At 61.7% G+C, this 139,442-nt stretch overlaps 1 protein-coding gene across 1 annotated transcript; it reads right to left on the reverse strand.

Moving 5' to 3' along the window:
* Positions 1-6,405: 6,405 nt before the first annotated feature.
* Positions 6,406-121,317, reverse strand: UNC13A (unc-13 homolog A). The gene is made up of 45 exons (XM_075903263.1): positions 121,126-121,317; positions 97,536-97,565; positions 96,997-97,096; positions 95,534-95,651; positions 94,504-94,627; positions 91,907-91,980; positions 91,612-91,666; positions 89,832-89,867; positions 88,225-88,435; positions 87,025-87,150; positions 83,955-84,479; positions 77,438-77,531; positions 75,410-75,459; positions 72,253-72,331; positions 68,758-68,763; positions 68,115-68,186; positions 67,374-67,593; positions 66,929-67,156; positions 66,143-66,284; positions 64,738-64,907; positions 63,542-63,657; positions 62,233-62,396; positions 58,953-59,103; positions 55,498-55,566; positions 55,038-55,127; positions 54,597-54,731; positions 53,286-53,419; positions 52,039-52,124; positions 51,699-51,825; positions 47,279-47,375; positions 43,853-43,996; positions 42,957-43,040; positions 41,801-41,878; positions 41,363-41,451; positions 40,939-41,091; positions 32,564-32,687; positions 26,736-26,741; positions 24,036-24,074; positions 21,728-21,757; positions 19,781-19,837; positions 19,449-19,529; positions 19,061-19,208; positions 13,208-13,300; positions 12,824-12,983; positions 6,406-10,417 (listed from the first exon to the last, which is right to left on the reverse strand). Exons 1-45 carry the CDS (start codon positions 121,145-121,147, stop codon positions 10,129-10,131), a joined length of 5,226 nt encoding a protein of 1,741 aa, XP_075759378.1. The 5' UTR covers positions 121,148-121,317; the 3' UTR covers positions 6,406-10,128.
* Between the last annotated feature and the right edge of the window lie 18,125 nt (positions 121,318-139,442).

Consider the following 139,442-nt stretch of genomic DNA (forward strand, 5'->3'; position numbering starts at 1 on the left):
TAACTAAAATAGATCTTGAAAATAACTCGGTGACTATAAGTAATGAAGTAAACAAGGGTGTGATTATTGAAGCTGGACCTAAAAGTTTTCCTGGACTGTTTAAAGAGACAATTAAACCTTTCCCACTAAGACAACTTCCTAATCCAGCAGGGGGCGCCCCAGCACTTGTCCACATCCCCTGGACACCTAATGACATCATGAATTTTAGACTTACTCTCCCAAAACTAAGAGAGGATCCTGTGGGCTTGCAAAGGGAGTTGCGCCAGATTTTTGAAGTTTATCAGCCTACCCACAGAGACATTGACATGCTACTCTCGGGAATAATGGAGCCTCATGAGAAGCAAGCTCTTTACACCCAAGCAAGGCGAGGTCCTGGGGATATTCCTGGCCACCTGGGTGAGCAATGGCCACAAGATTTGCCAGGAATTCCTGCTACTGCTGCAGAACATACCGAGCTAGCAAATGACCGTACAGGTCTCCTGAATGCAATTACCAAAATGGTTCCAGTGCAAACCGATTGGTCTAAAGTACATAACTGCAAACAGAAGCCAGATGAAAGCCCTATTGATTTTCAGGCAAGGCTCTTTGCAGCCATGAGGAAGTATAGCACCATTAACCCAAATGATGCCAATATGCGCACTATAGTAGTGACCACCTTGGTGCAGAATTTAAGACCAGAAATTGGGGACAAGATTATTAATAATATGATTGGATGGAAAATGGAAACTACGGAGAGAATTTTGGAAGCTGCAACTCAGTTTTTTGAAAACTTGCAAGTAGAAAAACAAAAGAAAAAGGAACTTAAATATACCCTAATGGCACTACAAATACAAGATTTACAAGGCCACGGGCAACTAAAAACCCAGAGGGAAGGTCTAAACAGACCCCGGCGGGGCCCTCAACCTAGTGATGTGTGTAATTACTGTGGTGGGTTTGGCCATTGGAAAAATGAATGCCATAAAAGACAACGACAAAATAGATTTAACCAGGGCCCCAACAGACAGTCGCCACAAGGACAGAGGTGGCCCAATGCTAACCCCTTTCCAGCAGGTGCACCCAACAGAGGCTACCCTCCGGAGGACCGACAAAGGAGTAATCCATTCTGACTATGCCAAAAGGTTATTGATAAAACATTGCAATGCTCTCTGTTACCTTCTGTCTCTTTCTGCTACACCTGATGCCTTAGTTTCATTTTCCGTTAATGGAGACAAACATGAATTTCTAATTGATACTGGTGCCTCTTTCCACAATACGAGAGGCTGAAGCTCCCAGTCTGGCCAGAACCGGAGAAATAGTAAATGCTGTGGAGGTGGGGGGAGTAACTATCCCCCATGCAATGAGTGAACCATGTTCCTTAACCATTGGGCCTTTGACAGAGGAACATGCCTTTCTGTTATCTCCCAGTACGCCTGTAAACATGATGGGTAGAGACCTGCTGTGTAAATTGAATGCTACAATTTATTGTTCCCCTGAAGGGGTCTTTGTTGATATACCCCATAATCAGGCGCCAAATTTCCTCATGATGTTAACAACAGACGACACGGTATAGACCCAGACTCCAAACTGGAGAGTGTGGAGCTGGATCAGGTACCAACGTCTTTGTGGGCTTCTCACTCCAATGAAGTTGGGAAACTGTTAACAGCAGAGCCTGTAAAGATCAGGCGGACCTTCCCCTCGGAGTGACTCAGTACCCCTTGTCCCAGGAAGCGGAGGAAGGCATAGCGCCTGTAATCTCCTCCCTGTTGGAACAAAGAGTGCTTATAAGAATGCAGTCTGTGTGTAATACCCCAATACTTCCGGTCAAAAAGGAGGGGGAAATTTGATGATCAAGGGAGACAGATATATAGACTTGTGCAGGACCTAAGAGCTGTAAATCAATTTGTTATCCCCAGATTTCCTGTGGTTCTTAATCCAGCAACAATATTGTCCTCTATCCCTGCAGGTGCTAAATGTTTCTCTGCCATAGATTTATGTTCAGCTTTCTTCTCCATTCTCATAGATAAGGATTCACAGTTTGTTTGCTTTTTCCTATAAAGGGGAGCAGCTGACCTGGACCAGACTTCCTCAAGGATATACTGAAAGTCTCACCCTTTTCTCACAATTGTCAAAAAGAGACCTTGATTCAATTTCTTTGCCAAAAGAGCCTACCCTTGTTCAGCATGTTGATGATTTATTGATAGCCTCACTTGATCGCGAAACTTGTAAAACACTTATTGCTCTTACTCATGCCTGTATTTTAGCTACTGATCAATCTGCTAACATTTATACTGACTCAATGTATGCCTTTAATAGCTGTCATTCTGTAGGTCAGATTTGGATGGTGCCATTTGGGGAAGTGCCATTTCTAATGGATCCCTTGTTAATGACCTCTTGCTTGCTATTCAATTACCTCTTGCTCTTTCTGTTATGCATTGCAGTGCCCATACTGATAAAACTGATACTGTATCAGTAGGAAACAGACGCGGACTCTGCAGCCAGGAATGCAGCTGCCCGTGGACTTCCAGCTCCATTTCAAGCCTGGTCTCTGTTTCTGTTCCCCGGACCCAAAATGGTTTATCCCTGTTGCAATCTAGGGCACCTGAGAAGGAACAACACAATTGGTACAAAGCTGGGTGTCCTATTCAAGATAACATTTGGCTTTCACCAGATGGACGACCTTCTACTTCTACGTTGATGTCCCAATTGGCTCCCATTACCCATGGATTAGGACATATGAACAAAAGGGGGGGGGGGGAGTGGACCAGATTCTGAAGCATTGGTATGCGCCCGGGATTCACCAAGCTGCTGCTGCTAAAATCACCAGCCATTGTGCTACTTGCCAAAGGTTCTCTATCCAGGGTGGAGAAAAGACGACTCTGAGTGCTCATACTTGGGCCTATGGACCCTTCCAATATTTGCAGATTGATTCTATAGAGTTAACCCTTTCCTGTGGGTTTTAAGTATTGTATGTGTGTTCAGTGGTTGGGCGGAAGCTTTCCCTTGCGGCCGAGCGGATGCCACTACTGTGTTAAAGAAATTAGCTACTGAGGTGATTCTCAGATTTGGAATTTTAAAAATTGACTCTGATAAGGGAACCCATTTCACGGCCAAAATCCTGCAAGATCTGTGTAGAGCCCTCCACATAGAACGGTTCCATCCCCCATATCATCCACAAAGTTCAGGGCATGTTGAAAGGAAAAACCTCGCTATCAAACGGAAGTTAAGCAAGATTATCTCTGATACTGGACTCAAGTGGCCGCGGCATTGCCCCTTGCCTCATGCATATCCAAAATACCCTGAACCGCAAACATGGTCCCATCCCTCATGAAATTCTATTTGGGAGACCAATTTTACTTGGATTTGAGCCTCCTGGAAAAATTAATCCTTCCCACTTGTCTGAATGTTATGATGAACTACTTCAATACTGTATACATCTGTCTAAAAATTGCTTTCAGTCTCTCCTCTCAGGTTGCAGAAGCCTTACCTGTCCCAACTGATGTGCCTTACCATGAGGTGCAGCCAGGAAATTGGTCCTGATAAAAGAATTCCAGAGGATAGACTGCCTATCTCCAAGGTGGAATGGTCCCTTCCAGGTCCTGCAAACTACCAACACGGCTGTGAAGGTAGCCGAGCGAGATTCTTGGATACACGCAAGCCACGTGCGCTGCACCGTTGACCCTCATAAGTTGTGTGAATTTGCCTCTCCCGACATATCGCCTTCTACTGAACCTGTCAGCCCAGAGCCAGAAGAGAACGACTTTCTACCTCTTTCTGAGAGAGAAATTGAATCACTTCTCCTGAACAAGGGATATACATAATCGGAAATCAAAGACCTGGACCTCATTCACTACAGGCCAGATCCCTTCTGGTCCTACTAGTCACGTTGACATTCCACATGAATCTACACCCAACCTTGCCATTGACCCTACCGGCACTTTGACAGAGGACGGTGGGTTTTCTGAAAGCTGTTTTCCTTTGTCCAGTCTTACTTATAACCTCCGTCCGCGCAAGCGCTGAAAGGATTACAATCCCTGCACAATGGCTAAACTCTTGTTCCTCCTTTGTATAGGCCTTATTTGGCTCCAAGGGGGGGTGGTATTGGGACTAACACCTTTCTGCAGCTGGCAGAAGGTATGGCACGAGCCGCAAACAAAACTGTTGGGTGTGTGCTGGGCACCACAAAGCGCGCATAGTGGATACCCAATAGGTGCCCTTCCGTTAAACAGAACTGGACTAGTAAGTGACGCATTCCTGGAACAAAATGACCAAACTGTGTGGTTCAATCAGACTGGGTGCCTCCAATTCTCATTCAGTGGTACAAGCCCCCTATGTAGGAATCTTACAGGTACCACCTTTGTCGGGAAATCAAGCTGCACACACATTATAACACAGGTGGATGAGACACATGTATGGCGTAATGGTTCCACTATGTGTACCACAAACCTTTGGTGCACTCTATTCAAACCAGAAATAACAACCATATGGGGAGGGCCCACTAGTACAGACCTTAGCAAGGAAGGTAACACCACCTTTGCAAACCGAGCCATGAGGATATATCAGTCTGACTCGTGGAACATGTATAATTATTGGTGGATATGCAGTACATTTGCCTATAAAAGGCTTCCGCAGAATGCCTCAGGGTTTTGTTATCTCGGTCTCGTAGCACCAGTTATGAGGCTCGTTGACACTTTGCCACCAGGGCATATCAGGAACAAGTGGGATGGGTCTTGGGAGAAAGCATGGACTGGATAGAACAAACTGCCCTTGCAGTAGCTGAAACTACCATTCCAGGGGAAGGGCAGGCAAAACCAAATCCTGATTTGAAAACGATGTCCCTGCTTATGGAGAAATTCATGAATACCAGAGAGGGGGCACTAGGTGTGGTACAAGAAAATTTAAATGAATTGCGAATCTTTACCCAGCAAAACAGACTGGCTCTTGACTATCTACTAGCAGCTCAGGGAGGGATATGTGGATTAATAGGCCCAGAGTGTTGTGTTAAAGTTTCTGATGTGCGTTCAAACCTAACCACAAGGATAAAAGGAATCCAAAGTTGTCCGTCCAGACAAAAACATTTAGAGCAGTTGCAAGACTGGAATCCTTTGAATTGGTTGGGAATAGGGTTAAGCAAACTCGTGAAGAAGGTGGTGGGAGGAATATTGATGTTCCTTGTCTTAATATGCTCTATATACATAATGATCCAGCTAGCCTTATGCTGGATTAAAAGGTGCTTACAAAAGCTAGAGAACGTAGCAGAAAACAAGGTACAACAGATGCTTCTGCTAAATGTACAGAACCCTCCCGAGAAACTACAAAGACACTTGCACGTTTGCGGATGAATGGGAAAGGATGCTTCAGATGAATTGTGATCCACAAGTGGATCAAAGGGGGGAATGAAGGATAAACTTAATTGTTGTCAGTATGACCCCTGTGTGACCTGGATGTTAAGTCTGGTCTTTGTAAAGAGGGCCGTGCTTGGACACAGATATACAATCAGGAGGGGATCGGTGAAACTGGTTTGAACCTGTTGTAAGGCCTGAAAAGGGCCTGTGAGGGGCTGGAGGGAGTTTGGTGCAAAGGGGCATGACCTGTGTGTGCATGCAGCTGGAAGTGGTCAGTGGGGAAAGGGTGATTACCATGTAAGATAGTACAAAAGACATTGCCTCTTGTTTGGGAAGCTGCAAAACGTTTCCTGAGAGTCTCCTGGAGAACTCTGCCCTGGAATGCATTCCTGACTCAAGCTGGTTGCTCAAGAAGGTGTCTGGAATTGATTTGGTTGGGGTTTTGGGCCCCCATCCGAACTCTCGGCTTAAAATTCTCCGTCACCTTACTGCAACTAGAGCCCATTGCTCCTCATTCTGCCCCCACTGAGAACAGCCTCTCTCCATCCTCTTTGGAACCCCCTTCAGGGAGTTGCAGGCTGCTCTCAAATCCCCCCTCACTCTTTGCTCCTGCAGACTCTAGGTAGTTAGTTTTGGGCCTTTCCAACAAAGGAGTGAAACTGGAAGGGGGGGGGGCAGCTACCACTCTGGCCAGGATGCCAAAAGCAAGGGCTGTTCATGGTAGTGGCTGAGGTTGAGGGATGTTAAGGACTAGTTGACAGGCACTTGCTTATCGGACAGTCAGTCGACCAGTCGATTCCCCCTCCCTGCCCCTATCAGAGGCTTTATGTACTGCCACTGTGCACCGAGGGCTGTTCAGAGAACTAGCCAGGGCCTCCGAGATCGTGTGGTACCTGCTAATGTAGGGACCCCCCCCCCGTGCCTCAATGATCAAAGCCTGGGTTGGCAGCTGGAGCTGGGCTGCACTGCTCGGGGGCTGGGGCGCAGAGCCTGGCACAGGCCATTGCTCCGGGGGTTAGTTTCTTCGCCCATAGCGGAAGGGCGGAGCGAGGGCCGCAGCACGCAGGAGCCGGAGCTGGCGGTCAGGTGTGCTTTTCTTTTTACTGTCAGGTATAATAAAATTATTTTACAGAGCCCAGAAAAGTCAAAATAGTGCAAAACATCTCACTGTCATGCATCCATGTTTACCATTGTTTGCGCCGGCCAGGGATGGACAGACACAGGCCGCCGCTGACAGATGTGCTACACGAGCAGGAGAGTTTCAATCACATGCCAACTGGAAGTTCTCGAAGGGGCGTGTTGGACGGGGCCGGGGGCCCGGGGCTCACCTTGCAGTAGCCCCAGGGCTCGGCGAGGGGCTAGGTGGGGCTGAGGTCAGTCTGTGCAGGGGCGGGTGGCAGGGCCCGTTGCCACTGGAACCAGTGTGTAAACATTGAACTGAAAGGGGGGAGCAGCCAACCCTCTGGTCCCAGGCGCGTGCTCCGGAAAGGGGCTGGGAGCGGATGAGGTCTGGTGCCCCTGCCTGGGGAAGGGGGGGGAGGGTGAAAGACAGGAGCTGCATAGGGGCTCTGACCCGTGTCTCACAGGCCCAGACCCCGCACTGAGTACAGCTCCAGGGAGACTTGCACCAGCCCCCCAGCTCCCGCCTGCTGGGTTTGTGCGCTCAGCTCCCTGGAGCATCTAGCAGGGCCCTGGCACTGGCACAGCCGTGGTGCCACCCGCTGTTTACAGGCAGGCCCAGGCTCTCCTTGGTGCACGCTGGCCCCAGGCTGCCAGGGCCGGCTGCTGTACGGGGCCAGGTCCCCGCAGTGGGGCGGGGAAAGGGGCCTGATGTTCGTGGCCTTCAATGCCCTCTGGGGCCAGGGGCCTTCTCCTCTGTGCTGGCTGCAGGGCTGCTAGGGCCCTGGGCAGAGCACTGGGTGGCACGGTCTGACGGGCACAGGGGGCTTGCTGCTAAAACAGGAGGCTCTGGGAATGGGGGGCTGCCAGCTCTCAGCCACCGGTCCTTGTGGGAGACTGGGGGCTGGTTACCCTGGAGGGGCAGCTGCCTGGGTGCTCTGAGAGGAGGGGGAGGGCTGTGGACCCACGGACCAGGTAGGCTGGCTGGGGAGATGGGCAGGGCTCTGAGCCGCTGGCTCAGCTGTTCCAAGTGAGTGGGCAGCGCAGGGCCTGGGGCAGGGCCCGGGGCCGATGGAGACCCTGTGGCCAGGCAACGGGCCTGCATGCACAGCTATTCACACGCAGACCGAGCGGCCGGCAGGGCTGGGCTGGCCCGCCCCTCCCCCTGGCATACGCCCAGCCTGGGGGGCTGGGGGAGCCTGTGCTGGCGGGTGGAGGCTTGTGCCCTCGTAGCTGCGGGAGGTAGGAGGTTGTGTGCCCCGAACGGGGAGCAGCAGGCTGGGCCCTGCGGAGCCGGCTCCATGGAAGCCTTTCGGAGGGGGAGGGGAGTGGCCCCACGGCGGGGCCCCTTGCGCTGCTGGGTGTGACAGTCCGATGCAACTGGCAGAGCCCCTCGTCCACGGGGGCCTGGGTGGGGCTGAGTCACTGGGGCTGCTGCCAGCGCGGGGGGACCCGAGGCTGGACCCAGGCAGGCCAGTTCTGCCCCCGGCCAAGGGGGAGGTGAGGCTGTTCTGCATGCAGGCTCCTTCCTGGGCAGTGGCCGCCCATGGAGCAGCGCGAGGCTCTTGACTTTCCACCGCAGGGGCCTGGACTCATTGGAGCCCTTTTCCCTCGGGCCCAGCCATCGCTCATCCAGCTGTGGCTAAGAACCAGCGGAGCCCAGCCTGGCCTAGGGGCCCCGTGCACCGGGGTCTGGCAAAGCGGGGAATGCTGCCCCGGGCATGGCCCCACTGCTGTGCCCCCTTGCGCTGTGGGGCGTGACCCCACTCCCCTCCCCAGCAGGGCGCCCGAGGGGGGGCGGAAAGGGGAGGGAGGGCTGGCAGCTCTCTGCGGCTGGCCCCCAGCCTGGGCATGTGCCAGAGCTCACGGCTGAACTGAAGGGCTCCCTGGGCTGTGGCTTGGCTCACGGGGGGGGGGGCGCTCAGGAGAGCTGGGCTCAGACCCTACCGGGGGGAGGGGATAAAGCCCTTGTGCCTCCCCCTGCTCTCAGGGCTTTGCAGGGGACCAGGCAAGAGCCCCCCGCCCTGCTGCTGAGCTCCCCACCCCCTCAGGGCCAGGCTGGGGCGGCAGCGGCTCTCCCAGCAGGGGCAGCGAGGGGTGTATGGCCCTCCCCTGGCAGCGAGCGGTGGCCCCGGCTAGGAGGAGAGTCCGGCCCCAGCAGTGTGGGGGGGGGGGCTGAGGGCTGGATCAGGCAGGTCTATTTCACCTCTTCTCCGGTAGGTGCCCCAACCTCCTGGGGAGCCTCCCCCTCCCCCTCCTGCAGTGACCTCACTTGCACCCGGGCTGCGGCAGGGAGGGTTCGCCGCCCCCAGCTGACTTCTCCTGCAGGAGGCAAGGCCGGGCCCTTGGCACCAGCCCCCTTGCTGCTCCCAGGGAAGCTGCGTCAGCCCCGAGGCAGGGCTGCGGGCGGGCGGGGTGGGGGGCGGATGCTCGGAAGGCGCTGTCCGTGGCACAGCCTGGCCCCGAGGCAGGGCTGCGGGCGGGCGGGGCGGGGGGCGGATGCTCGGAAGGCGCTGTCCATGGCACAGCCTGGCCCCGAGGCAGGGCTGCGGGCGGGCGGGGCGGGGGGCGGATGCTCGGAAGGCGCTGTCCGTGGCACAGCCTGGCCCCGAGGCAGGGCTGCAGGCGGGCGGGGCGGGGGGCGGATGCTCGGAAGGCGCTGTCCGTGGCACAGCCTGGCCCCGAGGCAGGCGCTGGCTCTGCCGCTGCACATCAGGATCCTTTAACTGGGCTCACAAGGCATCCGCCTGGTACCAGCTCTGCTGCTCCCTGCCCCCTGCAAGCCCTGCCGAGCCCGTCTGGGACCCTGGGTCCTTGGCACGTCTCTGCCTCCTGTGTCTGCAGCCTTGGGGGGGAGGGGGAGCTGGTCCTGCTTCGCACCTGCCCCCCTTTCCTGACACAGACTGAGCTGCTCTGGCCGTGCCTGCACAGGCCCAGGGGACGGGAGACGGGGGCCTCCCCGAGCTGCCAGCCAGAGCAGGCTGACGCTAGCCCATGTGTGTCCTTAGCAGCCACACTCCTTGCAGGAAGCCCTGGGAGACCCTGGCTCAGCCTCTCTGTGCCCATCCCTATTGCTGAATGAGGTTGCCCTGACCACAGCGCGGTTTGGAGGTGATGCTGCCGCCTGCTGGAGAGAACCAACCTACTCAATGATGTGGCATATCCCCCATACTGCTACCAACTAGGGCGATTCTCCTGGAGCTCAGGGACGAGTGGGGGAAGGCTGGGATCAAGCCTTGTTTCCCCGGGGAAGCTGAGGGCAGCACTGGGCCAAACTTGCAGCCATAGTGGGTGGCTCGTGTTTGTTCAAACGTTCTTGTTTCGTGGTTAGCTCCAGGCCCCGCTCCCCCTCTCCCACCCTCTGCCGCCAGAGGAACAGGCTCAGCAAGCGGCACTAAATCCGCCCTGCCAACAGCAAGGGCAGCCGGCACTCCCTGGGGGCTGTGTCCTCCCTGCCCCACAGCAGCTGGGGCTGGCCCCTTGAGCTGTACCCAGGGGTGCAGGGAGGGGCCCAGGGTGTCAGCTTTGATCCTTGGCACTGGGAGGCGGGTGCCTGCTTGGGAGAATGGCTGCCCGGAGCGGGCTCCCTTCCCTACCTGCTGGGGGCTGTGGACGACCGGTATGGCTTTTACGTGGCTGGCGGGTGCTGTAGAAAAGGGGCGGGGGGGTTCTACGCCCGCTCAGGCCCCTAACTGCTGCCTTCCTCGGCCGAGCGCGTGTCTGACTTGAGCTTGACGAACTCCTTGGCCACCTCGTCATTGTTGCGCTGCGAGAGGATGCGGAGGACGGTGAGGCCCGTGTCGTCCATGTGGATGCGCCGGCCCAGGGGGAGCCAGCAGGCGCAGCTGCCCCGGTGCACGATGTCCTTGAGCTGCAGCACGGCGATGCCCACGGTGCGGTCCTCGCGGGCGAAGCAGTAGTCCTTGACGCACACCTGCACCTCGTAGCACTCGGGGCCCGTCTCGCTGCTCAGGGTGCTGCGCGGGGACAGACACGGTTACTGCCCAGGAATCGCCCTCAGGCTGGGAGAGCTGCAGGGCTGAGCTGGGCGCCAGCCAGGCCCCCTGAGGGGGCCACTGTCACGTTACTGGATTGTGAGGGGAGCAGCTGGGTCACTGCTGCACCCATAGGGGGGGGTGTTTGCCCCAAAAGTGGTACAAAGGGGGCCATGTGAGGGGTCAAACAAAAGCTACTTTCTTCTGATTCTGTATCTGCTCTTCATATCTCTGTACAATGTCTGTGTGTGGAGTCAGGGCTCTGTACTCTGCATGGCGACTGGACATCTCTCTGAATGTGCTTGAGCCATGGGCTTGCCCTCTGGACATGCTAATTAGCAAGGTTCCAGGGACAATAGGGCCCTTAAGTACCCAAGACCCACCTGGGCAGGAATCTAGGTGCCTGGTCAGAGACCATGTGACTCTAGCCAGCTTGGAAGAGACCAGGAAGGAGGGATAAATAGGCCATGTGGTCTCCATGTTGGACTCAGATCTGCTCCTGACCCCAGATGCAGCCTCGTAGGGGATCACGAGCCGGGAAGACCTGTGGACCCATCCTGACCTAGGATGTCCAACAAGGCCTTTTAAGCCAGCAGCTGTAACATCTCTGATACAGCCTGCATTGAGAACTGGGAGATTCGATGCATGTAATGTCTGATACTTTAGCAACCTCACTCTCGTGCTTTGCTTTCTTGTAGTGATAAACCTTTAGATGGTAGATGCTAAAGGATTGGCCCAGCGTGATTTGTGGGTAAGGTCCAGAGGGTAAATTGACCAGGGATCTGTGGCTGGTTTCTTGGAACCGGACAGAACTTGTTCGGGGTAGGTGGGATTGGGTGCTAGGACCCCCCACCTGTGTATAGGCCCGGGGCCATCTGGGGCACGGATATTGCTGGGGTGTGGAGGGGTTTTGCTTGTGATGCTTCAGGCAGGCAGCTGAAGCGCTCTGGGGACTGGTGTGTGGCCTGTTTGGGAAAGTCTCCAATCTGGGGGCTGTAAGGAGCCCCGGATTTGAGCAATTTGCCCTGAGCGGACGCCCTCAGCTGTGCCCAGACCCGACCCGGTCCGGTCCGTCACAGCCGGTGTGTACGTGCCCGGCGGGGCTTTCCGCAAGCTACGGCCACCCGGATACCACAGGGTGAGGCTGCTGAGCCGGGCCGCCCGTCCGCAGTGCCCGCAGCTGCCAGAGCAGGACAGCGGCACAGGCACCGCACGGCCGGTCACGCCTGCCATTCAGTCTCGCCAGAAACCAAAGCAGGTGCTGTGACAGCTGCCGTTGGCCGAATAATTGTGACTAATTAAAACCAATCCTGGTGAGGCTCCCCTCCCGCCTGACGCCAGCGCTGGCCCAGCTGTAAATGGTGCTGCAATGCCTCATGGGAACTGTAGTTCAGATGCTTACGGCATCCATTCTACTCCACAGGCCGGGCTCTCGCGCTGGGGTAAAGCCCTTCTCAGAGGGGAGAGCATCGTGGGGCCCCAGCCGCAGAGACTCATGGGAGAAACAGTTCAGGAGCGTCATGTGCCCATTCTCTGCTGGGGGGGGGGCTACATCTCCCATGGGGTCCCTCCCCAGCCAGGTGATGCATCATGGGAATCCCTGGCCACAGTGCATCATGGGAGATGTAATGCCGGCACTCAGACCATTTTTGTGACAAACGGACTTTAGCAGAAAACCTGATTCCCCGCCAAAAGTCATCGTGGGGGGGGAGGGGATGTTTGAGCAGCCTCAGGCGGCACGTTGAACAGCACAGTGCCCCCCCCCAGCGCATCGGCCAGAAGCCCAGCGCCCCCCCCAGCGCATCGGCCTGAAGCCCAGCGCCCCCCCCCAGCGCATCGGCCTGAAGCCCAGCGCCCCCCCCCCAGCGCATCGGCCAGAAGCCCAGCGCCCCCCCAGCGCATCGGCCTGAAGCCCAGCGCCCCCCCCCCAGCGCATCGGCCAGAAGCCCAGCGCCCCCCCCAAGCACATCGGCCTGAAGCCCAGCGCCCCCCCCCAAGCACATCGGCCTGAAGCCCAGCGCCCCCCCCGCAGCGCATCGGCCTGAAGCCCAGCGCCCCCCCCTCCCAGCGCATCGGCCTGAAGCCCAGCGCCCCCCTCTCCCAGCGCATCGGCCTGAAGCCCAGCGCCCCCCCAGCGCCCCCCCCAGCGCATCGGCCAGAAGCCCAGCACCCCCCCCAGCGCATCGGCCTGAAGCCCAGCGCCCCCCCCAGCACATCGGCCAGAAGCCCAGCGCCCCTCTGCCCCAGTCCCCCAACCAGAAGCCCAGCCCCTCCCCTCCAGCCCATGGGTCAGAAGCCCGGTGCCGCTGCATCCCCCCTCTCCTGGCCAAGTGCAAATCCCAGGTCCGCTGGGGGCGGAGGGGAATGAGCAGTGCCGAAGCCACTCACAACTGGAAGCTTTCGTTGTATTTGGGGGCCCAGCTGTTATTCTTGGACTTGGTGGCAAATTTCCTTTTCTTGTCGCTGAGCTGGGGCCCGATGATGTTGACCTCGATGAAGGGCCGGAAGATGCCGGACGTCTGCCACTTGAGGTCGTTAGCCGCCACGACTGGGGGAAAGGAAAGAGTCAGCTGGCGGGCGCTGCCTATGGGAGAGGGCAGGGGTGTCCGTGCCCGGCCTTCGGCCACAGCCGTCAGTGCGGCGCCCCAACCCTGGGGGCAAGTCAGTGTCCTGGCCCGGCCAGGCTAGTGACGAGGGCCCCAACGTGCTGGGAGACGTCCCTGCGTCCTGCCCCCCTCCCTGAGCTGGGCCTGCCCCACGGCCGGTACCAACCTTTGACGGTGACTTTGTGTTCCCCGGTGCCAGGGTGAGTGAAGAGCTCCACGTGGATCGACACCTCCCCAACCGGGTCGTCCACGCCAGCTCCTGCAGCAAGGCACGGTGTGACCCCCGGCCCAGCACGCCCGGCAGGCCAAGCCCTGCCCCCGCCCCCGCCCCCGCCCCCGCCCCCGCCGGTGGAGTCAGGTCACCAGCTTGTGCTGAGCATCTCAAAGGCAGAGGCCACAACTGCTCACGGGTCATTCCGCCCCCCCCCCCCCGCGGCCGGGCGAGCTGGCCCAGGGGTTGTGGAGAGAGTCACAGCCTTGCCCTCCCTGCAGGCCGGGGCTCGCATCCCCAGCAGGGCCCCGGTGCAAGGAGCTCGGGGCTGTCCCGCTGCGCCCCTGGTACAGTATTTCCTTCTCCGTCCCTCGGGCTGGGCCCCGGGCATCTCCACGTGCGCTCGGGCTCCCCCCCCCCGGGCACGCTGGAGCGATTGCACAGCCGCCCCGGGCCACGCTGGTTAAAGGAGATTGCATCCGGCCCCAATGCCGTCGGCCCAAGCACCCCCGCTCCGCTGCACAGAAGCAGGGTGGGCTGGCGGGGTCCTGCCCAGCGTCCTGCCCAGCGCTGTGTCTCTTGGGCCAGACGCCCAGTCCGCATGGCTCTGGGCTCTCCCCTCCCAGGGCCGGCTCCAGCCCGGGGCCCAGTGCAAGGGGAAGCTGCTCTGGGGTTGCATGTCCAGGTGCCGCTCTAATGCCAGGTCTCGTGGCCAGGCTCTGCCCGGCTGTGGCTGACCCAGGAGGCCTGGCTGATCCTGCCCCCATAGGACCCAGGCCGGCTCTGCGCCAATGCCTGGGGATGAAAGGAGGAGGCAGCGGCTGCAGTGTGCCCTTCCCATTGGCCGAGAGGGGGAGGAGGCGGGTTCACACAGGCCACGGCAGTGCCCAGGCTACTTGCACTGCAAAACGGCCGTTAGGAGCGGGGTGGCAGCGCCTGGCCCGGGGCCGTCCCGTGTATCTCAGCCGGGCCGGGGCCACGTCTGAGCAGAGCAAGGGCCACGTGCGCCGGGTTTGCTCCTTTCCAGCCACGCCCGGGCGCAGCTGCAAGGCCCCCACAGCCCCACCTGCCACGCTGTGGCCAGCCAGGGAGCCCCGGAGCGGAGGAGCCTGCCCCTGGCAGGGGTGATTTCCCAGACTGCGGCTAAGGCCACACGGGCAAGGCAGCCTGGAGTCGGCGTGCCCTGCCTGGCGCTGCTGATGAGCTGCGGGGGGGGGGGGTGTCTACGTGGCTCTGTGCCCACCCGCCACCTTTCACCAGGGCTGTTTGGGTCCATCGGCATAGAGCCCACCAGATTTCTGGCCGCAGCTTGTCCGTGACGATCCCAGCCCCCGCCAGGATCCCAGAATGCCACAGTCCCAGTCTAGCAGCGCACAAGCTCATGTGACCTGAGCCCACCAGCACCTCCCCAGCTCGCCCACCCCATTCTGCCCCCCCCCACCCTGCAGGCAAATCCTGGCCAGCAAGACGGCTCTCTGGCCAGGCAGGGCTCCCTGGGGTGCTGCATGCAGCTGGGGGCATAGGAAGGGGCGCGCGGACGGGGCAGGCGCATGGTGCGGCATGTTGGACGGGATTATGACCAATGCAGGCCAACAGGAATGGGGGTAGGACATTTAAATGGGGGGGGGGGCGGAATCTTCCAAACAAACACCATGGGAAACAACCCCAGCCAGAGCCGGAAAGGCTAACGCGGGACCAGAGGGAACCGTCCTGTTCTGCAGGGTTTGGGGCTGATGCGCAAAGGCCATGGATCCCAGGGCAGGAATACTGCTCCAGCCACAGCAGCTGGCTTTTAGCTGATCGCATCTGGGGTCGGGGTGGGGGGGGTCTCCCAAGGGGTTTGCTTGCAGCTCATTGGCCCAGTGGGAATCCAACTATGGGGATAAGATTGGGGCCACTGTTCCCTGGCAGCTGGGCGAGCGTCCAATGGCACCCAGCTGAGTAGCCGAGCGCCCACAGCTACGTTTGTGTTTCAGTTGGTGGTGCACATTTGCACATGCCTTGGTGCACATACAATTTATTCCACACACGGATGTGAAAAAGCCACACATGGATGGAACAGTTTAGAGGAAACTTTGGCCAGCCCCTCATGCCCAGGGATTAAGGTGAGCTACAGCCAGATTGGGGGGGGGGGGGCGATTAAGCATAGACCTTTACTGACCTCCCAAGGTTGGTGACGGGGGGGAGGGAGGGTGGTACACCAGAAAGCGGGGAGACAGCCTTCGTGTGTGCGGGGGTGCACACTGGAGGATCCCCTCATTGGGGGAGGGGCAACGGCTCAGCCTCTAGCCCACGCAGCCATGTGGCTCATACAGTCTGTCCTGGGACTTTTAACCTAATGGCCAAGTGGGTGCATGGTAGAGGATAATGACCTACTACTGCGAGCAGCTACCGGCGCGCGCGCCTGGCAGAGGGTTGTGCTGCAGCACGGGAGTCACGTGCGGGAGGTGGCAGGTGCATCCAGCCCCATCCAGGCAGGGGCGTGAGGGGCCCTGTGCTGGCTCCAGAGCCTTTCGCGCTCATGGTGCTTTTTTTTTTCCCGCTAGAGCTACGCCTCCCCCCCCCCCCGCGCCCCCGAGTCACATGCTGAAACTCGCTCAGCCCATTAGCCGAGGGGGGGGAGGGAGGGAGGAGCGATCATCCCAGTGCTCAGTGCAAGCATGGACACCACGAAAGGCAGCGCCCCCCCCGCCCCAGGCCGCACGGCACCGACAGACGAGGGCGGGAATAATGCAAGGGGCGGGGCCAAGCTGCGCGGGGGAGGGGCAGCCCCCCACCCCCACCTTTTGCTGCAATCATTCCACTTGCTTCAGGCGGGCAGGGCAAGTTGCACCCGGAGCAAGGCTAGTAAGAGTCTCCCTGAGGCTCGGGGGCTGGTGGCTGCCTCCGGGCCCCCTCTGGGTCAGGTTCCCGCGTCCCACACCCCGCCCTGCGCTCCGTGTCCTCCCCCAAGCGCTGGGTCCATGGCGGCAGGCGGCTGAGGCTCTGGGAGGACGCTGTGCTGGAGCCACCGCACGCAGGGGTGGGGGGAGCTCCCTTTCCCGTCCCACACACGTGTGGGTGCTGTGAATGCCTGCCCAGCAGGGGCCTGGCAGACAGAATAATCCCGAGCCCTAGGGTCCCTGGTCAGAAGAGGCCGCCGTGATCAGAGCACAGGCCGTATAACGGTACCCAGCGATTCCTGCCTCCAGCCCATCGCTTCGAGTCGAGCTAGAGCGCCCCTGAGCTAAAGGCTGCCCATCGAGGTGGGCAGACACCCAGCGAGCCCCTGGCTGGCCAGGCCCTTGGCTAATGACCTTCCCTCAGCAGTGAGCCGACGAGAAACAGCCAGGCTTGGTGGAGCTCTCCGTGGGAAAGGCCCATCCACCTCAGCAGGGCAGCTGTGGTTGAGTGAGGCGCTTGGCGCGTCTGGGCCTAGGAGTGTACCCGGAGGCTAAGCAGGGACGACCTGGGGGGAGGGGACTGGGGAGAAGTCCCTGTATGGGGCACAGGGAGGGTAGGGGTCTGGCAGGCAGGAAAGACAGACACAGTCACCTCCTCCCTCCCACCCCCAGCAGCTTTTAGAGCAGGCACTGCCCAGCCCTGAACGAACAGCCCCTGTAAGCCACACGACACCCCTTCCCCGCTGCCCCGTGGCTTTGCTCCCCGAGCGGGGGCGGAGGGACTGTTACTAGCTCCGGCCGGTTCGGAGGGAGTGCTCAGTGCATTGGGGTTCGGCAGTGTTAGACGTACCCTTCTCAGGATAAATTTCTTCACTAAGGGTAAACCTAATCCCTTTTCCACCATGGACTAGTAAAAAGGAGAGACAGGGAAGAGCGAGAGAGAGAGAGAGACAGAGACACAGCACGTGGAAGGGAAGGGGAAAAACATTGAAAAATAAGGAAGAAAAAGAACAGAACGATCAGATCTCGCAGACAGGCGCCGGCGTCAGCTAGAGAATCCAAAACAAGACGTTACAGCGACATTGTGCGAGACAGAGTGCAGCGTGGGAGTGGGGGGGTGCTGGGAGCAGGACGCCTGGGGGGGGCGCTGAGCACTTTGGGGGCGGCATCCACGTGGGTTTGCCGACAGCACCTTAGGATCTGGGGAGCAGCGAGGCCGTGGCTCGGGCTGCGAGGGGGCTTTTAGCTCAGCATTGCTCATCCCTTCCCTGGTGCTGCCATACAGGTTGTTACGGCCGCCGGGGGCTACCTGGCTAGCAGATAACGATCCACTGGTAATGAGTCACTAGTGCACAGGGACCTGCCGGGGGGGGGGGCAGCATTTCCATCCCCCAGCACAGCCCCTTCTGCACGCCGTGGTCAGCGGGCACCAGACAGACAGGACAAGCCCCCCACACAGACACAGCGAGGAATGGAAGCTGCCCGCCCCACAGTGCCTGGCCGGCCCCCTGCCGATGGAGCAATGGCTGACAGCCAGTCGTGGGCCGTTCGGCTTAGGGATGTTCAATTTCAATTAATCAGCTAATCGAGTAGTCGATGGAATTCCTACTCGATTAGTCGATACGGGGGGCCCTCGCTATCCCGCTGCGTCTCTCCCCCGACACGTACAAGAGCCGTGGCAGCTCCTGTACGTTTCAAAGGGAGGGAGGCAGCGGAACCCGCGCAGGGAGCAAAGGTCCCGCTGGCGGGTTCCCCGCTGCGCCTCGCCCACTGAAACGTACCAGAGCCGCCCGCAGCCCCTGCACGTTCCGAAGGGAGAGGAGCGGCAGCCGGGGCTGTTTCGATCCCCACTCGCACCGTTTCCCCCCTGCTCCCCGCGGAAACAGTGCTGGGGGGACCTGGCTTTTAAGCTGGCTCCTGCCCCTCCCCCCCCCGGCTGCCTCTCTCTGATAGAGCCAGTGCGGGGGGGGGGGGGGGGGAGCAACTAGTTGAGTTCCTACTCGACTATCCAAGAAGCACTTGCTTATCAGGTAGTTGACTGGTCAACTGGGCACTTACCCTGTAAGTCCTTCTGCTGTCTGAACAGCCCCTGCCTCGGTTTCCCCTCCTCCACTGGCCTGGGCCGTGGGGAGCTCCGCTGCTAGCCAGAATAGGAGGTGGCCTGGCTGCCCAGCAGGACCTAGCGCTGGCAGCCGGGGCCAGTAATGGGGGGGGGCACAGTGCAGCCCCCAGTGACGCTGCGGGGTTAACCCCGTCATTGCTGGGCCCCGTGCACTGGACCCACCCCCCTGGAGCACACGGAGAATTTTCGTTTGTAAGCGGTTTTGGAAGTGGCCAGGAGTTGGGGTGCCCAGCTGGAGACCCTGGGCCTGGCTTTCGGGATACTGATGCCCTGAACCGCCAAGGGGGGGCTGGGGCCCTCAGTACCTCTGACAACCAGGCACCCAAAAGCTGCCGCACCAAACCCAGTGGGTGCCTTGGGAAGGCCCCCTCCGGCCCTAGCCTCAGCTGTTGGCTCCCCTGGGCCCGGAGGCCAGGCATGCAGGAAGCAGCCAGCATAGCTGCTATTCCTGGCAGTCTGGCTGGATCCCTTTGCACAGATCCCCCTGCTGCGTGTGCTCATAGCACTGATCCCTGGGGAATCACGGCCCCTGTCCTCGCCAGGGCACGACACCCCCGGGGGGCAGAGGAAGGGCGGCCCCTAGCCCTCTGCACGCCATGCCCCACCACAGCGCATCCTATTTCGCTGCTACCCGAGGAAGAGCAGGCCGCACCCACTGCGGGTGCCCTGCCCACACAGGCCGGCACGCCAGGTGGCACCCGGGCCATTGGCTGGACGTCCCCGGACACGGGTCAAGCAGGTGGGCACAGCGGCCGTGGGAGCCGCTGGCGGGAGCTGCGGGAAGGGGGCCGTGGTGTCTCTTACCCTGAGACGACTGAGTCTGCACAAAGGTTTTGATGAGCAGGTCCGTGGCCTGCGTGTACAGAGACAGGGCGTAGCGCAGCGACTGCAGGTCGGGGCTCTTCTCCAGGAAGGTTTTCTTCAGCCCCACCCCCCCGGCGTGGAAATATTGCTGTGGGGGAGACGGGGTGAGAGGGGTGCCAGGCTCGATGGCTAGCTGAGGAGCACAGTCCCAGGCAGACCCCGGCAGGGAGGTCTCCACTCCTCGCTCGGGCCACAGCGCTGCCAAGGGCAGACAGGGACGCCTGCGGCAGGTCCCTGGCTGGCTGGTGCAGCCGCCTCGCGTGCTGGGCTGCCGCGGCCCCTCGCCCTCGGCCTGCATTCAGCGGTGCCCGGCGGCCGGCAGATTTACCTTGATGGTGTCCAGGGCCAGCTCCACCACGGCGCACTGCTTGGGGGTCAGGCTCTTGGCCTCCTCGCGCACCATGTGGTCCTGAAAGGAGCAAGTGGCCGTGTGAGGGCCAGGGCTGGGCCACGTCACTCCGCAGGGGTGACAAGTGGCTGACGTCTCCCAGATCCCATCCCAGGTCCTTTCACCGGGGCCTTAGGAGCCTGGTTTCTCTGAGAAGCTGAAGTGACGCTTAGCCCCTGCAGGCCGGACCCTGGTTATGGCTTCTGGGGAGGCGCAGTGTCCCCCCGAGATCAATGTCCCTGCACTGCCCCCAGCCGCCTCGTGCCTTTTACCTTCAGTTTGGACAGCTGCCCCAGCTCCTTGGCTGCATTGAAGATCATCTGGGTGCCCTGCAGCACACAAGAGAGAGCGAAAGGCAGGGGCTTGAGAGCATCCTTCCTGTGCTGGCTGCTCGCAGCTCTGCCCTGGCTGTGCCCAGCCGCGGCTGGGGGAAGGGACTGGCTGGCCGGGCAGTGCGGTGGTGAGATAATACAGGGTGGGGCGGGGTACGAACAGCTCCCTGTTGGTTTCCCGGCCTTCACTGCCCCGGATCTCCCTGCTTTGAAACAGGAGCAGCCCAGGGGCCTGGGGCTCCACATGGGCCAGCCGGTGTGTTTCACGGATTCACCGATGTTTGTGCCAAGGAAGCAGCGAGTTCCCCAGCCCTGCCGGACAGGCCGATGCGCCCCGGAGCGCCAGTGGGGTGACGTGGGGTGTTCGTGCGCCACGCCCCTCCTCTGCTGGGCACGTGCCTGCCGTCTCTCCACTGCTAGGAGCAAGAGCCCTGCCCAGGGCAGGTGTGTGACCCTGGGGAGGTTCACAGGCCTAACTCCGCCCAGGGCGAAGCACCCCGGGGTGCAAAGCAGCACCTGCCCCCGGCACTCCGCGCAGCCCCTTGTGAGCTCCGCGAGGCCCTTCCTCCCTGGCCTGCAGTTTGCTGCTGGAATTTTCAAAGGGGGCAGAAGAGACAAGCCCTGCCCTCCCCCTCCCCCTGCCCCACCTGGCTGGCTCCCAGGGCTTGGCGGGAGCTTACCTTCCGCCCCAGCTGGCGGACAAAGTGCTGTTCCGCCTCCCCCCATGCTCTGCTCCCTCCTGCCACCGAGTCCCCACCCCGGCCCTGACCCTGACGGGCACAAGTGCAGCGTGTGGCCAGGGCCGGTCCGACACCCGCCTCCCCGCAGAGCCCCCAGGCAGCGAGGGCAGAGGCTGAGAAGGGGAAAGGAGCGAGGGCGGGCGCAGACACACGGGGGCTGAGGGCGACACACAGGAGACGGGTTCCGGACTGGAGGAGGAAGGTCCAGCTCGCTGGGTTTCAGGGACTCCGGCCCAGGCCCCTCGGGCGCCCTGCAGGCACTAGGGGCCCATGTGCCGCTCGCTGGGTAAATGATGCGCTGAGCAGCTGCCCTGCCCCCTGCCCCAGGCCTGCTGTCCCAGCGCCAGGCTGCCCTTGGCAACGGGGCAGTCGACAGGTTCACCAGACGCGGGGCCTGTGAACCAGGTGCTCATGCTTAGCCCCTGCGGGCAAAGTGCTGTTCAGCCTCCCCCCACGCTGGGGTCAAGCTCTGCTCCCGCCTGCCACCGAGTCCCCATCCCGGGACCCTGGGGGAGTCACATGAGGGAAAGGTCCCCCCAAGCCTTGGCTGAGTCAGGCTGTAGCCTGCACGTGGCGGGTGGGAAGAAGGGAGTGGACCCCCCCACTCATGTCGCTGCTCTGGGACCCAGTGCCCTGGCTGTAGCACCCTCCACAGAGCAGCTAAAGAAACGGCCACACTGCACCTCCCAGGCGCTGGGCCCGTCCCTCCCCCAGTGACCGACATACCCAGCTGCCTAGCTCCGCGCCCTAGGCTAGGGCACGGCTGGAAAGTGGTTGCACAAGTGAGACAGAGCCAGGAAGGATGCCTGATCCTTGCTCTAACCACTAGGCCTCCTGGAGCCAGGAAAGAAGCCAGGTATCCGGACTCCCGGCCTCCTGCTCTAACCAGCAGGCCCCACTCCCTGGTGGCAGGGTTGAGTGCTGGGCGAGCAGGGACTAGCCCTACCAGCAATGGGCACGTAGGCCCCATTAACCCTTCCCGGCTTCAAAGCCCACGCCGTCCCCAGCGAGCGGGCAGGTCAGCGAGCTGAGCCCGTCAGGCGGGCAGGGTGAGAGTCAGCCAGGAGCTCCACAAGACACTGGGGGGGGAGGCACAGAGGAGAGGGCGCGAAACCCAAGCAGGCTTAGAATAAAAGAGGCTCCTTACATCAGTGTGACTGGGCAGCTTCACCCTGCTCTGGAGAGAGAACAGCATGGCACAGAGTTACCATCTTCAGCAGCCCCCCGCCTCGCCCTGCCTGCCGCGGAGGGACCCCCGAGCACCGCGCCAGGGCTTCCCAGCCCCAGGGGCTCTGGCCAGCGAGACGCAGCACAAGGCAGAGCCTGGCAAACCAATGGCTGCACCCAGAGGAGGATTCCTGGCTCCCACCCCCGCTCAGCACAGGCAGCGCCGCGCCACGCCCACGGGCAGGGGTCCTGTCGCTCGCTCTAGTGAGACACTCACGGTGAGACAGGCAGAGCAAGAGCTGGGGGAGCAGGTGTCCCCCAGGGCTCACGCCTGCCTTGCCTTGCCACCACCGGCAGCTTCGCAGGGCAGCCACCGGCTAGCCCACCTCAGGAGCAGAGCTGCCCCCTGCCTCAGTATAGGCGACGAGGAGTCCTATGGCACCTTACACACCCACAGATGTGTTGGAGCATCAGCTTTCGTGGGCAAAGACCCACTTCGTCAGATGCACGTAGTGGAAGTTGTGACATAGTGGGGGGGAACCTGCTAACTCTCTGGCTGCTGTCTGTAGCACCACCGAGCAGACAAGCGACGAGTCACTATGCAAAGAGGGGATCCCAACTGGTTTGGCCAGCTGACCCCCATGGAGAGGAACAAAGGAAGGTGGATGCTGCCCTGGCTGGGGGGCAGGGCTTGAGGAGAGGGAGTTAGTTCCTGGCTGGAAAGCAGGGAAGAAGGAACTGGGGCGGGGGCTGGGATCCCCCCCATCTCAAAGGGGGCACTGGGGCCTCTTAGCCCCAGTTCCTGTAACCAGATTACATCTGTGCTGTGCTGTATCCTGGAGGAGCAATAAACCACCCTCAATTCCACTGGCTGGTGGAGTCTGTTTGTGCCATTTCGGGGTGCAGGAGACGGGGGACCCCCAACGCGCCGTCACAGAAGTTTCCAGAGGCAGGTGTAAATATTCAGGCAAGAATCAGGCAGCAGTTTCTCTCTGAAGTCTGGTCCTGAAGTTTTTTTGCTGCAGGATGGCTCCCTTGAGATCTGCAATTGTGTGTCCAGGGAGATTGACGTGTTCCCTACAGGTTTTTGTATGTTGCCATTCCTAATATCTGATTTGTGTCCATTAGTTCTTTATTCTAAAGAAACTGCTGAGCTGCAGTTCATCTGCAAATTTGACACCATCCGCTCAGGATTAAACACAGACTGTGAATGGCTGGCCAATTACAAAAGCAGCTTCTCCTCTCTTGGTGTTCACACCTCCAGATCAGCTGCTAGAAGTGGGCCTCATCCTCCCTGATTGAATTTACTTCGTTATCTCTAGCCTGACTCTTGCCTGCATCTTTATACCGCTGCCTCTGGAAATTTCCACTACATGCATCTGACCAAGTGGGTCTTTGCCCACAAAAGCTTCTGCTCCAACACATCTGTCAGTCTATAAGGTGCCACAGGACTCCTTGTTGCTTTTGCAGATCCAGACCACCCCTCTGATACCTGCCTCAGTATGGCATGAAACAGCCCTTCTTGCCCGCACATACGCGCCCGCTCCTCCACTATCTCCCCCAACAACACAGGCTGCCCACAACCGGCTACCACAGCAGACGGCAGCTCAATTCCTCATCGCCTGGCCTCCCTCAGCCGGCAGGCCGTTCCCTGCTTAGCTGCAGCATTGCACGGGGCAGGATTTCGTGTCTTTCCCCCAAAGCACCAGGGCTCTTCTGGGTGGGGGGTGGGCAGATCTAGCCCCTCCCACCAGAGGAGCCAGGCCATGAGATCCCCAGGGAGCGTAGGGCTGGGCAGGGGCCAGCCCCACAAGTCCTTGGCTGTTCAGTCCTGGCAAACCTGCCAGGGCCACAGCTGGGCTCTCTCTGCAGCTCCGCTGACCTGCCGCCTGCCAGAGATCTCCGGGGGCTGCTCTGCTCCAGCTCTCGCATTGGGGGACCAGTCACCCCAGCCACAGACAAGACATCCCGGCCCCAGCCTGGAGGCCACGTGCACGGATGTCCCGCGCACACCCTGAGCACACGACACCGCCAATATACACAGACGCGGCCCGAGCACCCCGTTACACCTACACATTAACTGCTCGTGCACATGGACATCTCCAGACGACACAACACACAACTACACTCAGTACGACACCGCACACACACAGAGGCGAGGCACGTCCAGACGACACAACGGGAAGCACGACCCCCAGGCCGGGTCTGGCTCTGCTCAGCTGCACGGCGCAGGGCTGGCAGGTTGATGTGGCCTGGGGGCGCTGCTAGGGAGACAGCCAAAGAGTTACCTTCTCGGTCCCCTTGCCGTGTTTTCTCAAGAGCGTCCCCTGCAGAAACAACGTCAGAAGGGGGTCAATGGCCCAGAGGGGGGAGTGTGATCACGGGGGGGGGGGGGCAGGAGACACAACGCCTCCCTCCGCCTTCTCTTGCAGCCATGGGGTCACCCTCTCGCAACCTCCTGCCCTGGCACGGTGCCAGCCCTCCCCCCAGACCATGATGGTGGGGCGTGGCCATGTGTGTGGGGGGGGGGGGCGGTCCTGCAGCTCTCCTGCAGTTCAAGGGGGCAGCTTGGCTCCCATTTGCCGCCCAGGCAGCGTGGCAGGGCAGCTGTGCGTTCCCACCCCCAGCCTTGCAGGAATGGGCCAGGCCCTGTCCTCAGAGGCCAGCCGGTGTCTGCCCAAAGGGGCCCTTTCCTGCACTGGCAATGCCCTGCCCGTCATTTGGGCTCCGCTCCTCCCGGCGTCTGGGCCCCTCACACCGAGGGGTTTCTCACGCCTGGCCCTAGGTGGATTCCGCCCTGCCCCGGCTGACGGGTCTGCAGGAGGGGTGGAGAGGGCTGCTGCCATGCTGGTGGTGGACCGGGGACGTCGCCCACCTGCCGGCTGCTCCTTGCCATGCTAGCACTAGCACCAGGGAACGGTCCTGCATGGAGCCTGGCTCTCTCCGAGGGCAGGGGCCGTGGAGACAGCAGGGCCAGGCGGTGCTGCTGCAAAGGGGGCGGAGGCAGGGGATATGGCTGGTAAAGGAGGCAGGGCCTGCTTGCTCCTGGTGGAGGGGGAGCGGCCAGGCTCCTGCAGGAGGTTTAGCAGCGTGGCCTGGGCCATGCGAGACACCAGCGCTGAGCCGGGGGAGCCGAGACAGGGCAGCGCGGCGGGGGCAGAGGTGGGCATCCCGAAAGGACAAAGATCCCTGAGCAGGATGGGCCCCAGGAATCCGCTGCTGGAGAGCCCGAGCGGGGCGCTGGGAGAAGCTAAGCAGCAGCGGCCACATCGCCCGTTCCCACATCCTGCCCTCAGGAGTGGGATGCAAGCAGAGGCTGCCGGCGCTAGGACCAGAGCCGGCCGTGGGCCCTTGGCCATGCTGTGAGGGCGGGTACCAAGGGCCCACGGGCTGTGGCTAGCCACAGCCGGCTGCTTGGGCCCAGGGCCAGCTGCTGGACGGAGCTACCCCGGCACGTGGGAGAAGGATCAGGCCCCTGCCGTCACTGAGCCACAATTTGGTGGCCCCAGCGCCCGCAGGGAGGGGTCTCCGCCTGCCAGCTGGGCGAGGAACCGGCTGCCCGGGCAGCGGAGGAGGGGCCGGACCCCAACAACAGCAGGAGCGGAGGGGGAGAAGGGGGGCAGCACGGCAGGTAGCACAAAGGGCAGCTGGAAAAGTAAGTTCACAAAACAGCGCGGGGGGGGGGGGTTGACATGCCAGACGCTGAGCCGCCCTTTGCCCGCGGCCCTGTCCTCTCACTGCGACGGGAGACTGGCAGCCTCCGGCTCCAGCCTCTCGAGGCCACTGCCTGCAGCACGGCCCGGCCCCTCTGAACAGGGCAGTGACCGGACAGGCCGGCGCTGGGCCTCGCGAGGATGCGAACTGGGCAAGGCGGCCGCCAGCCACGCTGTATTCACCTCCAGTCCTAGCCCCTAGGAGAGGAAGGGCCTTTCAGCGCCCAGTCACATGCCGCTCAGGTCACCCCCCCGGGGAAACCGAGGCACAGCAAGGGGCGGTTCATCACCCTCGGTCGGTGGCAGAGCAGGGAGCAGACACCGGAAAAGCCTGGGTCTCACGCCCACGTGCTGAGCAGCAGCCTAGGCGTTTGCCAGCACGGTGGAGCCGGGAGAGCGAGCGAGTGAAACGCACACTGCCGCCTGCTTGCCTTCTCCTCACGCCCTGCTGGGAAAGCAGCCCCCTCGCCCCACCTCCCCCCACTCCGCGCTGCTCGCAGCACCAGCAGGACTGCAGCCCGGCAGTGTCTGGAGCCCCTGGGTCAAGGTGCCCCCCCCGCCCTCTCTGCATCCCCCGTCCCGACCTCACCCAGTCCCACCAGAGGCCAGCGAGCAGAGACGGTGCTGAGAGTGCTGGGCTTAAGGAGTGTCACCAAAGGGGCGCCACGCCGAGCCCCCGCGGAGACCAGCACGGGCAGGACAGTCCGGGTACGTCTACACTGCCGGCGCCCGGCAAGATGCAAATGATATTTAAATCCCGGGCTTCATTTGCAACTTCGAATGCCGACATTAGCCACCCTCGTTTGAACTAGTGTAGACAAACCCTCCTTTAAATAGCGCTGGATGGGCCGTTGCTGGGCTGCCTGGGCCCCGCAGGGGAACGGCCCTTGTGGGACGGCCACAGGGCAAAGAAACCCACCAACGGCTGCCAGCAAGGGCCGTGTGGGCACCAGATTGCAGGCCCCACCGCGGCCCCCAGCACTTGTCTCCGGGGCTGGTCTGCGCGGCCCCTAAGAACTCTCCGTATTGCTGCCAGCCACCCTCTGTCCCCCCCGCTGACCCCCGAGCCGATCCAGCCAGGGGCTCGCCCCGCAGCCCTGGGCACAGTAGGCGGACGAGGAGCAGCTGAACCACAGGGGGCAACAGAGGGGGGGTCACTCGGGAGAGGGTGCGGGGGGGGGGGGGCGCTGGCAGCCACACAAGACAATAAGGCTGAGATCAGAACGGACACACAGCAGACAGACAGACAGACAGACAGGGAGCTGCCGTACTTACAATCATCTGCCAGTGTGAGGGGAGCGGAACAATTGGAGAGAACAATCGTCACGTGAATGTCACTCAGACCCAACTTCCTGCCCCCCACGCCCGCCCCCCCACTGCCGCTCACCACCGCCTAACACCGGGCCCGCCCCCCCCACTGCCGCTCACCACCGCCTAACACCAGCCCCCCCCCACTGCCACTCACCACCGCCTAACACCAGGCCCCCCCCACTGCCGCTCACCACCGCCTAACACCAGGCCCCCCCCACTGCCGCTCACCACCGCCTAACACCAGGCCCCCCCCCCACTGCCGCTCACCACCGCCTAACACCAGGCCCGCCCCCCCACTGCCGCTCACCACCGCCTAACACCAGGCCCGCCCCCCGACTGCCGCTCACCACCGCCTAACACCAGGCCCGCCCCCCCACTGCCGCTCACCACCGCCTAACACCAGGCCCCCCCCACTGCCACTCACCACCGCCTAACACCAGGCCCCCCCCCACTGCCACTCACCACCGCCTAACACCAGGCCCCCCCCACTGCCACTCACCACCGCCTAACACCAGGCCCGCCCCCCCACTGCCGCTCACTACCGCCTAACACCAGGCCCCCCCCCACTGCCACTCACCACCGCCTAACACTAGGCCCGCCCCCCCCACTGCCGCTCACTACCGCCTAACACCAGGCCCGCCCCCCCACTGCCGCTCACTACCGCCTAACACCAGGCCCCCCCCACTGCCGCTCACTACCGTCTAACACCAGGCCCCCCCCCACTGCCACTCACCACCGCCTAACACCAGGCCCCCCCCACTGCCACTCACCACCACCTAACACCAGGCCCCCCCCCACTGCTGCTCACCACCGCCTAACACCAGCCCCCCCCACTGCCACTCACCACCGCCTAACACCAGGCTCCCCCCCCACTGCCGCTCACCACCGCCTAACACCAGGCCCCCCCCCCACTGCCACTCACCACCGCCTAACACCAGGCCCCCCCCACTGCCGCTCACCACCGCCTAACACCAGCCCCCCCCCACTGCCGCTCACCACCGCCTAACACCAGGCTCCCCCCCCACTGCCGCTCACCACCGCCTAACACCAGGCTCCCCCCCCACTTCCACTCACCACCGCCTAACACCAGCCCCCCCCCACTGCCGCTCACTACTGCCTAACACCAGGCCCCCCCCACTGCCGCTCACCACCGCCTAACACCAGGCCCCCCCCACTGCCTCTCACCATCGCCTAACACCAGGCCCCCCCCACTGCCGCTCACCACCGCCTAACACCAGGCCACCCCCCACTGCCGCTCACCACCGCCTAACACCAGGCCACCCCCCACTGCTGCTCACCACCGCCTAACACCAGGCCACCCCCCACTGCCGCTCACCACCGCCTAACACCAGCCCCCCCCACTGCCACTCACCACCGCCTAACACCAGCCCCCCCCACTGCCACTCACCACCGCCTAACACCAGGCCCGCCTCCCTCGTGCCCTCTCATGACTGCCAAACACCAGGCCCGCCTCCCTCGTGCCCTCTCACGACTGCCAAACACCAGGCTTGCTCCCCCACATACACCCACTCACCACTACCAAACACCAGGCCTGCCTCTCTCATGCCCTCTCAATACCACCAAACACCATGCCTGCTCCTCCCCCCACAACCGTTCCCCCCCACGCCCACTCACCGCCACGACACACCAGGCCCGCCTCCCTCGTGCCCTCTCACCACTGTCGAACACTGAGCTTGCTTCTCCCACTGTCCCCATGAATATCCCCCAAGAGACTCAAAGCCCCAGGACACGAGTTGAGCTGGGGAGGACCCCTGGCGATAGGGTGTCTGGAAAGGGGGTCCTCTTGAGGGGGGTCCCTGGCGAGGGGGTTTCTGGGGCGGATCCCTGGCTCTGCAGAAGTGACTTCATCAGACCAGGAAGTATAAATCCAGCAACAACGTATAGGTGCCCCCTCCCCCCATCGTCTTTGCCACCCGCACAAGCCGGGCCATGCTGCCGTGGCCCCGCCGCGCTCTGCCCCCGCGGTCAGAAGGCCATTGCACAGGCTGAGTGGGTCGCTGGGTAGTGGGCAGGGCCACAGGATGATTAATGGGACAGGACTCCTGTCCAGTAACAAGGCGTCCCGCCTTCCTCTTCCGCTAAAGGACAAGGGTTGTGTGAACACGTGTGCATGGTTGTGTGTACATGGGTGTGTGTGTGCATGCATGGGAGTATGCGTGTATGGGGTGTGCATGCATGGTTGTGTGTGTGTACATGGGTGTGTGTGTGCATGCATGGGAGTATGCGTGTATGGGGTGTGCATGCATGGTTGTGTGTGTGTACATGGGTGTGTGTGTGCATGCATGGGAGTATGCGTGTATGGGATGTGCATGCATGGTTGTGTGCGTGTGCAGTCCAGCCCACTGGACTGGGGTGTTCTCAAACTCAACCACCAAGCAATCTACTCCCCTCTGAGTCCTGCCCATGTTTCTCGATAGGGTGCAAGAGGCAGAACCCCCTGCTCTCCATGGGGTGTCTAAACTACATGGCTCCATCGATTAGATTAGGCTGATCAGCAAAGGGAAATGAAGCCCATGATTTAAATGATTTAAATAATCGCGGCTGTTTGTCGGCTCAGTGCGCTAGTCTGGATGCTCCCGCGCCGACCTGAAAGCCCTTTATTGACCTCCCCGTTATGCCTCGTAGGCGATTATTTAAATCGCGGCTTCATTTCCCTTTGCCGAACAAACAAATCTACATGGCTCTGTCGATGGAGCCATGGAGTTTAGACGTACCCATGGAGATCAACCCAGGGCCATGCGCAATAGCCTGCTCGGCCACTCAGCTGTGGCTAGCAAGCCACCGCTTTTCCTCTGGACATGCCCATCACTCCTCGGAAACACCCGCAGCGACACAGGGCTCAGTCGTGGCTAAAGTGCGGCTGCCTCTGGAGTGCAACAAAGCAGCTGCTTAACAGCGCACGGCAACAGTACTCAAGGGTATAGTCGGGAAGTGGAGAATTTCAGATCCTGAAACTCATCCGCGTGCTGGGCTTCCAAAACGCACCCTGAGGTCCTTAATAAGCATAGCAGGCCAGCAAGGACTTCCTGGACTTGCATTGACCAACACTGACCTGCACCCACCAGCCCGCCGTGCACCGTTCTGGGGCCGACTCAGAGGTCCCCAGCCACAAGCAGAGCAAGCTGTGGCTCCGATTTCCAAGTGTGCAGGCATGCCTGGTGGCTGCGCCAGCACGTGGCCGTGGAAAGCCTCCTCTGACGCCTGTGACAGGAGAGTCCGTATGGCTCTGCCGGCCCGGTTCTTGGGACTCATGGCCCAGAGATGTCAGATGTGTGAATGGCCCCTGGGAACGCGCAGCATCCGCCCGCTGCTCAGAGAGTGCCCAGCCCTGCGGCAGCGGCAGAACGAGCGATTCTGGCGAGGCGGAGCGTGCCGGCTGGGTCCCCAAGACACACCTCGGAGAGGGGGCTGTGCAGCTGTTAGCCCGGGAGGAGTGAAAATCTCCCACTTTGCCCAGGGCAGTCCAGCCGGACGAGGGAAAGGACCCAGACGTCATTCGAGTTAAGGGGCTGGGCCAGAAGCCTTTTCCGGAAACCTCAGCGGGGAGCCCTGGGAACTCAGCGACAACGGGGCAGCAGGCTTGTCCCTCCGCAGGCTTTGGCTGCGCTCGGGGAGGGGAATGAAGGTGACTTTCAGCATCTCTGCAACCTGGGGGGCAGTTCAGGGGCTTGTCCAGCCCCGGGGGTCATCAGAGCAGCTCGACGGCTTTTCCTGACGCAGGGTTTCCCAGCGTGGGGCTGGAGGGCCGTGCCCCCAACTCACCCCTGCCCCAGGGGCTGCAAGCCAGGTCTGCTCTGGGACCTCTTCAGGGACTCTAAGCAACACGCGGGGAGAACCTCCGAGGCCCCCGGGAATCCCTCTGCATATTCCTATCCATGCAACCAATCGCCTTCCTTCCCCACTCTGCCTGTGCCCAGGGACCCCCCAGCTCGGTGGTCTCTTCCCAGCCCCGCCCAGGGACCCCCCAGCTCGGTGGTCTCTTCCCAGCCCCGCCCAGGGACCCCCAGCTCGGTGGTCTCTTCCCAGCCCCGCCCAGGGACCCCCCAGCTCGGTGGTCTCTTCCCAGCCCGGCCCAGGGACCCCCCAGCTCGGTGGTCTCTTCCCAGCCCGGCCCAGGGACCCCCCCAGCTCGGTGGTCTCTTCCCAGCCCCGCCCAGGGTCCCCCCAGCTCGGTGGTCTCTTCCCAGCCCGGCCCAGGGACCCCCCAGCTCGGTGGTCTCTTCCCAGCCCGGCCCAGGGACCCCCCCAGCTCGGTGGTCTCTTCCCAGCCCCGCCCAGGGTCCCCCCAGCTCGGTGGTCTCTTCCCAGTCCCGCCCAGGGTCCCCCCAGCTCAGTGGTCTCTTCCCAGCCCCGCCCAGGGTCCCCCCAGCTCGGTGGTCTCTTCCCAGCCCCGCCCAGGGTCCCCCCCGCTCGGTGGACTCTTCCCAGCCCCGCCCAGGGTCCCCCCAGCTCGGTGGACTCTTCCCAGCCCCGCCCAGGGTCCCCCCAGCTCGGTGGTCTCTTCCCAGCCCCGCCCAGGGACCCCCCCCAGCTCGGTGGTCTCTTCCCAGCCCGGCCCAGGGACCCCCCCAGCTCGGTGGTCTCTTCCCAGCCCGGCCCAGGGACCCCCCAGCTCGGTGGTCTCTTCCCAGCCCGGCCCAGGGACCCCCCCAGCTCGGTGGTCTCTTCCCAGCCCGGCCCAGGGACCCCCCAGCTCGGTGGTCTCTTCCCAGCCCGGCCCAGGGACCCCCCCCAGCTCGGTGGTCTCTTCCCAGCCCCGCTCAGGGACCCCCCCAGCTCGGTGGTCTCTTCCCAGCCCCGCCCAGGGAACCCCAGCTCGGTGGTCTCTTCCCAGCCCCGCTCAGGGACCCCCCAGCTCGGTGGTCTCTTCCCAGCCCCGCCCAGGGACCCCCCCAGCTCGGTGGTCTCTTCCCAGCCCGGCCCAGGGACCCCCCAGCTCGGTGGTCTCTTCCCAGCCCGGCCCAGGGACCCCCCCAGCTCGGTGGTCTCTTCCCAGCCCCGCTCAGGGACCCCCCCAGCTCGGTGGTCTCTTCCCAGCCCCGCCCAGGGAACCCCAGCTCGGTGGTCTCTTCCCAGCCCCGCTCAGGGACCCCCCAGCTCGGTGGTCTCTTCCCAGCCCCGCCCAGGGACCCCCCAGCTCGGTGGTCTCTTCCCAGCCCCGCCCAGGGACCCCCCAGCTCGGTGGTCTCTTCCCAGCCCCGCCCAGGGTCCCCCCAGCTCGGAGGTCTCTTCCCAGCCCCGCCCAGGGACCCCCCAGCTCGGTGGTCTCTTCCCAGCCCCGCCCAGGGACCCCCCAGCTCGGTGGTCTCTTCCCAGCCCCGCTCAGGGACCCCCCCAGCTCGGTGGTCTCTTCCCAGCCCGGCCCAGGGACCCCCCAGCTCGGTGGTCTCTTCCCAGCCCCGCCCAGGGACCCCCCAGCTCGGTGGTCTCTCTCTCACGCCCTTGGCTGATGGGTGGGTGCCAAGAAGCTCTTGGGAGGAGCCACGGCAGTGCCCTTCCAGGGAGCCGTGCTCGGGGCACCCCACATGTAGACGGGGGACCCGTGGTTCTGCCGCTGACGTGGGAGGCCTGAATTCCTGACTCCATGTGCCGCGGCTCCCTGAGCGTGTCCCATGGCCGGGACGGGGGAGGCGGGAGCCATCTGGAGCCGCCAGCTCAAGCTGCTCCATTACAGCTGCCCTCTAAGCACCGTCCCGGCCGGAGACTCCCCAGCAGACGGTCTCCAGCCAGGCCCCCCGGCCCCCACAGCCTGGCTCCTGCCCGGGGCTCACCGTCTGGTCCGTGAGAGGCGGCAGGACAATGGTCTTCTCCATGGTGTTCATCACCAGCTTCCAGAGCTCCTTGAGCACCCGCTTCAGCACCGTCTTCTCGCAGATCTTGGCGAAGAGCGTCAGGCTGGGGAGAGACGCGGCGAGGGAGGGAGGGAGGGAGGGGCTCAAACCTGCGCCCCCGCGCTCCCAGCGCCCCTTCGCCCCAACCCCCCGCGCTCCCGGCGCCCCTTCGCCCCATCCCCCCGCGCTCCCGACACCCCTTCACCCCATCCCCCTACGCTCCCAACGCCCCTTCACCCCATCCCCCTGCGCTCCCAACGCCCCTTCACCCCATCCCCCCGCGCTCCCGGCGCCCCTTCGCCCCATCCCCCCGCGCTCCCAGCGCCCCTTCGCCCCATCCCCCCTCGCTCCCGACACCCCTTCACCCCATCCCCCCGCGCCCCTTCGCCCCATCCCCCCGCGCTCCCGGCGCCCCTTCACCCCATCCCCCCGCGCTCCCGACACCCCTTCACCCCATCCCTCTGCACTCCCAACGCCCCTTCACCCCATCCCCCTGCGCTCCCAACGCCCCTTCACCCCATCCCCCCGCGCTCCCGGCGCCCCTTCGCCCCATCCCCCCTCGCTCCCGACACCCCTTCACCCCATCCCCCCGCGCTCCCAGCGCCCCTTCGCCCCATCCCCCCTCGCTCCCGGCGCCCCTTCGCCCCATCCCCCCGCGCTCCCGGCGCCCCTTCGCCCCATCCCCCCGCGCTCCCAACGCCCCTTAGCCCCATCCCCCCGCACTCCCGGCGCCCCTTCGCCCCATCCCCCCGCGCTCCCGACACCCCTTCACCCCATACCCCCACGCCCCTTCGCCCCATCCCCCCGCGCTCCCGGCGCCCCTTCACCCCATCCCCCCGCGCTCCCGACACCCCTTCACCCCATCCCCCTGCGCTCCCAACGCCCCTTCACCCCATCCCCCCGCGCTCCCAGCATCCCTTCACCCCATCCCCCCGCGCTCCCGACGCCCCTTCGCCCCATCCCCCCGCGCTCCCGACATCCTTTCACCCCATCCCCCCGTGCTCCCGACGCCCCTTCGCCCCATCCTCCCGCGCTCCCGGCATCCCTTCACCCCATCCCCCCGCGCTCCTGGCGCCCCTTTGCCCCATCCCCCCGCGCTCCCAACGCCCCTTCCCCCATCCCCCCGCGCTCCCGGCGCCCCTTCGCCCCATCCCCCCGCGCTCCCGACATCCCTTCGCCCCATCCCCCCGCGCTCCCGGCGCCCCTTCATCCCATCCCCCCGCGCTCCCAGCGCCCCTTCGCCCCTTCACCCGATCCCCCCGCGCTCCCGACGCCCCTTCACCCCATCCCCCCGCGCTCCCGACGCCCCTTCGCCCCATCCCCCCGCGCTCCCAGCGCCCCTTCGCCCCATCCCCCCGCGCTCCCGACATCCCTTCGCCCCATCCCCCCGCGCTCCCGGCGCCCCTTCGCCCCATCCCCCCGCGCTCCCGACATCCCTTCGCCCCATCCCCCCGCGCTCCCGGCGCCCCTTCGCCCCATCCCCCCGCGCTCCCAACGCCCCTTCATCCCATCCCCCCGCGCTCCCAACGCCCCTTCACCCCATCCCCCCGCGCTCACGACGCCCCTTCACCCCATCCCCCCGTGCTCCCGACGCCCCTTCACCCCATCCCCCGCGCTCCCGACGCCCCTTCACCCCCATCCGCCCGCGCTCCCCGACGCCCCTTCACACTCCCAATGCGCCTCCGCCCCCAATGCTCCTGAAGCCCCTTCACACCCACCGCTCCCAACGCCCCTTCATATTCCCATGCTCCCGACACCCTTTCACCCTCCAGAAGCCCCTTCACACTCCCAATGCACCCTTGTTCCTGACACCTGTTCACACCGCCCCAAGCTCCTGAGATCCCTTCACACCCCCGCAATGCCCCATGCTCCCAACGCCCCTTCACACCCCCCACACTCCACACCCCCAATACCTGCTATGTCTCCAGCCCTGCCCCCCCTCCCCACAGCCCGTACCATCCCCCTGTGCTCCAGCCCTGCCCCCCCTCCCCACAGCCCGTACCATCCCCCTGTGCTCCAGCCCTGCCCCCCCTCCCCAGAGCCCGTACCATCCCCCTGTGCTCCAGCCCTGCCTCCCCTCCCCACAGCCCGTACCATCCCCCTGTGCTCCAGCCCTGCCTCCCCTCCCCACAGCCCGTACCATCCCCCTGTGCTCCAGCCCTGCCCCCCCTCCCCACAGCCCGTACCATCCCCCTGTGCTCCAGCCCTGCCCCCCCTCCCCACAGCCCGTACCATCCCCCTGTGCTCCAGCCCTGCCCCCCCTCCCCACAGCCCGTACCATCCCCCTGTGCTCCAGCCCTGCCTCCCCTCCCCACAGCCCGTACCATCCCCCTGTGCTCCAGCCCTGCCGCCCCTCCCCACAGCCCGTACCATCCCCCTGTGCTCCAGCCCTGCCTCCCCTCCCCTCAGCCCGTACCATCCCCTTGTGCTCCAGCCCTGCCGCCCCTCCCCACAGCCCGTACCATCCCCCTGTGCTCCAGCCCTGCCGCCCCTCCCCACAGCCCGTACCATCCCCCTGTGCTCCAGCCCTGCCTCCCCTCCCCACAGCCCGTACCATCCCCCTGTGCTCCAGCCCTGCCCCCCTCCCCACAGCCCGTACCATCCCCCTGTGCTCCAGCCCTGCCCCCCCTCCCCACAGCCCGTACCACCCCCCTGTGCTCCAGCCCTGCCTCCCCTCCCCACAGCCCGTACCATCCCCCTGTGCTCCAGCCCTGCCTCCCCCTCCCCACAGCCCGTACCATCCCCCTGTGCTCCAGCCCTGCCGCCCCTCCCCACAGCCCGTACCATCCCCCTGTGCTCCCGCCCTGCCTCCCCTCCCCTCAGCCCGTACCATCCCCCTGTGCTCCAGCCCTGCCCCCCCTCCCCACAGCCCGTACCATCCCCCTGTGCTCCAGCCCTGCCCCCCTCCCCTCAGCCCGTACCATCCCCCTGTGCTCCAGCTCTGCCGCCCCTCCCCACAGCCCGTACCATCCCCCTGTGCTCCAGCCCTGCCGCCCCTCCCCACAGCCCGTACCATCCCCCTGTGCTCCAGCCCTGCCGCCCCTCCCCTCAGCCCGTACCATCCCCCTGTGCTCCAGCCCTGCCCCCCTCCCCACAGCCCGTACCATCCCCTTGTGCTCCAGCCCTGCCGCCCTCCCCACAGCCCGTACCATCCCCCTGTGCTCCAGCCCTGCCGCCCTCCCCACAGCCCGTACCATCCCCCTGTGCTCCAGCCCTGCCCCCCCTCCCCTCAGCCCGTACCATCCCCCTGTGCTCCAGCCCTGCCGCCCCTCCCCACAGCCCGTACCATCCCCCTGTGCTCCAGCCCTGCCCTCCCCACAGCCCGTACCATCCCCCTGTGCTCCAGCCCTGCCTCCCCTCCCCTCAGCCCGTACCATCCCCCTGTGCTCCATCCCTGCCGCCCCTCCCCTCAGCCCGTACCATCCCCCTGTGCTCCCGCCCTGCCTCCCCTCCCCTCAGCCCGTACCATCCCCCTGTGCTCCAGCCCTGCCTCCCCTCCCCTCAGCCCGTACCATCCCCCTGTGCTCCAGCCCTGCCGCCCCTCCCCTCAGCCCGTACCATCCCCCTGTGCTCCAGCCCTGCCGCCCCTCCCCACAGCCCGTACCATCCCCCTGTGCTCCAGCCCTGCCTCCCCTCCCCACAGCCCGTACCATCCCCCTGTGCTCCAGCCCTGCCCCCCCTCCCCACAGCCCGTACCATCCCCCTGTGCTCCAGCCCTGCCCCCCCTCCCCACAGCCCGTACCATCCCCCTGTGCTCCAGCCCTGCCCTCCCCTCAGCCCGTACCATCCCCCTGTGCTCCATCCCTGCCGCCCCTCCCCTCAGCCCGTACCATCCCCCTGTGCTCCAGCCCTGCCGCCCTCCCCACAGCCCGTACCATCCCCCTGTGCTCCAGCCCTGCCTCCCCTCCCCACAGCCCGTACCATCCCCTTGTGCTCCAGCCCTGCCTCCCCTCCCCACAGCCCGTACCATCCCCCTGTGCTCCAGCCCTGCCGCCCTCCCCACAGCCCGTACCATCCCCCTGTGCTCCAGCCCTGCCGCCCCTCCCCTCAGCCCGTACCATCCCCCTGTGCTCCAGCCCTGCCTCCCCTCCCCACAGCCCGTACCATCCCCCTGTGCTCCAGCCCTGCCGCCCCTCCCCACAGCCCGTACCATCCCCCTGTGCTCCAGCCCTGCCTCCCCCTCCCCACAGCCCGTACCATCCCCCTGTGCTCCAGCCCTGCCCCCCCCTCCCCACAGCCCGTACCATCCCCCTGTGCTCCAGCCCTGCCGCCCCTCCCCTCAGCCCGTACCATCCCCCTGTGCTCCAGCTCTGCCGCCCCTCCCCACAGCCCGTACCATCCCCCTGTGCTCCAGCCCTGCCGCCCTCCCCACAGCCCGTACCATCCCCCTGTGCTCCAGCCCTGCCGCCCCTCCCCTCAGCCCGTACCATCCCCCTGTGCTCCAGCCCTGCCGCCCCTCCCCTCAGCCCGTACCATCCCCTTGTGCTCCAGCCCTGCCGCCCCCTCCCCACAGCCCGTACCATCCCCCTGTGCTCCAGCCCTGCCTCCCCTCCCCACAGCCCGTACCATCCCCCTGTGCTCCAGCCCTGCCTCCCCTCCCCTCAGCCCGTACCATCCCCCTGTGCTCCAGCCCTGCCCCCCTCCCCACAGCCCGTACCATCCCCCTGTGCTCCAGCCCTGCCTCCCCTCCCCACAGCCCGTACCATCCCCCTGTGCTCCAGCCCTGCCCCCCTCCCCACAGCCCGTACCATCCCCCTGTGCTCCAGCCCTGCCCCCCTCCCCTCAGCCCGTACCATCCCCCTGTGCTCCAGCCCTGCCGCCCCTCCCCACAGCCCGTACCATCCCCCTGTGCTCCAGCCCTGCCCCCCCTCCCCACAGCCCGTACCATCCCCCTGTGCTCCAGCCCTGCCTCCCCCTCCCCACAGCCCGTACCATCCCCCTGTGCTCCAGCCCTGCCTCCCCCTCCCCACAGCCCGTACCATCCCCCTGTGCTCCAGCCCTGCCTCCCCCTCCCCACAGCCCGTACCATCCCCCTGTGCTCCAGCCCTGCCGCCCCTCCCCACAGCCCGTACCATCCCCCTGTGCTCCAGCCCTGCCCCCCCTCCCCACAGCCCGTACCATCCCCCTGTGCTCCAGCCCTGCCGCCCCTCCCCACAGCCCGTACCATCCCCCTGTGCTCCAGCCCTGCCCCCCCTCCCCTCAGCCCGTACCATCCCCCTGTGCTCCAGCCCTGCCGCCCCTCCCCTCAGCCCGTACCATCCCCCTGTGCTCCAGCCCTGCCTCCCCTCCCCTCAGCCCGTACCATCCCCCTGTGCTCCAGCCCTGCCCCCCTCCCCACAGCCCGTACCATCCCCCTGTGCTCCAGCCCTGCCGCCCTCCCCACAGCCCGTACCATCCCCCTGTGCTCTAGCCCTGCCCCCCTCCCCACAGCCCGTACCATCCCCCTGTGCTCCAGCCCTGCCGCCCCTCCCCACAGCCCGTACCATCCCCCTGTGCTCCAGCCCTGCCCCCCCTCCCCCTCAGCCCGTACCATCCCCCCTGTGCTCCAGCCCTGCCCCCCTCCCCACAGTCCGTACCATCCCCCTGTGCTCCAGCCCTGCCCCCCCTCCCCTCAGCCCGTACCATCCCCCTGTGCTCCAGCCCTGCCCCCCTCCCCACAGCCCGTACCACCCCCTGTGCTCCAGCCCTGCCTCCCCTCCCCACAGCCCGTACCATCCCCCTGTGCTCCAGCCCTGCCGCCCCTCCCCACAGCCCGTACCATCCCCCTGTGCTCCAGCCCTGCCCCCCTCCCCACAGCCCGTACCATCCCCCTGTGCTCCAGCCCTGCCCCCCTCCCCACAGCCCGTACCATCCCCTGTGCTCCAGCCCTGCCGCCCTCCCCACAGCCCGTACCATCCCCCTGTGCTCCAGCCCTGCCTCCCCTCCCCACAGCCCGTACCATCCCCCTGTGCTCCAGCCCTGCCTCCCCCTCCCACAGCCCGTACCATCCCCCTGTGCTCCAGCCCTGCCCCCCTCCCCACAGCCCGTACCATCCCCCTGTGCTCCAGCCCTGCCCCCCTCCCCACAGCCCGTACCATCCCCCTGTGCTCCAGCCCTGCCTCCCCTCCCCACAGCCCGTACCATCCCCCCTGTGCTCCAGCCCTGCCCCCCTCCCACAGCCCGTACCATCCCCCTGTGCTCCAGCCCTGCCCCCCCTCCCCTCAGCCCGTACCATCCCCCTGTGCTCCAGCCCTGCCTCCCCTCCCCACAGCCCGTACCATCCCCCTGTGCTCCAGCCCTGCCCCCCCTCCCCACAGCCCGTACCATCCCCCTGTGCTCCAGCCCTGCCCCCCTCCCCACAGCCCGTACCATCCCCCTGTGCTCCAGCCCTGCCGCCCCTCCCCACAGCCCGTACCATCCCCCTGTGCTCCAGCCCTGCCTCCCCTCCCCACAGCCCGTACCATCCCCCTGTGCTCCAGCCCTGCCTCCCCTCCCCACAGCCCGTACCATCCCCCTGTGCTCCAGCCCTGCCTCCCCCTCCCCACAGCCCGTACCATCCCCCTGTGCTCCAGCCCTGCCCCCCTCCCCACAGCCCATACCATCCCCCTGTGCTCCAGCCCTGCCCCCCTCCCCACAGCCCGTACCATCCCCCTGTGCTCCAGCCCTGCCTCCCCTCCCCACAGCCCGTACCATCCCCCTGTGCTCCAGCCCTGCCCCCCTCCCCTCAGCCCGTACCATCCCCCTGTGCTCCAGCCCTGCCTCCCCTCCCCACAGCCCGTACCATCCCCCTGTGCTCCAGCCCTGCCCCCCTCCCCACAGCCCGTACCATCCCCCTGTGCTCCAGCCCTGGCCCCCCTCCCCTCAGCCCCGTACCATCCCCCTGTGCTCCAGCCCTGCCGCCCCTCCCCTCAGCCCGTACCATCCCCCTGTGCTCCAGCCCTGCCGCCCCTCCCCACAGCCCGTACCATCCCCCTGTGCTCCAGCCCTGCCGCCCCTCCCCACAGCCCGTACCATCCCCCTGTGCTCCAGCCCTGCCCCCCTCCCCACAGCCCGTACCATCCCCCTGTGCTCCAGCCCTGCCCCCCTCCCCACAGCCCGTACCATCCCTCTGTGCTCCAGCCCTGCCCCCCTCCCCACAGCCCGTACCATCCCTCTGTGCTCCAGCCCTGCCCCCCTCCCCACAGCCCGTACCATCCCCCTGTGCTCCAGCCCTGCCCCCCTCCCCTCAGCCCGTACCATCCCCCTGTGCTCCAGCCCTGCCGCCCCTCCCCACAGCCCGTACCATCCCCCTGTGCTCCAGCCCTGCCGCCCCTCCCCTCAGCCCGTACCATCCCCCTGTGCTCCAGCCCTGCCTCCCCTCCCCACAGCCCGTACCATCCCCCTGTGCTCCAGCCCTGCCTCCCCTCCCCACAGCCCGTACCATCCCCCTGTGCTCCAGCCCTGCCCCCCTCCCCACAGCCCGTACCATCCCCCTGTGCTCCAGCCCTGCCTCCCCTCCCCACAGCCCGTACCATCCCCCTGTGCTCCAGCCCTGCCCCCCCTCCCCACAGCCCGTACCATCCCCCTGTGCTCCAGCCCTGCCTCCCCTCCCCACAGCCCGTACCATCCCCCTGTGCTCCAGCCCTGCCCCCCCTCCCCACAGCCCGTACCATCCCCCTGTGCTCCAGCCCTGCTGCCCCTCCCCACAGCCCGTACCATCCCCCTGTGCTCCAGCCCTGCCCCCCTCCCCTCAGCCCGTACCATCCCCCTGTGCTCCAGCCCTGCCCCCCTCCCCTCAGCCCGTACCATCCCCCTGTGCTCCAGCCCTGCCCCCCTCCCCACAGCCCGTACCATCCCCCTGTGCTCCAGCCCTGCCCCCCCTCCCCACAGCCCGTACCATACCCCTGTGCTCCAGCCCTGCCTCCCCTCCCCTCAGCCCGTACCATCCCCCTGTGCTCCAGCCCTGCCTCCCCTCCCCACAGCCCGTACCATCCCCCTGTGCTCCAGCCCTGCCCCCCTCCCCTCAGCCCGTACCATCCCCCTGTGCTCCAGCCCTGCCCCCCTCCCCTCAGCCCGTACCATCCCCCTGTGCTCCAGCCCTGCCTCCCCTCCCCACAGCCCGTACCATCCCCCTGTGCTCCAGCCCTGCCTCCCCTCCCCACAGCCCGTACCATCCCCCTGTGCTCCAGCCCTGCCTCCCCTCCCCACAGCCCATACCATCCCCCTGTGCTCCAGCCCTGCCCTCCCTCCCCACAGCCCGTACCATCCCCCTGTGCTCCAGCCCTGCCGCCCCTCCCCACAGCCCGTACCATCCCCCTGTGCTCCAGCCCTGCCGCCCCTCCCCAGCCCACACTCACTTGCTGTCCAGTAGGTCCATGATGGGCTGCAGGACGTTGTCGGCGTCCTGGGCGACGCTGCTGCAGGTGCTGGCGGGGACGTTCCCGGTGCCCTTCACCTGGCTCAGGATGTCGCCCATCTGCTTCACGCACTCCTCAATGTGGGGCTGGAAACTAGGGATGTTCCAAGTCGGGAATCGACTCATCGAGGAGCCGCCGCAAACCGTAGCGGTTCCGCGACGATTCCTCAGGCCCCGGGGCAAGGCCGGCAGCCAAAGCGCTCCCGCCCCACTCCCGGGGAGCCCCCTCCCCGCAGTGTGACCTTCGGCCCTCATCCCCCGAAGCACCACACCCGGAGCGTCCGTGCACGGCGGAGTGGGGCCCACCCTGCGCCTTGCACTCCCCCGCCACCCCGCAAGGCCCTGCTCCCCTGCACCCCACGCACCTGGTGGCAAAAACTCGGCTGAGCTCATCCAGGACGTTGTTGAGTTTCACCTGCAGCTCCTTCAGGATGTCGCTGGCCTCAGCGTCCAGCTGCAGGGGATGTGCCTGGTTAGCAGCCGGCCCCAGGAGCCCGTGGGCCCCAGAACACACCCAGAGGCTCTGGGGAGCAGGGACCGAGTCCTTCCTGGGTAGGAGCCGGCACAAAGGCCAGGCAGGGCGAGAGCAGTAGCCGCCTGTGGCTGGTGGCTTGCTGGCAGCCTGCCGGGTCACTCCCAGCACCACGACGCCGCGCCCCTGCGACGCCTGGGGCCCCGCAGCCCCCCACCGGGGGGGGGCCCATCCGCCTGGGACGTACCACTGCAAGGCCGCACGAGAGGGCCAGCGTGTGGAGACCTTCCCCTCAAAGCTGCAGGGACAGGGCAGGGCACCGGGTACAAACCTCCTTCCCCCCCATGGCTTCAAACATCTTCTCCAGCTGCACCCGGAGCTGCTGGATGTTGTTCATCAGGATACAGGGCTAGAGGGGAGCAGAGGGAGAGGCAGTGAGTGTGGGGAGCTCGCACCCCACTGGCTGCACCCCCGCATGGCCAGACCTGCCGCCCCAAGCCCACTCGCCGGGGGAGGGGGAGGGTCCCCACAGCGCTCTGGCTGAAGCCCCCACGCGTGTGCGGGTGTGAACGGGCAAACCCTGCGCCAGGGGGAGGGGTCACAGCCCGCGTGGGTGGGGCTTTCCACCCCTCCCCCCATCTCAGCGGAGAGGGGGCAAGGCTCATTTGCCTCCTCTGGGGGGCAACAGCCACAGTAGCCACCTGCCAAGGGACCGAACAGCCAGACGGACACTGCGCTGCGAGCGGCTCCCCTGGCGCTGGGGGGCCTGGTACCCCCAGGGAGTCAGCCCCGGAGCAGAACGGGGGATGGTCCCAGCTGGGGAGTCCCCGGCGGGAGGGGGAGGGGCCTTTCCCAGGAGGGTTTCTTGGCCCACGTGACTCGACGGGCGGGAGGGGCAACAGCCCGAGCCAGCAGCTTTCCCCCGGTACCAGAATTGGGCCTGCCCCTCGCCAGAGCCCACTTGGCACGATTGCAGGTGCCTGTCTCACGGGTGAGCGAGGGAGCTCTGTGCGTGGGAGAGGGAGACACGCTGGCCCACGTGCGCCCGTGGGCAAGGGCCCTGTGCACCCTGTGTCTGGCCCCGCTCCGCCCCCCGGGAGGGTGGGGCTGGGATCCGGCTGCAGACCCAGAGCGCCCCGTCCCCTGGGGGGTATGGATGGGGTGGGCTTTGGTTCTGCCCACTGTCGAGACAGGGGCCTGCTGCCAAGTTCCGAGGCCGGTGGGACCCAAAGTGTCCCAGGGGTTTGGCTCCAGCCGGGGGGTTCGGTCTGCTCTCAGACATGGGGCCAGGGCAGTGGGGCCAGGGCCAGGTGCCCTCCCGAGTGGCTTGTAAAGAGCAGAGACTGGGCCTTTCCAGGCAGTCGCCCAAGAAGAGAGAGAGGCGGAAGGATGCAGACAGCCCTGGCCCAGAGATGTGGGGCGGCCACGACAGAGGGACCCTGCCAACCGGGAGGCAAGAGGGCAAGGCGGGGGAGGGGATACGTCACCACTTTCTCCTTCTCCTTGGAGCAGTAGGAGGCGAAGTCCTTGGAGATGATCTCGGCGTACTGCAGCAGCACGTTGCTGATGGTCTGCAGGCAGGGCGGGGTGGGGAGCATGGAGCAGGCAGGGGAGCCGGAAGGGGCAAGAGAACGGGGAAGGCACAAGGCTGTGAAATCTGGATTTGGGCCGAAATGAGCTGCCCGAAGGTGGCTCTGGGGCTACGAAGCTGCAAGTCGACCAAAACGGCGCCTGCTTGGTGTCAGTGCTGGGCAGAGGGGTGGCTGCCGGGGGGGCACTGCCCCCCATTCCCACCTGTGGCTCCCCAGCTCCTGGGGACCCAAGACATGACGTGAGCCTGGAAAATCCCGCTCCCTGCCCTCACCCCGCCTAGGAGCAGGAGGCACTTTCTCCAGCCGTGTTCCTCCCCAGCCCCCACGCCTCCGGGCCCCGTGGCTGCCCCTGGGGGCCCGGACGGGAGTGCACGGCACAGCTCTTTGGTCCAGGCTGAGCCTCCCGCGCTGAAGTCCCTGCTCTGCCCATCGCAAACCTGCAGCACTTCACTAATCCGGGAGCGAGATCACAGGGTCTGCCAGGGGCCAGAATCCCCTTTGTGTACAACGCAGCCCAGTCCTCCCCCTTCCCTTCTGCCCCACCGGGGCACGGCAGGGCCGGGGCACCCCTCGGGCTCCAGCCGGGTTAGCGCCATCCCCACCCACGCAGCACTTGGGCGCACGGACGACCGGACGGGAGGCAGCGGATGCTGCTCCAGCCGCGGCCTGGCCCTTCCTAAGCTGGGTAGTCCCAGCCGTTCTGGAGTGAGGCTCCCGGCAGCGTAGGACGGGGTGGCTGCGGCAGGGCCATGTTGGGCCCAGACGGTTCCCCGGCCCCGGGGGCCCCCTACCTTGGCAAACCTCCGCATGTAGTGCCCGACGATCTGCGGGTCGGGGCACTCCAGCTTCTTGATGATCTCAAAGCTCTGGTTGAGCTGGGAGAAGACGTCCACCACGGAGCAGGAGAAGAGCGCGTGCTCCGAGGTTTGCTGGAACTGCAGCAGGGAGCAGAGGGGAGAGAGCGGGTTATTCGCCGGCGCAGCGCTACAAGTCCCAGAGGCGGCTGCTGCGCTGCCTTTACGCTCTGCCTGCATCTGAGCGTGTGGGGAAGGCGGGGGAGTATGCATGGGGAAACCGAGGCACGGAGCGGCGCTATGCCTGGCTCAAGGTCACACAGGAATGACTAGAACTCAGGAGTCCAGGCTTCTCTTGGCCGTGCCTGCTGCCGCCCGATTCAAGCCAGAGGATCAGAAGTCGCCTGGAGAGAGGGTGTCCGGCAGCAAGTCTGGGGCTGCTCTGCCTGGGGGGGTGGAGGGGTCTGTTGGTCTCAAACCACACGTGACCTGAGTGTGACATCTGCTCAGGGGACAGCCTGGGTCAGCTCTCTTCTCCCTCTCCAGCTGTCGCTGGTTTGCCGAGGTGCCTATCGCATGGCATGGGGGGCTGGCTGGCTTCCCGCCCCACGGAGCCGAGGTGCCTATCGCATGGCATGGGGGGCTGGCTGGCTTCCCGCCCCCCGGGCCAGAGGTGCCTATCGCATGGCATGGGGGGCTGGCTGACTTCCCGCCCCACAGGGCCGAGGTGCCTATCGCATGGCATGGGGGGCTGGCTGGCTTCCCGCCCCACGGGGCCGAGGTGCCTATCGCATGGCATGGGGGGCTGGCTGGCTTCCCGCCCCACGGGGCCGAGGTGCCTATCGCATGGCATGGGGGGCTGGCTGGCTTCCCGCCCCCCGGGCCAGAGGTGCCGATCGCATGGCATGGGGGGCTGGCTAGCTTCCTGCCCCACGGGGCCGAGGTGCCTATCGCATGGCATGGGGGGCTGGCTGGCTTCCCGCCCCCCGGGCCAGAGGTCTGCTGGCACTGGTGGGTGACTGGCTGTTTCAGACGTGCGTGCTCCACCCGGCCCATGGTTCGCGCAGGGGGGCCGAGCGCTCCGTACAGGCCTGGGGGCTGCATGCACAAGCCCTTTTGGGACTGGCGGGCCGGACGTGGGGCTTGCTCACCCCGGTGGACACCCCAGGGCTCTATGCCCACAGCCAGGCTCCTAGAAGGGAGCCCCAGAGGCTGGGCGAGACTGGCCCGTCCCCTGGTTGGAGGATTCCCCCCGGGCGGGGTGAAAGTCATTTCAAACTCTCCCTAGGATGGGGGCCTGACTGCGGGCCCGGAAGGGGCGAGGCCTCGGCTGCACGGGGCAGGCCTGGGGGCTGGACTCCCCCAGCCGGCATGTCAGTGAGCCCAGCCCATGTGCTCAGGGGCTCCAGCAGGCATTTCAAGGGCTCAGGGCTCCAGCGGGCATTTCAAGGGCTCAGGGCTCCAGTGGGCATTTCCAGTGGGCATTTCAAGGGCTCAGGGCTCCAGCGGGCATTTCAAGGGCTCAGGGCTCCAGCGGGCATTTCAAGGGCTCAGGGCTCCAGCGGGCATTTCAAGGGCCCAGGGCTCCAGTGGGCATTTCAAGGGCTCAGGGCTCCAGCGGGCATTTCAAGGGCCCAGGGCTCCAGCGGGCATTTCAAGGGCTCAGGGCTCCAGCGGGCATTTCAAGGGCTCAGGGCTCCAGCGGGCATTTCAAGGGCCCAGGGCTCCAGTGGGCATTTCAAGGGCTCAGGGCTCCAGCGGGCATTTCAAGGGCCCAGGGCTCCAGCGGGCATTTCAAGGGCTCAGGGCTCCAGCGGGCATTTCAAGGGCTCAGGGCTCCAGCGGGCATTTCAAGGGCCCAGGGCTCCAGTGGGCATTTCAAGGGCTCAGGGCTCCAGCGGGCATTTCAAGGGCCCAGGGCTCCAGCCGCTGCTGCAGTAGAGGCCACTGGGCCCTTTTAAATTACCAGACCCCAGGGCAGCTCGCCCCTCCTCCCTGCCCCCCTCTTGCCCTCCCCGCCAGGGCCCTGACCCCTCCCCCTCGCCCCCCACTGCCCCTCCCCCTCCCCTCGTCAGCTCTGCCAATAGGATCCAGCTGCGTTGCTGCAGCAGCACTTTAACATCACTGCGCCCCCCCCCCGCCCCGCCCGCCCCTGCCCTGGCAGCACGTTCACGTTGGTGGTGAATGGGCTGCACTTCTAACCAGTACAGCACACCGGCCCATCCGACCCACACCGGCCCCACTGCCCACACCGGCCCATCTGACCCACACCGGCCCGTCTGACCCACACCGGCCCATCCGACCCACACCGGCCCCACTGCCCACACCGGCCCATCTGACCCACACCGGCCCGTCCGACCCACACCGGCCCGTCCGACCCACACCGGCCCGTCTGACCCACACTGGCCCATCCGACCCACACCAGCCCGTCTGACCCACACCGGCCCCACTGGCCCACACTGGCCCGTCTGACCCACACCGGCCCATCCGACCCACACCGGCCCGTCTGACCCACACTGGCCCATCCGACCCACACCGGCCCGTCTGACCCACACTGGCCCATCCGACCCACACCGGCCCGTCTGACCCACACCGGCCCCACTGGCCCATCCGACCCACACCGGCCCGTCTGACCCACACTGGCCCATCCGACCCACACCGGCCCGTCTGACCCACACTGGCCCATCCGACCCACACCGGCCCGTCTGACCCACACTGGCCCATCCGACCCACACCGGCCCGTCCGACCCACACCGGCCCCACTGGCCCACACCGGCCCATCCGACCCACACCGGCCCGTCTGACCCACACTGGCCCATCCGACCCACACCGGCCCATCCGACCCACACCGGCCCGTCTGACCCACACTGGCCCATCCGACCCACACCGGCCCGTCCGACCCACACCGGCCCCACTGGCCCACACCGGCCCGTCTGACCCACACCGGCCCCACTGCCCACACCGGCCCGTCTGACCCACACCAGCCCGTCTGACCCACACTGGCCCCACTGGCCCACACCGGCCCATCCGACCCACACTGGCCCCACTGGCCCACACCGGCCCATCCGACCCACACCGGCCCCACTGGCCCACACCAGCCCATCCGACCCACACCGGCCCGTCTGACCCACACTGGCCCGTCTGACCCACACCGGCCCCACTGGCTCACATTGGCCCGTCCGACCCACACCGGCCCGTCCGACACACACTGGCCCCACTGGCCCATACCAGCCCATCCAACCCACACCAGCCTGTCTGACCCACACTGACCCACACTGGCCCGTTTGGCCCCCACTGATCTGTCCAGCCCACACCGACCTGTCCGGCCCATCTGGCCCACGCTGGCGTACACCAGCCCGTACCGGCCCGCACCAGCCCACTTTCACCTCTGCCTCCAGGTCACTTGTCGGCGCTATACCCTACCCCATCCTTCTTGTCCCGCTCCAGCGCACCATGCAGGAAATCCCGGGACACCTCCTCGTTTTCATCCAGCCACTGGATAACGAACGGCTCAAACCAGCTGGAAGAGACAGAGAGGGGTGAGGAGGTGGCAGGCGGCGGGGCGGGGTGGCCAGGCCGTGCTGCGCTGACGCGCCCGCGAGCCCCCGCGGAGGGAAGTCGGGTTGGTCGGCTGCGCGGTGCAGTCCCTGTGCAGCCTGCCCTGCACGGCACCTGGCCCGCCCGGCGAGAAGAGGGATTCCCAGCCCGTCTGCCGCCATTATCCAGGGCTGGATCCGGCATTTGCTTCATTGGCTTCCAATCCATCCATCCGGCTTCTCCTCTCCCCCCCTTGCCATAGGCCCCCACTTCCCCCCAGCCAGGAGGTGCCTGCCTGCCCCTTCGCCCCTGGGACTGCCCCCGCTTTCGCCCTGGCCCCAGCCCCTGCCCCGCCTCTTCTCCTGAGCACATCCGCGCCCCTCCCTTCCACCTGCGCACCATCCCCAGCGGCAGGGCACTGGCAGGGAGGGGGAGGAGCTGGCACCGGTGGGCAAGAGGTCCTGGGGGGAGTGGGGAGAGGGGGAGCCTGGCTGTGGGTCACAGAGTCGGCACCTGTGACCCTCGTTCCCAGAGAGCCCCGGCGAACGCGGGCAGGCCAGTGGGACGGCGCCCGCGAGCAGAGACCTCATTCCATGAGGAGCAACGGTTCGCCTGAGCTAAGGGCTTAGCTGGAATCGCCGTTTCAGCGCCGCGCGGCGCCGCGGGCAGGTACTTCGGACTAGTGGCATTTAAAAATGGCGCCCGGACGGGAAGATGCAAATCAAGCCGGGGATATTTAAATCCTGGGCTTCATCTGCAACGTGCAATGCCTACGTTAGCCTCCCTAGTTCGAACTAGGGGCTAGTGTAGACAGACCCTTCCTGGCCCACTGGGAAATCACCCGCACAGGGACAGCTCCCTGCCTGCCCCCTTGGCCCCTCCCTGGAGCAACAGCCAGCGCTGACTGAGCGCCTGGCTCTGAGCCACGCGCCATCGGGTGCCCCAGGATCCTGGGCAGGGGGGGCTGGTTTCTGCCTCAGCTCCTGGGTCTATCCTGGCTCAGAAACCCGCCCTGGCACGCAGGAGAATCAAGACGCAGCTGGGACCCAGCCCCGGCTGCAGACTCTCCGAGCTCCCAACTGAGCCCTCCGGGCCCTTTGTCCCCGCGGGTGGCAGGGAAGCAGCCGGGTGCCCGGGGCAGAGGCCGAGGGCAGAGCGTGTGGCTGGAAAGTGCCCCGGGAGCATCCGGCTGGCCCAGGACCTGCTAGCACGTCCAGCCAGCCCCAGGGGACCCGCCCGCGAAGCCAGGCCTGTATTCGGGGGGGTCACTTCCCACCCCTCGCGCCCTGGGGGGTCGGTGCCAGCGCCCCCAGCAGCACATGCCACCCCGCTCCAAAGGCAGCCACAGCCACAGCGGGGGCAACGCAGGCGAAGGGGGCAGGAGAACGGACGGGGAGGGGAGGAAGGGGAGTTTGACAGACGCACAGGGTGGGGCTGGTCTGAGTCACATGACAACCCTGTCCCCTCCCCACACCCCGGCTGGTCCGACCCCCGCCCCCACCCTGTCACCTCCCCACACCCCGGCTGGTCCGACCCCCGCCCCCACCCTGTCCCCTCCCCACACCCCAGCTAGTCCGACCCCCGCCCCCACCCTGTCCCCTCCCCACACCCCGGCTGGTCCGACCCCCGCCCCCACCCTGTCCCCTCCCCACACCCCAGCTGGTCCGACCCCCGCCCCCACCCTGTCCCCTCCCCACACCCCGGCTGGTCCGACCCCCGCCCCCACCCTGTCCCCTCCCCACACCCCGGCTGGTCCGACCCCCGCCCCAACCCTGTCCCCTCCCCACACCCCGGCTGGTCCGACCCCCGCCCCCACCCTGTCCCCTCCCCACACCCCGGCTGGTCCGACCCATACCCCCACCCTGTCCCCTCCCCACACCCCGGCTGGTCCGACCCCCGCCCCAACCCTGTCCCCTCCCCACACCCCGGCTGGTCCGACCCCCGCCCCCACCCTGTCCCCTCCCCACACCCCGGCTGGTCCGACCTATACCCCCAACCTGTCCCCTCCCCACACGCCGGCTGGTCCGACCCCCGCCCCCACCCTGTCCCCTCCCCACACGCCGGCTGGTCCGACCCATACCCTAACCCTGTCCCCTCCCCACACCCCGGCTGGTCCGACCCATACCTCCACCCTGTCCCCTCCCCACACGCCGGCTGGTCCGACCCCCGCCCCCACCCTGTCCCCTCCCCATACGCCGGCTGGTCCGACCCATACCCCCACCCTGTCCCCTCCCCACACCCCGGCTGGTCCGACCCATACCCCAACCCTGTCCCCTCCCCACACCCCGGCTGGTCCGACCCATACCCCAACCCTGTCCCCTCCCCACACCCTGGCTGGTCCGACCCATACTCCCACCCTGTCCCCTCCCCACACCCTGGCTGGTCCGACCCATACCCCAACCCTGTCCCCTCCCCACACCCCGGCTGGTCCGACCCATACCCCAACCCTGTCCCCTCCCCACACCCCGGCTGGTCCGACCCATACCCCAACCCTGTCCCCTCCCCACACCCCGGCTGGTCCGACCCATACCCCCACCCTGTCCCCTCCCCACACGCCGGCTGGTCCGACCCCCGCCCCCACCCTGTCCCCTCCCCACACGCCGGCTGGTCCGACCCATACCCCCACCCTGTCCCCTCCCCACACCCCGGCTGGTCCGACCCATACCCCCACCCTGTCCCCTCCCCACACGCCGGCTGGTCCGACCCCCGCCCCCACCCTGTCCCCTCCCCACACGCCGGCTGGTCCGACCCATACCCCCACCCTGTCCCCTCCCCACACCCCGGCTGGTCCGACCCATACCCCCACCCTGTCCCCTCCCCACACCCTGGCTGGTCCGACCCATACCCCCACCCTGTCCCCTCCCCACACCCCGGCTGGTCCGACCCATACCCCAACCCTGTCCCCTCCCCACACCCTGGCTGGTCCGACCCATACTCCCACCCTGTCCCCTCCCCACACCCCGGCTGGTCCGACCCATACCCCAACCCTGTCCCCTCCCCACACCCCGGCTGGTCCGACCCATACCCCAACCCTGTCCCCTCCCCACACCCCGGCTGGTCCGACCCATACCCCAACCCTGTCCCCTCCCCACACCCCGGCTGGTCCGACCCATACCCCAACCCTGTCCCCTCCCCACACCCCGGCTGGTCCGACCCATACCCCAACCCTGTCCCCTCCCCACATCCCGGCTGGTCCGACCCATACCCCAACCCTGTCTCCTCCCCACATCCCGGCTGGTCCGACCCATACCCCAACCCTGTCTCCTCCCCACATCCCGGCTGGTCCGACCCATACCCCAACCCTGTCTCCTCCCCACATCCCAGCTGGTCCGACCCATACCCCAACCCTGTCTCCTCCCCACATCCCGGCTGGTCCGACCCATACCCCCACCCTGTCCCCTCCCCACACCCTGGCTAGTCCAACCCATACCCCAACCCTGTCCCCTCCCCACACCCTGGCTGGTCTGACCCATACCCCAACCCTGTCCCCTCCCCACACCCCGGCTGGTCCGACCCATACCCCAACCCTGTCCCCTCCGCACACCCCGGCTGGTCCGACCCATACCCCAACCCTGTCTCCTCCCCACACCCCGGCTGGTCCGACCCATACCCCAACCCTGTCCCTTCCGCACACCCCAGCTGGTCCGACCCATACCCCAACCCTGTCCCCTCCGCACACCCCAGCTGGTCCGACCCATACCCCAACCCTGTCCCCTCCCCACACCCTGGCTGGTCCGACCCCCACGCCAACCCTGTCCCCTCCCCACACCCCGGTACAAGGCTGGTTCGACCCATACCCCAACCCTGTCTCCTCCCCACATCCCGGCTGGTCCGACCCCCACGCCAACCCTGTCCCCTTCCCACACCCTGGTACAAGGCTAGCCCCAGCTGTATGCCCAGCTCTGCTGTCTCTGCCACGTGGGGCTGGCGTCACTGCTCCCCCAACACTGCCTGCCTCCCGTGGGGCTGACATTGCTGCTCCTCCCCCACCCGCGTTCCTCTGCGCCCCGCAAGAGCGGGCAGTTGTCCCATTTGCCGTTCACAAGCGCCAACGGGACAAGGGCGCACGTTTCCCCCGAAGCCAGGATGGCCAGGCCTTAGGACAGGGCCCGTCCCTGCCAGGCCTGGCGCGCGCTCACCCTCGCCGTGCGTCTGGCCCCACCCCTCAGTCCAGCAGCTGAGACTTGGCCCTGCCCGAGGGGCCCCGGCCTGAGCGGGTGCCCGGCTCCTTGGGATCGTCCTTTGCTTGTAGTGAAAAGGGGCAGCCCCGGCCCCCCACCCGCCCTGCCAGGCCCTCAGGACTCACGCGGGGTACTCGGGGACGCGGCTCTTGAAGGCAGGCAGCTCGGTCACATACTCGTTGTAAAGCCACTTGACCTTGAAGTGCAGGTTCATGTAGTCGGCACTTTTACACAGGCGGTGCTTGTCGTGCTCTGCGGGCAGGGGCGAGAGGCCGGTCAGGGGTCTCCCTTGCTTCCCCCCCGCCCCTCAGGCTAAGCTCCCTGGTCCTGGGGGAGAGGGTCAGGCAGCCCAGCTGGGGACTCCGTGGGTGGGCTCCCTGGCTGGGGATCCGGGGCCACAGTGGCTCTGGGGGCCCCACGTCACCGCCAGCAGGAAGCAAAGGCTGCGGCCCGGGAGACACTCACCCTCCATTGCATATTTCATGTCCTGAGCAAAGAGGTTCCACATCACCTCGGCACTGATCTTCCCCACGTTCAGCTCCTGGGGGAACCTGGCCGGGCGGGGGAGGGATGAACACAATCGTACAGAACGGAGCCCAGCCCAGTGCTTCCGGCAGAGGCGGCTTCCCCGGGGCCCGTGCAGCCCAGCAAAGCCGCAGGGAGAGCCACCCACGGGCCACACAGGCCTTCCCAGGACACCCCAAGACTCCAGTTCACACCGAACAGGCAGGGACAGCAGCAGATGAGGGATGTTAAGGACTAGTCGACTAGCCGCTAAGCATTTGCTAGTTGACTAGTTGATCCCCCCTCCCCTATGAGATAGAGGCAGCCTCCGCGCGTTTCAAAGGGGAAGCCAGGGAGCCTGAGGGCAGCTGGGGACTCCCTGGCTGATCCTTGGCTCCACGCGGCATTTCCCCAGAACCCGGGGTCACTCGGAGTCCCCCGCTGACCCCGGCTCCACGGCTTTGAAACGCACAAGAGCCCACGCTGGGGACTCTTGTACATTTCGAAGGAGGCGCCAGCGGGGGCTCTTGTACATGTCAAGGCAGGCGGCAGCGGGGGCTCTTGTACATGTCAAGGCAGGCGCCAGCGGGGGCTCTTGTACATGTCAAGGCAGGCGCCAGTGGGGGCTCTTGTACATTTCGAAGGAGGCGCCAGCGGGGGCTCTTGTACATGTCAAGGCAGGCGCCAGCGGGGGCTCTTGTACATGTCAAGGCAGGCGGCAGCGGGGGCTCTTGTACATGTCAAGGCAGGCGGCAGCGGGGGCTCTTGTACATGTCAAGGCAGGCGGCAGCGGGGGCTCTTGTACATGTCAAGGCAGGCGCCAGCGGGGGCTCTTGTACATGTCAAGGCAGGCGGCAGCGGGGGCTCTTGTACATGTCAAGGCAGGTGCCAGCGGGGGCTCTTGTACATTTCGAAGGAGGAATGCGGAAGTGCCTATCGACTAGTCCATGGAAATTCCATCAACTACTTGACTAGTCAGTTACCCACATTTGAAGTGGAGACAGGATTCCCCAGGCAGGGGCACGCTCAGAGCTGGCCAAGAGGTGCAAGGAGGGAAGGCCCCTACGGAGGTCTCTCCCTAGGCTAGGCCAGAGTCCCGAGTTCACACGTCGATACGCCCAGCGCAGTGTCCACCCACCAGCTCAGCGCTCGGTTTCTCTGCCACTGCCTGGAGGAGGCAGCCCGGGGAGTCCCAGGCGTGTACTCACTGGTTCAGGCAGGGCGTGTAGGAGTTCTTATCCTCTTCAATGATGGAAACAATCAACGTGATGAGTTTGGACCAGAAATCCAGGTTCTTGATGCTGGGGCCCTGCTCCTCGGGCGGCACCTCGCCCTTCTTAGCCTGGGAAAAGCCCAAAGACAAGGGAAGGCATCTCGGGTCAATCGCGAGTGGCCACGCTGGCCGGCCGGGCGTGACCTCAGCTGGGATTCCAGACCCTGAGGCTTGGCCATGGCTGGGACCTGTTAGCTCCTTTCCATCCCAGCCCCTGGGGCCCAGGGCATGGCTGCTCCCAACACGGAGCCAGGTCCTGGCCCAGGCTAGGGTCAGGTTCCAGTGCCCCCTCCAGGCCCACATGGGAGACTTGGGCCCTGTTCTACAGTGATCGGCTTTTCAGAGCTGAGCCTTCCCCAGGCAAGGAGATCCCAGCTGGCCAACATGCCCCCAGCTCCTGCCCTGAGCCTGACATTGGGGGTAGCAGAGCTCCCCAGCATGGGGACCCAGAGTGGCACAAACAGGCAGATGGGGGAGGTGGCTCCAGCGCTTCCAAGGTTACGTAGATGGGCCAGAAACAGCGACAGGGAGGGTGGAGTCACTGCAGGGCTACTGGGTGTGAGAGCGAGCGGGGAGAAGAGACCCGCTGGCTAAGCAGGGCTAGGGTTGCCAGGTGTCCGGTTTTCGCCTGGACTGTCCGTTATTCGGGTCCCCCGTCCAGAAAAAACCCCAGAAAATACCGGACATGTGAAATGCCCGGCATTTCCTTTTCCCTCGGATGGAAGCCCGGCGGGGACAATTCCCCCTGCCGCGTCTGGCGGGTGCGGGGGAGTGAGGAGCGCGGGGCCATTTAAAGGCGCAGTGCCTTTTTTTTTTTTTTGATTAACAACTTCGGTCTCCCCCTTTTTTTTCCTCAACAGAATTTTTTCCCAGTTTTTTTTCTTTTTGGGGGGTGTTTGGTATTTTTTGTTAAACCCTCTGGCAACCCTAAGAAGGACCTCATGCCGAACAGCATCGCTCAGGCCCCGTCCTGCCAGGCTGGGAGGGGTCACGCCCCATGCTGACCGGGAGAAGGCTGCCAGCTCCTCCAGGCCCCGGGCCCAGCCAGCAGAGCCTGCCCAGCGCAGGGACTCGGGCTGGGAAGGGCTGGTTGCGGGATGGGGCAGCTCGCAGGAAAGCTGAGATATCGGCTCCCCAGGGGCTGGGAGGAAGCAGCCCTGCCCCGGCGGAGGCCGACCCAAACCTCAGAAGGGAGGGGGGAGCGTCGGATGGGGAGCCCCATGGCACGGCCGTGCCGCCCACTCACAGGGTCGCTCTGGTACTCGCGGCTGTACAGCTCGTGGCAGTTGTTGAAGATGTACTCGTAGGTGGAGTTGAGACAGGCCTTCACGCAGTCCTTCACCACCTGGCTGGCCCGGGGCGGGCTCTGCAGCTCCTGCACCTGTGGGGAGGGAGATGCAGTCGCGCTCGCAATGGCTTGTCCCCACACGGACTCTGCATCGCAGGACCCCCCCTTCCACACGGAGCCTCGCTCAGCGCCTGTGCACGACGCCCCTCGCGAGCTGCCGCCCCTCGCGAGCTGCCAGGCAGCCCCGCGGCACTGACGTGCTGCAACCCGCAGGGTCTCCAGATGCCATTCGAGGGGCAATTAATGACACTAATCAGCATGCAGGCTCCAGCGCAGCTCCCAGAGGGGTCCCAGGCCACCGTGGGAGGGAGCCAGCCCGCCGCGGGCCCTGGGCGTTACCTTCATTCGGAAGAAGGTGATGCTAGTTAACAGATCCACCGTGGACTTGAGATCCTGCAGCCTCTCGGGGCTGCTGGCGGGGAAGTTGTTCTGTCGAGGAAGAGAGAAGGGCCGCATGACGGCGAGGAGAGCAAGCAGGGGCGCCCGGCTGGCGTTTCAGAGCTAATGGCTGAGCTGAGCACAGCCACCTGGGTTTTAACGCCAATCCTGCTCCCACTGCAAGCAGTAGGATCACTCCCGTTCACACCCCCAGCTCTCCAAGCTGGGGAAACCGAGGCACAGAATGGGGACATGACCATAGCAGAAGCTGGGCCTAGAATCCAGTGTCCTGACTCCCCCTCCAACACTCATTCACGGGACCAGCCTGGTGGCAGGAGACTGCTCGCACAGGCACCAGGGTGCCGGTGATCAGCTGCCAGCATTCCCTGCACCCCACCCCATGTGGGGCTCCTACCCTTACCCGGTACATGGACAGGTCGATCCGGAGAGAGTTGTGCAGCTGGTCCAGCAGCTTCACGAAGCGTTCTTTCTGCAAAGACACCCCCGGTGCTGGGTAAGTGGGAGCAAGGCGCCCAATGCCTAGTTCCCCCTCCCCGGCTCAGCCACCAGCCCCCTCTGTCCCTGTGCAGCCCCCCCCCCACCCTGTGGGAGGGGCACGGTGGCCAGGGAGGCTTTCAGCAGGGTGCGGGGGGGGTGTGTATCGCTGCCAGCTAGCAGCTCCCCGTTACGCTCAGCAGGAAGGTTCGGAAAGAAATGCAAACTCAGGAGCAAACTGCAGCACAGCCAGCGACTGAGTCCCAGCTGGCTCCTCAGCAGACCCCGTCTGGGGACACTGGGATGGGAGCTAGCGAGAACCTCAGGGTCTGCCAGAGCCCAGCAGCCTTCCAGAGAATCCCCTTAGAGCCACCTGGCTCTCCTACCAGCTCTGCCAGCCGGCACTTAACGTCCACAGGACTGTAAAATGGGCGCCACATTGCAGGAAAGATTTGGACGAATCAGAGAAGGTCCAGAGAAGAGCAACAAAGTGATGGAAGGTCTAGAGAACATGGCCTAGGAAGGAAGCCTGAGAGAACTGGGCTTGTTTAGTCTGGAGAAGAGAAGATGAGAGGGGACACGATCGCAGCTCTCAAGCACCTAAAAAGGATGTTACAAGGAAGAGGAAAGTAAATTATTTTCATTAGCCTCTGAGGACAGGACAAGAAGCGACGGGCTCCAACTGCAGCAAGGAGGTTTAGGTTGGACATTCGGAAAAACGTCCTGCCTGTCAGGGGGGCTAAACACTGGAATAAGTTGCCGAGGGGGGTTGTGGAATCCCCGTCCCTGGAGATACTTAAGAGCAGGTTAGACAGACGCCTGTCGGACAGTCTAGAGCAGTGGTCCCCAACGCGGCGCCTGCCGGGGCATTTGTGTGCGCCCGCCGACAACCTGGGCCAGCGCCCGCCCCAGGCGCGCGACACGCACCGGCGTCTGGTGTGCGGCGCTCGGGCGGCCCCGGCCCCGGGGCACATGCGGGTGCGCAGCGCCGGTGCCAGCCCCAGGTGCGCAGCTTGGGTGGCGGCGCCGGCCCCGGGCCCACGGCACAAGGCGCTCGGGCGGCAGCAGCCCTGGGGCACATGCTGGCGCCGGGTGCAAGGGCATCCCCACCCCTGGTGTGCCCCAGGACGCGCGGCCCCGCCCCCGGGCGCCTGGCGCGTGAGTGGCCCCGCCCCCGGGTGCCCGGCACGTGAGTGGCCCCGCCCCCGGGCGCCCGGCGCGTGAGTGGCCCCGCCCCCGGGCGCCCGGTGTGTGAGTGGCCCCGCCCCCGGGCGCCCGGCGCGTGAGTGGCCCCGCCCCCGGGCGCCCAGGAGCCTCTATAGGTTGGGGACCACTGGTCTAGATGGTGCTCAGTCCTGCCGTGAGGGCAGGGGACTGGACTAGAAACCTCCCAAGGTCCCTCCAGTCCCACGATTCTACGATGTCACCTTAAATGGGCCCGAAGTCTGTACTCGGAGAGGCTCATGGGAACGTTTCCGCAATAAGCACGAGAGTCTGGAATCCAGCTGCCCGAGACCCCACTGAGTTCCGGGAGTCACTCTGCACCGCAGGCAGGGAGAGCCCTGAGCCGGGACATGCAGAGGAAGGCCTGGGGCTCGGCCCCAGCAGCCTCATCACTACATAATGAAGAGCAATAACCAATCGTTGTCAGGACGTAAACGGAAAGGATGTGCCAAGCTGGCGGGACACGGGCCATGCTGCGACTGCGCTGCCCGGCCCCCGCTGCTGTCTGCAGGGCTCACTGGGAGGAAGGGATTTGCTAGCAGGGACTTGCATGGAGTTATTCTAGAGTTACACTAGGGCTACATCTACACTGGCATGATTTTCCGAAAATGCTTTTAACAGAAAAGTTTTCCGTTAAAAGCATTTTTGGAAAAGCCCATCTAGATTGGCAGGATGCTTTTGCGGAAAAGTGTCCATGGCCAATCTAGACGCGGTTTTCTGCAAAAAAGCCCCAATCGCCATTTTCGCCATCGGGGCTTTTTTGCGGAAAACAGTACTGTGCTGTCTACACTGGCCCTCTTGCACAAATGATTTGCACAAGAGGGCTTTTGCCCGAACGGGAGCAGCACAGTATTTCCGCAAGAACACCGGAAAATCTTACATGAGATCGTCAGTGTTCTTGCGGAAATTCAAGCGGCCAGTGTAGGCAGCTGGCAAGTTTTTTGCCAGTGTAGACACAGCCTAGGGGAACAGAGATCAAGAATCGGACCATCATTTTTAACTTAACTAAGGCTCCATCTAGACTGCAGGCTTCTTTCAGAAGAAGCTTTTTTTGGAAAAAATCTTCCGAAAAAACTTCTTCTGAAAGACAGCGCCCCCGCTGCCAACATGCATAGAAAAAACGATCTGCTTTTTCGAAAGAGAGTGTCCAGACTGAATGGTCGCTCTCTCGCATGTAAGCTGTGATTGCTATGGACCGAGTGGCCACCAGGGCACCTGTGCTTTTTCCTCTTTCCTCTTCTTCCGAAAGAACTCCCCCTTCCCCGTCCACATAGACCTTTTTGCGAAAGAGCAAAAGACTTCTTCCTCGTAGAATGAGGATTACCAATGTCGGAAAAACCCCTCTGCTCTTTCGATTTGCTTGCAGAAGAACGCGATTGCAGTGTGGACGTTCCTCAAGTTTTGTCGGAAAAATGGGTGTTTTTCCGATAAAACTCTGTAGAGTAGACAGACCCTCACTGACTGACTGACCTTGAAGATGTTCATCTATCACCTTTAGAAACTTTCCTGGGTTTGGCTTCCAGCCCCATGTCCCTATCTTGCCAACACTTAGGCACGTCCTTTCCTGCACACACGAGAGTACGGCCCTGAACTCCACGGGGCTGGTTAACATGGTCAGTCAAACACATGCCACAGTCTCTGCCGGGCCAGGGCCTCACTGCAAATCCAAAGTGTGTCCAAACTGAATGGGCAGTGGGGAGTTTGGGGTTCTATAGAAGCCACAGAACCAGAGCAGTTTGCTCTGAATTCAGCTACTGGGGCCGTGCAAAATACACACAGGACTCGGGTGCAAATGTTCAGGGTTTCTCTTTGGGCAGCTGTGTGCCTGCAAAGATCTGCTTTCCGCTGATGGGCGGGGAAGGGGTTTTTGGCATCAAAACGGTGATTTTGTGACACGATTTCACTGCGATTTCTCCCAGTTGTCACATATTTCACTCAAAACTTCCGGTGCTTTTTTTAAAAGTAAATTTTTACCCTTTTAGATGAAATAATCTCAAACTATCCAAGAACAATTGGCCATTTCTCAAGGCGGCGCCCAAAGGGAGCATTTGACCTTTGGCGGTGCTGGTTTTGCACGGCTCCGACTACCACGCCCCCACCCACCAAGCTCAAGAAGAGAGAAGTAGGAAGGAGAGTTCTACGCACCATAGGACTTACCCCGAAATTGGAAGCAGCAAAGCGGTCTGAGGCAGACACGTTGGTGGAGGCAGTGGTGTGGGCGTAGTACGCGTTGATGTTGGCTAGGAGGGTGCTCATCACTGCCGGCACGCCGGGACACATGTACTTGGAGGACAGGCAGGCAAAGTGACTGAAAGAGAAGAGACGACAGGCTGGAAGGCGCAGGTGAGGGCGGGGTGCCAGAGTGAAGGGGCCTGCCGCAGGAGGGGGAGCAGGGAATGCCGGTGCGGGGGACGAGGTAGGATAGTGGGACGGAGGGTGTGGATGTGCCGAGGGGAGGGTGTGCACTGCACAGCGTGGGGGTGGCGTGTCAGGAGATGCTGTGTCCGTCTGCCCAGGGTGGAGCGAGTTGTGTCAGAAGGGAATCGCAGATCCTGGGGCAGGCAGAGACCACAGGAGGCATCGAGTCCAGCCCCCTGCCCAAAGCAGGACCAACCCAACTCAATCAGCCCAGCCAGGGCTGTGTCAAGCTGGGACTTAAAAACCTCTAGGGATGGAGATTCCACCCCTCCCTAGGGAACCCAGCCCAGCGCTTCCCCACCCGCCTAGGGAAATTATTTTTCCTAATATCCAACCTAGACCTCCCCCACTGCAACTTGAGCCCATTGCTCCTCGGTCTGCCATCTGCCACCACTAAGAACAGCCTCTCTCCAGCCTCTTTGGAACCCCCCTCAGTTGCAGGCTGCTCTCAAATCCCCCCTCGCTCTTCTCTTCTGCAGACTGAACAAACCCAAATCCCTCAGCCTCTCCTCGTAGGTCATATGCTCCAGCCCCCTCATCATTTTGGTTGCCCTCCGCTGGACCCTCTCCAATGCGTCCACGTCCTTTCTATAGTGGGGGGCCCAGAACTGGCTGCAATACTCCAGCTGTGGCCTCCCCAGATAATGCACAGGGTGTGTTCTTCTGTTTATGTTTGCATGGAGTGTGGCTTGTACAATGGGTGTGTGTAGGGAGTGCTTTGGAGAGTTTGTGGTTGAGAAGGGTGTATGAAGGGTATATGTGGTGTGTGTGTAAGGCTGTGTGCACATACGAGAGGAATGCGCAAGGTGTGTGTATGCATGCAGGATGTGTGTGCGCTATGTGTGTAAGGTGTGGGTGTTTAGTGTATGCCATGTGTGCATGTGCAGTGTGCACAGGCACCGTGTAAAGTGTGCATTGGGCATAAGCATGTGCAGTCTGTAGGGTGTGGGCATGTTCAGTGTGTGCAGTGTGCTCCGGATGTGTGTGTGTGCAGGGTGTGCATGGTGTGTGTGTGGCAGTGTGTGCAGGCTGTGTGCATGACACTGTGTGCAGTGTGTGCAGGCTGTGTGCATGACAGTGTGTGTGGTGTGTGCGTGGTGTGTGTGTGGCAGTGTGTGCAGGCTGTGTGCATGACAGTGTGTGCGGTGTGTGCATGGTGTGTGTGTGGCAGTGTGTGCAGGCTGTGTGCATGACAGTGTGTGCGGTGTGTGCGTGGTGTGTGTGTGGCGGTGTGTGCAGGCTGTGTGCATGACAGTGTGTGCGGTGTGTGCGTGGTGTGTGTGTGGCAGTGTGTGCAGGCTGTGTGCATGACAGTGTGTGCGGTGTGTGCGTGGTGTGTGTGTGGCAGTGTGTGCAGGCTGTGTGCATGACAGTGTGTGCGGTGTGTGCGTGGTGTGTGTGTGGCAGTGTGTGCAGGCTGTGTGCATGACAGTGTGTGCGGTGTGTGCGTGGTGTGTGTGTGGCAGTGTGTGCAGGCTGTGTGCACGACAGTGTGTGCGGTGTGTGCATGGTGTATGTGTGGCAGTGTGTGCGGTGTGTGCAGGGTGTGTGCGCAGCATTGTATGTGGTATGTGGAGGGGGTGTGTGTGGCAGTGTGGGTGTGTCTAGACTACATGGCTCTGTCGACGGAGCCATGTAGATGAGGCAGGACGATGATTTACATAATCGCCACTTCATTTAAATCAAAATGGCCGCCGCGCTGTGCCGATCGGCTCTGTCGGCTCAGCGTGGCAGTCTAGACGGGGATCTGCCGACCCCAGAACCCTTTGTCGGCAGATCCTGTAGACAGATCCCGCAGAGCTGATCGGCACAGCGCGGCGGCCATTTTGATTTTGATTTAAATGAAGCGGCAATTATTTAAATCGTTGTCCTGCCACGTAGTCTAGACGTACCCTGTGTGTGCTGTGTACAGGCTGCTTGTGTCTACATTGGCACCCTTTTCCTGATTTTAAGAGGAATAAGGGATCTTCCGGAAAAGGCTTTATTTTCCGAAAGATCCCGTCTAGACTGGCGCTTTTCTCCAGCAAAGCCCCGAGCCGGAAAAAAGCGGCAGCCATGTTCATGCAAATGCCGCGGGGGATATTTAAATCCCCTGCAGCATTTGCAATTCCGACTTGTCTCATTAGCATCCCTTTTCTGGAAAAGGGTGCCAATGTAGACACAGCCGCTGTGTGTGTGCAAACTGTGCAGGCTGTGCATGGCAGTGTGTGTGTGTGTGTGTGCATGGTGTGTGCAGGTGGTGTGCATGGAAGTGTGTGCAGGGTGTGTGTGTGGTGAGTGCAGGTGGTGTGTGTGTGGTGTGTGCAGGGTGTGTGGTGTGTGCAGGCCGTGTGCGTGGCAGTGTGTGCAGGGTGTGTGCGTGGCAGTGTGTGCAGGGTGTGTGTGTGGTGTGTGCAGGCCGTGTGCGTGGCAGTGTGTGTGGTGTGTGCAGGCCGTGTGTGTGTGGTGTGTGCAGGGTGCGTGGCAGTGTGTGCAGGCCATGTGCGTGGCAGTGCACATGTTCAGGAGCAGACTGAGCCCTGCCCCAGTGTGTTGGAACCAGACCCAGCCTGACACTCGGAAGGCGCGTGCCTGCCCCTGCCCGTGGGTGACTGCCTGAAGGGGGCTGCTGCTGGCTCCGTGGCCAGGCCGAGCGGCTGACCTGCAGGTCCGGGGAGTGCAGGAGCCCCAGTGGATTAGCCACTGGCCAATGGGGCCCGTGGCCGGGGCCCAGGCACTTGGGGGACCGCTGTGTTCAAACCTGCCCTGCCTGCCCCCATGCCCAGCCCCATTTCCCCAGTAGGACAACGGGTGGGGAAGGAACATGGGGGCATAAGGGGTGGGGCCCCATTTGCCCCGGGCCGGGAGCCCCACAAAGCCACAGGGCCCGGCTCAGCTGGTGTCAGCCAGCGTCACCCATTGACTCCAAGGGAGCTGCCCTGGGTGAGCCCAGCTGAGGACCTGGCCCCGTATCGTTACCCCTTACCCAGTGCTCAATTAACCCCTTCAAACAAAGAGGGAGCGGACGGGAGAGACGCACGTCATGGCCTGGTAGATGGACTCCACCCCGTATCGCATGGCGAACTCGTCCACGATCTCCTGGGCCGTCTCGTCGAAGTACACCTTCCAGGCGTCGTCCCCCTTGGCCTCGGGGATCTTCACCACCCCGTTGTTCTGCAGGTCCGTCACGAAGTGGAAGAGGTTCTAAGGCATGGGACAGAGGAGAGCCCTCAGGACCACTGCTAGCAAGGGCTTGCCTGGCCACTCAGAGGCGAGTGGGTCTGGGGAGGGGCTGTTCCACTGCTGTGTGGATCAGGGACCCGGCACTGCGGAGCTGAGACTGCCGATGGAGATCTGAGTTCTGGGGCGCCCTGTGCCATGGGGGAGCCCCTGCTCCAGGGCAAGGGCGGCAAAACACTGCCTCTCTGACGGGATAGAAACACAGACCCTAAGACAGGGGTGGGCAATACTTTTTGCAGGGGGGCCACTTCAGGAATTTTGGCAGTGGTTGTGGGCCAGCCCCCCCCCTCCCCGGAAGGGACAAGGCCTCAGGTGGAAGGGGCGGGGCCTTGGGCAGAAAGGGCGGGGCCTTGGGCAGAAAGGGCGGGGCCTTGGGCAGAAAGGGCGGGGCCTTGGGCAGAAAGGGGCTGTTCCCTCCAATTGGGCTCTGGGGGCGGGGGAATGCATGACGCCATTCGCAGTTTAAAATGGCTGCCGGCACCCTCTTGGCACCGCACGCCCCTGGCAGGAGGGGGGAGCCGCCAGCCGCTTTGAATAGCAAATGACTTTGCGCACTCCCCTGCCCCCAGGGCTCAACTGGTCTGGGGTGGGGAGTGGCAGGGTGGGCCGCAGGCCAGATCAAATGGCTTGGTGGGCGGGTCCGGCCCACGGGCCCAGCGGCGGATATAGGGCAGGGCCAGTGGGGCGGCTGCCCCGGGCCCCGCGCTTCAATAGGCCCCGCGCACGCGCTAATTCCTGTCGGCTGTGGCCGTGGCGCATGCGCGAAATTGTGCTGCCCTGCGGCTCTCTCATCCACCCCGGCACGGGCCGTATCTTGCCCACCCGCCCTAGGAAGACAAGTTGACAAGCCCTAGCGTCCAAGCTCCCTATGCGTCCCCTCCGAGTGCCGGCTGAGGCACGCTGGCATGGAGCCGTGTGCGGCAGAAACCGTGCCCGTGCTGTGCCCGCTCCAGGGAGGACGGGAGCCCTTCGCTCTCCCGGGCTCTTGACCACCCGTTAAAATTCCCTTGAAACGTCCGGTCATTTGAAAACCAGGGTTCTGACTATAAAAGGAAGCAGAGTGGGCTGGGGGTATGGTGCGGGGCCTGGGGCCCGGGGGCATGGCTCACCTCGTGCAGGCAGGTGTATTGCACATGGTACGGCGCCACCTTCTCCTCTCCCTTTATCTCCACGCTGATGTGCAGCCGGATGGCTCCGGACACGGCTGACTTGTCCGTCCGCTTGTCTGCAGGCAGGAGGGCAGGAAGCAGACGAAGCGTTAGCGCGCTGATGGCCGTGGCAAGAGCACGAGGCATCAGGAGAAGCCGGCTGGTGGGTACAGCCAGGGTCTGGCACCTAGGGAGGCTGGGGTCAGCTCCCAGCTGTGCCCTGGGACCCTGGGGGCTTTGGGAAAGTCACTGGGCCTCAGCTCGTTTGTGAAAGGGGCGAACGTGCCTGGGTCTGGCCGCGGTAGCTCTGCGGGGTGAGGAGTCTTCTGCGATGTGTATGTGCAAGGGGGCTGCAGGGCTGTTCCCACACTGGCAGCAATGAATGCTGGAGCCCTGGTGTGGCCCATGAGTGGGGAGACAGGGCCCTCCTTGTGGGAGGTGACTGGAAGAGCCTGCCTTAAATGGCCTGGCAGAACAGCATGGGACGCCAGGGAGGGAGAGGAGCTAAGGCCAGTGCGGGTACATGGAGCAAGGGGCATAGAAAGGAGAAGCAGGTGTCAAAGTGTCATAGGAGGGAGGCCCTGGAGCAGCCTCTCCAGAGGAGCCTGGGGACACACGACCTAGCTGGGCTGACGAGGTCCCTGCCAGCCCTGTGGTCTCTGGCCGGCGATTCAGTAAGAAACAAGAAGTGTGCAAAGAACCCCGCCTGCAACGGAGAGGAGAACCCGCAGCCTGGCCAGCTCCAAAAAGCTTTTCAACCTCGTTTGTACGGACAGGGCTATATCCCACACACCCACTGGCTGTGGGATCAAGGGGAGCCAGTCACTGACGGCCCCACCAGTCAGCACTTCCCCTGCCACGAGCAGCTGTTTTGTGGCATGTGGGGAAGGAGCAAAGGTGCCATGCGCTCAGGGGCGGAGGTGGACCTGGGCGGGGAGAAGTTGGAGTGGGGCGGGGCTTAGGAGAAAGGGGTGGAGTGGGGCTGGGCTTGGGAGGAAGGGATTGGAGTGGGGGTGGGGCTTAGGAGGAAGACTTGGAATGGGGGAGGGGCTTAGGAAGAAAGGGTAGAGTGGGGGCGGAGCCAAAGGTGGGCACCCCTTAGCACCTTTGAACGTTGGTGCTTGTGCTGCATAGGGCCGGGCGGGGGAGTGAATTACCCAGGTTGTACCAGACATCCATCTCCCCGCTCAGCGTCCGGACCTCTATGATCGTCTGGCCTAGGAAGTCGTCGGACTCTCTCTTAAAGCGCTGCTTGACTCGCGACTTTATATCGTCATCTTCGTCCCAGACCCGCACCTTGATCCGGTCGGAGGAGTTATGGCATTCACTGGGGGTGGGGGAGGACAGAGAAATTCCCAAGGCCAAGACATGATCCAGGTTAGCCTCCAGGAATGGTGGATTCCTAGCGAAGACACCCCCCTTCCCGATCCCCCAGCAAAACCCGGACATTGAACTGGGAGCTCCCTCAAACCCTCGCAGTCCTGGAACAGGCTCCTGGAGCACTGGGGGTGGGGAACGGCCCCGACCGGCATCCTGAGCCTGCAGTTCCCTCCCGCTGGCAGACAGCACCATGCTGAGGCTCTTGTTAATTCCCACAGGGCCCACGCTCCTCTCGAGTCCCATTTGAGCCCTGCGGGTTCTTGGCGCTCGCCGCTGAGCTGGGAAAAGAGGATCTGTGTCTGCGCGCGCTCCCACCAGTACCCCTGTGCTGCACGCAGAGGCGCCACTCGGGGCTTGTCCACACAGCGAAGCCCCACGACGGGCCCTGCCAGCTGACTCAGGCTAGCCCAAGTGTCCAGACAGTGGGCCCCTCCCACCTTGCAGGGACAGAGCCTGGCTCCTGCCTGAGCCTAACATCTACACAGCAATGAAACCGCCCCGGGCCCAAGCCCGGAGCCCAGTCCCCAAGCAGGTGTCTAGCTGCTGTGCAGACATATCCCCAATCCAGAGCCAAGTCTACAGCTCGCTTCCTTCCCTAGCAGCCAGGCCCTGCTGGGATTGGCAAGCTACACAGTGTGATGTAGTGGGGGTACTTGCTGGGCTGTGGTGACCCCTGCTGTCTGGAGCAAGACCCAGCAGGGAAAACCTCACTAGGCCAAGGTAATGCCAAACTTGTTGAACCAGTGGCCAGACACCCCCCATGGAGAGGAACAAAGGAAGGTGGATGCTGCCCTGGTTGGGGGGCAGGGCTGGAAGTTAGTTGTTGGTTGCTGGCTGTCTGTGAGGATGGAGGAGACAGCCTAGGGAGAGGAGCTGGAGTTTAGGGGCCCAGTCTCCCCCATCTCAAGGGGGCCTGAGGCATCCTAGCCCAGCTCTGTGACCAGACTACATCTGTGCTGTGCTGTATCCTGGAGAGGCAATAAACTTCCTCTATTCCACCGGCTGGTGCGGTCTGTTTGTGCCATTTCGGGGTGCAGGAGACGGGGGACCCCAACGCGCCGTCACACACAGCAGCCAGGCAGACGGCTCCAAGGACTGACCAAACCTGATAGCGAGTGACTGAGGAGGAGCAGGGCAGCCCGGGGAGGCGAGGGGCGGGGCTGGGAGTAGGATGTAACTTACAAGTGGAAATTCTCCTCCCAGACCGGATTTAGATTCCCATAGATCGTTTTAGTCCTTTTCTTCGTCTTCCCAACCTGGACAGTAACATACGGGTCACTGGAACCTGTCTTATCCTTTGCCTGCAGGCCCTGGGCACAGACAACTATAACACAACACACACACATCCCACGCACACAGAGGCACACGGCACCACGCACCAGCCAGCCCCACAGAGACGCAAGACACACAACGGAGAGAACAGACAAAACGAGGGATCAGTGGCAGAAACAGAACAAATGGGCAACATGTGATTTGCCTGACTTGGCTTGGGATTCATGGCAAGGGTGAGGCCGGGGCATCTGGCTGGCTGGTGCCGGCTCTAATGGGGATTCACTTCCTTTCCCCAAAAGCTGGGCTCATGACGGAGGCTCCCAACAGGAGGAGAGCCCTGAGCTCTTGGCAGTGGAATATCTACCCCTCGGTGCACAGCAGGGGCAAGTCTGGGCTGCAGAGATCGGCACGCAGCCCTGGGGGCAGAGAGCCTTGTTAACTCCAATGCCGTGTCCTTAGCTAAGTGCTCCGTATGCCCTACAGCAGTAAAGCCGAGATGTGCTCCCTGGCCTGCCGTCAGGAGGTGGCATTGGGTGTCCTTGCAGTGGCACTGAGAGGTGCCAGCCCCAGCGCCATCCCAGTGTGACGGGGACATCCAGAGATCTCCAGGGGCACATGGGTTCTACTCTCACCCCCTCTCTGCCTGGGGCGCACGTCCAGCGCTGGCTGGGCACATGGGGCTGGCCTGGCGCCTACCTGTGATGCTGATCTTGGCAGACCATTTGGAGGTGCCATCCAGCACGCTCTGCTTCACAGCCTTCATCTGCTGGGTGTGAGTCGCCTTCAAGACGGCGAAGATCTCTTGGATCAGCTCAAAGATCTCAGGCTTGTTCCGCTCCCGGATCTTCATGCGGTCCTTCAGCACCATGATGATGTTCTGGGTCCGGTCCTCTGCCCCGTGCTTGGAGCTCTTCTCGGCCGCTCCTGGGTGCAAGGAAGAGGGGAAGTTCTGGGACAGCCTGCCTTTGGAGAGCACTCAGGCAGGGCCGGCATTGGAGTTAACGGGGGTGTAAGTCCCCCCACGGGGTTGGCGAGGCATCGAAGGCATGCAGAAGGGCTGGGATTGGTACACATCGGGTCAGTCGACACCCCTCCCGAATACTCTCCAAAGCGAGAAGAGAGAGAGGCTGCACCCCCTTACTCTGGAGGCAGTCTGCGTTGAGCAGGTCTTGGCACTTTTCGTGGCACTTGACCCCGCACTCGGTGCAGCGCATGCCCTGCCGGGCGATGCCCCACAGCAGGCCCTCGCACTCGTAGCAGTAGGTGGGGGTGGTGGCAGTCCACACCTCGAAGTTGTGGGGAGTCGTGGAGGAGATGGGGTAGATTAAGGCTTGAAGGGTCTTCTTGTAAACATGGTTTTTCTAAGTGAAGAAGTGGGGAAGAAAAGGCTCAGGCCACGGAGAGTCTCATCTGAGTGGGGGGGGCGGGGTTGCTCCCAGACAGCGAAAGACCCCAGGACACGGGGCTCCATCCCTCCAGCCCTGGGCATGCTGACCTTCCCTTGCCACCGAGGTGCGGCCAGCTCTGGGCTGGAACGCAGCCGCTGCTTAACAGCACACAGCAACAGGTTGGGCAATGAATGCAACAGCCTTGCTTGGGATTAGCCTGGTTCATACTTCCACTGGGATATCTGTCACCACCACAAGCAGGCCAGTTATGTTTGCCCCCTCTGCGAGAAGCCACCTCTCATGGCACAGAGCCCGTGGTGACCACCCTGGACTCAAGAACAAGCAATCTCCCTGCAGCACCCATCTCTTCCTTGGCAGGCTCCCGTCCCATGGCCGACCCACCCGACCCTGCTTTGCCCGTGCAGTGTGACAGGCGCGGTGCCCAGACGGAGCCCCCAGCAGCAGTGTTAGAGCTGCCAAAGGGTCACACTTACTAGCTCTTCATTGTTTAAGGTGCTTGATGCTAGTGCTGACGTGATCCCTGCTTTCCTGGACTGGACCAACGACTGATGGAGTAAAACAGAATCAAACAGCTGTATCAGCAGGGAGGAGTCACAGCCAGCCCCACCCCCTCTCTGGTGGACTTTTAACAGCAAAGGTCACCAGGCCAAAATACCCAGCGCCTCAGTGTGGTGGAAACAGCTGGATCTCCAGAGCCATGACACAGGCGTCCCCGCCCCGGCCGCAGGGCCAAAGAGCCACGGGGCGGCATGGACTTTGGGAGCTGCCAATCCTTCCAGCCTGGAGACCTCATCTTTGACAACGGGCAAGCTCCTCAAAGCCGGGTGTACTACCTCTGCCCGACGTCCATGCCAAGTGGTCTCAGAGGGCCCGGTTCACCAGCCCACGCTGGCCTCAGTTTTCATCCCCATTCATACAACTCTGGGTTGGATCAACGGGGGAGAGCTACTGACCTCCAGATCCTCCCCCTCCCCGAATCTACGCTTCTCGGCCGCCCCCGCCACACCACGTGACAGCTGTTCCTCAGCCTGCTCATTCTAGCAAAGCCCCAGCTATTCCCTGCAAGAAACAGGCCAACGGCGGAAAATGGGGTGTGAGAAACAAGGCAGGACTTACCATAGCCTGCGAGGGAGCCCAGAGCCAGAGGGATGGAAAGCAAAAGACAGTAACATCAGCCACTGAAACAGGGAGGGCAGGTCCTACTCCTTCCTCTCTGTCCTAGGGAGTCGGCGGGTGAATGGACAGCACCAAACTCCACCCGCTTCTGGGCCATCTCTGTTCCTTGCCCCACTCGGCCAGCTGTGGGAACCGGCTGCATCTCCTCCGGACTGCCCTCTGGACCTCAGGTGTTGCATGGACCCCGCCCCTCCCCCAGGGCCAGAGCAGGCAGGTGTGGAACTGACCGAGGCCAGGCGGGGCCTCTCTGCCACACCTGTGGGGCCACAGCACATGCTTCCCTCCGAGGAGGGAGGACGCCTGCTCCACCTTTCCCCATCTGCACACAGCAGCTGGCAGGCCCAGCTTGCTTCCCGGGCGGGCAGGGCTGATTCCAGCCCCCTGGGGCCGGGGCTGCAGGGATCACCCAAGGAAAGGAGCCCGGCTGCTACAGAGATAAAACTGTCCATGACGGGTGGGGCTAAAGTGCACCCCAGTGCAGCGAGCCCCCAGGGGATCCTCCCTGCTGTCCATACCCCTGTACCCAATACAGCCCAGTGCATCATCCACAAAGACCCCTCCCTTCACCCCCCTCCGCCCAACCCAGCATCCCCCATCACCCCACGGAGAGACAAACAACACTCAGTGCAGGGCATCAGCGCGGCGTGCCAGGGCCGGAGCAGCACGTGGGCACCACGCGGACAAGGCAGCGAAGGAACAAGGCGAGGCAGCTTGGGCGGAGAGAAACACGAGGGCCACAGAATCCCCGGGGTGCAGCCCAAAGCACAGCCCCGGCCAACGGATTCAAGAGGGGGAGGGGAGGGGGAAGGGGAAGCCAAGGGGGAGCCGAGGTGAGAAGGCAGCAAGGGGTCCGGTTTCAAATTTTGTCCTTTGTTCGCAGTGAAAATAACGCCAAGCGGGCTGAGGAGAGGCGTGCGGTCTGCCCTGCGGGGAGGTTGACGGGCTTTGGGTAAGACCCGGCCCTGTGAATTACAGCACTGCGGGTTGCGGGTACAGTCTGTGACTTAGGGGGGCGTGTTGGTCAGAGCAGTGAATGACAGGAGGGTACCGGCTGTAACCCTTTACGGGGCACCGACAGGCGTGCGTGAGGGCACAAGCACGTTGTGTGTTGCACTGTATGACTGGGATGGCAAATGCTCGCTTGCTGCAGGCGGACAGCGAGTCGGAGTTATGGGCTGTGCTCCAGAAGGGGCCTTATGCATTGTGACTTCTGGGTGTCTTGAATGCAGCAGAACATGCAGTGACCTGTAGGAATGCGCTGGGGATGCCGGCTATGTGCTGGGAACGAGGGGAATGCACTGGGGGGGGTGCCGTGTGCCCGCTGGGAACAAGGGGAATGCGCCGGGGGGGGGGGTGCCGTGTGCCCGCTGGGAACAAGGGGAATGCACCGGGGGGGGGGGGGGTGCCGTGTGCCCGCTGGGAACAAGGGGAATGCGCCGGGGGGGGGTGCCGTGTGCCTGCTGGGAACGAGGGGAATGCGCCGGCGGGGGGGTGCCGTGTGCCCGCTGGGAACAAGGGGAATGCGCCGGGGGGGGGGAGGTGCCGTGTGCCTGCTGGGAACGAGGGAAAGGTGCCGGGAGGGGGGGGGTGGTGCCGTGTGCCTGCTGGGAACGAGGGGAATGCGCCGGGGGTCTGTGTACCTGCTGGAACGACGGCACTGCCCTTGTGAAGGAATCTGGGAACAAAACTGGAAACCAAACGCTACCACAGACGGACTCGGACTGATGCCCCATGTTGGACAAGGCCCTAGAGCCTCTGTTAAGGAGACAGCGTGCCCTTTGAACAGTGACCGTCGCGGCGCTCCCTGCCCTGGCAGAACATGACACCAGCAGAGGGAGGTCCTGTCAGGCTGGAAGCGGCCTGGGGAGGTCGCCTAGGCCAGCCCTTCACACGGAGCCAGGACCTAGACTGTCCCTGACAGCATCCCCCTGCCGCCCTTGGTCGCCTGTCCCAGCCCTGCACTAGCACAGTCGGAAAGTTTCCCCCAACATCTAAGCTAACACTCCCCGGCTGCGAACGAAGCCAACTCCTGCCTGCCCCGAGCTCGCCGGCCTCTCTCTAGCAGCGCCGTTACGGATCTAAGGCCGCTGTGGTGCCCCCCCGCCCGAAGCTGCCCCCGGGGAGCGCCCGCTGCAGAGCTGTACAGGGATGAGCAGGGAATCCGGGAACAGAGGTAAGTCCAGGCCGTGACGCCTGAGCCAAGCCACTTCGCTCCCCAGCTTTCGCTCAGCGCAGACTCAGGATTTCTCCTGCCTTCTCCATGTCTTGGGTCTCCCGAGCGCCCCCCCTTGCTCAGACACCGTCTGGGGCTATTCTCCCGGACGTGCGAGAGGCGAGGCCCCCGCGCTGCTGAACGGCCCCTCCTGCGGGCGGGCTGCAGAGGAGAGGCGAGTATCTGAATGAGCTGGGGACGAAACCCGGCCCCACGGGGGCTGGGCTACTCTCCTCCCAGCCCGCCGAGATGGGCTGCATGGGCAGGTGGGCCTGGCGGGCAGCACAGGAGCTGCCTGCTCACTCCACGCTCAGAGGACGGGGCTTGAAGGAGCCTGTGCCGACCACGTGGCCAGGGAGTGACTCTGCGTGGCGACATGGCTGTGATGCCGGCACGCCCACGCTGCCAGGAACCAGGCCTGCACCGGAGCCTGCCTGCAGGCAGCTGCCCTGTAGCGGCTGCCTGGCTGGGCGAAGACGCAGCAGGCCGGCTCTTAAGCCCAGCGGTTCGGTGGCTGCTCCATGCCTTGAACCCAGCTCTGCTCATGGTTTGACCTGAGCCTTGTCTCACCCTAGGTAACCCGCTCCCAACCCTCGGCTCCAGCCTCTGACCCCAGCTCTGATTCTGGGCTCTGAATCCTGGCGACCGACTTCCGCACTAACCACTGATCCTGACTCCTGCCCCCCACTACTAGGCATGACGGCCCTGTGCCCCCCCTCCATGCCCTGTGCTCCAGATGTCTCTCTGCTGGAGGCAGCCTGCTGGGCCTTGGCGGAGGTTTGGGGCCAGGTCGGGCCGGTGATGCAAAGGGCGCTCTCTCTTTAACCCGGAAGACCACGAGCTCACCAGATCGCTGACTAGTGGGAGGGATTTGCGTCCAGGCTTAATGTCAGGCATGCTGTCAATGCAACGCAGAAACTTTACCGCCGCTCCCCTGCGGTAGCAGCCAGCCAGCCAGCCCCCCAGAAAAGAGAACAGAAACACAGCTGTGTTAACCAGAGCGAGCGAGGCCAGCAGGCAAAGAGCGCCAGAGCCGGATGAAAGGAGGAGGCGCCACTGACGTGCGAGAGGGGAGGCCGCTACTGATGCTAAGAGAGGCCCCCTCCTTGGAGTGGCAGCCCCACAGCCCTGTGAGTAACCCAGCATGGGCCAGCTCCCCGGCAGACTCCAGCAGGGCACAGCAGACAAGCCAGGGAAGCCAGCGGCGTTAGGAGGGGCCTCACCAAATCGCTAACTAGGGGGATTGGCTTTCTCTTTCGTATGTCGGGCATGCTGTCAATAATGATCAAACCACCGCCAGGCCTGGAAGAGAGACAAGAGTCAGTGGGGACGGGCAATGAAGGGAGACCACTCGAGACACCCACGTGCACACACAGAGGGCCCTGTGCGCTGCCCGCCAGCGGCCAGTGATCCCGGGTTGCATGCCAGGGTGAGGCAACATCTCCCCACTGGGCAGCGGAGATGTTCACTGACTGCAGTAGCCGCTGCCCTACCTGGGTCCCTGCTCTGCAGGAGGGACAGGTGATGGGTCACGGTAGTGGTGGGCCCATAGGCCCTAGGTGGCCCACACCTTGCCCCAAGCCGCCTTCAAGCCACAGAGTTGAAGGCCAGAAGGGACTGACATTTGGATCAACATCCCCTAGGCCACAGGCCCAGATCTGCCCCTGCACTAAACCCATCAGCTGTGCCTGTTCCTGCCCAGCCTGCCTAAATCCACCCTGCAGTGTAGGTGGGCTGGTCCCCGGGAGGTCTGCCTTTGTGGGTCCAGAGGGGACTGGAGCAGGGTCTGAAACTGCAGATGAGCCCAGAGTCTCTCCTGTGCAGCTCCCTTTCCCCTACCACAGAGACCTGCAGGCCACAGCCAGGAGAGGCCACCAGAAAGCAGAGACCACAAGGGGAGTGATGTGGGGAGGGGCTGTGCACGGAGACCACACACACTGGCTGGGGAAAGAAAGAACAAAAACCTGACGTGCAGCACGTGGCAGCCTTTTGTCAGTGCTGAGTCCTGGAATTTTGCTCCCATGCTGGTTTCATAGAATCCTAGAGCTGGGAGAGATCTCAGGAGGTCGGCAAGTCCAGCCCCCTGCCCAAGGCAGGACCAATCCAACTGGAAACGCTGCGCACCGAGGCTGCCTCTGGGGGTTCTGAGGCAGCAGCAGCATTTTGCCCACCTTCCCCAGAAGGGAATAATGAAGCAGGATGCCTGTGAAGGATCTTGCCCCCCTTCTCTCGAAGGCTCGTACAGCACAATCTCCTTTTCTGCTACAGCAGCTGTAGCTAGTTTGTGCAGAAAGTTTTCCCAGGCTGTGTCTACACTGCAGGTTATTTTTGGGAAAAGGTACACAAATCGCAATGTGCGCACCTTTTTCCGATTCTTTCCACGGAAAAGGCTTTTCCCACATTTGGCCCGTCTACACGGAAAACATCCTCTTTCGGAATCTCCCTTATTCCTCCTAAAATGAGGAATACAGGGCTTCCGAAAGCGCGCGCCGGCTTTTTTGGAAACTGATCCCAAAAAGTGGACGAGTTCTCTGGAATACCCCGGAAAAAGTCTGTATTGTAGACACAGCCGCACTGAAAATCTCCTAGGTTTGTTGGAAGCAAAACGATTCCGGGTTCATTCAGACTGTCTCTCTTTCCCGTCCCCGATGCCAGACAGGGTGTTTCTGTCCAAGTGGCGCTCCGAATCGAACGGCAAAGGGGCTCTCCGGACTCAAAAGGCTGCTTTGGTTTGGCTTTTGTGTCTAAAGCCCGAGAAAACATTTCACATTGCGGCGTCATTTCAAAATGCAAATGTACCTCTTGCCCCAAAAGGGCCTTTTGTTCTGGGCCGGTGGAAGGTTTGCCAGGCCAGGCAATGGCCAGAAGGGGAAATGAAAAGACTCGTTTTGGTTTGAAACGTCAGTTAGAATCTTGACATTTCCCAGGGAAACCTGGTTGGTTTTCTGACCAACTCCAGTAGCTGCTTAGGCCAGGCCAGGAGCTCCAGTGACCCTGTGCCAGCGCCCTGGCAGCACAGGCTGGCATCCAGCGAGAACCCCAGGTCTGCCCATGTTTGGCAGCTTCAATACCAAAGGCCCTTGCCCTCCATCACTGCTGAGACACGAGTTTTCTCAGGGATGGGGCAGGTGCAGGCTTCTCTGACCCTTTAATTCTGGGTCTCTCCACACAGACCCAGTGATCAGAGCCCCCTGTATCCATCACGGAGGAAGTGGGGCTCACACACCTTCCTGACTCTTGGGGGACAGCTGGCAGCTTGGCCTCATGCCCGCCTTCTCCTGGGTACATCTACACTAGCCTCCTAGATCGATCTAGAGAGGCTAATGAGGGCAACCAGAATTGCAAATCAAGCCTGGGATTTAAATATCCTGCGCTTGATTTGCATGTTCCCAGCTGGTCGCCATTTTAGAAATTGACTAGCCCGAAGTAACTGCCTGCGTCTATACGCAGCAGTGAAACGGGATTCCAGAATAAAGCCCCTAAATCGAATTAGGTGGTAAACCTCATTCCACGAGGAATACCACCTAATTAGATTGAGGGCTTTATTCCAGAATCCCGTTTCACTGCCACGTGTAGACGCAGGCAGCTACCTCGGGTTAGTCAGTATCTAAAATGGCGACCGGCCGGGAACATGCAAATCAAGAGCGGGATATTTAAATCCCAGGCTTGATTTGCAATTCCAGTCGCCCTCGTTAGCCTCCCTAGATCGATCTAGGGGGCTAGTGTAGACGTTCCCTGATGGGCATTTTGCCCACTAGAGGGTACACAGAGATGCCGCCGCCGCTTCATCTCAGCCAGCCCCAGGTGGAGTCAGCTGCCTCTTCCCCCACGAAGTCTGACAAGCGGGGCCCTTTGAGAGAGGCCTGGGAGCCGGGACTGTGACATGCCACGGGGAAGTGACCGAACGTGGCACGTCCAGAGAGCAAAGGGCATAACACGGATTGATGCGTGGCACAGCCTGGGCACTGAGAGCGCAGAAGGGGGGTGGGAACCTGCAGGTGACATCAGGACACGTTTGCTCTTTTCTCTTCTCCCTCGGCCTGTTCCCACCCGGTTCTTTCCAGTGAAGTGGAGCGGTTTGCGGGCTCGCATCCTGGGTGGGTGCTGCCAGGGGCCAACAGAGCCGCACCACCCTCCCTTTGCAGTCACTGAGCCGCGCCCATTGGAACGGCCAGCTCTGAAGAACAGTCTGGTTGTGGCTGTCATGGGCTGGGGAGACGTCTCATTCCATAGCTCACCTGGCCCCGTGGCTCTGCTCCATAAGGCTCACGTATCCCACCCCAGCCCCAAGGAACATCAGCACCCCCCACCTCCCAACAACAGGCTCAAGTTTGGCAGTTGCCGGGGGCTGGAAGGTTTCCGGGTTGCCAGGTTACTCACCCGCCTTTAAACCACAGCGACTTCGCTTCGCCAGATCCTTCCCCACGGGCCTGTAGGACAAACAGAGGGTCAGCGCTGCCTCCTGGCCATGCAGCTCGCATGGGCAGCAGCAGATTTACTGGGGCTTTGCTGTGTTGAAGAACAGTGTCCGGAGGCACATGGGGAGCACTGAACAGCATAACTCCCTATTGCGGGCATGGGGGGTTCAAACGAGTTAGGGGTTTCCAATGCCCTGGGAAGAATGGAAATCGGAGAGTTCTGTGCAAACTCACGGCTGCATTTAACCCAGGCAAGCAGGAGGAACAAAGGCCCCAGCATTCTGGCCCAGCTGGATTCTAGCAAGCAGCTCTGTAGCCCGGCCCTTTGAGAAAGCCGACGAACCCTTTGTTGGTAGCACGTAAACCAGGGAGGCCACATGCTTGAGAGACCAGGGAGCAAATTTGAACTGATCAGCACATGTGACTGCTCTGCCCCTTCCAGAGCTGCGCTGGAAGACGCTGGATGGGACAGCAGCGGTGGGAGGCTGAGTCTCTCTGGGAGTGTGCAGAGACCAGACATCCAGGGAGGATTTTGCTCTCCAATTGATTTTTTCACTTGCCGATTGGGATAAAGAGCTGGGGTAGCAGCAGAGCCTGGGGGAGAACAGAGGGGTGAGCGTGCGCACACACACACACACACACACACACTCAGAGCAGGAGGGGCACAGATCCGGGTTCAATCAAACATGCTTACCTGCGTGCGTGCCACCGCCCTCCCCCATGAGAAGGGGAGATGCGGCCACAAGGGCCATGGTGGTGAACAACTGAAAAGAGAAGCAGCAGGGGGGATCGACCCCCCGGGAGGGGGCGAATCCGGAGCCAAAAGAAAAAGAAAAGATGGAGGATGGAGTCTAAAAACAGAACAAAAAATGGTCAACTCAATAAAAGCGACAGGGGAGGGGAAGCCATGTGCACAGAGCAACGCCTGCACGAAGCAGACACATGCGGGTGGGTGGCCCGCTGCAGCACGCTGCACTCTCCCCTTGCCCGGGGCTAGGGACACGCCACGGGCAGCCGACCCAAGCGAGCCTGGAGCCCGTGAGTGCAACGCCAGCCGGAGGGCAGGGCAGTGAAGGGGGGCCCACGTTTCAGGAGAAACCCAAGCCCAGCGAGGACTCTGGCCCGCGCTCAGCCCGCGAGCTCCAAAGCCCACGGGGCACTGTCGTCTCTTAGCCCCGCCCACTGGACTCAGGCCAGTTCGGGGAGGCTGGCCCGGCCCACCTGGCATTCTGGAGATGGACCCTGACGTCCCAGTTGAGCCAACTTGCCCTGACGTCGCGGGGAGGACGCAGCTCTTCAGTGCACCGCTGGGCAGGGCCAAGGGCGGGGCAGGTGCATGTGGTGATACAGGGAGACTCACCTAGCTCTGCCCAAAGCCCTTCCCCCAATTCCTCCCCTCATTACTTTGGCAAACCGTCTCCAAAACCCCAGGGCTAGGCACTGGCTGCCTGTTACTGGCTCTGCAGCTGGGACTGGGAGCAAATGCAGGAACTGCAGGTTTTGGTCAGATGAAAGCTCCTGCCATTCCCCATGATCGGTGCTGCAAGGAGCCCCTGGGCCATGCTGTGAGGCACAGCCAGGATGGACAGGAGTGATCCCCAACCTCTGTTTGTCCGGAGGTGCGTGAAGGGGTGGGGTATCGTGAGGATTTCCTCTTGTGTTCCCTCCCTCTGGGGCATCTGGTCTTGGCCGCTGTCGGCAGACAGGATACTGGGCTGGACGGCCCTGTGGTCTGAGCCAGTCTGGCCATTCTTATGCTGTCCGTCATGAGCAAACAGGAGAAGCTGGGGGGCTTTCACCCCTCAGCTGGGACCCACCAGGCTGCACAAGGCCAACCCTTTGCTAACCGCCCCGGCTCCACGAGTCATCTCCCATCCGATTCCACACCAGGGCTCCTCCAGCTAGGCAGGGAAAGGCGTCAGGCCGTCTTGCTTATGGCCTCTTTGAACAGGCCCCCGCCAGCTGGTGGGAGCAGGAGGGGGGCACTCACCTCGTGCAGCTGCATGCAAACCTTGTTGAACGCTCTTAGCCAGTTGGCCTTGGCTCGGGACTTGGCATCCTGGACCTCCACAGCCTCCCTCTCCCTGAAATGGGCAGACAGAGCAGGCCTTGAGTGGGGCCTCACTCAGGGAGCATGGGGGAAGGTGTTCAGACCCAGCTGGAGGATGGCACAGAGACAAGCTCACAAGGACAGCCATGCCTGTGACTTTCCTACAGAGCCTGTGTGCGTGTGTGCGTGCGTATGTGTGTGTGTGTCAGTCTATTTGGCCGCCTGCCTTACTTTTTGTTTCAGGAAGGGATTCTCAGTCTTCCTGGAATTAGCTAAACAATCCTGAAATGGCAACATGCCTTTGTCTATCCCAAATAGCCTCTGATTTTTTGCTTTGTCTTCCAGGGCATAACCAGGGAGGAATGAGATGAGGAAGTAGATGGGGGAGGCAAACTGGCCAGCAGTGATCATGAGATGGTCAATTTCAGGATCCTGACCAAAGGAAGAAAGGAGAGTAACAAATTACACACCCTGGACTTCACAAAAGCAGCCTGTGACTCCCTCAGAGAACTGATGGGCAGGATCCCCTGAGATGCTAACATGAGGGGGAAAGGAGCCCAGGAGAGCTGGCTGTGTTTTAAAGAAGCCTTAGTGAAGGCGCAGAAACAAACCATCTCAATGCACAATAAGAAAAGCAAATATGGCCGGTGACCAGCTTGGCTTAGCAGTGAAATCCTTGGTGAGCTAAAACACAAAAAGGAAGCTGACAAGCAGTGGAAACGTGGACAGATGGCTAGGGAGAGGTATAAATCTATTGCTCAAGCATGCAGGAGAGTTATCAGGAAGGTAAAAGTGCAATTGGAACTGCAGCTAGCAAGGGATGTGAAGGGCAACAAGAAAGGTTTCTACAGGCATGTTAGCAATGAGAGGGTGATCGGAGGGTGTGGGGGGGGGGACCCTTACTGGAAGAGGGGGGTAATCTACGCTGTGTCTAGACTACATCCCTCTGTCGGCTGAAGGATGTAAATGAGGCACTTTGAAAGTGCAAATGAAGTGGAGATTTAATATCCTGCGCTTCATTTGCATAATCGCGTCATGGCGCTCTTTCGAAAAAAGCGCCATTTCAGAAGTAAAACCGTGGTCTAGATGCGGTTCTTTCGAAAATGGCAGGCTTTTTTGAAAGATCCCGTAATCCATGAGGCCAGATTTAATGCGTCCGAGGGCGCTGCGGGAATTGGCAAATGTCATTGCAGAGCCTTTGGCCACTGTCTTTGAAAACTCATGGAGATCGGGAGAGATCCCGGATGACTGGAAAAAGGCAAATGTAGGGCCCATCTTTAAAAAAGGGAAGAAAGACAATCCAGGGAATTACAGACCAGTCAGCCTCACCTCAGTCCCTGAGAAAAATCATGGAGGGGATCCTCAAGGAATCCATTTTGAAGCACTTGGAAGAGGGGAAAGTGATCAGGAATAGTCAACATGGATTCACAAAGGGCAAGTCGTGCCTGACCAACCTGACTGCCTTCAATGAGGAGGTAACTGGCTTTGTGGATATGGTGGACATGATATACCTTGACTTCAGCAAAGCTTTTGATACGGTCTCCCACGCAGTTCTTGCCAGCAAGTTAAGGAAGTATGGGTTGGATAAATGGACTGTAAGATGGATAGAAAGCTGGCTAGACTGTCGGGGCCCAATGGGTGGAGATCAACAGCTCGGTGTCTGGTTGGCAATTGGTTTCAAGTGGGGTGTGTGACGTAGTGGGGGTACCTGGCTGGTTTCTACGCTGCTGGCTCTGGGGTAACCCCCACTGGCTGCAGTTGGTACCGCGGCCCAGAAGGACAGGCCATGAGTCATTATGCAAAGAAGGTCTCAACCTGTCTGACCAGTCACCCCCCATGGAGAGGAACAAAGGGAGGTGGAATGGGGCCCTGGCTGGGGGCAGGGCTGGAAGAGGAGAGTTAGTTTCTGTCTGGAAAGCAGGGGAGAAGGAGCTGGGGAGGGGGGCTGGGACTCCCCTATCTCAAGGGGGCACTGAGGCCTCTTAGCCCCAGTTCCTGTAACCAGATTACATCTGTGCTGTGCTGTATCCTGGCGAAGCAATAAACTACCTCCATTCTACTGGCTGGTGGAGTCTGTTCATGCCATTTGGGGGTGCAGGAGACGGGGGACCCCAACGCGTCGTCACACGGGTGCCCCAAGGATCGGTTCTAGGGCTGGTTTTATTCAACATCTTTATTAATGACCTGGATGAAGGGATGGATTGCACCCTCAGCAAGTTCACAGATGACACTAAAATGGGGGAGTGGTAGATAAGTTGGAAGGAAGGGATAGAGTCCAGAGTGACCTGGACAGATTGGAGGATTGGGCCAAAATAAATCTGATGAGGTTCAACAAGGACAAGTGCAGAGTCCTGCCCTTGAGATGGAAGAATCCCAAGCATTGGTACAGGCCGGGGACCGACTGGCTAAGCAGCAGTTCTGCAGAAAAGGACCTGGGGATTGCAGTAGATGAGAAGCTGCATATGAATCAACAGGGCGCCCTTATAGCCAAGAAGGCTAATGGCATATTAGGGGGCATTAGGAGGAGCATTTCCAGGAGATCTAGAGAAGTGATTATTCCCCTTATTTGGCTCTGGTGAGGCCACATCTGGAGTATTGTGTCCAGTTCTCGGCCCCCCACTACAGAAAGGATGTGGACACATTGGAGAGGGTCCAGCGGAGGGCAACCAAAATGATGAGGGTGCAGGAGCACATGACTTATAAAAAGAGGTTGAGGGATTTGGGTTTGTTTAGTCTGCAGAAGAAGAGTGAGGGGGGATTTGAAAGCAGCCTTCAGCTTCCTGAAGGGGGTTCCAAAGAGGATGGCGAGAGGCTGTTCTCAGTGGGGGCAGAACGAGGAGCAATGGGGTCTCAAGTTGCAGTGGGGGAGGTCTAAGTTGGATATTAGGAAAAACTATTTCCCTAGGAGGGAGGGAAGCGCTGGGCTGGGTTCCCTAGGGAGGGGGTGGAATCTCCATCCCTAGAGGTTTTTACATCCCGGCTTCATAAAGCCCTGGCTGGGATGATTGAGTTGGGGTTGGTCCTGCCTTAATGGACTCGATGCCTCCTGAGGTCTCTTCCAGCCCTAGGAGTCATTCTGTGAGGGCATGGGCCTGCTACATACACAGTCTATGGGAAGGCTAAGAGGGAGTGGCTTCCTTGCTAAGGAAGAAAGGAGTGGAGTTTGATGGGATGTGCTAAGCCGTTAATGCAGAAGAGCGAGGTGCATAAGGAGGGGAAGTGAGCTGGCTGCAAACCTGAGGCAAAGCTGGGAACAGAACCTGGCAGACCTGACCGCCAGTCTCACGCTTCAATGTGGTAAGTGAACAGTGCCTCAGGGGAAGAGCTGGAGAAGTAACTCCTAGTGGCAAGTAGCTGTAGTAGGCTGTTATAATCTCTGACGAGCACCCTCACTGGCCAGAGATGTTGAGCGCCCAACACACACAGAATCATAGAGTCAGAATCCTAGAGCTGGAAGAGACCTCAGGAGTCATCAAGTCCAGCCCCCTGCCCAAGGCAGGACCAATCCCAACTAACTTTATGAGGACAATCTGAAATTCCTCAATCCTTCTTCATTTTAATTGCAAGCTCCCTGTGTGCTCCTTTTAATCAGAGCTTCAGTCTAGCATTTAAACAAAGTAAGAAACCCAAGAAAGACGTCTGTGGCTGCATCCTCTCCATTCTGGAGTGACGGCTCACTCAGCCAGAGAAAAGCAGATGTGCTCCATACCAAACGCAGAGGCTGACATCCCTGAATTAGTCACCTCACACCAGGGAAGCAGCCATCATGTTTTTTCAACTCTGCAAATCAGGAGGGTATGGAGGGGCTTTCAGATGCAGCCTGGAAAGATGAAGGCCCTCCAGGAAGTTTTCTTCCTGCTGTAATACCTGTGGGGACGCTCAGGGAACAGACTGGTGCCTCTTCAGAGTCCCCAGGGCTCTGGTTCAGTCAACACAAGAGCCGCACAAGGGTTGACACGATTCCAGTCTAGTGAATTCAATCCTACACTGGTCCGAAACGCTGGGTACATGCCTGTGCGGAAGGCAGGCTACAGGTTGCTCGCACCAGCAAAGCACCTGGAAGGGGGCTAGTGCCTTAAAGTTACACAGGAGGTGAAAACAGAGATTTACAAACAAATGAACAGGCCAAAAACGGGCTGAAAGTGAGATCCTCCACCTGGAGTCAGGATTTGGGCCTTCCCCCTCCCATGGGAGGGACATGATATGGGGGGCAAATTGGCCCCTTTGCATTCCAGCCAAAGGGGGCTTTCCCCTCCCTGGCTGGCCTCTCAGTGCCTCCCTGCGGGCTCAGGAACGCCTGGGCCAGCAGCTGAGCAGACCCTCCTTTCCAAGCCTCCAGGAGATGCAAACTGGAGCCAGATGAACCGTTTCGCCTGGGATTTCCACAAGGGCTGGCAACGTAAGGGACAGAGCTGAGCCCACGTCAGAACAGGGAACGTTCACACGCCAGCCCAGGGTGCATTCTGGGCCTGTGCCCTGCCGCAGGGAGGGCCGGTGTCAGGAACACCTGTGCCGTGGATGAAATGAGCTATGGAGTTTCTTTCCACCTGGCTCTGATGGGGGTTAAGGACTCTGTAACGGCACTTAAAGGAAAGCCGGCCAAACCCCAGAGACATTCCCCTCCCAACACAGCTGGCTGCAAGCACACGTGTAGGCTCTGCTGCTGAGCACAGGCAGCCTCTTCTGCTTGTGTGAACTTTTCATAGTTTTGTATGACTAGTGTGCCTCAGTTTCCCCTCGGTGTATGGCTGACAAAGTGGGGGGAAGGGTTGTTTATTCTTTGCAGAGACCCAGAGATACAGGTGTAATGGACGCTCAGCTGCCAGGGGACAGAGGACAGTCCCAGAAGGCAATGGCCACTCAGCACACCTGGGTGGCCCAATGCCTGGGGAAGCCAGCCAGGTGTCACCAGCTTCTGGACTGGCAGTAAAGAGGGGGTCAGAGGGCTCTGGACTGACCCCGATGGACTTTGCTGTCACTTTCCATTCTCTATGGCAACTAAGGACGTTGTGATCAGGACGGAATAAACACGCCTGGCGTCACAAGAGTCAGGAAGTTGGGGTGCATGGCCCCTTTGGGGGGTGCATGTTTCCCCAGGTGTCCAGGTCAGGTGGACTCGTCGAGGGGCTCTCACGGCATGACTCAGGGTTGCCGAAGGCTCCGGGGTTCAGTCCCACAGGCTGTGAAGACCAGGGGCTTACTTAGTGGGAGGGTGATCCTCAGGGGGCTGACCTGCCTGGGACAGTTTCAGGCAGTTTCAGAGCTGCAGATCTGTGGACCCAGGCCAGTCACTGCTTCTAGCTCACTGCTGGCCTGCCCAGGTGCCCAGAGAGGTGGCAGAGCGGACCCAGGCTGAGCGCCAAGTGCTCGGGGGCTGGCTCTGCTGGGCTTTCCTCCTGCACCCTTCCTGTGGGCGCTGGCACCAGGTCAGCTCGGGGAACAGGCGGGGCAGTGCACCCGGGGCCAGCAGCATGTCTGGCCCCACTCAGAGCAGCTCTGGGTGACCGGGTGGTAAAACCATCGTCAGCCTGGGATCCGGGCACCACCCAGCAGCTTCTGGCTCCTAGGGACAGGCTCTGGGGCTTGATCCAGCAGCCATGGCATAGACGGAGAGGATCCATTGGCACCAGTGACAGGGGTTTGGGGCCCCAGCTCTGGTTCAGACCATCACTCAGGGCCCCGATTCCAGGCCGACAGCCCAATTGCCATGCGGTGGGGGGCACCGAGCACGTTTATGGCAGGCTCCCCCATGGGCTGTGTAGCAGTGGGCCACCGGGCCCAAGCAGCTCATGTCCCCACTGCTAGCATGCCAGCTCCTCACGGGTCGCTAGCATGCTGGCCCCACGGGTCGCTAGCGTGCCGGCCCCTCAGGACGCTAGCATGCCAGTCCCACGGGTCGCTAGCATGCTGGCCTCACGGGTCGCTAGCATGCCAGCCCCACAGGACGCTAGCATGCCAGTCCCACGGGTCGCTAGCATGCCAGTCCCATGGGTTGTTAGCATGCCAGCCCCACAGAACGCTAGTGTGCAGGCCCCATGGGTTGTTAGCGTGCCAGCCCCACAGAACGCTAGCGTGCAGGCCCCATGGGTTGTTAGCGTGCCAGCCCCACAGAACGCTAGCGTGCAGGCCCCACGGGTCACTAGCGTGCTGGCCCCATGGTGCGGTGTCATACACCCCACACGCTGTTACTGCCAGTTACACTGTGACTGCCCAGGAATAGCAGGTGCCTAGGATGAGGCACAGAGGAGAGTCCCTAGCCCTGCAGACACGGCACATGCCGTCACAGCCCCTGGCTCTACGTGCCAGCTCCCTTAGCTAGCGCAGGTCACGGCACGGCTCCCCCCAGCCAGGCCCAGCTACTGGGCCCCAGGGTGGGTGGGTGCCTTAGACAGCCTGGAGACCCTGCAGGAGAAAAGATGAAATCCCAGGATCCCTTCCTCCCTCGCCCCCTCCTCACCCCTCTGCTGGCTTAGGGGTCTCCGGCTCCAGCTCCGGCTCTCTCTCTGGGACCCGGGGCTCCTCCACGGCCAGCTTTTCTTGGGGGCTCTCCGGGATTTCCTCGGGGACATAAGCTGCCTTTTCCTCCTTCCTCTCCTGCTGCTTCTGCGTTTGCACCTGCTGCACCTGCGGTGGGGGCACTTGCTGCTTGGCGGGCTGCACCGGGTGGGGCTCGCGCTCCGGGGGCTTGGCCTCGCCCGCGTCCTGCTCCCGCGCCACCTCGGCCTTGCCCGGGCCATAGTCCTGCTCGTTCTCGCTGTAGTCCTCGTCCTCTTCCTCGGGGTAGAAGTCGTCGTCCTCCTCCCAGCGGGGCGAGTCGTTGCGGTAGCTGACGGAGCTGTGGCAGGAGTGGTAGGAGTCACGGTCCCGCTCGTCGAGCTCCGAGCCCCGCAGGCTCTCGTTCTCGGGGTCGAAGTCGTCGCTCAGCTGGGAGCTGCCTTGGCTCAGCTCCCCAGACGAGGCGTAGCGGCTGCTCCCGGTGGGGCTGCGTGGGGCGAGGGGGGAGTGGAGGGAAGAGGACGGAAGAGGCTTAAAATGGACTTTCGGGGCCGAGGCAGCTCCCTGTGCAGCCAGCTGTATCCCCCGGCAGCTCTGGTGCCCTGCCCCAGGCTCCTGCTGCCGGGCAGCACCGCTGAAGGGAACATGCCAAGATGGGCGCACTGGTGTCCACCCACAGCTTGGGCATGTGATGAGGCGGCCACAGGGGCAGGGAAGGGGACCCACCTCCGCTTTGCACCCCTGCTCCTCAGCCCCAGGTGCCTTTCCCGCACGGCTGCTCTGGCCCTCACCCTGGGCTGGCAGAGCAGGGAACGGGGGGGGGGGGGGCTGTGAGCAGGGTTTGCCCATTAGGCCAGGGAACCTCAGAGACACCCCCTCTCCCCCCCATCCTCTCAGGCACAGCAGACATGTCAGCCAGGACATGTGGCGTTGCCTGGGCAACCAGGCCTACCCCACGCCCACAGTCCCCTCGTCCGCCCTCAGGCACCCTCACTGGCCCCCAGGGACGGGGAAGTTGCCCATAGTGAGCAGCCAGACCCTTGGCCCAGGGTTCAGGGAGCTGCTGAACACACACACGGAGACCCTGCCCCTCCCAGACACGCCTCATATCCCCACGTCCCCCACAGACTCTCCAGACCCCCCACCCCAAACGTGCTCCTCCTGGCCCCTCCCCTCCTCCACCCACCATCCCCAGCTGCAAAACCCCCACAGACCCCCTTGATTACCCCTCCACCTCCCCCCCACGCCCAACCCCCCATGATCCTTCTCTGGCCCTGGACTCCTATGCCTATTCCTCTCCCCTCACACCCAACCCCCATGCTCCTCCACATCCCCTCCCCCTCACACCCAACCCTCCTCCCCACCCGCCACATCCCTGCCCACTGGCCATTCTCTCTTCTCCCCGCCAGTCGTCCATCACACCCAAGAATCCCCTCCCACCATCTCTCTTCTCTTCCTTCTCCCGGCTACGCTCTCCAGCCTCCTCCCAGCTGCCTGCCTGTCCACTCCTGCAACCCCTCTCCCTCTCGGGCACCCTTCCCACTCCGCCAGCCCCGGCCTGGCCCCCGCGCCATGGCTGCACACCCGGTCCAGACACATGCCTTGGGCCTCCCCCGAGCCCTCTGCTCAGGGACCAGGTCACAGGGGAAGGGGGCTCCAGGGGAGGAAGGCTGAGGGGTCAGAAGGAGGGGTTAGGGGAGAAGAGGGAGGGGTCTTTCCAAAAAACAACCCTCTGAAAACAAGGAGGAGAAAACCAGGGGCGAGTCTCTGAGCACCACGGTGACCATGGTGTCTCCGAGTGGAGAGGTTCACAGTAAGCACACATGCAGACAAAGTACAGGGACACGCCAGGGGATAGGCCGACACCATGTCTCTGGCACCGGCAGCGTGGGGCGAGGGTGGAGGACACACACACACTTGCAGGGGTGCCCTCCTGGAGAAGCCCCACACCAGGCTATTCTGCAGGAAGTCGGCCGAAAAGCCTAGCTCCCCGCCAGGGAGACGCTGGGTGGCTCAGGGAGAGAAACACCAAAGGAGGCCTCCACACTCTGCGGAGTGGGACCCAGCCAGCTGCAGCGGAGAAGAGAGGCAAGACCTCCCCCCTCGGGGTCCCTCACCAAACCGCCCCCCCGAAAAAGAGCTGGAAAAAAGCTCAAAGGCTCAAACCCCTAACCTGCCCCTCCCATGCAGAAACCTGGTTCCGGGCCCAATCCTGTAAAACCCCGAGCGTACTAAGGACCAGGCTCCCCCAGGCCTGGTGTCCCCACATGCATTGTCTGTCTGCTCATGCTCTGCAAGGGATTCGGGCCAGGTGGCCTCTGCGTCCTCTGGGGCACAGAATGCTGGGGGGCAGACCCTGCTCTAGAGTCACGGCGGTCGCCCGGCAGGGGCCCGCTTGGCACGAAGGACCCACGTTACTCTCATGCCTTTCCCGTGCATTGAGGGAGGGTGTGCTGAGATCTGGAGCCTGGCTTCCCACCCCACTGACCGCCCCAGGAAACCGCCCCCCGGAGACATGGGCTGAACGCCAGGGACCAGGCCTGACTGAGGAGGCCAGGTAAATGGGACAATGGGGCCACACCTGACAGGTACATGACCCTGCCTTTGAGGAGGTGGAATCGGGACTGACCACAGGCCCAGGGAACGGAGCCGGGCTGCGGGGGCAGACGGAACCAGCTGCACTCCCAGGTCACAGGGGGGAAGAAACTGCCTGGCTCTGTCCTGCCCCTGAAGGCAGTTCTCCCTCCCGCTGCACTGGGGTCCTGAGGAACATCTGTCCCAGTGGCCAGGGAACTCTTCAGAGAACCGGCCTGGAGCACAGGGCAGGGTAGGGGCGCCTCTTGCTGCAGCTGGGATGCCTGTGCTTTGCTGTTTCCCCCCGGAGCCGATGAATCTGACACCCCGGAGGAAGAGGAGGGAGCGGTTCAATCCAGCTGCCACTGCTGGGACTGGTATCGGCCTATCCCGGGCGGCAAGGACGAAGCACGGCACTCTGCGTCAGGCACAAGGCGAGAGACAAGGTAGAGACCCACCTATCAGATAGGTCTAGGGAGCGCCTGCTCTCAAGGGAGTGCTGGCGGCTGGTCCGCCTGCTCGACTCGGAGGCGGACTCAGCGTCGCTGCGCCCGTTTGTGGCAGAGTCGACGCTACCGTAGCGTCTGCCGGGGAGGAGAGGAACACGGTCAGCAAAGGTCACCGGGGAGCCGGCGACAGACACAACAAACGAGCTCCCGGCGGGGCTACATCCCGTTCTGGGCACCGCACCCCTGGCATCCGCCCTTTCGCCAGTGGAACCACAGCCCGCGGCCGTTCCCCTGGCGCCAGAGGGAGTCTGCAGGGGGGTTGCAGAGCGGGGAGGGAATTCGGGGAGCTCTCCCAGGGTGGGAACCTGGACACGCAGGAGGAGCAAGGCAGCGCTGCCAGCTGATAGATCAGCGCAAGGAAGGCAGGCGGCAGGGAAACTTCCCCCTACAGCTCAGCCACCACGGACAGCTCGGCTGCCCTTCCAGGTCTGGCCCGTGCGGCATCCGCTATTATTCTACACCTGGGCCAGCCCTCCCCGCCCAGGGCACCTAAATCCTGATCCGCCGTAGCCCTGCCGGTGGGGTCTGCAGAGAGGAGAGAACTGTCCCTGGGGTTTGGATGTATCCCCCAAAACTTCATCTCCACGATGTTCATTAGGGTTTTGCTTCCCCTTCTGATGTTCTAACACTAGCCGGCGATGAGATGGGGAGGATGTGCTGGTTAGTCAAACTCTGCTCACAGTTCCAGAAAAGCTGTTTCTGAGGCAGAGCAGTGAACAACTGCACTGCCGGGCGCCATCATTAGGGTTCAGAGTTAACCACCGACAAGAGGAATGCAGGCAGCCAGGGGCCCAGTAAATTCTACCTGCCTGCAACCTGCAGGGCTCAGCCAGAAGGCTTTCTCCACAGAGGCTGGACTTTAATGTTGATCCTGGGGTCAGCAAAGAAGTGCTAGGAGGGGGCACGGCTGTGTGCCAGCTCTATCCAACCATGCTGAGAGCTATAGCTAGTATGCCCGAGGGCATAGCTTTTTCTTCCCCATAGAGACAGCTCCCTTCCCATCCCCCTGCTCTTTCTCATTGCTGCAGTACAGCCTGGCCTAGCTTTTCCCACCTGTTTAGACTGCTGAGCATCATGTGTCTGTACATGGTGCCGCGTGTCAATACCATGCACCTTGCAGGGGCTGGTGCTGGACTGCCACAACTCTACCTGATGGGCCGCTGGTCCGAGTAGTCCATCTCGTAGCTCTGCACAGAGTCCGTGTAGGAGTCGCGGGAACTCTGCTGCTGGTGCCTCATGGGATACTGGTGGACCGAGGCGTTGGGCTGGGAGGTGGTGTAGTATGGAGGCGGGATGCTATTGCTGGTCTCGCTTCGGTAATCGCTGTCCCGGTCGTCCATGGTGCTGTCGGGGTCGTCATCTGCAAAGGGCCGGGTGACACCAGTCAGTGTGTGGCACAGGAAGGGCAGAGCCCACAGCACGGCAGAGATGCCTGAGACAGCCACCGTCAAGGACAATGCCAGCCCCCCGCCTCTAGTGCCCAGCTGGCATCAGTGAGAACTGTGCCACTGCTCCAAAGGCCCCCACCTCTGTGGGACTTTCTCCTAGGAGGCTCAGTGGGAGGAAACTGACCAAGGCTAGGGAGGGGCCTGGGTCTGGCGGGCACAGATGCCCAGGGAGCTGCCAGTGCCCAGCAGCTCTGGGTATCTGGCTCCATGCGTGTGTGGGGAGGGGGGGGGACTGGCATGTGCTGAGCATACAGAAAAGTTTAGCTGCCCCGGTGCACTCCAGAAGCAACCCGCCACTGTGCGCCCGCTCAGCCGCCCGTGCAGACGGCTGGCAGAGGCGCACCCTGTGGCCGGGCACCGTGCCAGCTCCCCAGTCCGCAGAACTCTGTCCCCCCCAGGGCTGCTCCCCCCCCCCCGGCAGCCGTCCCTGTGCTCCCTTCCTTCTCCCAGAGGGAGTGGGCCCTGCGGCGGTTCCCCTTGGGCCTGACCCCTGTGCTCGGCCGTAGAGCAGAGCAGGGGAGAGGAATCAAGGGGGGAATGAGGCAGCCGGGCTCAGTGCATGTTACACTGCGGTGGGGGGGGGGGGAGCGTTCCCAGCTTGGGCAGCTTCGCCAACATGGCTGTGGTGGCGTGAACAGGAGGCCCCGTCTGGGGGGGGGCACCTCCCTATCGCCCAGGGCTGGGAGCAGCCCGAAATCTAAAGCAGGGCCTTCCTTCAGGCCCCGCTCCGCCGCGCTGCCCTCCCCAGCCCCAAGGCCCTTCCAGCTTCCCGGGGTGGGAGATGGCTTGTCCGGCGCTCAGCCTGGGAGGGGAGGAGGGGACGGGAGGGAGTATACATGAGGGTGAGGGGGGTGGGAAGGAAGAGATGGAGGAGGGATCTACAGGGAGCCGACTTACCCTACTGCTCTCCTGCCTTGGAGAGGCAAGACGACACCACGGACCCAGCCCCTTGCGTCCGGGCCCAGCGGGCTGGGATTGTGCCCACCGCAATGCCATGCCGCCTGCACACCGCTCCCCCCGCTGCACCCACTCCCTGCCCCGCCCGGGCTCTGAGGGCGCTGGCCAGACATGCCAGCGAAATGAAAAGAAGAAAGCCAGGCAAAGCTAGACCCCCGCGCCCCAGCCCTGCATGCTAGCCATGCCACTCCTAGCTACCAGACCCTCAGCTCCCCCGCTCGCTCGGCTGTGCGTGGAGGGGCCAGGATGGGCCTCCCGCTGGCAGGGACGGGGGGCCAGCCCGGTGGGAGGCCCGTGGGCAGGAGAGGGGATGTGCCCCGAGCTCTGGGTGTGAAGCTGGTGGATACTTACTCTGCTGCTCTCCCCAGCCAAAATAATTCCAGTTGCCTATAAAGAAAAGGGGCAGAGACAATAAGATGGACGCGACTGGGGGAGCCCGGGTGGGAGAACAAAGCCCCTCTTCGAGCCAGGCCACACAAACGCCCAGGTCCTCCCGGCAGCCCCGGCGCTAGGTTTGGTGCCCAGACCCTGGTGCTCCGCCAGGCCCAGCCCTGTGCCCCCCGAGTGCTGGGGAAATCCAGAGCCCGGGCCCCTCTTTGCCGTACGCTCGGCGAGAGCGGCTCAGGATGTGTGCCGGGCAGCCCCGGCAGGATCCTTCCCAGGGTGTGTCAGTAAGAGCAGGCAGGACACGGGAAGGGCAAGGAGCCTGGGGGGGGGAGGGGGGATGGGGCAGCGCAGGGTCTGTGAGTGGCAGAGCCAGACGTTCGGGGCAGACTGGGGCATAGGGAGGGGGAGGGGTGCTGGATCTGGGTCGCTTCCTCATCACCCCGGGTGAGGGATGGGAGGGGCCGGGGTTTTCTGCTGTGGGGTGCTCTGGGCACCCGGAGCCTCCCCCGCTGCCCCTCTTCGGGAGGAGAGGTCCTGGCACTGAGCCACAAAGCTGCCATCTCCCCTTTCACTGCCCAGATCCCGGCTGGTCGTTCTCAGGCCAGAGCCCAGGGCTGCCCACGCAGCTCCCTGGCCTCTGCGCCCCTCCAAGCAGGGATGGAAGCCTGGGGCAGCAGGAGGCAGCAAAGGCAGGAGGCTGGAGGCCACAGTGGAGGGCGTCAACGGAAGAAGGGTGAGAGCCCCTCAGGCCTCGCCCAGAAATAATGGGGCGGAGTCATCCCTGGGGTAGCCCCACATTGACCTCCCTGGGCTTACGGCAGGAGACACTTTGGCCCCTGACCAATTGGTCCATGCAATGCACAGCCCTTTGAGGTGGGTATGATGAGAGGGGAAACTGAGGCACAGAGTCGCCAGCTGGGCTGGGTGGGGTCCTCTCGCACTTTGAAGGGGGATCAGCTACAAGGCCATGAGATTTGGGGAGCTTTGCCTTGGGCACCCTCCTGCCTAAACGCTCCTTAGCCCCTTCCCCCCTTCAGCCATACTGGGCCAGCTCTGACCCGCCGTGCCGGGCCCTGATCTCCTCTCCCTGGGCTGGGAGCTGCTCCCACAGTCTTTGCTGAGCCCCTATCCCTGTCGCCTCTATAGATCAGTCCCTCCCCAGCCCCGTCTCACCCCCTGCCCCTTCTGCTCCCCCCATTCAGGCGACCTGCCCCCAGACATGGGCGAAGTGGAACCGGCCCTGCCCCAAAGCTTCCCAGGCCAGGGCAGAGGACTGGGGCGGAGGAGAGCGAACACAGGGGCAGAGGAGGGAGGGAGACAGCAGGGGGACGGAGAGGGGGAAGGGGCCAAGGACTTCAAAGGAAGGGGGGGTCACGTCTCCAGGACCCAGGCCGAGTTCCCGCGTCCCTGGCTGGAATGTGTGGCCAGCCCAGACCCCTCGCCAGAGAGCTGCCAGCTGCTGCGGCTGGCCCACGGGTGGTGAGGGCTCTGCATGGGGCCTGGGAAGGGACTGTGAGTTGGGGGGGGGAATGGAGACACAGGTCCTATAGCTGCCCCCTCGCCACCGGATTTGAGGGATCAAACAAATTCCAGGGTTAACCAGAGCTGGGAGATGCCACACGTGCCTGCCGGCTCCGGCTCCCTCCTGGCCCCTGGGGGCGGACCTGCCAGGCACCCGTGACCCAGCTCCGTGGGAGCGGGAGGGACCCAGGCCCCCAGGAGGCGGAGGGTGAGTGGTACTTACAGCACTGGGAGCCGGGCACCGGGAGCGGCTTGTCCTGCTCCTCCTGGAACGCGTACTGGGGAGAGAACAGAGGGAGGTCACGGGCATCCCAGCCCGGCAGTCTCCAGGCCTGCCCCGGCCCAGCTGTTTGGGGCGGTTGAGACCCACCCCCAGTGCTCCTGGGAACCACAGATCCCCGCAGGCCAGGGATGTGCAGAGGCCAGGCCACGGGCCCAGCCAGGCGCCCCTGCATGCACGCAGCCCTGCGGGGCTGGGGGGCTCTGAGCCGGGGGAGCCAGCCCCAGGGTTGACTTACATCATCCTGATCCTTCATGGCATTGAGCTGCTCCAGCTTCTTGGCCCAGTACCTTGCCTCCTCCTCGGGAATGTCTGAAAGCAGAGAGGCCCATTGCCAGCCCCCGGGCTCCATGACCCAGCCCCTCCCTCCCCACGCAGACCTGCCCTGGGGCCCAGCTCTGGGGCACGGTGCCCTGAGACTCGCAGGGGGTGGCGGGGACAGGCAGCTGGTGCTGGGTGCGGATCCGTGGGGAAGGGGGTGGCAGGGCAGGGCCGGAGGAAACAAGGGCAAAAGAAAAGAAACGACACCCGGTGCTGGGTTGTGTCGGGTGGAGGCAAAACCCGCCCTGGTGGGAGCCAGCGGTGCCCCTGCATGGCCTGTTAGTGCTGGGACCGAGCCGGGGAGGAGCCGCGGGGATGGGGTGGGAGTAGAATCAGGGAGCCCCACGCACCCGTCAGCTCCTCGCGGCAAGAGAAAGGGAGGGGGAGGGTGTAGCAGTAGGTCCAGGAAAGAACGGTGACTGTGCCTGTCCCAACCCACAGCCCCAGGCTCCCCCCACGGCTCGGCCAGCGCCCCAACCCCGATCCATCGCCCTCGGCCAGCGCCCCAACCCCGATCCATCGCCCTCGGCCAGCGCCCCAACCCCGATCCATCGCCCTCGGCCAGCGCCCCAACCCCGATCCATCGCCCTCGGCCAGCGCCCCCAACCCCGATCCATCGCCCTCGGCCAGCGCCCCAACCCCGATCCATCGCCCTCGGCCAGCGCCCCAACCCCGATCCATCGCCCTCGGCCAGTGCCCCAACCCCGATCCATCGCCCTCGGCCAGCGCCCCAACCCCGATCCATCGCCCTCGGCCAGTGCCCCAACCCCGATCCATCGCCCTCGGCCAGCGCCCCAACCCCGATCCATCGCCCTCGGCCAGCGCCCCAACCCCGATCCATCGCCCTCACTGCGTTTCCACCCCCTGTCCGGGCTCCCCCCACGGCTCAGCCAGCGCCCCCAACCCCGATCCATCGCCCTTGGCCAGCGCCCCCAACCCCAATCCATCGCCCTCGGCCAGCGCCCCCAACCCTGATCCATCGCCCTCGGCCAGCGCCCCAACCCCGATCCATCGCCCTTGGCCAGCGCCCCCAACCCCAATCCATCGCCCTCGGCCAGCGCCCCCAACCCTGATCCATCGCCCTTGGCCAGCGCCCCCAACCCCAATCCATCGCCCTCGGCCAGCGCCCCCAACCCTGATCCATCGCCCTCGGCCAGCGCCCCAACCCCGATCCATCGCCCTCGGCCAGTGCCCCAAACCCGATCCATCGCCCTCACTGCGTTTCCACCCCCTGTCTGGGCTCCCCCCACGGCTCGGCCAGCGCCCCCAACCCCGATCCATCGCCCTCGGCCAGTGCCCCAACCCCGATCCATCGCCCTCGGCCAGTGCCCCAACCCCGATCCATCGCCCTCGGCCAGTGCCCCAACCCCGATCCATCGCCCTCAGCCAGCGCCCCAACCCCGATCCATCGCCCTCACTGCGTTTCCACCCCCTGTCCGGGCTCCCCCCACGGCTCGGCCAGCGCCCCCAACCCCGATCCATCGCCCTTGGCCAGCGCCCCCAACCCCGATCCATCGCCCTCGGCCAGTGCCCCAACCCCGATCCATCGCCCTCACTGCGTTTCCACCCCCTGTCCGGGCTCCCCCCACGGCTCGGCCAGCGCCCCCAACCCCGATCCATCGCCCTTGGCCAGCGCCCCCAACCCCGATCCATCGCCCTCGGCCAGTGCCCCAACCCCGATCCATCGCCCTCACTGCGTTTCCACCCCCTGTCCGGGCTCCCCCCACGGCTCGGCCAGCGCCCCCAACCCCGATCCATCGCCCTTGGCCAGCGCCCCCAACCCCGATCCATCGCCCTCGGCCAGCGCCCCCAACCCCGATCCATCGCCCTCACTGCGTTTCCACCCCCTGTCCGGGCTCCCCCCACGGCTCGGCCAGCGCCCCAACCCCGATCCATCGCCCTCGGCCAGCGCCCCAACCCCGATCCATTGCCCTCACTGCGTTTCCACCCCCTGTCCGGGCTCCCCCCACGGCTCGGCCAGCGCCCCCAACCCCGATCCATCGCCCTCGGCCAGCGCACCCAACCCCGATCCATCGCCCTCGGCCAGCGCCCCAACCCCGATCCATCGCCCTCGGCCAGCGCCCCCAACCCCGATCCATCGCCCTCGGCCAGCGCACCCAACCCCGATCCATCGCCCTCGGCCAGCGCCCCCAACCCCGATCCATCGCCCTCGGCCAGCGCACCCAACCCCGATCCATCGCCCTCGGCCAGCGCCCCAACCCCGATCCATCGCCCTCGGCCAGCGCCCCCAACCCCGATCCATCGCCCTCACTGCGTTTCCACCCCCTGTCCGGGCTCCCCCCACGGCTCGGCCAGCGCCCCCAACCCCGATCCATTGCCCCCTGTCTGGGCTCCCCCCACAGCTCTGCCAGCGCCCCCCAACCCTGATCCATAGCCCTCATTGCGTTTCCACCCCCCGTCTGCACACGGCAGGGCGCGGAGGGAGATACCCCCCAGGAGGGAGGGGCCGAGGCCCGGCTGGCGTGGGGATGCGGCCCATGGAAGGCCCCGTACCAAGCGGCAGCTCGAAGCGGGTGTCCAGCAGGATGCGGTGAAAGGTGGGGTCCTTGGTGCCCGAGATCTCGTTGTCAGTCATGATGACCTGCGAGTCGAGGGTGAGCCATTCCCCGGGGCCCTCCTGGGGGAGAGCAGGAGGGTCAGGACAGAGACCAGGGGACCCCAGTGCTGCGTTGGCCCTCCTTGCCCGGCAACCAGCCTGCGGGCGCTGGGCACGGCGTGGGCACTGCCCCTTGCCACCTGTGGCAGGGGCTGGGGCAGCCGGAGCCCGCTAGCCACGTCCCTGGTTGTGTGCAGTCCCAAATGCTCCCCCAGCTGGCACCTGAGCGGGGCTGGTGCCAGAGCCACTCTGGTGGGGCGGGAAGTTGCCCCTCCTAGGGCCGTGCCAAGCTCTCCTCCCACTGGGCCCCCTCCTCTTGGCAACCCTCTGGGCTGAGGGGGAGGGGCTGCCCTGAGCCAGCCTCTGCTGGTGATTCCCCCCCCCCCCGCCCGACTGCGGCTTGGCTAGAGACCCCCTTGGCGTAGCCCATTCCAGTCTAGCCCGATGGATAAAGCAAAGCCAGGCGCAGTGGGCCTGAGAACCTGGCGCCGGCCCTTGCCCTGCAGTGCCTGGGCACCCTGGCCGGGCAGGGAGCCGAATTCCTGCCCGCGGGAGCAGTCCCACGGCAGGCAGGCTCACTCCCTCGCCTGCCCATCATTGGCTCTTTGCACCCTGGAGACAAGACCCTTCCTCCCAGCGGCTGGACGAAAATCCCAAATCCCCCCGGCTGACCCTTCCCTGTCTCCATGCACCGCCGGCCTGGCTCTGTGCCGGGATGTGCACTAGGCTGAGAAAGGGGCACGGGGCTCCAGGGGACGGGTGGCCCTGCGTGGAGGCCTGCTCCCTCTTCCCCCACAGACCCCCCCACCCCTCAGAAGGCCAGAGGGGGGCTATGCCCACTCCTGGCTGGGCTCCGAAGGCCAGAGACCAGGGCAGGGAGTCAGGAAGACCCAGCGGGCCCTGCTGGGGAGAGCGCCCTGCACCTACCTCGTTGGACTGGCGGATGGTCTGCAGGGGGATCCACACGGTCCCCACCATGGTGTCCCAGATCAGCCCCTTGTTCCACACCTCCACCGTCAGCCCCAGGTCCAGCCGGTTGATCTCACTGCAAGGGGAGCAAGCGGCTGTGGGCCTCCCGCACCAGCCCCATCTGGCTGGTTGCCTCTCAAGGGCCTGGGCAGCCTGGCCCGCTGCCCCCCGCACCCCACACATGCCACAGGGACATAGTGGAGTGGCTGGGAGCCAGCCCCCCCGCCCCATTCCCATAGCACCCCCTGCTGGGAGAGGCTGGCCCTGGCTGCAGGGAGCGGCCCCCGTCCCCAAGCCAGCGAGGGTGGACGGGCAATCGCAAGATCGCACTGGCTGGGACTTGTCACCCAGACCCGGCTCAGCTCTGGGCAGGGTTTGTCGGTTCATCGTGGCTACAAGCCCCTCCCCGGGGTTTGCTTGGCAGGTTCTGAGCCATGGGGCAGCGCTGCTGGACTTTCCCGGGGCCGGGGCGGGAGGTGGACACACACCAACGTGCTTCCGAATCTCCCCCCGCTTCGCCGCTTGGAATTCAGGCCTCCCTCGGGCAGCGGACCCTGCTCCTGGGTGAGGACAAGGCTGGAGCTGCCAAGCGTCTGACACTTGCCACTTTCATCTCCTGCCGGAGCCTTGGGCCGGAGCCGGGGCCTTATCAATTAGGGCCCTTCGGTGAACCCTGGCTGTGTCTGCGGCAGCCCCCAGGTCTGGGACCCCCCCGGGCTGACCCATGGAGCAGACGGACGGACGCAGAGTGAGGGAGCCAAGGGGAGGCAGTTTCCTGCCTCGTGGAGCAGCCTGGCCCTCTGCGCAGCTCTCTCCCTGCAGCCTCTAGGGGTAACTGCTGCCTTGTTCCCAGCGGCCCCAGGCTCTGTGCCCCTCGGACACACCCTGCAGGGTGGTGGGCGTTCACACTGCTCATGGGTAGGGAACCCCTGGTCTCACCCAGCTCCAGTTCCCCATGCCTGGCCGCCTGCTCTCTAGCTCTCCACCTGTGTGCCAAGTGCCTCGGGAGCAGGGACGTGGCACCCACCTGGGGGGCTGGCAGAGCCAGTGGGCAGGGGTGCAAACAAAGGAAGCCTCCCTTCCCTCCCCCTGCACCCCACTGCAGGCTCCGGGGACAGGAGGCTGCCAAAGGGCTGGGAGAGTCTCCGGGCCCCCCATGGAAGGCCTGAGAACAGCATCTGTGGCAGGGAGACGGGGTGGGGGAAGGACTTGCCGGAGCGAAGGGAGAGGCGTCTGACCGGCCATTGCTGCCCCGGATCCGTGACCCCTAGAGATACGGGCAGGGTGAAGAGCAAGGGCGACGGAGCATCCCAGCTCCTGCCGCTGGCTCCAGGGAGCCTCTGCCCGATTCTGAGGATTTGGGGAGCTCACGCAGGGTTTATCTGACGCAGGCCCCGGGTTCCCGCCGGGGGAGCACTCACAACATGAAGTCCTGCTCCCAGCAGGGCAGGTTCCCCCGCACGGCGATGGTCGTGCTCTTGACATTCTGCACCTTCAGCGTCACGTAGGTGTTGAACTTCTCTGCGGGGAGGGGAGCAGAGGGTGGAGCTGTGGGCCAAGCGGGAGGCCCCGAGGCCCCAGGCAGGTCAGAGAACCTGGCAGGACTGAGAGCTCTCCCCACCCCCCGGCTCGTCCCATCAGCCCGGGAGCCTGCCGGAGTCCAGCACAAGGGAAATGCTCCCTGCCTTGCCCTCCCCGTGCCCAGTGCCCTGAGCTCCTCCAGCACCCGCCCGGCCCTGCCCTGCCCTTCCCAGGATCCCAGCCCAGGCTGCTGCCAGCCAGGGGCATGGTCAGCTTCAGCCCACACCCAGCACGGCTAATACAACCTCTCCTGCCCTACACAGCCCTGCCAATGCCCCTCGACCCCCAGCCTGCAGCCCCCTGCTGGCCCAGGCCTGGAAACTGTCATGTCCTCCTGACCCCACCTCCCCTGCTCTAACCACTAGGCAGAGTGACTCACCTTGGGCCCCATCAAACTTGGCTTTTTTAACTGCAAAGAGAGAGAGAGAGGGAGAGAGAGGGAGAATTGTTTTAGTGTCCAGGCCCAGAGAGCCCCTGGGAGGTGCTAACGGCTCCCTTGTGTCTGCCCTGTCCCAGGGAGCCACGCCCAGACCTCCCAGCAGGAATCTCCCTCAGCAGGAAACCAGGCCCCTTCTCCCCCCCCCCCCCGCCACACCCCCCAGACAAACACACATAACAATGCGGCTGGCAGCTCCTTCCCAGGCCAGGGCCCCCTGTGGCTTTGGGGCACAGTCGCTCCCCTCCTATCCCCAAACCCCTGAAGGGTGGGAATGGCTGGGCCTGGACCCCTGGTCCTGGATCCGAGCCCCCTGGAACTCAGGCCCCATCCCCGTCTCGAGATGCACCTGAGCTAAGTACCGGCCCCGCTGGCCAACGCCCGTGGGAAAGCCGCTGGCTCGTGCCAGCCTCGGGCCACTCACACAGACGCTCCCCAAGCCCGGGGGCCTCCCCGTCCAGCCATGCAGCCACTGACACAAGGGGCCTGAAAAGCGCTGGCTGCCAGCCCCAGAGAAACTGCGCAGTGGGAAACCTGGTGTCATGATTATGAGGGTTAGCCAGCAGCCTGGGGATTAAGGGGTTAACTACACCTAGCCAGGTGGAGTGACCAATAAGAATGTAGGTGGGACTTTTCAAACTGGGACAAAGGAATTTGGGCTTTTTTCTTTTTTTCTCCTTTTTGGCTCTCTGTGTGTGAGTTCTCTGCAGCTACAGAGAGGGACAAGCATGTCTCTCTCTCTCCAAGACACCATTCTTCATTTTCTGTAAGTAGGGTAAAGTTTAGGCAGTTTCGTTAGGTTTTATTGTATTAAGGGTTGGGTGTGGGATCTGAGATCTGGCGCTGCTTAAAAGATGTTTTGGCTTTTCTTTGTAACTAAGGGTATGTCTACACTACCCCGCTAGTTCGAACTAGCGGGGTAATGTATGCATACCGCACTTGCTAATGAAGCCCGGGATTTGAATTTCCCGGGCTTCATTAGCATAAGCGGGGAGCCGCCATTTTTAAATCCCTGCTGCTTCGAACCCCGTGTAGCGCGGCTACACGGGGCTCGAACTAGGTAGTTCGGACTAGGGTCCTATTCCGAACTACCGTTACTCCTCGTGAAACGAGGTGTACCGGTAGTTCGGAATAGGCACCCTAGTCCGAACTACCTAGTTCGAGCCCCGTGTAGCCGCGCTACACGGGGTTCGAAGCAGCAGGGATTTAAAAATGGCGGCTCCCCGCTTATGCTAATGAAGCCCGGGAAATTCAAATCCCGGGCTTCATTAGCAAGTGCGGTATGCATACATTACCCCGCTAGTTCGAACTAGCGGGGTAGTGTAGACATACCCTAAGTTCTGGGCCCATGGAGTTTCTCCATGAGTATATTTTGTTACCTCCCTATCTAGTCATTATGTTTGCAACAGGAATATTGTTGTAATAGTAAAAGTTCTTTCTTTTCTTTTTATTAACCTGGCAGTGGTTAATTGTGTGCCTTGATTTTTATTTTAGGGGTAAGATTTCCCAAATGATCTTTCCCCTGATTTCTTTATCAACATTTGGGTGGTGGCAGCGGAAGTTTTATTCCCAAGATCTAGGTTTTTAAGATCTTGGGGGGAAGTTTTATACCAAAGCCTGGTAGATAAGGCTTTGGGGTACACTTGCTGGCCCCCACTTCTGCATTTATCATGCCAGAGTGGGGAAGGAGCCATGACACCTGGGTCTTCAGATACGTGTCGTGCTGCATGGACCGCGAGCTCTCGCCAGGCCAGGGTGGGACTTGCTGAGAACAGTCCTGGGGGGAGCACTGGGCGTCCCCTGGGGCCAGGGAGCGCCAGGCAGCCTATGATGGGGCTTTCTCGCTAGGTGGGAGCTGGGCTCTTGTCATGAGTCGGATTCTCGCTGGCCAGGGTGCAGGAGGATTGCTGCTCTCTAAGGGTATGTCTAGACTACATGGCTCCATCAACGGAGTTTACTAGACAAAGGACAATGAAGCGGCGATTTAAATAATCGCTGCTTCATTTACATCAAAATGGCCGCCGCGTTGTGCCGAACAACTGTTTGGCGGCACAGCGGGGCAGTCTGGACGCGCCACGGTCGACAAGGGAAGCCTTTGTTGACTGCTCCGGTAAAGCTCATTTCACGAGGCATCCCGGAGCGATCGACAAAGGTTTCCCTTGTTGACGGCGGCACGTCCAAACTGCCCCGCTGTGCCGCCAAACAGCTGATCGGCACAGTACGGCGGCCATTTTCATGTAAACGAAGTGGTGATTATTTAAATCGCCGCTTCATTTCCCTATGTCTAGTAAACTCATCTACATGGCTCCATCGATGGAGCCATGTAGTCTAGACAAACCTAAGGGTACGTCTAGACTACAGGCTTTTGTCGACAGATACTGTCGACAAAGCTTCTATCGACAAAGAGCATCTAGACGACATCCAGTGCTGTGGACAAAGCAAGCTGCTTTGTCGACATGAGAGTGTAGACGCAAAGGACAGCGTAGATGCAATAACGCCTTCTGTTGACAGAACTCTCGACAAAAGGTGTTATTCCTCGTAGAATGAAGTTTACCACTGTCGACAAAACTGCCGAGTTCTGTCAACGTTATGTCGACAGAACTCGGCAATAGTGTAGACACAGGTACAGTTTTGTTGAGAAAAGGCCACTTTTGTCGACAAAACCCTGTAGTCTAGACACACCCTAATGGACTGCAGGGGTCAGTAATTCTCCCTCCTCTCTCTGGAATAGCGCCTGTCATCTCTGCAGTTAGGCAAATTATACTTTGCAAAAGTTCTGGGAGAGGGTGAGGGCTCTTGCGCCCATTATACAGCTCCCGTCGCAAAGGCATTGCTTCAGGGTGCAGAGGGTCGGCTCTGGTACGTGTGCTACAAAGACAGTCCCTGCTCCAAAGAGTTTACAGTACAGGAATCAGAGACAAGTGATTCACCCAAGAGCAGCCAGCCAGGGCAAGGAATAGAACTCAGCCCTTTTAGTGCCCATGTAAGTGCTCTAGCCACTAGGCAGTACTACCCCTGTGAAGTACAGCTGGCATGTAGCCCTCAGTGCATGGGTACAGTTCACACCCAGACACACCCGCACGCGCACACCGCTCCCCCAGACGGCTCCAGAATCTGGCTGCTCAGCTGGCAGAACTGGGCTGGCACGCTCAGCCTTTGCCTTGTTCCAGAAAGGCCCCTCGTCCTATGGAAAGACTCTCAGGGTCAAAAGAAACTGAGTCCCCTGCCCAGCCCCGGTTCAGCGCCCTCCAGTGTCTCACTGGCTGCTCCCGGGCACTCCCCCCGGCTTAGCTGGCGGTTTCCTTTCCATGCCCTGCAGCACGGTGGGGCGGGAGGGGCCAAACCTCCCTGGGAACGGGCTGGGTTGGACCAGCCTTTGCACAGGCCAGGAGAGGGACCCCCAAATAACCCGGTAGCAAGGGGACTCCCTGGAGAAGACCCAGCTTGAAGAAAGGGGCAGAGTGGAACGTGGGCCTCTCCCATCTGCAGCCCCGGGGCCGTAATGAAGAGTGAAGTGTTTATGTCCCACAGACCCACTCCAGCTGGAGAAAGCCCCAGGGCAGAACAGCCTAGTGGGCTAAGCTCTAGTCCCACTGCCAGCGGAGGCCCTTCACTGCTGGGCTAGGGCACCCTCCCTTCTCCCCTCCCTGGACCCTGCTCCTTGTGGAGACGCTCTGCAGGCTCTGGCTCCCTCCCTGCGTGGGATGGTGCCACGTGATTGGGTTTTGATGGGAGCAGGCAGATCTTCGGTGGGCGTGTGCCCCAAATTCAGTGCAAAGTGGGCCAGGCGAGGTGTCTGATGCTTCGCTGATTCTGTCTGTGCTGCTCGTGCATGTCTGGGTTTGGTGTGTAATGTTATGCCCGTGTGTAACAGCGTCGTCGGGGTTCCCCCCATCCTGCACCCCCGTAGCAGCCAGAACAGTCTCCACCAGCCAGCAGAATAGAGAGGGGTTTATTGATTTTCCAGAATACAGCCCAGCATGGACGTGAGTGGCAATAGGAGGGGGGCTAGGACGCCCCAGACCCCTTAAGGCGGGTGCCTGAGGCCCTAGTCTCCAACCCCCTCCCTAGGCTGTCTCCATCATGTGTCCATCCCCAGACACCTCTTCCTCCCTCCACGGACTTCCTTTGTTCCAACCTCCTTCCCTCCCCCTAGTCAGAACAGGTCAGGGCAGTGTCTGGCCCCCCTGCTGGGCCTTGCCCACAGCCCAAACCTAGCGACCAGCCAGATGCCCCACTATATCACACCACGGGACCGATGTTTTCTGTCCGGCAGACAGCGGCAGGTGTCGGCCACCTTCCACGAGGGGCTGCTGCTCAGTGCTGCATGGACAATGGCTCTCAAGCGTCACCCAGGAGCACCCAACGGCTCCTCCCCTGAAAAGGACACACCTGGATACTCCATGGCTCCTTGCCCAAGAAGGACACAGACTGGTTTGGTGGTCACGTGATCAGCCCCATTTTGGGAGGCACCAGCGCCCAGAAGAACAATGGGTTTCCCTCCACACGGGAGGGAAGGATGCCCCCGTCTTGTCTCCACTCCTGCTCCGCTCCAGAAGCACCTTTGCAAGGGCCGGGGGGAGGAAGAGGTGCCGACCCGTCCTGACATGGGATGTTCTCCAGAGACTCTCAAATGGGCGGTTTGTTACATCTCTGCTAAGAGCCTGCATCAGGAATGTGCTTTCTTTAACAATCCCACTCTCAACCTTTTCTTTCTTTTTTACTAATAAGCCTTTAGGAGGTAGATTCTAAAGGATTAGCCTCTCTCTCTCTCTCTCTCTCATATATCACAATCAATAAGATTTCGTGGGGAAAAGAAACCTGGCTGGGACTGATTCATAGAACCGTAGAGTCGGGCGAAACCTCAGGAGACCGACTGTGGGCTCACCACGGCAGTCCTGCGGTGGGGAATCGAAGCCCGAAGCTCTGGGCTACATGTAGGCAGCTCAATCAGATTCAGGGTGGGAGAGGAAGACAGGCAGCTCCTGGTGGCCGAGGCCGGTGTGTGAGGAGACAATGAGTCTCCGTCACAGCTAGCATTGATCCATCCCGTTGTGGCAGCTTCCGCCGAGCACAGTTCAGAGGTGGAAATGCCCCGGGGGGTCCCACACTGATGGGGAGGGGCACCGCCTGCCGGCCAGCACCCACTTCATGGAGTCTATCTCCAGAGTGCTCAGTCCAACCCCTTTCATCAGCACAGAAACCGCCTCGGTAGGACTCACCGACTTTCGGTGGCGCTTGGCTCATTTGGGTGCTTTTGAAAATGTTCCCCGGAGCCAGACAAGGCCAGTCAAAGCGATGTGGTAAGATGAGGGCCAGACACATAAGCCCTCCTAGCACAGGCCTGGTGTGAGGCCTAGGCGCACCGTCAGGCCTTTGCTCATATAAAGCTGTGAGCAAGAGGCAGGCCCTGCTCACAGAATCTGGCATGAGCAGGGTTAATGGTAAAACTCTAACTGGCGCTAGGCACAGGCTGGAAACACGTTCCAGAGGGGTGGTAACAGCATCCTCACGAACATCTCGGTGCCAACATCCCCCCCCGGGTAACAGGAACAGGAGAGGGTCTGACCTGACAGCATGCTAGACACTGGCCAAGCCCCGTACGAGGTTAGGGGAGATATCTCGGGAACATCAGAGGTGGCCCCCTGGTACGTCGGGAGTGATGGGTGACTTGTTTGTCCCCGTGTATAAAATGTCCCCCAAGGAAGTTGTCTTCGTCCAGCCTTGGGGGCAGCGGCGAGTCCCGTGGCCACTGGGGTAGCTCTCGATTGCGTCTTAGCTCTGCCTCACACAAGCCTGGGCTGGATTTCCAACTCCTTAAGCTTTGAGCTCGTCGGGTTTCCCGCTCGACTCGCTCCCAGCTTCTCATGTGCCTGCGCAAGGCTGCAAATGTTGTCTCACTAATCTCCGGGGGGCCTTAGCCCTGGGGACCTGACAGATCTCTCTCTAGCCAAGGACTCTGTTTCCACGGGAACTTAAAATAACCCCTACACCACTCCTGAAAGCAGCTGCCATATACAGCAGTGGCTCCACGTGCTGCCCCCTCTTCTACCCCACAGCCTCTACTGGCCACCGCTCTCCATTATTGATTAATGGAGCCACAGAAGCAGTGTCCACAGGCAAGGCCAGCATGCGGAAACTCCCTGCTCTGACTTCTGCAGGGACTTGCCAGCCACTTCCAGGAGCAGCAATTCCCACAGGGATAATTACGCCAGACATGACATGACAGGTTGGGCGTTTTAGAACTCGCCACTCAAAGAATTCGATTTAAGCATGAGAGAGAAATGAAAGTTGTGAAATGAACAAACCAAAAATAACCCACTTGGCAAGCAGGAAGAGTAGTAACAACCCCCCCTGGGTCAGGAGATGAGGGAAGGACAGTGTGTGTTTGTGAGAGTGAGAGAGACACACACACAGATCTGCATTGCCAAGTTCCCTCCATCCCTTCCCTTTCTCCGTATGGAGATTGGGTACAGAAGTGGGGGGGGAGGGACACCCTGACATCAGCACACACACGCACCCTTCTACCTCCCATACCCTGCACAGCAAGCAGGAGGCTTCCAAGGGGCAGCTGCAAGGCAGAGGCAGGAGCAGCATGACAGTGGGTGGAGGGGCAACTGAAGTGCCAGCACTTGCGAGCTTCCTGGCCAAACCAGTCAGGATCCCCTGCCAGAGACTCCAAGATCGACCCGATCCCGATCTACTGGTTGGTGACCACTGCGCTAGGTGGACTCCAAAGGGCCCCACACCGAGGGCCAGCAGAGGATCGGGAATATCCCGCGCCAGTCAGTCACACTGTAGCACTTCCCAGACTCACTCTCATCTGATTAGCTGAAGGAGCCTCAAAAACGTCTCCTGCACCCTGTCGCACTATGGCTCCATCTGCCTGTTTTATGGATGGGGAAACTGAGGCACAGAGTGTTTGAGCCACTCATTCACGAGCCTGCCCAGCTGCTGCAGGGAAGGAAAGACAGGACTCCCCGTGCCAGCCCTGTGTTCTAACCACTACTCCACCCTGTCTCACCTGCTTTCAATTCGTTTCTCTTTGGGGTTACCCTGGCATGCCAGCTCCCTAGCTCAGTTCACCCCTAAAGTCTCAGTGGCAGAGGATGGGGGAGGGGATATAAAAGGAGGGAGGGAGGCAGTTGGCAGTCTGTACACACTGATAAAGAAACCCCCTTGTATAGACAATGCCTCTGTTCCCCTGCAGTGACTCGAATCCAGCCACGCACGTCTGGAGCCAGTGCAAGAGAGGGCAGGACGCGGAGCGATGGTCTCAAGCTGCAGTGGGGGAGGTCTAGGTTGGCTATTAGGAAAAGCTTGTGACGGCGCATTGGGGGTTCCCCGTCTCCTGCACCCCGAAATGGCACAAACAGACTGCACCAGCCAGTGGAATTGAGGGTGGTTTATTGCTCCTCCAGCACAGCGCAGCACAGATGTAATCTGGTTACAGGAACTGGGCTAGGATGCCTCAGGCCCCCTTGAGATGGGGGAGACTGGGCCCCTAAACTCCAGCCCCTTCCCCTAGGCTCTCCTCCATGCTCTTCCACAGTCTAACTAAATTCCCCTCCAGCCCTGCCCCCGCAGTCAGGGCAGCATTCCACCTTCCTTTGTTCCTCTCCATGGGGGGTGTCTGGCCACTGGTTCAACCAGTTTGGCCTTATCTCTGCCTAGCCAGGTTTTCCCTGCTGGGTCTTGCTCCAGACAGCAGGGGTCACCACAGCCCAGCAATTACCCCCACTACGTCACAAAGCTATTTCCCTATTTCCCTAGGGGCCCTTGCCCCCCCCCCATCACCCTCTGAGGGCTGGATCGCAAAGCGCTCCACCCCACAACCAGAGCCCGATTTTCAGAAGGGCTCGGTTCCTGTGTGAGGTAGGTACGTGGGGTGATCACAAAGACCTCTGCTGCTCAGAACCCCACAGCTCCACTGAGAACAAGGGCTCACTCCACCCCTCACTGAAAATAACGGGGGCTGCCCGGGGCTGGCTACCACACTGGAAATCAAGAAGCCAAAACTGGAAGCTGGCTTGGGTTGCCAGATACTTTCACAAAAAATACCGAACATGGCAGGGAAAAATTGGTTGTGCAAAAAAAAAAAAAAAACCCAGCGTGGCGCCTTTAAGAAATGCTTTTGAGGCTTTTTGGCCCTAACAGGGTGCTGGCAGCCATCCGACATCCTGTCACCCAGCTCTGGGCCAGACAGCTCCCCTGCGGAACCCAGTAAGCATCTGGGATTTTCGCCTCCTGGCCGGGAAAAAATCAGAAAATACCAGACATTTTAGGACATTTTAGGTGTCCGGTATTTTCTGAATTTTTTTACCGGACAGGAGGCGAAAATACGGAACTGTCCGGGTCAATACTGGACACCTGGCAGCCCTACTCTCCTCTGACCTGGCGGGTCCCAGGAAGGGATGAACGGGGCGTTCTCAGCTGCTAGCTTGGCCTCAGCACTGGCTCTGCGTGTTTCCTTTTGCCGAGCTAAGCCTGACACTGGGCCAAAGAGGGAAAGCCACATTCCACTGTGGATCCATAGCTCAGATGTTCAGCAAACAACTCTGGGTGGAGGCTACTCCCCAGCCCCACCCCTTCTATGCCAGGCTCCGCCCATGGCCACATAGCAAAATTCATTACATGGCCCCCCGGCAAAAATTATTGCCCTCCCCTGACCGAAAGTGAGGCTTGGAGGCTGGAATTTTCCAGACAACCCAGAGGAGTTTGGCCCACAGATCAGGATTCCCTGTAAGCGGAGCACACAGGCGGCCAGGAGAGATTCAAATACCACCCAGGTGATTAGCAGAGCACCCACGACCAGCAGCATGTATGTGTTTTTACTGGTGGTGCACATCCACACATGCCTCGGTGCACAGAACAAAATTTATTCCACACTCAGGAGGGAAAAATGAGAAGGAACATTGCTGCAGGACCCACTGGCTGTCAGTGACATTTGAAACCAAACTCTCTTAAGTTGTTTTGAAAGGATCTAGGGGGATCGGCCCTAACCCCTGCCCTAGGCCCCTAAATAAGCAAGTGTCATGAGCCCAGCAGTGCCTCCTCCTGGGAGGCTGTTTTCACTTGCTCCTGTCTTCCAGTACAGAGGTGAGCACAGACTGCAGCTCCCAGCATGCACTGCTCCATCTGGTGCCAAGTGGAATGGGATTTCTAAAGCAGAATTGACATCTGCAGGATGTCACGCAAGGATCTCAAAGCACTTTGCAGAGGGGGCTGCACTGACCCGTTCATGCCCTTGGCAGTATTATGATATAGCTGGGGAAACCAAGGCACAGAACGAAGGGCAGTGACTAGCTCAGCATCAGCCAGTGTGTCCTGGGTGTAGACTCCAGCCAGATTCGCTGACCTCTGGTCCTAGACTGGACCCCCAGTGTGTGTGTTCTCTGCTCCCACCAGAACCCTTCATCTAGACTTTCTAGAGCAGGGGTTCCCAAACTTTTAGACACGGGGACCAGTAAATCCATTCACAAGCTTTTGGAAATCTGGCTAGACCAGGGTTTCCCAAACTTTTTACTTTAGTTGGAAGCCGTTATTTTTCAGTACTGTTTTTGCAGCCCCAAAATATAAATGCATATAAAAAAAAGAATGAAAAATGAATCAATGTTCAGTGTTTCACCCGGCTGCATCCTCTGCCCAGCCCGGGCCAGGGCTTGGGGGACCTGGCGCCGCACTGGCACTCCGGGAGGCGGGAGCAGGAGCAGATTGGGGGTAGGTATCTGGATAGGAGGGAGAGTGCAAAGAGGGGACTTGGTAGGAGTTGGACCTCCCTGGTCTGGCACCTCTGGACCTGACTGGTCCCAGATGAGGGATGTCTTGGACCAGGGGAGGTCATTTCAGGGCTCCTGGTTACCCCGTCCCCACGAGGCTTCTTTGCACCTCCATCCTCTTCAACCCAACTGAGCTGCCCACCCCCGCTGGTTCCCCGCACCTTCCCCAAAACCATCCCCCACAATCCAAGGGAATGCAGCACCAGTTCCCATGCGGGAGCCACGTCCACAGCAGCCAGCAAAGGTTCCAGGTGTGGTGGAGTGTCAGTGCCGTGCTGGTTGTGTGCGTGGGCGGTGGGCTGTGGAGGGCCCCACTGTAAGAGGGGCCTTGGGACAGCGGCCAAACCGGTTCTACGGGTTAAGGGAAGAGAGGGGACAAAGGAACTGCGTGTTGGGGGAGGGGCGGTCTGGGGCTGGAACCATGAAGGGGACAGACTGAGGTTCCTGGGGCTGAGGGTGAGGGGTGATTGACCCCTAACCTCCTGGCCCCGACTCCTGTCATCACACCACGTCTCCTCGCTAGTCTACTGCTGGCGGAATCTGTCCTTGCTGCTCCGGGGGTGCAGGATCGGGGTCTGCGTCGCGTCGTCACCCGAGGTAACGGGACCGGGACTCCCCGCAGACCCGAAGGGAGTGAGCGTTCCAAAGAGCCTTTACGCCTTCAGCCACTGTCCTGTAGAGCGTCTGCTTGCTGGAGTGAGCCCTGGGCAGTGACCTCCCCAGCCCCCGCTGCGAGTCCCAGCTGGTTTCCAGAGCCCCGTCTGCATCCCGGCCCGGAGCTCCGCCTCTGGGCCTGACCCCTTGCCCGCTCGGGGCCCAACTCTGAACGTCGTCCCTCTCAGGATCCGGGCCTTTGCCGTCACCGCCCACCACCCACACGTCTTGTGCGCGCCTCGCTCTCAGCTCCCAGAATGCCCTGTGCCCAGTCCCTGACAGCCTGCCTGGATCTCAAGCGCATCTTCCATCCAGGGTGTTTCTAGCCCCATGCCTGTGTCTGTGCAGAGCTGGCTGGTGCCCAGGCCATGCCGGACTAGCTCCGTGGGACAAGGGCCTTGTACACCAACACCCAGCACAGGAAGGAGGTGTGGCAGTGCGTCGGGGATCCCCCAGTCCTGCACGATGAGACTCCGCCAGCCAGTAGAACAGGGAGGGTTCATTGCTGCTCCAGGATACAGCGCAGCACAGACGTGATGTGGACATAAGGAGCCTTGGGGCAGGGTGCCTCGGTCCCTCAGCTCCCAGCACTCTAAGTCTGTCCTCTTCACGGTTTTCCAGCCCAAAACTGCCCAGCTCCCAGGCCCTGCCCCCCAGCCAGGTGCCGTCTCCGCCTCCCTCCCTTTGTCTCTCCCCTACCTGCTCAGGCTGGGACTGGATGTCTGGGCCCATCCACGTGTGGGTGAGTCAGTGGGAATGACACATCACAGCGTGGGGGCAGGCCGGGTTACGGAGCAGACAGCCCCCCCCCTACGTCACAGGGGGCTGCCCGCAGGGCCTGCAGCGCCCTTCAGAGCAGGCAGGCTGGGGCGGGGGAGGCAGCTTAGCTCTGAACTGCCCCAGTTCCCCGCTCATTGCACTGACCCCCGAATGACACAGGGACCGGCACCCGGAGGCTGTGCAGGGCCATGGTGGGTGCCTCTGGCTACACTGGGAATTTCCAGGCCCCCCCATCCCCAGCAGCCCCTCCCAGCCCCCTGCTCCGTTGCTTTTTATTTCGCCTTCCCAGCCTGAGCGGAGTCCCCTCCCCTCCCCGCCCCGGGAGCACCGCTCGCTTGGGATTCGCCCCGTGTTGCCGCCGGCGACACACTTTTCATTCATCTCCTTCTGCGCCTCATTCATGCTGGGAGAGCGTCGGGGACTCAGCCCCGGGGACACGAGAGGAAGGAAATGGACCCGTTTCAGAGAGCCGGGGGCACGCATGTTTCCACCCCTGCCCCCCTTTGATTCCGACCCCTGCCCCGGGCCGGGATCTCCTGGCGGGGGCTTGGCGCCCGCTCCCACACCTGCAAATCTCGCAAGCGGCGTGGGGAGCAGCAGGCGCAGCTGGGCGGGGTCCCCTGGCCCTAGCTGTGTGACAGCCCCTGCTCCAGCCCCCCTTCTGGACAAGCAGGCATCTCGCCAGCCAGCTGCACTTCCCCTTGGTCCCGAAGACACCCCGCTCCCCATGGAAGGCTGGCTGGGACACCCACCATGCACAGCCCCTGCCAAACCCAGTAGCTGGCCGCTGGGGAAGGCCGTGCAGCTCAGCTCTTACTGCTGCATGAGCAAGTGCAGAGATTTGGGGTCTTTCCCGTGCCCCCCAGCCGAGAGCCAGCAATGCAGGGAGAGGAGGGGTTGGGTCCCCCAGCACATGCTGAACCACTTGGGCTGCAGACCCAGGCCCCCTTACTGCCCTACGGCTAGGGCAGGGCAGCACTGTGCTTTGGTCTGGCTCGTGCCCCCCTCCCCCCTCCCAGCCTCTGGCACCCGTGGGCTCCGGCTGGGAAGCAGAGGGGAAGAGGTGTCCGGTCCCAGGAGATTCGCTGCCCTGGCTCTGGGGCCCAATTGTGGCTGGAAGCAGAAATTGCAGCAATGGGGTAAAACTGGAAAAGAATTGAATTCACCAGGCACCGGCCCTGCCTGGGCCCAGCCCCACTGCAGTCAGCAGGGCTCTTCCCATCCGCTGCAGCGGGGGCTCGGGCCAGCCCCAGGCCCTGTGTGCTCCAGCCTGGAGTCGCAAAGGTCCCGGCAGAAGGGGGTGGTCGGGGGATCCCTGGCAGACTCCCGCCCTGCGGTGTTACTGCCTCCCCCAGCAACCTGCCATCCCCCATGTCCCCCAGCCTGGCCTTGCACCGCGCCGGCGCCTCCCAGGCAAGGATCGCAAAGCGCAGGGCCCAGGTGAACGAGGCTGGAGCCTGGCTCCCTTTCACCAGCAAAGTGCCCCACCTCTGCCTGTCCCAGGCCCCGGGATCCCCTCGCTCACCGACTGCAGGCGGGAGCTGCCATGGGCTCCGCTGGGCCCCCGGGGAATGGCCCATGGAGTCGTCTTAGCATGGGGCTGTCTGGCCCTGCTCCCTTGTTAGCCACTGGGGGTGCTGAGTCACCCCTCCCCCAATGGGGTCAGAGCATCGTACACTTTGGCACCCCCCCACACAGAGCTCTGTGCTCCCTGTGCTGCTGATCTGTGCTCTCTGGGTCCCTAGGGCCAGCTGGGACGCCCTGCTGTGTATCTCTGTGCCACTGGGCCCGCCCCAGTGCCGCAGGTCCCTGGCAGCCAGCAGGGCTGGGAGGAGTTCGCTCCATAACCGGCGCTCGCCTGGCACTGCCCTCGCCAGCTCAGGCTGCGTCTAAACCCGGCGAGAGGGATCTCACCAGCCAGGCTCTGTCCCCCCGACAGGCAGCGTTAATTCCTGCCAGGCCTTTGAAGCCTTCCAGCCACACAGACGAGGCCAGCTAAAGAGTGGGAGGATGCATGTCTTCTAAGGAAGGTATTCGTGCCCGTGTGCATGAGTGCATACGTGAACACGTGTGTCTGTGCGTGCATGCATGTGGATGTCAGTAGAGGCCATCTCAGAGAAGCCAGACACACTGAAAGCAACAAGCTGCAGGCCCCAAGCTGTCACTGCCTGGAGAGAGCGGAGGAAATGGAGACGGGGCCAGATCCTAAATAGGAAACCAAGAGAGCCCCAGGAAGGTTCCTGCGATGCACCCAATGGAGTACATCATCAGGGGCTGTGGCATGGCTGTGGCGTGTTCTCTGCAGCGTCTGCAATTGGCCACTGAGAGAGGAACCCCTGGCTGCAGCCCGGCCCTTGTTCTCCGGCAGCAGCTGGGTTTAAGGAGAGGGGTTAATGAGGCGCAGACGAGCCAGGTCTCGCTACAGCTGCATCTCTTGGAATGGCTCCTGTTTCAGGCCTGGCTTCACAGGGGCAAGGCGTGGTCGAAGGCTCCCTTTGCAGCAGGTTTCCACAGCCTCACTCCTGCCAGGGTTTCTAACCCTTGGGAGATCTAACCCAGCGGGCCTGGGGCAGCTGTCCACGTCCGCCCCGCTCGGGCCTGTAGCAGCCCACCAAAGAACATGGCTTCCCCTAGCCTGTTGCCTGTCCACACTGCCCTCTGCGCAAGAGGGCTTATGCTTGTTAGAAAAGAGCGTAGCTCTTGTGCAAGAAGCCCTGCCTTCCGACGCCGGACTGTAAATCTTCTTGCGCAAGAGTGGGCGGGCCGTGCGGACGCTCTGCAGGTTCTTGTGCAAGAACCTGCGGCTGCGTCTACACTGGCAGGATTTTGCGCAAATACTTTTAAGGGAAGAGTTTTTCTGTTAAAAGTATTTGCGCAAGAGAGCGTCTACACTGGCATGTGCCTGTGAGCAAGAGCATCTGTGCCAGTGTAGATATTCTCTTGCGCAAGACATTGATGTTACCTGCCTACACTGGCCTCTTGCGCAAGAAGACTTATCCCTGAGCAGGAGCGTCAGAATATTTGCACAAGAAGCCCTGATTTTGTACATTACAACGTACAAATGTAGACAATGTAGACACAGCCTGCCAGTGTAGACATAGCCTGAGGGTTTGTGAAGTGGTGCGGCCCCTCCCAGATGGGGGAGAGTTACACACAAGCCAGAGGGGGCTTGTGCAACCCTGGCCAATCAGGGCGGGGAGCAGTCAGCCAATCAGGACCAGGTTGGGCCCTATAAAAGGCTGCAAGGCTCTCACTCAAATTGTTGAGCAGGAAGGACCTTGCTGCCTGGGAAACTACACAGGGTACCTGAGCCAGAGCAGGGCTGGGGAGTTCTGGCCTGACCCAGCTCACAGGCTGCAGGGCCTGAGGGGTACTAGGGGGCTACGTCTACATTAGCATGTGCCTGTGAGCAAGAGCATCCGTGCCAGCGTGGACGCTCTCTTGCGCAAGAAAGCGCTGATGGCCATTGTAGCCATCGGGCTTTCTTATGCAAGAAATTCATGGTGCCTGTCTACACTGGCCTCTTGGGCAAGAACAGTTGTGCAAGAGGGCTTATCCCTGAGCGGGCGCATCATAGTTCTTGCGCAAGAAGCCCTGATTTCACACATTAGAACGTCAGTGTTCTTGCGCAAGACCTCGTGGCCAGTGGAGACAGGCAGCATGTTTTTGCGCAAAACTGGCAGCTTTGGCACAAGATCGCGCCAATGTAGACACAGCCGGGATGTATGGAGGCAGCAGGAGAAGGCAGCAGCTGAGCGGCCATCTCACACTGCAGTTTGCTCCCGTGACAGTGGCTAGACAACATGAAGTCATTCTGCCGCTCTACTCTGCACTAGTTAGGCCTCAGCTGGAGTACTGTGTCCAGTTCTGGGCGCCACATTTCAAGAAAGATGTGGAGAAATTGGAAAGGGTACAGAGAAGAGCGACAAGAATGATTAAAGGTCTAGAGAACATGACCTATGAAGCCAGGCTTCATGAACTGGGCTTGTTTAGTTTGGAAAAAAGAAGATTAAGGGGGGACATGATAGCGGTTTTCAAATATCTAAAAGGGTGTCACAAGGAGGAAGGAGAAAATTTGTTCCTCTTGGTTTCTGAGGACAGGACAAGGAGTAATGGGCTTAAAGTGCAGCAGGGGAGGTTTAGATTGGACATTAGGAAAAAATTCCTAACTGTCAGGGTGGTCAAATATTGGAATAAATTGCCAAGGCAGGTGGTGGAATCTCCCCCTCTGGAGATATTTAAGAACAGGTTAGATAGACATCTGTCAGGGATGGTGTAGACGGAGCTTGGTCCTGCCTTGAGGGCGGGGGGCTGGACTCGATGACCTCTCGAGGTCCCTTCCAGTCCTATGATTCTATGAACAACTGGCCATGGGTCACTGAGGCAAGGCAGGTAGGGGGTTGTGGTTCCCTGGGAGGGGAGGACCCTAGAGTGCAGGGGCATGGCTGTGGAGAAGCACCATGGGCCAGAAGGGACACCAGGCCTAGAGTAGTGCAGAGGGGAGACAACTGGTGCTGCACCCTCACTTAGCAGGGGGTGCTTCAGGGCTGGAAGAGCTAATTCCCGAGGAGACCAGCAGGAGGCGCCGCACCCCTGAGTCAGCCCCATTACAACTGGTTTCTGCTTCAAACTGAGCAAGTCATTATAGACGCAGGTTGTGGCACGTGTGTGTGTGTGTGTGTGTGTGTGTGTGTGTGTGTGTGTGTGTGTGTGTGTGAGCAGCTGCTTCCTCCACTGGGGTCACTCAAGGGCCATGAGTTATGCATCAGCTGAGGAATTTGCTCTCCAGATTTGTCCTACTGATACTGGGAGCCATTAGCTGGTTCAATACTGCTGGCCAGCCCTGGGCCCCAGGGCACAGAGCAAACACTGCCAGATATGAATGGGGAGAGTTTGGGGCAGGCGTAACTATGACACAAGGTTGAGGCAGACTTAGCGTCCTCCCAAGAGCCCGCCACAGAACCAGAGATGCTGAGAGGCGGCTGGATTTAGAACCTCCCTTCGCCTTTCCTGCAGGTCCCTGTGGCCATGACTTACCACGAATCTCTGCCCTGCCTGCTTGGCTAGGGGTTAATTTTGTCTGGCAAAGGGCTGGCCCAAGGAGCCTTTTACCCTCCTGGGGAGAAGAGCCTCTCCAACCATCCCAACCCTGCCACCACGCTCCATCAGGCTGAACCCACTGGGAGACATTTTAAGCGTCTCAAAGGAGGGTTTTGAGCAAACATCTTGCAGCGTCCTAATATTACAGACACCTCAGGAAGGCGCTTAACAGCCAGGAACCACCAACGCCCCAGCTCCTATTTATAGGCCGGCTGGAAGTCAGAATCCACAAAGAAATGACTCCGCGTCGTGCTGGTGCTAAATATATTCCCAGGAGTTGTCACTGGGTCAGGCTCTCCGCTCTCAGCAGCTCCCTGTCCTGCATTGTGGCCCATACGACGGGCCCCGCTGGCGAGTGGGCAGGTCAGATTGCAGGCTCGGTGCTTCGGGGAGCAGCTAGGCATTGGGTGGTATAGGTGGGTGGGGAAGGCTCCATTTTCTAAGTGACTCACCCAGGAAAGGGCGGCTCGGAGGGTGGAAGTCATTCGTATGCCCACGCAGGCTGCGTGCTCATCAACCAAGCCCCATGGGGCGGCTCTGAGTGGCACATGGGCCAGCCTCGCCCGGGGGGAGGAAAGGAAACCGAATCAGGCCAATGGGTATGAAATAAGGGTTCCCGGCTGTTCAGATACCTGGGGCCAGATGTTCAGTGGGTGCAAACCAACGTCGCTGCACTGACTATTCCAATTTGCATCAGCCGTGGATCTCTGGCCCTTGGTTTAACATGCAGAGGAATGGAACGGAGTATCTTCCAAATCGGCGTGCCTGGCAGACACAATTCCATGCCAATAAATGCCAAGTAATTCCCTTTGGAAAACACAATCCCCGCTGGACATACCAAATGATGGGGTCTAAATTAGCTGTCGTCACTCAAGAAGGAGATCTCGGTGTCATTGTGAATGAACAGCCACAGCCCAGTGTCCTGTCTGCTGACAGTGGCCAATACCAAGTGCCCCAAAGGGAGTGAACAGAACAGGAAATCATCAAGTGATCCCTCCCTGTCACCCATTTCCAGCCACTGACAAACAGGGTTAAAGACACCATTCCTACCCATCCTGGCTAATAAGTATTGACAGACCTAACTTCCATGAATTTATCTAGTTCTTTTTTGAACCCTGTTAAAATCCTGGTCATCACAACATCCTCTAGCAAGGAGTTCCACAGGTTGACTTTGCGTTGCATGAAGATGTACCAGTGGTCAAAGAACCAAACAGACCATTAGGAATCAGTAGACAAGTGGTGGATAGTAAAACCAGAAAATATCATAGGGCCACTCTATAAATCCATGGTGTGCTCCCACCTGGAATACTGCCTGCAGTTCTGGTCACGCCATCTCAGCAAAGAAAGATTAGAATTGCAAAAAGTACAGAGAAGAACAAAACTGATGAGGGGAATGAACAGCTTCCAAAGGAGGAAAGATGAAAAAGACTGGAACCATTCAGCCTGGGAAAGAGGCGAGTGAGGGGGGATATGAGAGAGGTCTATAAAACCCTGGAGAAGTGTTATTTACCCCCGCACATTAACACAGGAATCGGGGGCACCCGATGGATTTCATAGGCAGCAGGTGTAAAATCAACATAAGGCAGATTTTCTTCACGCAACGCACGGTCAGCTGGGGAACTCCTTGCCTGGGGATGTTGAGGAGGCCAAAAGTGTACCTGGGTTCCGAAAAGAATGCGATCAGTTCCTGGAGGATGGGTCCATCCATGGCTATTTGCTAAGAGGGTCAGGGGTGCAGCCCATGCTCTGGGTGTCTCTGAAGCTCTGACAGCAGGAAGCTGGGATCATAGAATCCTAGAGCTGGAAGAGACCTCAGGAGGCATCGAGTCCAGCCCCCTGCCCAAGACAGGACCAGTCCCAACTCAATCACCCAGGATCACATGACCCTGTTCTGTTCATTCCCTCTCAAGTAGCTGGTGCTGGCCACCTTTGGCAAAGGGTTTCCTGGGCTAGCTGGTGGTTCAGAAGGGCCTTTCTCACATTCTCCCGACTAGATCACTGGTCGCACTGGCTGGGTTCTTGGTGTCTCCTGCAGCCACAGAAGTCACGCTGCAGCGCTGGCTATTAGAGGCAGTCTCTAACTGCTCGGGGACACGCTGTGCTGTACTTTGTCCTGGGACCCACGATGGTGAACGGAACATAGAAACCCCACAGAGGACTGGGGCAATCTTAGTGGGACTCCTAGTCAGGCTGCGAGGAGAAGGCTGAACTCCGAGAGGGGAGGCGTGGGCGAGAGCCAACTGAATGTCACGTTACTGGATTTTGAGGAGAGCAGCCATATCACTGCTGCACCCATGGGGGGGGGGTGTTTGCCCCAAAAGTGGGTACAAAGGGGGCCATGTGGGGTGTCAAACAAAAGCTTACTTTATACTGATTCTATATATGCTATTTGTGTAATTGTATAATGTCTGTGTGTGAAGTTATAAGCATGTATTCTGTGTGGATACTGAATATTTCTCTGTTTGTGGCTGAGAATAGATGAAGAATGCTCGACCTATGGACATGCTAATGAGCAAGTTTCCAGGGAACAATGGATCTCTGGAGGCCAAAGACACACCTGGCCACTGGCCATGTGACTCTAGCCAGCTTAGAAGAAACCAGGAAGGAGGTATAAATATGCCGTGTGGCCAACTCCATGTTGGTCTCCAGATCTGCTCATGACCCCAGTTGCGGCCTTGCAGGGATTCATGAGCCAGGAAGAACTGTGGACCCATCCTGGCATAGGATGTGCACCAAGGACTTTTAAGCCAGCAGCTATAACATCTCTGCTGAAAGCCTGCATCGAGAACTGGGGGTATGTCTACACTACCCCGCTAGTTCGAACTAGCGGGGTAATGTATGCATACCGCACTTGCTAATGAAGCCCGGGAAATTCAAATCCCGGGCTTCATTAGCAAGTGCGGTATGCATACATTACCCTCCTAGTTCGAACTAGGAGGGTAGTGTAGACATACCCTGGGAGATTCGATGCATGTAATGGATGATACTTTAACAACCTTACTCTCATGCTTTTCTTTCTTGTAGTGATAAACCTTTAGATGGTAGATTCTAAAGGATTGGCTCAGCGTGGTTTGTGGGTAAGATCCAGAGTGTATATTGACCTGGGATCTGTGGCTGGTTTCTTGGAACCGGACAGAACTTGTTCGGGGAAGGTGAGATTGGGTTCTAAGACCCCTCACCTGTGTATGAGGCCTGGGACCATCTGGGGCACGGATATTGCTGGGGTGTCGGAGGGGTTTGGCTTGTGAGGCTTCAGGCAGGCAGCTGAAGCGCTCTGTGGGACTGGTGTGTGGCCTGTTTGGGAAAGTCTCCAGTCTGGGGGCTGTAAGGAGCCCCGGAATTTGAGCAATTCGCCCTGAGCGGACGCCCTCAGTGGTGCCCAGACCTGGCCCGGTCTGTCACAATCCACCATGGAAGCAAAATCAGATTCTCAAACTAGGTGGCCGAGAGGGCGATGACCTACCACAGCTGCAGCGAGCACCTCTGGCACCACCCAAAGGTCTGCTGGCCGTTGAAACGCCAACAATGTAACCCAGCGGAGAAGCCGGCCTTGCTACTTTTCTGCCCGGAAGCCTGCCCAGATAAAACTGTGAGCTGAGCCCTGCTGAGCCCGTTGGTAATTAAGCTCGTGCATTCAGACGAACTAAACTGTTCCACCCTGGAGCCACGGTGCCTGGAAAGGACTCTGACATAAATGATCTTTTAAGACGATTTGGCTGCCCCTCGAAAGCTGGGCCTGGTAAAGAAAGCTGTTCAGAGCTGTCAGTGCCAGGCAGAAAAGCAGGCGGGGGTGTGGCTCTTGCACTGTTATTTAAATCCTCCAGCCCAAGGCACAAAAATAAATGTGCCACTCGAGCGCCTGCCCTACTTTTCCTGAGCATCCTCCAGTGAAATGAAAATGCCAGTGGCGGTGACGAGCATTTTAGCAAAGGCTGGACTTGGTTTCTGAATCATCCTTTAACATGCATGCAGGGGGAAGCCACGCGGGAAGAAAAGGGCCAGGCAGGGAGAAAGCTGGGCAAACAGGGCAGCCAGGTGCAACGGGCAGCCGTCCGTGCTGGCCCCCCTTGCGGGGATGGGGACAAGTGGGTCCCCCTCTCAACCCGGGTCACTGAGCCCAGGTGGCAAGTGGAGTCTCAGGACAGCCAGTGTAGAAGAAGGAAGGGGAACGAGGGTCAAAGGTTGAAATTCAGGGGCGGGAGGGGACAGAGCAGAAAGCCCCAGACAGCACTGGTCAGTGCTCCCAGGCATCTAAGGAGTCCTGCTTGGAGGCACAACCAGAGGAGAGGCTGGAGATAGGCACTGCTGTCACAGGGCAGCCCCCTCCTCTCGGCTGCTGTGGCCAGGCCAGGAGATAGAGGAGCCCCTGGCCTGGCTTAGCTGGGGGGTGAGGCCTTGGGGGAAGAGGTGGGCAGGGACTCACGGCCCCCCCACTTTTAGGAAGAATGCCTCACCCTGATTAGTAATAGACAGGTAGCCGTGTTAGTCTGATCTTGCAAAAACAAAAGGAAGTGCTACATAGTTTTTCCTTTTGTTTTCACCCTGCTTAGAGCACACCCCATCCGTGGCCCCCCAAAGCCCGAGATGGAGGCCCCGAGAGCAGCTTCTGAGTGTGTCCCTGCTCAATGGGCCCCCCGCCCAGGGCATGTGGCAGGTCCGTGTCTGCCCACAGCTTCTTGTGCGGCTCCTGGGCTTCCAACCAGGCCGGGGATGGGGCCTCGGGGCTGCAGGGACACAGTTGGGCCATGGTAAGAGCTGCCCAGGCAGCTGTGGGAAGATGCAGACCCTCTATCTGCCAGGAATGGGGGCAGGGAGAGGGGACACGGGCCGGGAGCTGCTCTTACGCCCCTTACCCTGGGCAGGTGGAGGGTCCACAGCTCCCCACCACTGCCTGGGCTCCTCAGGATGGGCTTTAGGCCTGGCTGGGGGGGTGGGACCTCAGGGGCCAAAGAGCCACAGCCAGGGTATGCTAAGAGCCACCCCAGTAGCTGGGGGGTGCGGAGCTGTGGATGCTCCAGCAGCCCTGGGCAGGGAGCTGGACCAAGTCCCAGGGGGCTTCCCTTGAGCCCCATGCTCCAGCTTCTGGCCTGGCCGGGGGCAGGGCCTTGGAGGCTAGAAGAGGGGGAAGGAGACCAGGGCCGTGGTGAAAAGTGGCTGGCCAGGCTCACCCACTTTCAAAAATTGTAGGGCCAGCCCTTTGCCCTCCCCCCACCCCCCGTCCTTCCCCAACACTAATCCAGGAGGTACGGGGCAAAATGCAGCTAGAACCTGAATGAGGGAGGCTGGAGGAGCCAGAAGGGGGGCTGTGGCTTGCCCATGAGCCGTGTTAGATACACACCCATGCTCAGCTGCCTACCAATATTCACAGCAGCACCTAGCCCGAGGGGGGCATCTCTGCCCTACAGGGAAGGCCAAAAATCGAAGGCTGCAGCATCAGCAAACCACAGACTGCCATCTCGCCGTAGTGAATTCATTCATAAACTGTTACCCAGCCCAGCCTGTCGCTGGAGCTCACTGCACAACCGGCTCAGCGAGCGGCCGTGCTTTATAGGAGAAGTCTTTAATAATCACGATCAAACCCTTTCCTGGCACGCCCCACCCCCTCCTCAATCCACAGTGCACCACAGGGCGGCAAAAGGCGATTCCCCCAATAATTTATGCCAGGCTCCGTATTAATTTGCACGCCTGTATTTTATCCGCGAGGCTCGGGGGACTGATCAATGGAACACGCGAATAGAGTGATGTAATTGGATCAGGCGGGCTGGTCCTGCCTCTTTCCAGCTGGCGTGATGGGCGAAAGGGGGTGCTTTATTCCTCAGCACTTCTGCGGGTTCCTCCACAGGCCAACACCCAGCTTTTAATTAAAAGCCAATTGCCTCCCGAAAGGTCTGCTGGGACGAGCCCTGGTAAGTGGTTGTCATCTGTGTCATCTGCCCACCCCCCTATGCAATTTGGTTCAGCGCCCCTGCCAAATATGCAAAGACTGTCTGAAAATGCCGGATGGGTGTTCTCGACAGGGCTGGGTTTTGTGAATGGAGCTGGTGTGGAGAAGGCTTACACGCGGCAGAGTGCTCCAGGTTTCTGAGGGGCTCCATGCCATGGGATATTCAGCTGGGAAGCCAGCACATTGGGGGATCCCTGCTCCCCCCAAACAGCCTGGCTTTGCCAATAAAACTCTGTCTAAATCCTGGGGGTTGTTCCACCAAGTGCTTTCAAAGCAGGATTAGCATATGCAAGGCATAGTGCTGCCAGACAGCCACCTCCCACCCCGTCTGATTTTCCAAATCAGAAAAGGCTCCTAAATCCCACGCTCCACATCCTTAAAAGTTCAGCCCCAGCCAGCGGCTTATTCTCGCTGCCCTTATGACGACATTGCTAATTTTTTGGGAATGGATCCGAACAAGACTACTGACACGTTTAACATTAAATGGATGCACCGGGAAAAAACCCCACAATCACGCCGCCCCTGGGATTGGCTGTAAAATGCCAAGTATAAACTGAGCGATCTTTCCAAATGCCACCTCTCACTTTGCCAACTTCCAAATGAATAAAAGGGCTCGAGAGAGATGGGTTTGGAATGAACAGCGGGTCAAAAGAGAGAGACAAATCCCAGTGAATTCAAGAAAAGGTGCAAATCGTGCCTCACGATGGAAATAGCATGCGACGCCCCCCAAAGTGACAATCAGTTCTGATACAAATGAGCCGTGTAAATGCTGTGCAAAGGCGTAACCCACATTGCAGAGAAAGCGGCTCCAGGATTAACTCCCCATTTCGCCACCTTCTTTAAATCCCAGTCGCCTAAGGAGCAATAAATACCAACCCAGTCCGCCCGCAACCATCGCCTGCAAGCAAACCCCGCCGATCTGTCACGATGGGGGGGGGGGGGGATATCCGTGGGTTTTGCCCCGATTTCCAAGGGCTTCCTCCATTATTACAAAGGCCCCCCGAAGCAGGCACATGCCACCCACAAATGAGCCGTGTGCTGAAGCCGGCAAAGAAGGAAATTGTCTTCAGCGGGCCGGAGAGATCCTTCAGTAAGTAGCCTCGTTTTACCCCCCTCCCCGCCCGACACATTCCCCGGTAGCGTCTGTGTCTCGTGCCCTGTTTCTGCCCCCCCCCCCCCACACACACACACAGGTCCACTCCCAGCTGTGAGCAGCGACCGCACCTGTCCCCCAGCGCCGCCCGCACAGACGGGTCGCTCCGACTCGCTGCCTTACCTCCGACGCAGAGCAAAGACATGGTCCGCGCTCGTCTCGGCCGCCGCGGTGGCTTCAGGGGACGTGGGCCTGGGCTGCCAGCGGGCTGCCTGCTCGGGGAAGGGCGGGTGCGCGCTAGCACCGCGCATGCTGCTCCAAGCGCCTCACTCCGCTCGCCAGCAGCCAGCCATCTTGCTTCAGCACCCGGCCTGTGGACAGCGCCTGACGTCAAGCTGATGAAGGGCGGGAGGCGGGGGCACCGGGGCACCTGATGAGTCGGGGGGGGGTCTACTCTTAAAGGCCCCCGCCCGGCAAGGCAGGATGCCCGTCCCACTGTGCGCCTGGCCCCCACCCCGCAGCCGGGCGGCTTCAGCCCAGCCTGCCTCTGAGGCGCCCGTGCCCCAGGCTAGGGCGCTTTCCAGGGCTGCGGGGGGGGGCGCTTTCCAGGGCTGCCGGGGGGGGGGCGCTTTCCAGGGCTGCCGGGGGGGGCGCTTTCCAGGGCTGCCGGGGGGGGGGCGCTTTCCAGGGCTGCCGGGGGGGGCGCTTTCCAGGGCTTCCGGGCGGGGGGGCGCTTTCCAGGGCTGCCGGGGGGGGGGCGCTTTCCAGGGCTGCCGGGGGGAGGGCGCTTTCCAGGGCTTCCGGGCGGGGGGGCGCTTTCCAGGGCTGCCGGGGGGAGGGCGCTTTCCAGGGCTGCCGGGGGGGGGGCGCTTTCCAGGGCTGCAGGGGGGGCGCTTTCCAGGGCTGCCGGGGGGGCGCTTTTCAGGGCTGCCGGGGGCGGGGGGGGCGCTTTCCAGGGCTGCCGGGGGGGGGGGCGCTTTTCAGGGCTGCCGGGGGCGGGGGGGGCGCTTTCCAGGGCTGCCGGGGGGGGCGCTTTCCAGGGCTGGGGGGCTGGCGCTCGCTCCCATCAGAGCTGATGTAAACCCGCCTGGGTCTGGTGAGCGCCGCCCCGCCCTTAGCCTCAGGCCCCTGCGTAGGGGGGGGGGGGTTGCTTTTTTTTGTAACTGTGCACGGCAAGGGTGTGACTGCACCCCCATGGTCCTCCACGTAAGAGGGGAAATCAGCCCCTGCCTTCCTCCGGCCGGCCAGAGCTGCGGGAGGGAGGCTCCGACAGGGAGCCGCTCCTGCCTTCCCCTGGCTGGGGCATGCTTATGTGGGAGACCATGGGGGGTGCTTTTTCACCCTTTGCACCCCCCCTCTGAGTATGGGCCCGAGATTCCCACAGCCCCTGTGTCACCCCCATTGGACAGAAAAGAAACTGAGGCACTGGGACTAGTCCAAGGCCACAAACCCCAGTACACTGGCTTAACCATCTCAGCACCCCCGCCCTTCCCCCACTTGGGGTGCTCTTGTGTGCAAAACAGCCTCTCCCATCCCAGGAGCAGCCAACACTCCACTGAGAGGACGAGCTCTGGAGAGCAGGGACTGGCACTTTGTTCGGTGTTTGCCCGGCACCTGGTCCAGCAGGGTCCTGGTTTGCATCTGGGGCTGCCAGGTGGTACCACCGCACGCTTTGTGAAGTGCCATAGTCACACCAGTGGCGGCTGCTGCTTCCCTCCTCATGCCTCCCCTCACCAATGCAGAGTCTGAGGGGCCAATCCCGCCCCAGTGACCCTGTGCAAAGCCCATTGCCGGGGGCGGGGTGGACAGGCACAGCAGAGATAAACAGAAAAATCAAACTGGGCTCCTGAGTGGTCTCTGACCAAAGCTGCTACTCCCAGCTCATGACACAGCCCATGGCAGCTGGGCCTGGCTGGGCCCCATTGCTGCAGACCATGCAGCAATTTGGAAATGCAGGCCAGACAGGATTGTGGGCTGTGCTAAGGGGGTGCCTGGCCCTGTGCACCAGGCATATTTCCCACCCCAAGAGCAACTCCTCTGGGTAGGACAGTGCTGTCTGAACATTTCAGCAAAGATCGTAGGAACCAGCCACGGCCATGGTCCTCATGCATTGCTTTTCTGCCCCCTTTCCAACCCTCTGCTCCGAAGGTGGCTCAGCCTTCTCATCCACTGGTGAGTCCATTGTGTGTCATGGGTGGCAGGGTTCCCCTCACGTCTGTATCAATCCGCCGCAGTGCTGCATTCGGCTCCTGAGTAGCCCAAGCTCAGCCCCTTAACGGTCCATCGGGTGTCAGGAGCTGGCCTGATGTAATGTCGTGGTATTTCTGGGAGCACCATTCAGAGCATCAAATCAGGTCACATTGCTTAGAAACAGGGCTTCTTACAGCCCAAGACTGGGGGTCCTCCAATATAAGGCACCAAACTAGTCACACGGAGCACGAACCCCCTTTCCTGTGCCACAGCCAGCACCGTGCTTTACACAGAGGAGAGATTTGTGAAAACCAGTCTCACCAAATCCGATCCCAAAAGACCAGCCACATTCACAGGCCAATTTATACCTCAGATTTTACCCCAAAAAGCACGCTGGGCCAGTCCTTTAGATCTAAAATAGAAAGAAAGAAAGAAAGAAAGAAAGAAAGAAAGAAAGAAAGAAAGAAAGAAAGAAAGAAAGAAAGAAAAGACTGAGAGTAAAATTGTTAAAGGCATCAAATGATACCCACCAATGCAAAGTTCTTGGGGCAGGCTTGTAGCAAAGATGAAACAATCTGCTGGTTTATATGACTCTGGAGTACGTCCTCTGTTAGGAGAGGTCACTGGTCCTTTCAGGTTTGAGTCATAGCAAAGATGCTCCAGAAAGAATGAGCTGGAATGAGAACAAAGATGGAGAAACACGCCTCTCCCCCGAGCTCCCTTTCTCCCCTTGTCCATGTGGAGGGGATCCCATTGTTCTCACCGTGTGAAAGTACCTCCCTAGAACTCCCAGGCTATGTCTAGACTACATCCCTTTTTCATAAAATAAGGGATAAGGGATCTTTCGGAAAAGGCTTTCTTTTCCGCAAGATCAGCGTCTAGACTGGTGCTTTTTTCCGACAAAGCTCCGTGCGGAAAAAGAGCGGCAGCCATTTTTATGCTAATGAAGTGGGGGAGATTTAAATCCCCGCTTCGTTAGCAATTGCGATACGTCTAATTTACATCCCTTTTATGAAAAGGGGATGTAGTCTAGACGTAGCAGGGCTCAGTCCTTTTTGTTAGGCAGCAGCCCTGGGCTAACATGCTGGTCTGAATATTCACCCCAACAGCGAAGTTCCTCAGACGTAGATTGGCACCACTTGAGGTGCCTTCACTAGCCACCTTTTCATAATCGGGTGGCCAAGCCCCCTGTTGAGGGCTCTTGGAAGAAAACATTTGCAATTCAAGTACAGAGCCAGTGCTCATACCTTTAAATGCAAACGTGGTACATGCACATCAGCCGTATAAACAGAATCAGCAATTCATCCACTTTCTATAGACGCCTCGCTCAGCCCTCTTGAGCCATGCTTTGGTGCACACCTAGAACAGTGGTTGCAACAATGTTTTGTGTGGTCACATCAGAATCCAATAACCTCAGCCCCGATCATATGTCTCCATGGGTCAGTGGCTGCCCAGGCTGCAGTGCTTGGATCTCGCAGATAGGAGTGAACCCTCCTCCCTAAGCCCGTGGGTCAGTTTGATTCCCCTAATTTAACAGACGAAGAAGAGAGATGACATGGCCGGCGTCCCACTGGTGCCTTATCCAAAGCCTATCACATCCAGCTTCTGCCAGCACAAAGGAGCCAGCTCGCGGGGTGTCCTGTGGCAGGTTCCCAGATGCAAAGGCAAGGCCTGTACCTCAGCAATGCATAGTGAGTGGCTGCAGCATCTCGTGTGGGTGTCAATGCTGGCTCAGGTGTACACATGGAGTCTGATCCCTGGCCGAGATCTGGACATAAGAGTGTGACCGAGAACATGGCTGGAGCACTGCTGGGCCCTGGCTATTCCTAGACGGTAGAATGGCCCCTCGGATCCCTTGGCGGGTGAATTAGAGCAGAGACGGCTGTGCTGAGGGCAGGCCCCTAGACACAGGCAGCTCAATCGCGGCGGAAAGCCCTGAAGACTGAAGTCTTGAGTTCATAGGTTCCAAGGCCAAGAGGGACCTTTGTGGTCTCCTGGCCTCACCTCCCTGAGAGAAATCGCTCCTGGCAGCTCTGCTAGAAGATAGTCAAGTCGGGATTTAACACTTGTCAGTGGTGGAGACTCTCCCACAACCCTTGGTAAATTAAACCTGCAGAACAGACCCCGTATGGGGGCAGAAGTACCAGCCTCCCCTGCCATCCACCTGTGAATTTGCCCAGACTGTGGCAAAGGGGGGGGAAGAGGTCTGGTTTGGGGCTGAAGCAATCTTTGACCTCTGTGCCACCATGACACTGTATTTCTTGGCAGGGGTGGAGGAATAACATTTCCAGAAGTGACTCAGGATTTTGGGGATCCAGCTTGAGATCCCTTAAAAAGCAGCTGATTTTCACATGTGCCAAACACCCGCCTGATGGAGATCCAGAGCCTTTAAGGCCTCTCAAGTTGTGGAGCCAGGATCCGAGGCAGCCAGGATCACCAGTCACTGTAAAAACACAGGTCCTGACCTCTAGACAGTCAGCTGAGACCGGACACTTCATTACACATCCTAGACCTGATGGCTGGCAAGAGCTTTGATGGTGAATACCGTGCTCTAGCATCTCCCGAGTGTCTCCGACAACTCATTAGCTCGGGTATCCTTGCAGGCTGATGTGAAGAGAGACCGGGATTTCACCTCCCCCATCGTGGCGACAGCTTCAGAAACAGGCTGAGACGTGGGAATCTCACAAACCCGATAATTTTTACTAGTGTCTCATGGCCGCTAACATTCCTGCCTCCCTGCTGGGCTGCGTGAAGCCCCCGGAGAGATGCACGCAGGGCCTGAGACTGCACCGCTTTGCACTCTGCGTCATCCTAGGCACCCGCGGAGCAGGTCGCCATGGCAGCAGCACAAGGCTGGCTGATGGGAGAGCAGTGGTCTGGCCCCAGGGCCCCATGTGCCACAGGCCCCTGCTGCCGCCTTCCTGCCTCCTTGGCTCCGTGAATGGGACTCGGGTGCCTAAATGCCTTCAGGGACTGGGCCTCAGGTCCCCATCTGTACCGTGGGGCTGGCGGCCCTGGCCTGCCTCCTGGAGCTGTGGGAAGGCCTGGAGGGGTGCTCGGATCCTTGGTAACCGGGTCCTATATTTGGGCAGCAGGTATCGAAGGCCAGAGCAAGCTTAGGCTGCTCTGACCCAGACTGTGGCCCCACCCATGTTCCAGCTCAAGGCCCTGGCTTCCTTCCCCTCTGCCCTGAAGCCGATAGAGGCTCCTCTTTCTAGCCTGCAGCTTTGAGCTGGAGCGGCCCTGGTGTGGCTTGGGCCACACTAGGGTTTGGGCCAGAGGCTTAGGCTGGTGCTTGGGCCATCCGGCATGGCTGGTGCAAGTGAGCTAGGGCTCCTCCCTCCGTGGGGCAGGGAGCTTGGGGATCTTCTGGCCATGGGGTGGAGCTTGGGGCTCCTGGTGAGCAAGGGGGGGCACTTGGGTCAAGGGGCAGAGCCAGCGGGCTAGCCTCTCCAAAGCGGGGGTGGGGATTCCCATGCTGCCCACGGTCATATAAACACCTCCGATTTTGCACTGAGGTAAATGATTGCACAGGAGGCAGGACACAGGATCATGTTCGCAGGCATCAAGGCCAGAAGGGACCGTTCCGGGCCTGTAGTCCGACCTCCTGCACAGGCCAGAGAATGCCAGAGTGGCTCCTGCAGCCGGCCCATATCTTGCGGCTGAGCTAGGAGGGCGTCTTTAAAAACGATGTGGATTTAAAGTAATGGAGACTCCACGCCGGCCCGGCTCAGTCCGGCCCATCCCGGTCTGCGTGCACCCCACTCTTCCCCGCAGTCACAGCATGGATCGCTGAGCCTCTTTCACATTAAAACGGTTGGGTTGGGGGAGGGGGTTTAAAGCCTCAGACTGCCAGGCCAGTCTGACCGTGTTAACTCAGACAATCCATAGCTCATTACGGGCTGTATCGATCTGCCCACATCTCAGCTTTTTGCCGGGTGACAGCACGCCAAGACAGCGCGGTGTCCTTCTGACATGCAAGCGCTGCGGGTGGACGCATGAGGGGAAACGTGTCGGAAGCCAACCAGATGGGACAGGAAGCGGCTCGTATAATGCAGGTGGCAGTAACTTAACTCCCTTTGGTTTTTCAGTTTCAATGGTAGATCTGGATGCTCCTTGGGGAGTCATTTACAGCAGGGCAAGCGGAGTCCGAGTCTCCCCTGTGGGAAAGGCAGCTCTCACATCCGCTTCCACAGGGCTAAAGGACTAGACCAGGCGAAAAGCAATTAAGAATAGGCCCTGAGGTGAACTCATGCATCAACCACAGGGCCTATTCGTGAACTAGCCTCCTCCATCAGCCGGAAGAAACTGGTCCAGGTTCCCAGTTTGGAGAAGCTAGGGACAAAGGTGGCTTTTAAGAATTCCCCCCCTGCCCTGCTCCTTGTGTCATTATGGACACTGGGTGACACGAGGGCAGAGCAGGTACCAAATCAGAGTGGTAACTTGCTGCCAAAGTTACTTGCTGCCTAACATAGCCTGCCTCTTCGACCCCCCTTCTGTTCCCCCCGGAACCGCTGAGATCCCGGAATCCGCTCCAGATTGCAAGCTGCCGTGGTCACACACAAATCCTTCACCGGCTTTTCCTGGCCGTCAAATGGGGGTAATAAGTCGTCCTTGGTTTTGTCTAATTCATAGGCTGGTCAGAAATTTTCCATTGAAACTGGTTTTCCAGGGGGTTCAACTCACAGATTCCCACCCCCCACCGCTCAGCCCCCAAGCCCCGCGTGTTTCAGCTGGCAATGGAATGATTTTGGTGCTCAGCCTAGCTCCAGAGCCGCTGACAGCCCGTTTGCAGCACTGTCAGTTTCACTGTCTTTTACGGGGCCAACTTCTGCTGGGGAAAGAGACGAGCTTTGGAGTGCACCGAGCCCATACCCCGGTCCTCGGCCGGGAGCCCGACCCTAGGCTGCTCTTCCACCCTAGCTCCAGGGCCTCGGCTACTGAGAAGCAACTTGTGAAAACAGACAGGCTGCATCCCAGCCCAGTGCCCCTGTGTGCTCCCCCCACTCACTACACCGCGCTCGGATGTGTCACTGTCCTTTGCTCCTCCAGTCTGCGAGCTCAGATTCTGGTACGCCAGGGCCTCCGACGCACCTGCCACCACCAAGCCCTGCACCTGGCCAGCAGCCTCCTATCTCCGCAGGACCAGTCAGCTCCTTTACTTGGAGCCTCGTGGGTTGCGAGGTCAGGAGGGTGATCGTCTGGTCTGCCCTGCACGGCCAGGCCACGGGGCTTCCCGGGGTTAATTCCAGGCTGAGCTGGAGCAGAGCCGTGAGCAAAACACCCAGCCATGACTTATCAATGGCCACGGAGGGAGAATCCGCCCCAGCCTTTGTTAATTTGGTCCAATGGTTAATTCCCCCTTACGTCCCTCTGCTATGCTCCTCCCCACCCACCCTGGTCAGAGCTCTCAGGCAAACGACTCTTGCTTCAAAACACTGGCGGGCGTTGGCAGCCCATGGACTGATCAGCTGGTCACGTGATGTAGGGTGGCCTTGGGCGCTTTCCTCCCTGGTCTAGTGGTTTGCACTCAGGTGTGGGAGGCAGGCTTGTGAGCTCTAGTCCCTGGTCTGATTTGCTGTTTAGCAATGGAGAGTGCTTCTGTGCCTCAGTTTCCCCATGTACAATTGGGCAAATCTCTCCTTACCCCATAGAGAGGGGTTGCGAAGCTCCACCCAGCACAGCTGGTGGCTGTTTGGATGCTCCTCGTCCCAGGCTTGGTCCTAAGAGGCCACGTTTTAGTGGCCTGAGGATGTGATTTATGCCCTCTTGGGAGGTGCAGCTGGAAATTGTTGGTTACCTGCTGGCACCTGACCCAGCCACAGAGCATGCCCCAAGCCCATCGACAAGGGGGGACTCTTCACTAGGAGGATGGGGAGCACTGGGATGGGTTCCCTAGGGAGGGGGTGGAATCTCCATCCCTAGAGGTTTTTAAGTCCTGGCTTGACAAAGCCCTGGCTGGGATGATTGAGTTGGGTTGGTCCTGCCTTGGGCAGAGGGCTGGACTTGATGACTCCTGAGGTCTCTTCCAGCTCTGTGATTCTATGAAAGGCCCAGACTGTTCTTCCCCAGGGCTCCAGACGGTGCCGCAGCATGTGGACTGCGGCAGGATCGTACCATCCATGGGCACTCTCCTGTCTGGGGACTCACCCCCCCTCAGTCGGGAACCCCAGATTGAAGAAGCTGCCCCTTCTCCCCCCCCCCCCCCAGCAACATGTGCCAGCAGGGCTGGCTGGAGCCTTGGGATGCAGGGAGCACCCAGAGCAGCTGGCCCCGCCCCAGTAGCACAGCTCTGTGCTGGCACGTGGTCGTCCAAGTGTGGGGGGCAGGGGTAGGACACAGGGGATGCCGTAGGCTCGCCTAAGGCTGGAGAATGGCTTGGGAGGAAGCTCTCTGCCACGGGACTGCACACAGCAATGGGGGAGGAGCCCGGGGCCAAGATGAAGCCTTGACAAATGCCCAAGTCTCCACGGGCACAGGGAGGAGAGGCCCCAGCTCTTGCTGGTGCCCAGGTCTACGCAACCAGCCTCTCTTCCTCCTCCACTGGCCAGAGCACAGATTAGCCCTCAGTCTGCGCCGCTCTGTGCCCAGAGGGGCCGGGCTCCCTCACAGCCCAGCCCCCAGCTAGCCCGGTCTTTGGCTCAGCAGGGCCCCCTGGCCATGCCCGAGGGGCGGAGAATGTAATGTAGAGGGCAGAGCCGTGAAACCCAGCCCCTCTCTCCTCTGGCCTTGGTGAGGGACCCCACCTCCAATTCCCACCTCTCGGGAATCGCCTCATGTAATTGCCTTGTGTCATCGGGACACCGGCGTGTCCCTTGGTTTCCCTGTCATCAGGGCAGCAGCCGCACCTCGGGGGACCTCTGACGTGAGCTGCTCTGCCGCGTTTGGCAGCCTGTGACTCCCCCATCCTGTGGGTGACAGAGCAGGTCAGAACTTGTGCGTCTGGCTCAGCGCCCCCGGATGCATCAGCAGCCTGGACCTGTCTGTTCTGGACAACTGAGTCATGGGTGGATGAGATCGGGAGGGGATGCCGCGCAGCCCGTTGGCGAGCAGAAGGCACAGCCGGGAAGGAAGCAATTAGGTTTTAATATTATAAATCATGCAGTTGACAAATTCGCTCTTCCACGGTACCATTCCCAGCATTTCCTCCCTGGGGCACGGGAGCCAACCCTGCTAGCGCAGCTGCTGGGCCGCCTCCAGGGGGGAAGTCGGAGAGGAGGAGCCGTGTGAGTCTGTAGCTGCAAAAAAAACGAGGAGTCCTGTGGCCCCAGAGAGACTAAGGGCAGGTCTACACTAGCCCCCTAGTTCGAGCTAGGGTGGCTAATGTAGGCATTCGAACTTGCAAATGAAGCCTGGGATTTAAATATCCCGGGCTTCATTTGCATATTCCTGGGCAAGCGCCATTTTTAAATCCCCTTAGTTCGAACTGACTGCCTGTGGCTACATGCGGCAGTCAGAAGTTAATCCGAACTAAATCCTTAGTTTGGATTAACTGTTACACCTCATTGCAGGAGGAGTTACAGTTAATCCGAACTAAGGACTTAGTTCGAATTAACATTTCACTGCTGCGTGTAGCCGCGTGGCAATGAGTTCGGGCTAGTGAAATTTCAAAATAGCGACTGGATGGGAACATGCAAATAAAGCCTGGGATATTTAAATCCCGGGCTTCATTTGCAACTCCGGTCACCTCATTTGCCTACCTAGCTTGAATTAATGAGCTAGTGTAGACATACCCTAACAGATTTATTAGGGCATCAGTTTTCGTGGGTAAACCCACTTCCTCGGGTGAATGGGAGTGGAGTTTGCAGAAGGAGAAGTCTATATAAGGAAGAAGTTGCTTGGGATAATGAAGCTAATCGAGTCAGGGTGGAAGTGGATCATTCACAGCATTTGGGGTGGAGAGGTGAATATCCAGAGAGGAGAAATTGCCTTCGTACTGCGATAACCAGATAAGATCCTTATTCAATCCTAAGTGGATAGTGTTGAATTTGCAAATGAATTCCAGTTCTGCTGTCTTCCTTAGTAACCAGGTTTTGAAATTCTTTTGTAGAAGGATGGCTACTTTCAAATCCATTTCTAAATGTCCAGGGAGGTGACAGTGTCCCCCACAGGTTTATGTGAGTTACCATCCCGAAGTCTGATTTGTGCCTATGTAGCCTTTGGCACAGAGACTGTCCAGTCTGGCCAATAGACATGGCAGAGGGGTTCATCATAATATCATCAATGCCAGCAATGCCCTTCAGTTTCCTAACCTGTAAAATGGGGAGAATGGTATTGACCTGCTTTGTCAAGTGCTTTGAGCTCACCTGATGATAACAGCTGGGTGTGACTATCAATACTGTCCAGCAGAGATCTCCTTGGCTACGTCTAGACTGGCATGATTTTCGGAAAAGAGCGTCTAGATTGGCAGGATGCTTTTCCGGAAAAGCACTTTTTGCGGATAAGCGTCCGTGGCCAATCTAGACGCACTTTTCCGCAAAAAAGCCCCGATCGCCATTTTTGTGGAAAACAGTCCTGTGCTGTCAAATGGCTCTTTTGCGCAAAAGTCTTTCGGAAAAAGACTTTTCCCCGAACGGGAGCAGCATAGTATTGCCGGAAAAGCACTGACAATCTTACATGAGATCGTCAGTGCTTTTCCGGAAATTCAAGCGGCCAGTGTAGACAGCTGGCAAGTTTTTCCGGAAAAGCGGCTGATTTTCCGGAAAAACTTGCCAGTCTAGACACAGCCTTCGAGTTCAGGACTTAGCATTAACCTAACCTTCCGGTATCTGGGTTCTAATTCTGCTGCCTTTTAGCTTGTGCTTGCTGTTTGGTGCTTTGGCTTCCTCCCACAGCTGGGCCCGGCTCTGGAATTGACTGCCTGGGACCCCCAGCTGCGTACGGATGATCCTGTCTCAGCGGAGTGGAGTTTATAATGTCATTTCTTGTGTACGTGGGATGCCCTCTGATGCCATGTTGAACTCTTTGATGCCTTGAGCTCCCACAGTGAGGCCTGTGTGTGTCCCTCCCTAAGGGCCAGCTGAAGTCTACAGGGTTCCTACCTCTCCCCACCCCCCACCCAGTTTGCTGCCCTGGGTTGATGGAGCTCAGGGTCCAGGTGGGCTGTGTCCAGCCGTCACGGCCTCACAGGTCATGTTCACACTTGGACCCTAAGCTCCATCAACCCAGGGCAGCAAACTGTGTGGGGGATGGGGAGAGGTAGGAACCCATCAGCTACTCCCAGCTGGGAGAGGGCGGAGGCTGGGCCATCCTGGGGCTGTGAGTCCTACTTACTAGAGTTAATTTATTCATTCCCATCTTTCCCAAGTTCATTCCACTGCTCCCCCCACCCACTGCTCAGTGCTTGCAAGGGGGACGCGCTGCCTGCCAAGGGCGGGCGAGTGCCCAGGGTGTTGCTCTAGTTCCCGGGTTTTGGGGGGAGCCCAAAGCAACTCCCGGGGTGTCTCCTGGCCGTTTGGCCCGTGGAAGGGCTGCCTGAGCTGTCTGAGCGGCCCGTGAGTTAGCTCAGCTCCGCGGGAGCGCCCAGGCTGTGCAGTGCCCCGGAGCCGTCAGCCCCCAGAGCAGGCCTGTGCACGGACGAGTTGCGCCCTTTACCCCCGGCGGGGCCAGGCAGCTCCAGGGAGGGGGGCTTGGCGTGTGGATGGGACTTGAGTCAGAACTTCCGGTTAACGGCAGCCCCGGGTGCTGGGGGAGAAGCCGGTGACTCAGCGCAAGCGTCCGAGCCCTGCCGCCCGTGGGCAGAGACCAGGCTGCTGCCAGGGCGGCCGGCCAAGGCTGGCCAGGGTGCTTTGTTCAGCTCTATTCATTTTCATTAACTTTTCCACTGCAGCAGCGGCTGTCGGCTCCAAGTGAGCTCAGAGCCCGGCGTGCCAGGTGCTGCACAGACACTAGGGGAGCCAGGCCCTGCTCCAAGGAGCTCCCCGCCTGACCAGGCCGAGGGGGAGGGGAAACGGAGGCTCTGAAGGGGAGTGATTGCCCATGGCCGCGTGTCTATGCCTCTACCCAGTGGCGGGCAAACTGTGGCCTGTGGTCCCTGGGGCTCCATCTGCAGCCCACCCCCACCCCCACCCCCATCTGCTCCCCTCCCCCACGTCTCTCACGCACTGGGGCTCTGGAGCCCTGCTCTTCCTTCGCCTCCCCTCCCTCCCCCAGCTTGAACAGCAGGGAACAGCTGATTTGCAGCTTCCAGTGCTGGGAGGGAGGGGGAGGAGGGGACAGAGCATGGATCAGGTGATTCGTGGCGCTCCACAAGCTCTGGGGGGCAGGGGGAGTGGGGGTGGAGGGCGGATCAGGCGATTCGTGGCGCTCCACAAGCTCTGGGGGGCAGGGGGAGTGGGGGTGGAGGGCGGATCAGGCGATTCGTGGCGCTCCACAAGCTCTGGGGGGCAGGGGGAGTGGGGGCGGAGGGCGGATCAGGCGATTCGTGGCGCTCCACAAGCTCTGGGGGGCAGGGGGAGTGGGGACGGAGGGCGGATCAGGCGATTCGTGGCGCTCCACAAGCTCTGGGGGGCAGGGGGAGTGGGGTGGAGGACGGATCAGGCGATTCGTGGTGCTCCACAAGCTCTGGGGGGCAGGGGGAGTGGGGGTGGAGGACGGATCAGGCGATTCGTGGCGCTCCACAAGCTCTGGGGGGCAGGGGGAGTGGGGGCGGAGGGCGGATCAGGCGATTCGTGGCGCTCCACAAGCTCTGGGGGGCAGGGGGAGTGGGGGTGGAGGACGGATCAGGCGATTCGTGGCGCTCCACAAGCTCTGGGGGGCAGGGGGAGTGGGGGTGGAGGATGGATCAGGCGATTCGTGGCGCTCCACAAGCTCTGGGGGACAGGGGGAGTGGGGGAGGAGGACGGATCAGGCGACTCGTGGCGCTCCACAAGCTCTGGGGGGCAGGGGGAGTGGGGGCGGAGGACGGATCAGGCGATTCGTGGCGCTCCACAAGCTCTGGGGGGCAGGGGGAGTGGGGTGGAGGACGGATCAGGGGATTCGTGGCGCTCCACAAGCTCTGGGGGGCAGGGGGAGTGGGGCGGAGGACGGATCAGGGGATTCGTGGCGCTCCACAAGCTCTGGGGGGCAGGGGGAGTGGGGGCGGAGGACGGATCAGGCGATTCGTGGCGCTCCACAAGCTCTGGGGGGCAGGGGGAGTGGGGTGGAGGACGGATCAGGGGATTCGTGGCGCTCCACAAGCTCTGGGGGGCAGGGGGAGTGGGGTGGAGGACGGATCAGGGGATTCGTGGCGCTCCACAAGCTCTGGGGGGCAGGGGGAGTGGGGGTGGAGGACGGATCAGGCGATTCGTGGCGCTCCACAAGCTCTGGGGGGCAGGGGGAGTGGGGTGGAGGACGGATCAGGCGATTCGTGGTGCTCCACAAGCTCTGGGGGGCAGGGGGAGTGGGGTGGAGGACGGATCAGGCGATTCGTGGTGCTCCACAAGCTCTGGGGGGCAGGGGGAGTGGGGGCGGAGGGCGGATCAGGCGATTCGTGGCGCTCCACAAGCTCTGGGGGGCAGGGGGAGTGGGGGTGGAGGACGGATCAGGCGATTCGTGGCGCTCCACAAGCTCTGGGGGGCAGGGGGAGTGGGGGTGGAGGACGGATCAGGCGACTCGTGGCGCTCCACAAGCTCTGGGGGGCAGGGGGAGTGGGGGAGGAGGACGGATCAGGCGACTCGTGGCGCTCCACAAGCTCTGGGGGGCAGGGGGAGTGGGGGCGGAGGGCGGATCAGGCGATTCGTGGCGCTCCACAAGCTCTGGGGGGCAGGGGGAGTGGGGGAGGAGGACGGATCAGGCGACTCGTGGCGCTCCACAAGCTCTGGGGGGCAGGGGGAGTGGGGGCGGAGGACGGATCAGGCGATTCGTGGCGCTCCACAAGCTCTGGGGGGCAGGGGGAGTGGGGTGGAGGACGGATCAGGGGATTCGTGGCGCTCCACAAGCTCTGGGGGGCAGGGGGAGTGGGGTGGAGGACGGATCAGGGGATTCGTGGCGCTCCACAAGCTCTGGGGGGCAGGGGGAGTGGGGGCGGAGGACGGATCAGGCGATTCGTGGCGCTCCACAAGCTCTGGGGGGCAGGGGGAGTGGGGTGGAGGACGGATCAGGGGATTCGTGGCGCTCCACAAGCTCTGGGGGGCAGGGGGAGTGGGGTGGAGGACGGATCAGGGGATTCGTGGCGCTCCACAAGCTCTGGGGGGCAGGGGGAGTGGGGGCGGAGGACGGATCAGGCGATTCGTGGCGCTCCACAAGCTCTGGGGGGCAGGGGGAGTGGGGTGGAGGACGGATCAGGGGATTCGTGGCGCTCCACAAGCTCTGGGGGGCAGGGGGAGTGGGGTGGAGGACGGATCAGGGGATTCGTGGCGCTCCACAAGCTCTGGGGGGCAGGGGGAGTGGGGGTGGAGGACGGATCAGGCGATTCGTGGCGCTCCACAAGCTCTGGGGGGCAGGGGGAGTGGGGTGGAGGACGGATCAGGCGATTCGTGGTGCTCCACAAGCTCTGGGGGGCAGGGGGAGTGGGGGTGGAGGACGGATCAGGCGATTCGTGGCGCTCCACAAGCTCTGGGGGGCAGGGGGAGTGGGGGCGGAGGGCGGATCAGGCGATTCGTGGCGCTCCACAAGCTCTGGGGGGCAGGGGGAGTGGGGGTGGAGGACGGATCAGGCGATTCGTGGCGCTCCACAAGCTCTGGGGGGCAGGGGGAGTGGGGGTGGAGGACGGATCAGGCGACTCGTGGCGCTCCACAAGCTCTGGGGGGCAGGGGGAGTGGGGGAGGAGGACGGATCAGGCGACTCGTGGCGCTCCACAAGCTCTGGGGGGCAGGGGGAGTGGGGGCGGAGGGCGGATCAGGCGATTCGTGGCGCTCCACAAGCTCTGGGGGGCAGGGGGAGTGGGGGTGGAGGACGGATCAGGCGATTCGTGGCGCTCCACAAGCTCTGGGGGGCAGGGGGAGTGGGGGCGGAGGACGGATCAGGCGATTCGTGGCGCTCCACAAGCTCTGGGGGGCAGGGGGAGTGGGGTGGAGGACGGATCAGGGGATTCGTGGCGCTCCACAAGCTCTGGGGGGCAGGGGGAGTGGGGGTGGAGGACGGATCAGGCGATTCGTGGCGCTCCACAAGCTCTGGGGGGCAGGGGGAGTGGGGGAGGAGGACGGATCAGGCGACTCGTGGTGCTCCACAAGCTCTGGGGGGCAGGGGGAGTGGGGGCGGAGGACGGATCAGGCGATTCGTGGCGCTCCACAAGCTCTGGGGGGCAGGGGGAGTGGGGTGGAGGACGGATCAGGGGATTCGTGGCGCTCCACAAGCTCTGGGGGGCAGGGGGAGTGGGGTGGAGGACGGATCAGGGGATTCGTGGCGCTCCACAAGCTCTGGGGGGCAGGGGGAGTGGGGGTGGAGGACGGATCAGGCGATTCGTGGCGCTCCACAAGCTCTGGGGGGCAGGGGGAGTGGGGGCGGAGGACGGATCAGGCTATTCGTGGCGCTCCACAAGCTCTGGGGGGCAGGGGGAGTGGGGGCGGAGGGCGGATCAGGCGATTCGTGGCGCTCCACAAGCTCTGGGGGGCAGGGGAAGTGGGGGCGGAGGGCGGATCAGGCGATTCGTGGCGCTCCACAAGCTCTGGGAGGCAGGGGGAGTGGGGGTGGAGGGCAGATCAGGTGATTCGTGGCGCTCCACAAGCTCTGGGAGGGGCAGGGAGGTGTAGGAAGTTCAGGGCTTCAGTGTCCCTGTGCAGGAGAGGCGTGAGGGAGGGGAGCAGACGTGGGGGGGCGCTGCAGATGGAGCCCCAGTGGGCCACTGGCTGTGGGTTGCCCAGCACCGTGGCTCGCTGAGACGAAGGAGAGCTTCTCATGCTGCTCTCGGTTGCCCATCGCTGCTCCATCCCATGGCGGTGCTGGCTCCCTGCTCGCCGGGGCTGAACACTGCCAAGGAGTTGGTCCTGCAGCCTTGTCTCTCTCTGTCAGCGCAAGCACCGGGGAGCAGCACGGTCTGCTGGCCATTGGCTGCTCTGCCACGTCGCCGAGTGGGCCCAGAACAGGACTGCAGCCCGTCCCCTGTGGTCTGCCAGCCCGCACCCCAGCCTGGAGCTAGGGACCCTCCCCTCCCCACCTTGGAAGCCACCCCGGGCCCGGCAGTGACGTTGGGCGCGTGTGAGGCCTGGCCTGTGGACCTTTTGCCTTTCTGTGAGCCAGGGGCCATGGGGGTTGTTTCTTCCTGGCATGGGGCAGGCAACGGCCCCCTCTGGGAGAGGCCAGGCAAGGCCTTTACCCTGTCGTCTGTGGCTGCGTGGGACCCCGTCCCTCGGCGCAGCTCCGCCCCGTTCTGGGCAGAGGGCTGGCGCATTGTGCGGCAGATGCCCAGCAACTCCACAAAGCGCGGCACCGGAGACTGGCCCGGGCCCCTCCCTCGCTGGGGCGCCTCTTCCACTGCTGTTAAAGAGCCCGACATGCGGAGCAGCTGCCTAGGCCACGCCTGTCCACCCAATCCCTCGGACAGTGTTTGACCCAGCCCGGGGCTCCGGGCTGCCAGCGGGCCGAGCCCTGCTTAGTGCTGCTGCCATGAAGTGAGATGTCCTGGGTGACTAAGCCAGGGGGCGTGGAGTCTGGGTGTGTCAGGGGACTGCACAACGGGGTGTGCGCGGAGCCGTGTACCCCTCTGGTCCGCAGAGCCCCAAGACACCTTCCACAGAGAGAACACCCCCTGTCCAAGTACAGCTCTGGCTGCAGGTCAGGACGGGGGGCGGGCGTGTTGGCAGAGCCGTGGGCAGCGGGAGCTCAGTGCGGGGACAAGAGGGGTGCTGTGGGGTCAGGAGATAGGAACAGAATATCAGGGGGGTGCCAGCAGGGTCTGGACAGAGCACTCAAGTCCTTGCCCCTCCCCTGCCCCAGGCCTCCTTTGTTGCAGGCTAGTTCATCCTATGAACGAGCATCGAGTTAGCAGCAAACGAATGTGCATAGAATGTGTGTGGCTGCCTGGAGAGCAGCCGGCTCCCGGGTCCGCAGTGAGCTCAGCGCTGCAGGCCCCAGGCCCACAGGAACTGCCTGGCACTGATGACAGCCAAGTGGGTAGTCCCCATGGAGACCTGCTGTGTGGGTTACACAGGGATCTGGGCTATCGCCACGGGGATCCTACAGGGATCTGGACTATCACCATGGGAACCCATCATGAGGTGTTACCCAAGGATCTGGCCTATCGTAGAATTATAGAGTCATAGAATCCCAGGAAGAGACCTGAAGAGTCACTGAGCCCAACTCCCCTGCCCAAAGCAGGACCAACCCCAACTCAATCAACCCAGCCAGGGCTGTGTCAAGCCGGGACGTAAACACCTCTAGGGATGGAGATTCCCCCCTTCCTTAGGGAACCCAGCCCAGGGCTTCCCCACCCTCCTCGGGAAACAGTTTTCCCTAATATCCAATCTCCCTCCCCCATTGCAACCTCAGACCATCGCTCCTCATTCTGCCATGTGCCACCACTGAGACCAGCCTCTCTCCAGCCTCTTTGGAACCCCCTTCAGGTTGTTGAAGGCTGCTCTCAAATCCCCCCTCACTCTTCTCTTCTGCAGACTAAATAAGACCAAATCCCTCGGCCTCTCCTCATAAGTCATGTGCTCCAGCCCCTGAATCATTTTTGTTGCCCTCCACTGGACTTTCTCCAATACGTCCACATCCTTTCTGTAACAGGGGCCCAGAACTGGACACAATACTCCAGCTGTGGCCTCATAGTGCCGAATAAAGGGGAATAATCACTTCCTTCCATCTGCTGGCAACACTCCTCCTAATGCAGCCCAATCTGCTGTTAGTCCTCTTGGCTACAAGGGCGCCCTGTTGACTCAGATCCAGCTTCTCATCCACTGTAACCCCCAGGTCCTTTTCTGCAGAACTGCTACTTAGCCAGTTGGTCCCCAGCCTGTAACAGTTCTTGGGATTCTTCCGTCCCAAGGGCAGGACTCTGCACTTGTCCTTGTTGAACCTCAGCAGATTTCTTTTGGCCTAATCCTCCAATCTGTCTGGGTTACTCTGCACCCTATCCCTGCCCCCCAGCGTAGCTACCTCTCCCCCTAGCTTAGTGTCATCCGCAAACTTGCTGAGGGTGCAATCCATCCCCTCAGCCAGGTCATTAGTAAAGATGTTGAACAAAACCAGCCCCAGAAATGACCCTGATGCCAGTCACTAACTAGTGATAGAAATGTAGCCGTGTTAGTCTACCCCAGACTAACACGGCTACATTTCTATCACTATTCTACATGCAAGGCACTACATTTAGCCGTTTGGAATGGAAATCCATCAACCATATGAAGAAACTCGCACAGATACAGACAGACATCATCTTTCTATCCAAGTGCAAG

This window comes from Pelodiscus sinensis, chromosome 19 (genome assembly GCF_049634645.1).
Source record: "Pelodiscus sinensis isolate JC-2024 chromosome 19, ASM4963464v1, whole genome shotgun sequence".
NCBI lineage: Eukaryota > Metazoa > Chordata > Testudines > Trionychidae > Pelodiscus > Pelodiscus sinensis.

What these genes read in the sequence shown, in the direction of transcription:
- UNC13A (XM_075903263.1), bottom strand. Translation starts at nt 121,147, where the DNA reads ATGTCTTTGCTCTGCGTCGGAG. An exon ending in TGGGAGGAGAATTTCCACTT is followed by an intron (nt 64,908 to 66,142) that starts GTAAGTTACATC and finishes CCCCACCCCCAG; the next exon opens with TGAATGCCATAACTCCTCCG. An exon ending in TACAACGAAAGCTTCCAGTT is followed by an intron (nt 10,418 to 12,823) that starts GTGAGTGGCTTC and finishes GTCCCCGCGCAG; the next exon opens with CACCCTGAGCAGCGAGACGG.